The sequence below is a fragment of the Anolis sagrei genome, chromosome 2 (assembly GCF_037176765.1).
Source record: "Anolis sagrei isolate rAnoSag1 chromosome 2, rAnoSag1.mat, whole genome shotgun sequence".
Lineage (NCBI taxonomy): Eukaryota > Metazoa > Chordata > Lepidosauria > Squamata > Dactyloidae > Anolis > Anolis sagrei.
The window spans coordinates 198,674,724-198,803,367 of NC_090022.1; the positions used below are offsets into that span (position 1 = coordinate 198,674,724).

At 40.9% G+C, this 128,644-nt stretch overlaps 1 protein-coding gene and 1 long non-coding RNA gene across 2 annotated transcripts; one reads left to right on the top strand and one right to left on the bottom strand.

Moving 5' to 3' along the window:
• Positions 1-68,250: 68,250 nt before the first annotated feature.
• On the bottom strand, positions 68,251-121,519 carry LOC132767512 (uncharacterized). Its single transcript, XR_009630649.2, has 3 exons — positions 121,136-121,519; positions 76,242-76,322; positions 68,251-68,532 (listed from the first exon to the last, which is right to left on the bottom strand). It is a non-coding gene; the product is annotated as an uncharacterized lncRNA (long non-coding RNA).
• On the top strand, positions 72,856-105,628 carry WARS2 (tryptophanyl tRNA synthetase 2, mitochondrial). Its single transcript, XM_060762575.2, has 6 exons — positions 72,856-72,945; positions 92,344-92,601; positions 100,493-100,573; positions 100,840-100,925; positions 102,489-102,607; positions 105,166-105,628. The coding sequence occupies exons 1-6, from the start codon at positions 72,901-72,903 to the stop codon at positions 105,612-105,614; spliced, it is 1,038 nt and encodes a 345-aa protein (XP_060618558.2). The 5' UTR covers positions 72,856-72,900; the 3' UTR covers positions 105,615-105,628.
• Positions 121,520-128,644: the final 7,125 nt, after the last annotated feature.

Sequence of the window (128,644 nt, forward strand, 5' to 3'; positions counted from 1 at the left end):
GGGGAACTATGGACGGCTTACAATTGGCAGTCATTAGATGCCAACAAAGAAACAGTTAGAACACAACAATTCACATAAACAAGTCAACAGCAACAAAAAATATATTTAAAAAGCAATAAAATACATTAAAATATTGGCCCTTAAAATAAGAGATCCAGCCTTATATTATAACACAACCAAGTCTGAGTACGCAAATCCAAATCATAGCCCAGAGTTCCAGTCCAAGGTCTCTTAACTGACAATTCTTACAAGTCATAACAGTTGTTGCTCAGCCAGCTGCCCGAATGCTTGAGTTTCTTCCTGAAGGAGAGGAGAGAAGGAGTGCAACTCCTGCCAAATCATGGGGTTTGAGGCCAGTCTGGAGAAGCCCTTTGCTTTAATTTCCCAGATTGGCAAAGGTAAATAAGGAGGTGAGACTCCAGTTTGTCCATTCCTTACCCACTAGATGTCAGCGTAGTCCCACACATCTGTTTGTGCAGAAAGCATGGCTAGGATTCTTGTTCCTATAAGCCAGTGGTTCTCAACCTGTGTCCCCCCAGATGTTTTGGCCTTCAATTCCCAGAAATCCTAACAGCTGGCAACTGGCTGGGATTTCTGGGAGTTGTAGACCAAAACACCTGGGGACCCACAGGTTGAGAACCACTGTATAAGCAAATACCTGCAGAAACTGATAGGGTGATAATTCGCTTCAAAGTCTGCCTTCTTTAAACTTAAAATGTATTTATTTCATACCAATGGATTTTAAGAGCTCCCTTCTGGTTTGCCATATCAGAAATTGGGTTGCTGTGAGTTTTCTGGGCTATATAGCTCATAGTTTGAATGTTTCTTTTATTTTCAACTTTTCAGATACTATTTCCATTATCTGGGAAGAGGCCAGCAGGGGGCGATAAAGAGAGCAGGATTGTCAATTTTACAAAGGGGGAGTTGAAGGAGGAAAACCATTTTCGTCTTGTCACTGGTTATTCCCCCCCCCCCCCCTTTTCAGATATCATAAACTAGGATTGTTTCCACCACGGACACATGGGTGGTGAGAATAACAGGAAAACAGGGGGAAATGGTCATCCTCCTTCAACCCACCTTCCAGCCTTCAAATATTAGTACATCAATAGGTACCGCTCCGGTGGGAAGGTAACGGCACTCCATGCAGTCATGTTGGCCACATATTCTTGGAGATGTCTATGGACAATGCAGGCGCTTTGGTTTAGAAATGGAGATGACCCCCCCCCCCCCCCCACAGAGTCGGACACAACTGGACTTAATGTCAGAGGAAAACCTTTACCTTTACCTCTCTCTCTCTAGCGCCCCCTGGTGACCCAGTTAATTGAACAGTACCAATTTTCTATTGATGAAAGTGTTATCAGGACAGTTGGTTGTTAACTTCCAAGACCAGAGTACGGAGTATGTCTCTGGCCAGTTTCAGCAGGATCTTATATGCATTCTTTTTAATATTTAGAAGAGAGGCACCTAACAAATATCAGATGCTGAAGGCTATACTTCAAGGAAGGAACTGGCAAAACCATCTCTGAGTATTCCTTACCTAAGAACTACGTATGAAATTCATGGGGTTGCCATAAGTCAGTTGATGAAGGCACATACACACAATGATATTCAATATACATATTTACACTGCAATCCTATGGTGCCTTGAAAAACATCTGGGAAACTCCAGTATCAATGTCTTCTTCTGAGGTGGAGGGGAGACTAATATGTGAAAGAGATCCAGCCTTATATTCCTCCCTCCTTGCTATTTACTTTCTTCAAATTGTTTCTACAAACTGTGTAATAGGAAAACCTTTCTGGAATAATGAATAGAGCAGTGTTTCTCAACCTTCCAAACGCTGTGACCCCTTAATACAGTTCCTCTTTTTGTGGTGACCCTCAGCCATAAAATTATTTTCATTGCTACTTCATAACTGTAATTTTGCTACTGTTCTGAATTGTAATATGAATACCTGATATGCAGGGTGTATTTTCATTCACTGGACCAAATTTGTCACAAATACTCAATAAGCCCAAATTTGAATACTGGTGGGGTTGGGGGGGGGGGGGGGGCGGTGATTTTGTCATTTGGTTGCTGAGATGTATAGTTAACCTACAATCAAAGAGCATTCTGAACTCCACCAACGATGGAGTTGGTGTTGTGAGCAGTCCACACAAAATATGTCAGTTTCTACAGCAAAAGCACTACTTCCAGCCATTCATCTGGCACAAGAAGAACCACAGTTTACTCCAGAGCTTCTAGAACAGTGTTTCTCAACCTTCCTTATGCCGCGACCCCTTAATACAGTTCTTCATGTTGTTGTGACCCCCAACCATAGCATTATTTTCATTGCTAGCGTTATGAATCGTCATGTAAATATCTGATATGCAGATTGTGTTTTCATTCACTAGACTAAGTTTGGCACAAATACCCGATATGCCCAAATTTGAATATTGCTAAATATTGGTGGGGGGTGGGGGTAATTTTGTCATTTGGGAGTTGTATTTGCTGGGATTTATAGTTCATCCACAATCAAAGAGCATTCTGAACTCCACCAATGATGGACTTGAACCAAACTTGGCACACGGAACTCCCATGACCAACAGAAAATACTGGAAGGGTTTTGTAACCATTGACCTTGAGTTTTGGAGTTGTAGTCCGCCTACATGCAGAGAGCACTGTGGACTTAAACAATGATGGATCTGGACCAAACTTGGCACGAATACTCAATATGCCCAAATGTGAACACTGGTGGAGTTTGGGGAAAATAGACCTTGACATTTAGGAGTTGTAGTTGCTGTGGTTTATAGTTCACCTACAATCAAAGAACATTCTGAACCCCATCAAAGATGGAATTGAACCAAACTTGGTACACAGAACTCCCATGACCAACAAAAAATACTGGAAGGGTTTGGTGGCCATTGACCTTGAGTTTTGGAGTTGTGGTTCACCTACAGCCAAAGAGTGCTGTGGACTCAAACAATGATTGATCTGGACCAAACTTGGCACAAATACTCAATATCCCCAAATTTGAACACTGGTGGAGTTTGGGAATAATAGACCTTGACATTTGGGACTTGTAGTTGATGGGATTTATAGTTCACCTGCAAGCAAAGAGCATTCTGAACGCCACCAACGATGGAATTGAACCAAACTTGGTACACAGAACTCCCATGACCAACAAAAAATACTGGAAGGGTTTGGTGGACATTGACCTTGAGTTTTGGAGTTGTAGTTCACCTACATCCTGAGAACACTGTGGACTCAAACAATGATGGATCTGGGCTATGCTTGGCAGGAATACTCAATATGCCCAAAGATAAAGACTGGTGGAGTTTGCAGAAAATTGACCTTGACATTTGGGAGTTGTCGTTGCTGGGATTTATAGTTTACCTACAATCAAAGAGCAATCTGAATCCCACCAATGATAGAATTGGGCCAAACTTTCCACACAGGAGCCCCATGTCTTGAAGGGATTCCCTGGTGCAAGCCTCCCTCCAGCCTCACACACTCCCTCACCCACACATGCACACCACGCAGCCATGCGCTGAACATGCCTTCTCTACCATCCCTACTTGGAGTCTCAAAAACAGCCCTCCCCTTGGCTGAGGCTGGCCAATCATAGCAGAGAAGGGCTTTTGATGCGAAGATTTGCCCTCTGTTTCTAAAAAGAAAGAGAAGGACATGTGGAGAGATCTTTGGCCTTCTCTGCCAAAGGCATTCATAAGACCATCAGAAATATATGTTTTCTGATGGTCTTTGACGACCCCTCTGAAGCCCCCTCATAACCCCTCAGGGGTCCTGACCCCCATTGTTCTAAGACCTGCCAGCCCCTTTGCAACCATTGGACAGAGGGAAATTTACATTGAAGGCAGGCGGTGCTCTACCATTGGTTGGGGCGTGCCGGACTCCTGCCTCCACAGGGAGACCTCATTGACGTCATCCAGGCTTGGCCAATCACACCAAAACAGGTCCAGTTGGGGGCAGTGGAAATTTGAACCTGAAAAGTGTATAAAAGTGCACGCTTTACTGTGTTATGTATCTTATCTTATATTGGGGGTGGATTACCGCAGGCTGCCATCACTTTCAGCTGAAATTAAAGAAATACCTTGGTGGCTTCTGCTCCAACTTGGTGAGATATATTCTGGACTATTGGCTTCTCTTTCTCGCCAGGCGTAACCCACAGCCATTTTAAATGGCTTGATAACAGCATTAATATTTTAAAGACTGACTTAAAAGAGTGGTTGGTTTGAAAGTCTCAATTTCTCTTTAAAGGTATTTTATTTGCTTCACAGTTACAATTATTTCATCTATGTCTGTGGGAAGGTACAGCTCTGATTAGTTTCCTTTGTTAGGCTTAGTAATTGATAGACACTGTATTTTGAAAAGTTTTATAATATTTCCCCATACATATGTCTTCATGAGGAGTGAACCCTACAGGGACCACCACAGGTGACACTGCTGATCAACTTATTACTGGTAGTGGGTGGCAAGGGAAGAAGAGTGGGAATCATTGGTACCTGAAGAAGTTTTGGCAGAATCTTAACAAAGGTTTACAATAAGAACGAAATCCAAAGCACAGCAGAAATTATAGGCTTGACCCAAATTACTTACTTACTTAGGCGACCCCTCGTAACTCAAGGATGATGGTCTTCCAGATATGGTGTCTTGGCAGTAGGTCTGTAGGTGGCTGTGGAGCCCTATTCTTGATCCGCATGTTCTTCTGCAGTGAGGACATCAGTTTCCAGATGGAAGGCAGTCCCGGTCAGGGTTGGCTTGGTGCACCTTCCTCTTGGCATGTTTCTCCCTTTTGCCTTCCATTCATGCCCTTCGAATTCTGCAGCACTACTGGTCACAGCTGACCTCCAGTTAGAGCGCTCCAGGGCCAGGTCTTCCCAGTTCTCGGTGTCTATGCCACAGTTTTTAAGATTGGCTTTGAGCCCATCTTTGAATCTCTTTTCCACCAGCATTCCATTTTCCATTCTTGAGTTCAGAGTAGAGTAACTGCTTTGGAAGACGGTGATTTGGCATTCGGACAACATGGCCTGTCTAGCTGAGAAGGTGGAGGAGGACGATCGCTTCAATGCTGGTAGTCTTTGGTTCTTCCAGCATGCTGACATTTGTCCACCTTTCTTCCCAAGAGATTTGCAGGATTTTTCGGATGCAGCGCTGATGGAATAATGAGATATTGTTAGGGGATACATTATGTCAAGGTATTTAGGATCTCTTTTTGAAAAACAGAATCCACGTGAACAGGTATGCAGGTGACTGGTGTTCTGAATAAGGTGCTAACTCCCTAAAGCAGTGGTTCCCAACTTTTGGTCCTCCAGATATTTGGGACTTTAACTTCCAGAAGCCCCAGCAAGTTTGGCCAGATGTCAGGAATTCTGGGAACTATAGTCCAAAACACGTGAAGGTTGAGAAACCACATGGTGGTGATTTCCATTTAAATGGTTACTACTCGCTAGTCCACATAGAGCTAAGGTGACAAGGCTATCGTTGTGCTCCATCGCCCTTGTACTTACTGTTCTCATTTGGCAGAGAGAGAATGCACTAAACCAATTTGCTTCTGGAGAGAAAAGTGTTCTTTGGGGCTGTATCTACACTGTATTCCGGGATCTGATTCCAGATTATCTGTTTATCCCAGATTATCTGGCAGCATAGACTCATATAATCCAGTTCAAAGCAAATCAGATCCTGGGATACAGAGTAGTGTAGATCCAGCCTGGGTTTCATGTGGCAGTTCTTTCTGAGAAGTACAGAAATATTTGTATCTTGCAAGGCGTTCTTTTTGTTTTGTTTTGGTTATGCAATTCAGGAAATGGTCATCTGTCTCCTTGGTGTAAGGCTCAAGACAGAGGGAACGGGCAAATACCATCCAGTCAGCTTTTCCTGTGGCCTCTTGTGTATTAATGACATGCAGTCTAGGATGGGAAGGAGGAACTCTTCTCTGCTGCACATTCAAATTAATCATGTTTACATCTGGCTTGAGACAATGTCAAGAAGAGATGTGTTTCTAGTTAAAGCTGTAAGATGCATCACAAAAGGCAGAATGTCTATTAGTTAATAGCCAGTATCATTTTTCATGCCTTTTAAAGTCATAAATATTTTAAATATCAAAGCATTTTTATTTGGTGTGTGTACGTATCTTTTTCTTCTAAGTGGCATCCTATAATAGCTTTCCTTTCTTCTTTGGTCTGACTCTGTTTGCCAGAGTTAATGCCTGATGTAGCCATTTAGCTTTTACCAGGCAAAATATTTCTGGCTGTCTTCTTCCTTTCCAATACCACATGTTTCACTTTTATTTGGTTATACATACGTTTGCAGGATTATATTGCTGATAGCAACAAATCGAAGCTGGGAGCAATATTAAGGAGCCAGTAATCTCACCCATAACATCAGAGGTGCATATACAGTACTTGAGCTTCTTCCAATGTGTGATATGTCATCCTATACAAGGCCCTTCCACTTTCTACATTGGACAAACAGGACAGTCTCTGTACAACAGGCTTATGGACACAAATCTGACATTAGAAATTACAATATAATAATAATAATAATACTTTATTTATATACCGCTCTATCTCCTCGAGGAGATTCAGAGTGGTTTCCAAGTAACATCATCAATACATACAGAGTAAACAGCATAACCATAAGATTAACAAAACAATATAAGCATTAAAATTGTCGCCATAACACATGTATACATGTTAAAAGTAATCCTGTCCATTCAAGGCAATTTAAAAGGCCTAGTCAAGATTAGTGCAAGCTCAAAAATTCTAGGGGGAATTAAGTGCAGTGCTATAGCAGGCAACAACAATAATAGGTACCGGTCTATGGCTGTTCATTTCCGGGGCCTATTAGAGAAAGTGACCTGGGTAATTGGTAGGAAGAATGTCTAGGGCTGAGCTAGAACTAGTCATTCTCAAAGGCTTGTTGAAACCACCAGGTCTTCAAGCTCTTACGAAAGGAGGGGAGGGATGGAGCCTGTCTTATTTCTGTGGGGAGGGCATTCCAGAGGCGGCGGGTCACCACTGAGAAGGCCCTCTCTCTCGTCCCAACCAACCGTACTTTTTTTTTTAAAATAATCATCTTTATTGATTTTTTTATAAACAATTACATCATTCAAAAAAGAAACAAACAAACAAACAAAGGAACCGTACTTTTGACATTGGTGGGAGTGAAAGGAAGCCCTCCACGGAAGATCTTAGAGTTCATGCCGGTTCATAGAAGGAGATGTGATCGCAGAGATAGGCGGGGCCCAAACCGTTTAGGGCTTTATAGGTCATGGAAAAATCAGCTGCCAACATTTCAGATTTATTTGACATTTTATTTATTTATCCTGTCAGAAGCAAGTTGAGGATACAGTTAAAATGCATTCTGATGCTAACTTCATCACACTTTAAAACTATCTGCCTTACCTGTCTTAAAACTGGTGGTGTGCTGGCATGATTGGAGTTTTAGCACAGATCTGTTTTGGAATCTGCATCTCCTGACAGCACAAAAAGCAATATACTATTTAAATCCTCTATACAAGTTGAGTATCCCTTATCTGAACTGCTTGGGACCAGATGTGTTTGCAGTTTCAGATTTGGAGGGGGGGGGGTATTTCCATATGCGCATATAATATCTTGGAGATAGTACCCAAGTCTAAAATTTTTACTTTCATAGACAATATTCTTAATAATTTTATGCATGAAACCAAGTTTGTGTACTCGGAACCCCCCAAAAAGTGAAGGTAGCACTATCTCAGCCACCCATGTGGACAATCAGTGGGGGACCTTCTCACAGCGACACCCGAAGCACTCCAAGTAGCCAGCTTCTGGTCAAAAGACATTTAGCATAATGCCAAGTTTTAAAAACTTTGTTTGTGTTTTTAAATGCATTTTCACTGTACCTCAACTTGCTTCTGCCACAATAAATAAATAACTGTGGACAATTTTTGGATATTGGAGTATTTCGGATTATGGAATTCCAAAAATGGGAGGCTCCGACCATATTTTGCCTTTGCAGGCCTAAGAAGTAACAATTAAACAGTAATGAAATGCAAGGCCTTTTAGGCCCCATTTCCATTGTCCATTGAATTCAGCTCAAAGTTAGCTTCAAACTGCAGAAGCTAGATAATGAACCTCCAGGAAGATGCACCAAAGAAAGAGCCTAACGTGCATTAGTGCACAAACAAAACCCAAGGCATTGCTTCTGCTTTTTGGCACAACAGCAGCATAGAAAAATCTTATATCCAATATATTTATTTTAAATTAATTATGTGGCTGCAAACCTATTAGGGGAGGGGACTTGCAGGAGAAGAGAGGGAAGGGCTGGTCAAAATTTCACTTTGGGTCATTTTGTTACTAAAATGTTCTCAACTATGTCAAAACGGGAAAGGGTGAAGTGACTCCTCCCCAATCACCTTCCATAATTGCAGCCACCCACAAAGTCTTTTTATTTTCCAATAAACTGGAGGAAATGGCTTATTGCAATTTTAAGACCACAAGTAAAATCCTGGTTGGGAACTTGAGATGTAGCTGGCATTCCCCATCATGCAAAAAATTACCTTAATAAACAAATTGGAACAACAGGAAAACATTATTTTCAAAGTAGGTTGGTGATAAACAAGAACACGTTTTAAAATTTGCTCTTCTACACATGAATGTTAATTGATTTTCTATCTTCCTCCTTTTCTATCTGAGGTCCCTTCAACATTGCCATATAAAATGCAGATTATCTGCTTTCAACTGGATTATATGACAGTATAGATTCAGATAATCCTGTTGAAAACCAAAAATGTGGCTTGTCTGCCTTGATAATCTGGATTATATGGCAGTGCAGAAGGGGCCTGAGGCTCCTTCCACACTGCCATATAAAATGCAGAGTATCTGCTTTGAAACGGATTATATGGCAGTGTAGACTCATATAATCCAATTCAAAGCAAATAATGTGGATTATCTGCTTTGATAATTTGAATTATATAGCAGTGTGAGTTATATGACACTGCTCTATATCCCAGAACCTGATTCCAGATTATTTGCTTGGAATTGGATTATGAGTCTACACTGCCAGATAATCTGGGATCAGATCCTAGGATTTAAGGCAGTGTACACCCAGCCTGATTTGTAGTTTGATTTGTCCTGTAGCTCAGACTAGGCAGAGCCTACTCCCTGATGACCAGTATATTGCTCTCTGTTTATTTCACAAGCTGAAATAGCAATATGTAAACCTTTTTAAAATTGCTAGCCTTTTAATTATATATTTTTTTTGCCCAAGTATATATGAAACTAATGATCTCTAGACTTTCTTTGAGAAATTGCATAGGTTAGCAAGTGAAAATGATGGATTTGGTTTGGCATGAGGAAGAAGAAAGGGAACATGCTTTTGCAGCACTGGCAAAATGTGTTCGGATTATCTGAGCGGGAGAATCTCGAGCAATCTGGCCCTGATAATCAAAAGCACAATTGAGAAACAGATGTTGACCACTCTCCTTGAACACCGAAAACAATGAGAAAGGGTTCAAATAATAAAATGGAGAGGATCCTGGCAAGAAATATAGCGTGATGACACTTTTACGACCTGAGATGCTTACAATATACAGATACGCCGTGTTGTTTGCTTTCCATACACAGCTTGATATCACATGCTTCGCTCTCTCTACTGCCATTTGGACTCAGGAAGGACAATATATTTTCTTTCCCAAATAGACCTAGTGTTTCTAGTCAGGTGCAGAAAGCAAATAAATCCCAGGAGACAGTTTGTGTCTATTAATCAATGGGATTGTCATCTTCCAACCCTTGATCCCCATGAAAGAAAGTGATGATGGGAAGGGGGAGACAGGGAATACATATGCAAGGTAGGACAGATAAGTTTTTTTTCCTAGAGGAAACTTGCCTGAGAGTCCATGGGAGTGAGAACCCATTGTGTTGCTTCTCAGTTGTGGTGTACACGGATGGACTGGCGATGTCCTAAATGAACAGACAAAACTACTAGCTACTGATTTTAATAATATCTGCATGCATTTCCGTATCTTGAATTTCACACAAAGAATTAAATAAAATAAAAATAGAGGATTGAAATGTTTCCTGGCTTGATAACATGCTGTGGTGGGCTTATGTTTTAGCAACATGTTCAGTTCCCAGTAGATAGAATGAGTGGGTCCTGCTTTTAAAAGTTATGTCCTTGTTCTGCCTCTCTGTTGCTATGAGGTTGAATTGGAAGGAATTATAACACAGAAACAGATCGGAGGCGATAGGTAAAAGTAAAGGTTTTCCCCTGACATTAAGTCCAGTCATATCCAACTCTGGGGGTTGGTAGTCATCTCCATTTCCAAACCGAAGAGCCAGCGTTGTCTGTAGACACCTCCAAGGTCATGTGGCCGGCATGACTGCATGGAGCGCCAGCCAGAGCAGTACCTATTGATCTACTCACATTTGCATGTTTTCAAACTGCTAGGTTGGCAGAAGCTGGGGCTAACAGCAGAAGCTCACGTCGCTCCCCAGATTCGAACCTGCGACCTTTCGGTCAACAAGCTCAGCAGCTCAGTGGTTTAACCCACTGCGCTACCGGGGCTATATGTATATTAAAGCAATGTTTTATTGAAACAAACTGAATTTCCTTTTCCTTATTTGCCACTGAAAATCTTTGTGAAAAGGAAATCTCATATTATTCTGCAGCCCTGTTCTTAAAAACTCAAAATGTGACTGCTGTTGTTTTACTATATAGATATTAGATGTGACCACTATTTCTTTATTATCTATAACTACATTGTCACTATCTATAACTTACTACCATCTATATCACTATCTATTTATCTCTGATTGGACATGAATGCCTGTGCAGAAGACTGCCCAGAAACTCCAACTAATCCAATGATCGGCAGCCAGGTTGCTCACCGGAGCGACATACAGGGAGCATACAACCCCGCTGCTATGCCAGCTCCACTGGCTGCCAATTTGCTACCAAACACTATTCAAAGTGCTGGTCTTAACCTTTAAAGCCCTAAATGGTTCCGGCCTAGATTACCTGTCCAAATGTATATCCCATTACAAACCATAACAAAGTTTAAGATCAGCTGGAGTTCCTGCTCTCGATCCCATCATCATCGCAAACGCGACTGGTGGGATGAGTCAGGGCCTTCTCAGTGGTGGCCCCTCACCTGTTGAACTTTCTCCCCAGTGACATCAGATTGGCTACCTCCCTCCTTTCCTTTAGAAAGAAACTCAAAACCTGGTTTTGGGACCAAGCATTTGAACGATAATGGCAGCAATTGAGAATAAGTCTCAAGTGATAGGAATGGCAATAGAATGACTTGGATTTGGATTTTAAACCTGCATAATTTTAAACATATGCCTTATTAATTTAATGTTTTAATGAATTGTTTTAAATGCATTTTATGAATGTGGATGGCACTGAACAAGTGCTTGTTGTGAAGCCGCCCTGAGTCCCCCCTCGGGGGTGAGAAAGACGGGGTACAAATGTACAAAATAAATAAATACATACATGGCCACACAAAATGCTAGAAACCAGAAACAGAATACCTCAACAATGACTGGAAGCCCCCTTTGGAGTTTAAAAATTGGGCTTTTTGAAAGGTATGGTTGGCAAGGGTGAAAGGCCATGTCTGCAACCTCTTTAAAAGATGTTCTTGAGGGCTTCCTGGAGGGGCAATTTACCTTTTCTATCATCATAAAGGCGTGGTGGCAGCTCTGAAGACAGTGAACTGTTTATGTGCCGCAGAAATAGTTTTGGGTAGTGGCATATAAACCATATTTTACCAGGCCATTTTACAGAACAATTATATGAATGTGTGAGCAACTTGAACTTTTAAAAGTGCCACATGAATGCAAAGTACAGGCAGTCCCCAAAGTACAAACATCCAACTGACAAATGAGTTATAAATGGGGATGAGACAACAGGAAGTGAGAGAAAATCTACCCCTAGGAAGGACAATTCACTCTTGCAAGAGAGATCATGAGGAAAGTGTGTTCCCACTGAAGCTTTATTACAAAGCCTTGTTTCCGCGGCAAGCCAAAATGTTCAAAATCCGATTTTCACAGGGATAGAAAGTGAGGTGAAATCTTCAGAACTGGGGCACAGACAGCAAAACAAACACCACAGGGGTGTTAAGCCTTCCTTATGCTATCCAAAGCTAATGTGTGTGTGTATCTAGAGTTACATTTAAAATGTACCTGTTCCGACTTACATGCAAATTTAACTTGTGAACAAACCTACAGAACTTATGATGTTTGTAACTTGGGGACTATCTGTGCTATTATCTTTTCTTTTATCTGCACTTGAGTTAATTTAGGCCATCTTAATAAAGAGAAATACACATTTGAACATGGAATTACATGCAATGTATAATAAAGCTGAGTAGATTTGATTTTGGAGTTCCCTTCCACAGAAGGCAAGACGGGCCCTCTCTCCTTTTGCCCTCAGATAAATAATAATAATAATAATCCTAGGTCATTTGGCCAGCATGACTGCATGGAATGCTGTTACCTTCCTGTCAAGGTGGTACCTATTGATCTACTCACATTTTTGTGTTTTCGAACTGCTAGGTTGGCAGAAGCTGGGGCTAACCACAGAAGTTCACCCTGCTTGGCATGACTGCATGGACTGCCATTACCTTCCCGTCAAGGTGGTACCTACTGATCTACTCTCATTTTCATGTTTTCGAACTGCTTGGTTGGCAGAAGCTGGGGCTAACCACAGAAGTTCACCCTGCTTGGCATGACTGCATGGAATGCCGTTACCTTCCCATCAAGGTGGTACCTACTGATCTACTCACATTTTTGTGTTTTTGAACTGCTAGGTTGGCAGAAGCTGGGGCTAACCACAGCAGCTCACCCTGCTAACCACCGGCCTCCCAATCAGCAAGTTCTGCAGCTTGGCAGTTCAACCCACTGCCCCCCCCAAAAAAAAACAACAATAAAGGGGCTTTTTTTGTTATGTCCATCATGAAAGGGAAAAAAACCAATGAGTTGGAGGGAAGTTACTTTTGGCAGAAAGTCCTACAGGTATCTCTCCCTGTCTTGGGCACAATAACAAATTAAATCAATCACTATCTGCTCTGTTTTCATTACTTCCAAAATCTGCTGACTGAGGTAGCTGCCCTACTCAATGTCTAATAGTAAAACTGGACCCGTCTAGTACCTTCTGTGTGGCATTGCTTAAAGTGCAGGGCAGAATGGGGAATGGAGTCCGAGAAGAGACCTCGTTCTGATGCTGGCTATGCTGTTATGAATGTGATGAATGGTTCTGTAAAATATTTCGCTTTTTCTTGTAGAAGGCTGTGACAACAAATGCCCAGATGGTGCCAGTTCATAAATAATAGTTCTGGATGGACTAGTCCAAGATGTTTTCACAAGTGTTACTGGGGTGTGGGAGTGTGCAATTTCTTGGAGAATTTTCTTCATAAAAATATTGATTTATACTCTGCTGAAGACTGGCTGCTTTCCCCCAAGGAATGAAAATCTAGAAGCGAACTTTTAAAAAAGGAAATATAAATATGTGTGCCTGTGTATTTAGAAATCCACAAACTAGGGAAAGTAGTTGACTAGATTTATGAATGTGGCAGAAGTACAGTAACTGGTTTTGCACACTTTTTTCAGTAAGATATCCCTTAGCCAAATTTGTGCAAGCAATTTAGCAATTGCATTTTCTTATGACTTCATGTAAAAAAGTCTGACCTTTTTCAATAAAACATTCAATACATTGTAATACTTTTTTTAAAATTGTTTTAAATTTATCTTTCTGCAACAGTTTTTTATTTTGCTATAACCATTGGTACAACTTGATGTAAAATAGATGCTCAGTTACAAATCACAATATCGTAGCATTTTAAAATAGTAGCATGGGTCATCTAGTCCAATCCATTCTTCACCATGCAAAAGGAGCCAGATTCCTGAAGGTGTGTGTGTGTGGGGGGGGGGGGGGGGGGGATCCCTGTCATAACTGCAGAGTTTTTGATCTTCAGCATAATTTCACAAGCCGTGAGCTGTAGTTAAAAAATGTATTTTACGCCCAAAACATTGATTATTTTCTCCATGTCCTGCATCACCCATGCTTTGCTCTTCGACCGTCTAGTTTTGTTCTTCTTCCAACACACACACAAACACACACATTGATGAGAAAGATGGAGCATTGTTGACTCTGTTGTACATCCTGACACATTGCATTTGCTCCCCGCTTCCGCAAAACTTGGCCTGATAAGATTGTTGTTACTTGACCCCCAACAAAAACAACAACAGCAATAATATAATATACTTTATGTTGGAGTTCAGCCTGTGATTGTGTTTCAGGATCAGGGTGCTTTGGATGTGGGAAGTGATGCCAATGAATTTCAAGATAGCAATGGTTTGGTCAATGATACTGATGCAGAGAAGGACCAGGAGACCCCTGTGCAAAGTGTAGTTTCCTATGAGAATGTCCCTGAAGGGTGTGGGGATGATGGTGTACACCCTGAATTGTTAGAAGAGAGATCTCAGGATTTGGGGCTTGAAAACAACTGGGCACCTGGCCCAGTTACAAAACTTAATGAGCAAATAGATAGGCAAGAAGAAATTAGTCAAAACAGATAGACCAAACAGTGCCTTCGACGTTCTGCCAGGCTCCAACAGAAAAAGATAAGGGGGTCTCAGGTAAAGTGAAACCAATTCCTGAGTGCGTGTAATAGCTTAATGAGGGGATAAAAATTTCAAGTATGGGAAATACAGTCAGATGAAGCATTGTTGGAATCAAGTGTGGTTCTCGTCCTTGTTTTATGGAAGCCTTGTTTGGAAGATTCTTGTCTAAGTATTTCTTGTTTCATGATTTGGATTCTTGGATTGTATGAATGCCTGATCATGCCTTGGATTAATATTTCCCATTTCCCTGAATTATATTATAGAGAAGTGTGGACTTTGTTTTTATGGACTTTGCTGAACTTTACCCTGGACTATTTTTACTCCTCCTTATCTTCTTACCTAATTGGATTTACCTTTTTCTTAAAGTGCTTTTTACTTGCTGATTTTTAATTGTCTTCAATAGAAGGATTGTTTTCCAATCAACGGTGTGGTGTTTACAGTCAGAGGGCTTTTCCTGTCCTGAAATGAAACACTTTATTAATATTCTGCTCTATCTCCCCGAGGGGACTCAGAACAGATTACAGAACATATATGCCAAACATTCAATGCCGTTATACAAGTAACAAAGACAGTACATAAACAGAGGTAAAAGCTTTCAATCTTTTTCCATCTCCAGCATCTGGAGGCTATGCTCAACTCCAGCCACGGTGAGGTGCTGTTGTTTTATTTTCCATGCCGAGGAGCTTGTTATCCGTGGACGCCTCCCTGATCAAATTTCCAGCATGTCTTCATGGGTGCCTTTTTACCTCCCTGCCAAAGTGGTACCTATTGATCTACTCACATTATTGTTTTCTAACTGCTAAGTAAGCAGAAGCTAGGGCTGATGGTGGGAGCTCACTCCAACTCGTGGCTTGAACTGCCAACCTTCCAGTCAGCAAGAAGAACGGCCTGCCTCAGAGGAGTGTGCTTGCTCCATTAATGTTTAACATTTACACAAATGATCAGCCACTGCAAGAAGGGACAGAGAGTTTCATCTATGCTGACAATCATGCCATCACCACTCAAGTAGGGAGCTTTGAGATGGTTGAACAGATGCTCTCAGAAGCTTTAGGTGCTCTTACTATCTATTATAGGGGAAACCAGCTAATTTCTAATCCATATAAAGCACAGACACGTGCTTTTCATCTTAAGAACAGACAAGCATCTCGAGCTCTGAGGATTACCTCAGAAGGAATCCCACTGGAGCATTGCTGCACACTCAAATACCTGGGAGTCACTCTGGACCATGCTCTGACTTAAAAGCAGCACTGCTTGAATATCAAGCAAAAAGTGGACGCTAGAAACAATATCATAAGGAAGATGACTGGCACAACCTGGGGATCACAACCAGATACAGTGAAGATACCTGCCGTTGCACTTTGCTACTCTGTTGCGGAGTACGCATGCCTAATGTGGAACACATCTCACCACGCAAAAACAATGGATGTGGCTCTTGGATGTGAATCATACCACATTATCACAGGATGTCTGCACCCTACACCACTGGAGAAATTATACTATTTAGCCAGTATTTGACCACCTGACATCCGCTGGGAAGTAGCAGCCAATAATGAAAGGACCAAGGCAGTGACATCTCCGGCCCATCCTCTGTTCGGATATCAGCCAGCATGCCAATGCCTTAAATCAAGAAACCGCTTCCTAAAAACTACAGAGATACTTGCAGGAACACCTCAGCAAGCAAGAGTCCAAAAGTGGCAGGCTAAAACCTGGAACCTCAACCCATGGCTGATACCAAATGAGAGACTCCCTCCTGGAGACAAAGAAGACTGGGCAACTTGGAAGGCACTGAACAGACTGGCACCACGAGATGCAGAGTTGCCTTAATAAATGGGGGCAACAAAGTGAATGATATGCGAGTGTGGAGAAGAGCAAACCACAGACCACCTATTACAATGCAGTCCAAGCCCTGCCATATGCACAATGGAGAATCTCCTTATAGCAACACCAGAGGCACTCCAAGTGGCCAGCTACTGGTCAAAGGACATGTAATATAATGCCAAGTTTTCAAACTTTGTGTTTTTAAAATACATTATAACTGTACCCTTGCTTTGCTCCTAACATAACGAAATAAATAGCAAGTACATAAATAATCTGAAGAAACAAAATGGTACATTATTAGAAAAAACCCGCCATTTTGATGGTCTTTTGGAATAATAAATAGAAGAGGAAGAAGAGGAAGAAGAGGAAGGAGGAAGAGGAGGAGGAGGAGGAGGAGGTTATTTGTAGACAGCCCTATCTCTCCAATGGGACTCAGGGAGGTTTCCAACATATATGGCAAACATTCAATGCCAAAAAGGAAATGCGTACAAATAAATTAAACCAAAACAGAGATAAGATTCAACTACATGTATTTTTCTATATGGTGTTACTTGCCTCTTGCTTTGTGCATTTTAACTTTATATAATGTCTAAATATATAACATGTAGTAATCCGATAAACATGTTAGCTAGCAGAAAGGTTGATTGATGTATCATCTTACTGAAGTCCCTGCCGAAACTGGGATGACAAAAAGTTAAAACAAATTGCAGGAAATAGCATGTGCTAGGCACGTGTGTTCACTCCAGCAATTTCTCTTGAACATGTCCTAGAGCATCTCATAGGCAGCTGGTGTAGTCTGCATTGTCTTGGATTATGCCCTTGATTAGATTTTTTTTTGTCATTTTAGGGCAGTTAGCAAAAAAAAATCTGTTTTTCCTTATGTTGACTCAATAGACCTGAGAAATGCTCTGTGATCATATTTTTATCCAGATAAGCTCGATAACATTTAAATCAGTCATAAAGAAACAAAAATCTGAGAAGTAACAGAGAGACTGACAAAGCTTGTCAAGCCCAAAGGCCACCACCCCTTCATTTTAATTCATATGAGAACCGATGGCACTGCAAGACATAGCCTTCAGGAGATGGCAAGGCTATGGGTAGGGAGCTGAAGGGCCTTGGTGCTCAGGTCACAATTTCATCTCTCTTCCCAGTTCAAGTACACAGCTCAGGAAAAAAGAACAGGATAATAAATGTGGATAACTGGCTGTCACCAGGAATAATGTGGCTTCCTGAAACATGCTCTGACATTTAATGCAGTTGGGATTCTGGCAAGAGATGAGTTCTTTTTCACATGTACTGCTCTTGAGCCAGGTGTCCACCATATTTTCCCACATAGCCAGTAATGATGGCACTAGCTTGTCTGGAACAGTGGCTCCCACCCCCAAAGCCCGAGGCTCTACCTTGCCTATCCTCTATATATGTACTGATGTAGAGGATGAGGCATTCCCTATCATGGATGAGGAGCAAAGAAAAATTCCTGGTAGGCACTACAATCAGATAATACACTATATTCCTTTGCACAGTGAACAATGCCAAGAGAGTGGTGTTATTGGCAACAGGGCGGTACCTGTGTAATAATTTGTGGCTGTTCTCCCACAACTTCATACAGCGGAGTGCCAACCCTCTCTGACCTTCAGAGACAACAGAGGGAGTGGGGATTAGCATGATAGAGGCAGCCTCCGAGAATTGTAACTGCAAATTACACTATGTCAGCGCTCACTGATAGAGCTGTGGGCCATGTATGGGGAAAATAGCTAGTGTTTATTTTTCTTTCCCCTTTTGTTTTGCAGTCACAAGAGCTCCCAAGAAGTTTTCTGGCATGATTTAGACTCTCAGCCAGTGCCTGGAGTTGGCAAAGAACACAATCATCCAGATAAGGAGTGGCTGGTACACTGTTGCCAGATGCGCCACATTGTTTATTATTGTTTTTATATGTGTTTCTGTTATGTAGTACTGTTACTGTATTATTTGTGTCTAAAGGTGCATGTCATATCCATGTTGCATGTTTGTTGTCCCCTTCTTTTATTATTTTCTCCTGTATATAATAAAAAATATACATTTTTGATATATTCAGTCTGTTGTCTATTTCAAAAGTAGCAGGATTGTTGTTGGTTCTTAGGAAACAATAGCTTATTGTGGTAGCTATAAAGATATACGCTCGATGGCTGTCTGGGCAGGGGGTCAAGCCAACCCACCTCTGCCACACCAATTATAATAACCAGGCAGATGGCAATGTGATCATTCCCACCATCTACCCCTAATTATAAAGGCAGTCTTTATGGCCAAACACTATGACTGGACAGGGGGCAAACAGATCCCAACACTGTCCCTCCTTCAATAAGGAACTCACACCACTTTGGCACTTATAGCGTTTGAGGGGATGTCTCTTTATTAAAACCTTCGCTGCCACCATAAACTGAAGAATCACGAACCCTCTAGCTATTTAGAATGTTAAAAGGCTTTTTAAAACACTTCTAGGACCACCAAATATTGTATATTAACAAGGGCTTCTTTGAGGGGAACCAGGTTGAGGTTGAATACACTGAAAGGGAACTGAATCTACAAATGGCACATGACTCAGGCTTAAGTGTTGAAAATAACAAGAAAGAGTTTATTGAATACAAGTTACAGAATAAAAGTGAATGCAGGTTCAGAGGCTTGGCTGTTACAATTAAAGGGTTCTTGGTTCTTAGAAGCGTAACGGTTGCTTGAGAGAATGGTTCTATTCTTTGTTACAATTCCTAATCAAAACCCAGCTATTTCTTCTCTAGAATAGCTGTAACCAGTCTGCCACAGCCTACTTTGCTGTGCAAACTACAGGCAAGCTGCCTATAGAGACTCCTAAAACTCTAAACCTACTCTAACATCACCCAGAACAGAACTGAACAGACAAAATAAGCTGCTCTCTTTCCCTCCAACTGGCTAACTCCGCCCCCCTTTTCCAAACCAATCCTGGCTGTTGCTGGGCTGGCTCAGGCCTCGGCCACTCCCCCTCTCTGAACTGGAGTCTTCCCTAAACTAAGATGGCTCCTGCAGCTCCCTGCCAGGCCCTCCAAGCTGAAACTACCTAGCCTGTCTCCTCCTAGGCCCTGCCACCCCCAGCTGGCAAGGTAAGGGATCTTCACAGTAGCCTGCTGAAAGCAGCACATAAATAGTCTTAATAAAGGATTATGTGTAACCGTTCACTTCATCACATTTACTAAATTCCACTGAGTGCTACACTTAAAATGTGGTAAGCCACTGTGTTCATCACATTAGGTTGGGTTCAGGTGCAGAGTAGAGCATTCTTTGTCTATTTTAAGCATGGGGGCCAGCATTTTTTTCAAACATTTCAAGTGGTGGTGGGGAAGTAGATTTTTTGTAATGATTTGGCCAGTTCTGTAATGTGATGGCATTCATTCTCTTAGGTTTAAAACAAAATATTTCCCCAATTTGTGGGAGGAGTTTTACTTTAAATACCATAGCTTCATGCTATGCATTCCTGGGAGTAATAGTTTTCCAAGGTCCATACCCTTCTCTTGGTGCATTTACAGTATGGAATGAACGCCCTTGCACCCCACTTTAAATGCCATGGCTCCATGCGATGGAGTCCTTCTGGGAGTTATAGTTAACCTTCTCTCAGTGCATCTACACTGTGGAATTAATGCAGTTGGACCTTACTTTAAATGCCATGTCTCCATGAGATGGTCTTGGGAATTGCAGTTTCCCAAAGTCCATGAACCTTCTCTGGGTGCATCTACACTGTGAAATGAATGCAGCTGGGCCTTACATTAAATACCATAGTTTCATACGATGCAGTCCTGGGAGTTATAGTTTTCCAAGGCCCACACCCTTCTCTGTGGGGCAGCCAAGGAGGAGGGGGAGTGCATCGCTGCTTTCCTTCCTTCCCTCCCTGCTTCCTAGCTTCTGGAATTGAAGACACATAACATATGACATTTCAAAGAGAGAGGGGTTTTTTTTTTCAACAAAGGACAAGAGGAAGATGGTGGGTGGGAGCAAATCTTTACAGTATGATGGCAAATCAACTCAAAGAATGCTGAGTACAACTGAGTAACACTGATCTATTTAACAGTGTGATGAAGGTAGGGAAATCATCCGTTTCATTTCTAAAGGGAGCTCTACTCTGCCAATCACTTCCCTGCTTCAATGTGATGAAGTCCCAGGTTTTTAAAAAGGCTGTTTCAAACTCAGAAATGTTGTTCTCTTAGCCCTGGCAGCAGTGTGTCTTACAACAGTTACTATTTGCAAAACCAAAAATATTAGAAAATGATTAAACTACCAAAATAAAAACTAGTTAGAAACATAAAACACCACAGAAATAATAGCAAAGAAAAAAGTCGCTTCTGATGCGATACAATTGGCCGTCTGCAAGGACGTTGCCCAGGGGATGCCTCCCATCCTTGTGAGAAGCTTCTCTCATGTCCCTGCATGGGGAGTTGGAACTGACAGAGGGAGCTCATCCGCGCTCTCCCCAGATTTGAACCTGCAACCTGTTGGTCTTCAGTCCTGCCAGCACAAGGGTTTAACCCACTGTGCCACCGGGGCTCTGTTCCGTCTTCCAGGAGCATAGTTTGTATTACCTTTTAGTTGCATGGGATAGTGTCCTTTTGCATTTCCCCAGGGCTGCTACAATCTTAGCTGCACTCTGAAAGTTAACAGCATTAGAGGCTTGAAAGCCAGCCTGCAGGCCCCCTTTGAAGCTATTGGTTTAGAAAGTATCTCTTTGGGTTTAGAGACTGCCCTTTTTCCAGGGGTTGAGATCTCCATTTTGGAATCTTCCCTGCTTCTGATATCGAGCTCTTTTGGGGGGTTCTCCCAGTGAGGGGAGTCCCTAAGGACCTCGAATGGGGTCCTGACCTTGGTGAGCAGCCAGCGAACGCCAATCCAAAGAGCAAAATATTAAGAATTAATCCCACCAGAGGCTGAAGAGGTATCCAGTGACCGAAGCGTTTATTTCTGTGATTCAGCTGAAAAGGATGCGTTACAGGGATATTTCCTCTATAAGCATGCTGGGGTACAGTGATGCAGGCATATTTATACAATTTTTGAAAACCCAGAGTTCAACCCTCCTCTGATGTTCCCCGCTGTGATTGGGTGATGGGCAGACACCTGGGAAGCAGCCCTCCCGCCCCTGGCGCCTCTGTACCAATCAGGAAGCTCCAGTGGTCTGTAGGATCCAATGGGGAGACCTCTGTCACATGGTGGCGACAGCCAATCAGGAGAAATGGGGGCGGGATGAGGGAGCACAAAGGAATCTGGGAAAGGAATCTGCAGACAAAGGAATGCCATGTGCTCAGCGAAACAAAGGAAAAATGTCTCCAAATGTTTGGCAAACAAAGGCTTTCCTGTCCTTGATGAGTCTGGCAGGGAATTTGAATAGGCTAGATCAATATCGGACCACCCGGAGGGTCAACAATATCTGGGTGAATTAATCAGTCTCTTTTTCCGAAGCTCTGCTGACCCTTGTTCCTTCGCTGGCCATGCTCCGAGGGCTAGGGTTGGGGCCAGCAGTATTGTCCATGCAAAATGAGTCAATCAATGGGTGATTTGGGGGAAAGAGGCTTGGGCTCTGTCCCCAGGCAGTTCCTGGTCACGCTGGTTTTCTTGTGGGGCGAGGGTCAGGGGGTGAGGATACAGAGGAGTTCATAGGGGTTACATATTTCATATTCATAAACCATAGGCATCACCAGTATACAGGCATTCCATATATCACCACCCACCACCCATCCCAACCCCAATCCACAGTAATAAGAACATATTTTATTCATTTCATAAAAAGAGAGAGGAAAGAACTAGAAGTCCCAAAGTCTGGACGGAAGGGTTTTGGGTGCAGGGGCCAGTCCATGCATCAGGCTGGCCACCAGAAGATCAGTCCAAGGTCCGGGTTGGTCAACAGAAGATTGGCTCCTTCTAGGAACAGGAGCTGGAGCTGAAGGGGGAGCTGGGTTGGGTAGTAGCAGAGTCCATAGTCCAGTGCACAAGCCAGAGAGTTCACAAAGAGGAAACAGGAACCCAGTTATGTGTGCTGGGTCAGGAAGCAACAGAATCCATTGTCCGGCCCTTGGCGAACTATAAATACTTGGGGGGGGGTGCTTGGCATCACTTCCTTCAGTAGAGAAAGAAAGCTTCAGACGTGCTGTCGGTTTGGCAGGTAACTCTGAAAAAACCATTGTAAGAACGATTGAGAAATAGATAGAAAGATCAATTAACTGATTAAGATATAAAGAAGCTGATTGAGATACTATAGAGATTGAGACATAGATACTGATTGAGATATAGATAGTAACTGAGTTACAGATAGAGTCCCCCAGGGGAGATAGGGCAGAATAGAAATACAGTTGTTTATATTATTATTATTATTATTATTATTATTATTATTATTATTATTATTTTACTGACACCAAAACATAGTACGTCACAGCAAACGAGATCTCTATGTTGGATTTCCTATCACAAAATCACAAGTCAAACACTTCCCAAGCGTCTAGGACTGTATTTTCGAATGATGCGCGCAGAACCAAGTAAGGTGGCTTTTTGCAGTTGACAGATCGTGATTTTGTCAGTGTTCATTGTGGTCCCAGTGGTGATTGGCACACTGCGTGCAGTGCCTAAAGACCTTGGCCTGCACTTAAACACAATCAGCGCTGACAAGATTACCATCTGCCAGCTGCAGAAGGCCACCTTACTGGGATCTGCATGCATTATTCACCGATACATCATACAGTCCTAGACACTTGGGAAGTGTCTGACATGTCATCCAATACCACAGCCAGCAGAGCAATCTTGTTTCCTGTGGACTCATCTTGTTGTGTTCCTAATAATAATAGTAATAACAACAACAACAACAACAACAACAACAACAACAATAATGTTTAAGCAAAAGTTGGATGGACATCTGTTGGGAGTGCTTTGACTGTGTTTTTCTGCATGGCAGGGGGTTGGACTGGATGGCCCTTGGAGTCTCTTCCAACTCTATGATTCTTTTAGAAGAACAGTTACAGGCAAAATGTTTGGGGAATAACTATGAAAAATGAAATAAGCATGAATAACCGTCTGCTTTTGAGATTATAAGTAGGAAGTGAGCATACTTGCATACACATATGATCACAAACATGTACATAAAATATTGTGCAGGAAAGCTTCCTCTGAACGGTTCTGTCTATGGCTGTGGGCTCACTACTGCCATGTTCAGGCGGCGTTTATCCTGTTTGCGAAACATTTTCTGGTCCACAGGAAGGGTTTGTTGTATTAAGTAATTTATAGAGTGCTAAGAAGTTCCTTAAGCTATTATTAAAAACATACAAAATCTTCTCTGGTTAGACTTCGAGTAACTCGGGCTTCTAACTAAGCAGAACTGATAGAGCCGCCTTTTGATGTTTAATGAGTTTTGAGACAGATGTGAGACGTGATAGACAGGAGAGCAGTGGTGATTTAGTGCTCATGAAAAGAAATGATCTGACCCCCCTCTCTTTGGAAAAAAAAAGTAGCCAAAAGTGCCCTCCTCCTCCTCCTCCTCCTCCTCCTCCTTCTTTTTCTTCTTTGGCAGCCATGTGGTTTTGATTTCCTCATCTAGTGCCTCGCAGTGCTGGCTCATTTCCATTCAAACACACACCGAACACTGAAAACTAATTAGCCTTGGATGCCGCCACAGGAAGTGAGACTGCCAAGATCCTTTCCCCCCACAATTCCTCAACTTTTTCTGCTTCCCTCAGGCCAAGGGGCTTGCGCGGGGCCTCTCTGTGAAGGTTGCCAGGTCTAATTTTACAATTTCCCTTCACCTTATCAAGTCTGCCCCAGGCCCAGCCAAGGAGAAAGGATCAGAACCAGGTTGCCGTTGCAAGCTTTTCATCCCTGCGCCCAGTCCCCTTCCTCCTTCCCTCTCTTTTGTGTCTCCGCTTGAGGACTCTTGCCCATCTCCAGTTTCAGCGCTGACTTGTTAATCTGACCTTTACTAATACCTTTTTGGAAGAACCAAAGGGGGACTTCACCATCTTGTAAAACTTGAAAGTATTTCTTTCTCGCAGACTTCGCTTGAAGGTTAAAAGATTTTTCCCAAGAGCCAAAGCACCATGGGTGTCAACCGCTCTCAAGCATCCTATTTCAAAGCAGGACCCATTGCTAACGGACAGGAACTTAGCCTTGATTACCTGAAGAAAACGCAAAAAAAGGCAAATATTCAATGCCTCAATAACAAACAAAAAGGCAAATATTCAATGCCTCAATAACAATAAAAGCAAGTATAAAAACCCAAAATAACCCACATAAAGAGCAACTTGAACATAACAATTATAATTTAAATAAAAAGCCTATCCTCTCCTCAATGTGACATCCTTTTAAACACTTTAACATGTCTATCATGTCTCTTCTTAAATTTCTTAGGAATGTAACATTCTGCTATTCTTGAGTGGGTCCTCATGATCATGGAATGTTGCCAGGGATGTAGGAGTCCTAACCTCACCTTCCCAGCCCCACACCCACCTGACCCTCTTTGTCCCGATGCCCTGGTCTCTAAGATGGAAGTCCTGGTCCATGCACTGTCACCACCCAGTATTTTGTCCTGATCTCCCTTCAACAACAGCAACAATTGTATTTGTTAACCACATCTCCTCATGTCTCAAAGTGGGGTACAATACCATTAAAATACATGTCATAAACTGAGTAGAGCTGCCGGAAGAGCTAAGTCTTTCATTGTGTCCTACATTTTTGACAGCTCATTTAGCTGTCAAATCTCTTCCAGCAGGTTATTCCACAGTCCAGGGGTGGCTGATAAAAAGGTCCTCTGGGTGGCAGACGTCCTGTCACTACCCAGTATTCTGTCCTGATCCCTCTTTGACAACAAGAACAATTGTTTTGTTAACCACCTCTCCTCATGGCTCAAGGTGAGGTACAATAAAATACATATGATAAAATGGGGAGGGTTGCCAGAAGAGCTTTTATTGTGTCTTACATTTTGATAGCTCATTTAGCTGTCGAAACTCTTTTAGCAGGTCATTCCACAGTCTAGGGGTGGCTGATGAAAAGGTCCTCTGGGTGGCAATTGCCAGTTAGGTTCTGGCTGGTTGAAGGAAGCATCTTCCAGAGGACATGAGTATTCGGGGTAGATTGTACAGGAGAACAGGATCGTTTAGATAACCTGGATGCAATCTGTATAGTTCTTCAAAGGTTATAACCAACACTTTTTACTTTGCCTGGCAACCAGTGGAGTAATTTCAGTATAGATGTAAAGGGCTCACTCCTAGATGGCTGTCATGTTTTGAACTAACTTGGTAAAGAAGTAGCCAAATTGCAGAAGTTCAGCCTCGAGGTTACCAACACATGTCTTTAGGTCTTCCAGTTTTAGGAAGGGGCATAACTGGCATATCAGCTAATGCTGATCACTCCTGAACCTCTCTGGAGTATTCCCAAGCTGTAAACACTTCCAGAACTAGTTGACATGCCTCCAACTCTAGGTTAGGACCCTTAATAGTAAGCACCTCTGTCTTGTCTGGATTCAGTTCCCATTTGTTTTTCTTCATGCAGGCCATTACCTCCTCCAAGAATTCATTCTGAGGAGAAACACTATCTTTAGCTAAGGCTGTTTTCGAAAGTACAGAGGAATATATTCAGTATACAGATAGTGCCCTGTCCTATGCTTCCAGATGATATCTTCTAGCAGTTAAGAGGTAGCTTAAATAGCACTGGGGATAGAAAGATACATTGTGGTGAACCACAAAACATCTCCTTTTTTGAGGAGTAGCTATCCCCAAGCATCAACATCTGGAACCTGTTTGAGAGGTAAAATTGGAACCACTGCAACATAGTGCATCTGATTCCCAAGCCACCCAAATGTTTGAGAAAAATACCATGGTTGATGGTATCTAACATTACTGGGAAATTTAACAGGAACACACTCCCCATCTGTTAAGATGAATATCATCTACTAAGGCAACCATCGCAATCTCAAGTCTGTATCTTGCTCCGAAGCTGCTTTGAAATGGGTCAGGAAGTGTTTGTCATCTTGCAATTGGAAGGCAACTCAATCACCTTGTCTAAAAAGGAATTAGAATCTAATCTGAAATTATTACGGTCCAGGGGATTCTATTTTAGAGAAAATATCTATAACTTTTACTTTACATCTCTCCTGTTGTCATCACCACTCCCATTTATGACATCTGCAGAGGTGCCTGCACAGCCTACTGTATTTTCAAATATGCAAGAAAAAGAGTTCAAAGAGCTGAAAGATCCAAATCCATATTTAAGCAATACATTGTGAATATTTAAAGACACAAATTAACTTTGATGAATGCCAAAATAACCATGGTCTATGAGGAGCAAACTCACCAGTCTCTCTTCTTGTCTCTCACCCTTGTTGCTCATTTGTTTGGCGCTACACCACCCTGTAACCTGCTTTTCCTACTGCCCTAATGCCTCTTATTTTTTGCAAGGCATGTTTTCCAGTTAGTACCATTTGTTTTTTATTTTATTTTCTAGAGCAGGCCTTTTCATTTCTTAAGATGTCCTCTGGCGGCAGTGTGAGTCCAAAGTCATGATGGAGAAATCACAAGGTGGATTGTGGCTGTAACTTCTATCAGAACTGAAAGTTTTAAGGCAGATAAATGCAAGTGGGCTTATCGGTGGAAGCAAAGGGAATGGAAAAAGTGAGAACAAGGGGATAAGAGGGAAAGAGCTTATGAGCAGACAAACAGCAGGGCGAGGTGAGAACAAACGAAAGCAGAGTACCTAGAGAGGGAAGATAAAGTGCATTTTGTGCAATTACACTTTTAAGATCTAGTTGCAACAAATGTTGTGTATTTTTAGTGGTGTAGCCTCCCCCTAGTAAATCTTCTTCCCTCTCCTCCACTTCCCCTCCTTCCTTTCTTCTTTTGCCTCCTCCTCTTCTTCCTCTCCCTGCCCTTCTTCCCCTTCTCCTCCTTTCTACCCCTTCCTCTTCTTTTTCCCCTTCCTCCTCCTTTTCTTTTCTTCCTCCCACTCTTCTTCTTCTCCTTCCTCTTCCTTACCTGGGACCATACGGGAAAGAGGGAGAGACCCAATAATTCCCACACCGTTTTCTCACTGTTGGGACTGAAAAGTCTGCCCCTATGCGCCGTGCCCACATGTGGGTTCTCTCTTCCCTCATTAGTGGCTTATCTTTCTATCAGCTTCATCACACATGTCTTTGAAAGTGTCCTAGGACACTTGCAGAGCAGTTGATCCACGTAGCCCATGCCACCCATCACACAATGCACACTTACTTCCGGTGTGGTTCCGTTGATCAGCTATGGCACAAGCATTCTACGACGCTTTGCCCGGAACACGGGAAGCTTCCTAATGTTCTGTCAGGAACAACAGTGTAAGGGACCCCAATTTTGGGCCCCTATTGAAGTTCCAGTCACGGGAGGCAAACAGGCAAAATGTCCAATCTCAGGAGTAGAACAAAAGCAAGGTTTATTCCATTATGGCCATAAGGAGATGGATCCGCCGTACTGCACACTCAGGTCACAGTACTTGAAAAGGCTGCCATGCCCCACACCCCTTGACCACATATCATATAGGTTTTTTCTTATCCATCAACATTCTACTGCACATGTTTTCTTGGGCAAATTTCAGCCAAATATCTGTTGTCACTCAAGTCCCAGCCCATGTTCAGCCCATGTTCAGCAAGCCCTACCTTCATGACTAGCTTATCCATTGCAGAACACACAATTTCGCTATCCTGCTGTTGACGTGTTGCTCCTTTTCTGCAGGGAGGGGTACCTTCTTTCCATTTTGTTACTAAAGCAAATATGCTACAGGTAGAGGTAGCCCTAGGTAATTTTCAATGGTAAGCAAACAGTATTTTGGCACCCCTCCCCCAAACAATCACTGATATATATATTTTCTGTTCATCATGGGAGTTCTCTGTGCCATATTTGGTTCAATTCCATCATTGGTGTTCAGAATGCTCTTTGATTGTAGGTGAACTATACATCCCAGTAACTACAACTTGCATATGTCAAGGTCTATTTTCCCCCAAGAGCGCCTCAAGAGCGCCCCTGGGCAAAATAAACTATACTGCAAATGCTTACTTTGCGTAATGGATTGAGCCGCCCCTGGCTACAGGCTTGAGCCTCCTCCAACAGGACCAGCACAGGGGAAAGCCTCATGGTGACACTTCCTCTCGTGTGATGGGAAAGTGTCACTGCAGATAAGGTTGGATGTGGGGAATGCCCCACTGCTCTGCAGATTTGCCACAGAAACTGGTGAATCACCCCACGGCCCCTCATCAATGTGATGAGGTTCTTTCTCTTTCCCCACCTCTTCATAACTCCTCTTCCCACAGTGCCTTCCCAACCTTCCCTGACTACACTAACACATGAACATATACAAGTTGAGCATATACAGGGGCTGAAATAAGGGAGATTCTGGGAAACATGGAAGAGTTGGTCACTCTAGATCAGGCATGCACAAACTTTGGCCCTTCAGGTGTTTTGGACTTCAAGTCCCACAAGCAACTGAGGGGGAAAAGGAATAGGGTCTGAGGCTGTTAGGAATTGTGGGAGTTGAAGTCCAAAGCACCTGAAGGGCCTAACTTTGCCCATGCCTGATCTAGATCTCCCACCCAATTGCTTTTTGGTAATTCCACTTAAAGTGATGAAAAATTGTTGTATTTTTTACATTTCCATTCTCTCTCACTTCACTAATTACATCCTCTCTCTCCAGCCATCTGTATAAATATGAGGTTAACCCTCTAGGTATCTGATGAAGTGGGCTGCAGGTGAAAAAACATATGTCAAATAAAGCTTATTAGTCTTAAAGTGTAAGATACCTTTGGTAGATAAGAGCAAATCCTATATTCTGCTGCAAAAACGAATGCAGCTATCCTCTTGGAAACTGTAAAGGTTATTCCTTGGTAGAAAAAAAATGAAATAACTACTAACTCAATGTGGCAGGTGCAATCATGATGCTGATCATTATCATCATCATCATATTTATTTCTATCCTGTATTTCTACCCATAAGGACTGAAGACGGCTAACACTAACAAGACACAACCCAATAAAAATACAAAGCAAATTCAGAAATTAAGAAAGCAAATATTTATTTCATGGATACAAGCTTAAAACAATTAAAATTAAAATAAAATTGCAAAGCTCAACATAACCCCAAAATACCAACAACAACCTTTCCAGCAGCCTGCCCTTCATCATCCCACAAATGCCTGGGGTCATAGATATATCTTCACCTGCCTGCAAAAGACAAGCGGAGATGGGACCATTCCTGTCTCTCTTGGGAGGAAGTTCCAAAGTCTCCCTTGTTTGCACCAAACACTTGAGTAGGTTATGGAACAGAGAGAAGGCCTTCCCCAGATGATCTTAGCATTCTAACAGACTCCTAGAGGTAGATACGGCACAAACTGTATAGGGCTTTATAGGTCCACACAGCACTTTGAATTGTGCCCCAAAATAGGTTGGCAGCCAGTAGAGCTATTGCAACAAAGGAGTTGTGTGCTCCCTATTGCCACCCCATTAATAACCTGGCTGCCAATCTTTAGACCAGTGGTTCTCAACCTGGAGTCCCCAAATGTTTTTGGCCTACAACTCCCAGAAACCCCATCCACTTTACCAGCTGATAGGGTTTCTGGGAGTTGAAGGCCAAAAACATCGGGGGACTCCAGGTTGAGAACCATTGCTTTAGACCAACTGAGGACTTCATCACTTTAATAAGTACTCTGATTCAATCAGTATGCACGCCGTATTATTATTATCATTATTTTGGATGATTGCATGCTGTTTTCAGATGGGACGCATACTGACCCCATCATATCTGAATACTACAATTCTTATGTTTAGAAAATGCCACACTTTGGCTCATCATACCCTGGGAGGCTGGCTCCTCCCAATCCATTTGAAAGACTCTCTACATCCTTCGGTCACAATTTTGGAAATGTCTTCTAAGATTGTGATTAGTGATGTAGCCTCGAAGTGTAAAAGGATTATTCTCGTGAGACTTGAAAAAGAATCATATATATCAATCTTTATTAATGGTTGCATGGCTCTTTGTCAGGAGGGCTTTGATTATATTTTCTTGCCCTGGTGAAGGGAGTTGGATTGAATGACCTTTAGGCAGCATTTCTCAACCTGGGTGTTGGGACCCCTGGGGGGGTCGCGAAGGGGTGTCAGAAGGGTCGCCAAAGACCACCAGAAAACACAGTATTTTCTGGTGGTCATGGGAGTTCTGTGTGTGAAGTTTGGCCCAATTCTATCGTTGGTGGGGTTCAGAATGCTCTTTGATTGTAGGTGAACTATAAATTCTAGTAACTATAACTCCCAAATGTCAAGGTCTATTCCCCCCAAACTCCATCTGTGTCCATATTCATGACAAGTTTGGTCTAGATCCTTCATTGTTTGAGTCCACAGTGCTCTCTGGATGCAGATGAACTACAATTCCAAAACTCATGGTCAATGCCCACCAAACCCTTCTAATGTTTTCTGTTGGTCATGGGAGTTTTGTGTGCCAAGTTGGGTTCAATTCCATCGTTGGTGGAGTTCAGAATATTCTTTGATTGTAGGGTAACTATAAACTACAACTACAACTCCCAAATGACAAAATCATTTTTTTAGTGATGGTCACTCCTTGGATTAGTAGGTGTGTTGTGGCCAAACTTGGCGGCAATTCGTCTAGCAGATTTTGAGTTATGATGTCACTCAAAACAAACAGAGCATTTTATATATATAGATTAGGGCAAAGAGGAAATGAATTCAGCTGGGAACCCTGAAAATTATTTTCAGGTTTGACTAGGAACCTTTTCATATATATTATGATAAATAGTGCATATACGATGCAATTAGCTATTGTTGCTATCATTATACCTCATTTCCCCCCAAAATTGGGACTCACAATTTAAAATAAAATAAAATAAAATAAAATTTTAATATTATTATTTATTTATTACCCATCTCTCTCCATGGCTCATGGCAGGTCACAGTACAGTAAAAAACAAACATACTATAAAAATTCTGCAAACACTCATATTAAAATACAGTTCCATAAAAGATACATATCAAAGCATTTCTGTAAAATAAACATTAATCACACATGACAGAGACCAAAGCACAGAATAATATTAATTTTACAATACGATTAAAAACACAATGATCAAAGAGCATTGGCATCAATGGCTATCTATCTGTACACATAATAAAAATAAAAAATGCATGTGTGTATGTGTCGGAGGTGTCCACTTACACTGAACAGCCTCCCACCTCCACAAACAGGCTATAGTTCCAAGTGCTACGAAGCCTCCAAAGGCACTCCCTCAATTGACATTGCAGGTTAGAGTGCATGCCATGAACATGTAGCCCAAACACTGTTAATGTCCTCCCCAAACACTACAGCCCACCACCCAAGGAAAGCTTTCATTCCCCAACAATTTCATCCTAGGTGTTTCCTCCACCACAGGAAGGCATCCCAGGGTTCCTTGTGTGAAATTTGCATGACCTCACCCACTGCCTCTCCCTTACCACTTTTCTACTCTTTCTATGGCGCACAGCAAACACAGAGGAATTCATCAGCAACTGAACAGACTGGAGGGGTTTGGGGGAAATGACCTTTGATTTTGTGAGTTGTAGTTCACCTGCATCCTGAAAGCACTCAACCCAGCTGACGATGGATCTGGACCACTTGGCACACAGATCCAGGACCTGATCCCAGATTATCTGCTTATCCCAGATTATATGGCAGTGGAAACTCATATAATCCAGTTCAAAGCGGATAACCAGGGATCAAATCCTGGGATATAACGACAGTGTAGAAGGGTCTTAGGCTTAGGAGGCAATTGTTTAAAACCCTGGAGGCAATCTGAGGTCCCTTACAGACTGCCTCTATATCCCAGGATCGGATCCCAGATTATCTGCTTATTACAGATTATCTGGCAGTGGAGATTAATATAATCCAGTTTGAAGAAAATAATTTGGGATCCTGGAAGTGTAGAAGGGGCCTAAGTGGACTGACTGGCCTATCTTGCTGTAATATCATGCACCTGAGTCATTAGTTCACAGACTGGGATGGAGTGCCCAATGCTGGATCAATGAAACTACAATTTCCCTATTTGGGACCTTTTGGGTTTAAGAGCAGTGTATAAATGATTCAGATGAACAAATGTATAGCAGACCAATCCGTGGGAAGTAGAGCTTGAATTACAAACCAGATGAGCTATAAACCTGGCATGCATTGTATATATACATTTATCAGCAGCTCTGTCCACAGACTATCAGGGTGGATAGTCTTATTAAAATGGTGTTATAAAATCAGTGCTAGTATTTAGTGCCGTGGGTGGTATAGACCCTAATTCATCCAAATATATACTGTAAGTTATATTTCACATCTCTGTGTGAATTTAGACACCACCAGAGGGAGCTGCAATATAATTAATCTGCAATTATAATCACAATTCCAACACAATAGTATTTTAGAGAAGATGGGCTTCTCCTTTGCTATATTACTCGTATTTCAAGATTTGAACATATGAATCTGCTTTACATAGGGGTCAGCTGGCTCAGTATTCTTTGAGAGGCAATCGTTCCCCAAGGATCTAACATGAGAATCTTTCTCAGACTTGCTACTTGAGATAATGTTGACATGAGATGCTAACGTTTGTAGTAATAACTTCTCACGTGCAAAACATATATTCAAGGCGCCTACATCCACTAAGGCAGTGGTTCTCAACCTGTGGGTCCCCAGATGTTTTGGCCTTGAACTCCCAGAAATCTTAACAGCTGGTAAACTGGCTGGGACTGCTGGGAGTTGTAGGCCAAAACACCTGGGGACCCAGAGGTTGAGAACCACTGCACTAAGGCAACAGTGGCCAACTGTGGAGTGCGAAGGAGAGTTCCCCATACTTCTGGCCACCCAACAATCGTCTCCATTAAAATCAGCTGACAACTAAAAACATAAGTGAAAATAACATTCGGTATCATATCCCTGAAACCCTTGATATCTAATACATTGTAACTCATGATTTCAACACACAGAGTAAAGTGGGAAAATATTGTGTAATAAACAGTTCCCTGGGCCCTTCTACACAAGCCCTAAAATGTGGAAGAAACCAGAATAAAAGGACAGGTAGCTAAACAACATCTCACACTGAACATGCACACTGATTTGGATTAAAAACTGAAAAATACGTGTTAAGTTGCGCTTAAACCCTGGTTTCGTCCGAAAATGCGCATATTCACATGACTGTATATTCTTGCACTCAAGAAAAACATGATTTCATTCGTATACCCTGGTGTGGACTGCTCCAGCACACAGTTGATCTAGGCTGTAAACAAATGGAGCCACAGACACACAGGTGGCTAAATGGAAGCATAAATGGAAACCAATTACAATGAGAACTCTTTGCATCCATTCCGTTGTTCAGATTTTTATGAAATTAAACAGAGCTTGAATTTACAGTAGGGTGAGGAGAAATAATAAGAAATCCGCTTGTGTATGCATTTAGATATCCGCATAAGCGCATATGAGGTCCAGCACACCTTAGAGAGTCATTTTTAAAAAAAGTAAATTTCCGCTGGATGTTCCCTGTCTATCTTGCTGATTTCTAAAACCCACTACAAACCAAGGTGTCAGGATGGTGGGGGACCATTTACTGGGACTGACAGGTCTATGTTTAGACTGTCAAGTCCTGCAGTTTTTTTGTCCCACTTATTTGACTTGCATTTTGACACTGCCTGGAAGCTCCCTCTGTTTCAGTATCAGAAAATAATGTTAAAATAGATCCTTCATTGGCAATTCATGGGCCAAACTCCACTCATCTGTCCAATCCTAATGTGAAAGATGGCTATACCCTTTGCCAAATAGGCAGCTCAGGCCCCAGCGACACTATTTGAAACTGAATTATATGGCGGTGTAGATGGGGCTTCCATGACTATTCAGACACCTACAACAGAGCAATTGCAACCCTTATTTTATTTTATCTTTATCTGCAGGCAAATGTATATAATGTATATAACATATAATTTGGGAGGAAATGGAACCAGGCAGATCTTGTGCCTATTGGATGAAGTTCTTATTATATATCTTCCCATAAACTCTTTGAGTGATGTGATATATATAATGATGATCAAATGGGGGAAAATTAACATTCTCTCCTTACCATCCATATTTACCTACAGAATGTTACCACATAATGTGATTGATGAAAGGCAGCTTATTGACCTGTATCATTTCTAGCTTTCCTTCCTTTCCACTGAGCCAAAGCCTCACACAACTAATTTATTCCACTTGTGAGAGTTGTTTCTATGACATCATAACATGCATCATTTATTATGACATTCTTTCTAACACTTTTTATTTGTTCTTCAGGCTTCTTGGTTGTGAACACAGATGCTTTCAGCATGACAATTCTTTCCTTATTTTTTACTTTTCTATAAAAAATAATTCGGATTTCTACCATAATGGGGAGAACATCATGATTATTTGTCCTAAGGAGAAAAACTTTTGCTAAACCTTATTCATAATAACTATCCGTCACGAGTTATTCATGTGTGTGTGTGTGACACTAACTAATGATCATCCATTTTTTACTTTTACTTTTTTAAAATAAAAGAAAGTATATATGCAGAATCCAAAATGAGATCATTCCACATATGTTGTCCCTCAGGTATGTCTAAAATGGAAAGTAAGCTTTGCTTGTAATTGTGAGCCTACACGAATGGGCTATTTAATTGTAGCTTGACAATCAACTTGGATGATGTTCTTGCCAAATCATTGCCGACAAAAATATTTTGCTGAAATCCCTAAAGCCAAAGCCCAGCTACACAAATAAATACTGTAGCACTGCCTGACAGAAAGACATCCAAACCAATCTCTTCCAGATGGCACTGATGGATGGCTTTCTGCTTCTATTTATTTGGTTTCCCCGGCAATAGTGTCTTGCATTCACTGTCCATCACTTGATTAGTTTTGATCTGGAGGCTGACCTTGCAGTCTTTACAACACTAGGTTGGCAATTTGGTGTGTTGGGCACTCAAGGCTGGTATTTCAACCTCTGATGTTCATCCCTTTTATTGTCAGCATAAAAGGATTCTCCTATGTTTGGGACATGAAGGATATTGAATGCATTGCCTTTTCATTTAGACCCCAGCCCCCTCATTTAGAGATCCAGTTTCACTGATCCAGCATTGGGCCCTCTCATTTAGACCCCAGTCCAGATCTTCCAATGCAAAGATCACTGCAATGAATGGGAATTATGAATATGCTAACTTTATTCAAATCATCCTCAAAGTTTTCTGGAGTAAAACTGAAGGTTTTATGGTATTTATAAAAGTGAACACTTTGTTTATAAGGATATGTCTAAGGCCTTCATCACATTGACTTTGAGAAGCATGCATTACCATCTGTATAGCAAAGGGAATTGTACCATTTGATCCCCGATTATCCCGTTTCAAGTTCTGTCTTTCCATCACACTTGTTTCCCCTTTTCAGTTTTTCCCCTGTTCTTTTTTTTTGGGGGGGGGGGGATATTTTTATTAATAAAGTTTCCAAAATTTGAGAGAGATATAGTGTGTTTTCAATGAAAATAGGAGAACATTTTGGCTATAGATAAGAGAATAGTAGGAAAATTAGAAGGTTCACGACAGAAGGGGAGAGTCCCCCTGGAAAAAGAGAGACAAAAAAGGGAAAAAAGAAAAAAGAAAGAAAGAGAAAAAAATTAAATATGTTGACTTCCATCTAGTCTTTGTTGGTCTTTAATGTCTTTTTTCTGTAATGTGAGGCTGTTTTATCTCCCCAGTGTTTCTTCTTCAGTTATGATTTATTCTTTTTATATAATGATCTCTATTTTCCATTATCTAAAATAGTCTTTTACTGGGTCCCAATTTGTACATTTCTTTGGTGTTCTTTGGTTTGATGTTAGCCAATATGTGACTTCATCCATGCTCATTATCTCCAAAATCTTGTTTTGCCATTTTTCTCTTTGGGGTATTTCTTTTATTCAACATTTCTTTTCAAATACCATTCTAGCTGCCGTAGTTAGATAGGTAAATAATATTTCCTTATTCTTCCCCCCTGAAAATCAAGCATTCCTAACAGAAAGTTTTCTGGCTCTTTTTTGATGTGTGTGTATAGAATCATTTGAATGTCTTTTTGAATGATATTCCAGAAGTTTTTCCCCTGTTCTTGTGCGCATTCAAACCACCACATGGAGAATCCTTTTCTGCCCTTTTTGCATTACTTTTAAAAAAATCAGGGAAAACTTCAGTATCAAAAGTCAAGATTACTATGGACCTCATCCCATTTGTGGGGAGAAAGTGGGGGGGGCGGATTTTAAACCCATTTGCCATGGTAAGTCCTTCCCATGCCTTCCTTCCCTCCACTATACCAGTGTAATTAAACACTATTTTATCATGATCCCCTCCTGATAGATTTTCCTTTCCTCCATTAGGCCAGTGTTATGTTAAAAAGCTAGCAAGAACACATGGTTACTATTGAAGAGAAAATGCAGTGAAAGCAAAGTAGTGAGGAACACCCATTCCTCCTTGTCCCTGAAACGATTCAACACGGGCAAATCTGTCAGATCCCATCATATGCGTTTTTCAATGTTCACAACTAATCTGGCACACACCAGGGGCTCAGAACACCATTATTTGGCTATGTTCTGAACTCCCCCCTTTCAGCACACTTCAGCTCCATTTCAAGGACGAAGGACAACAGATGATGATTTGGAAGTAGGCAAACGTGACGTGATGGGCTCCATGCCTCTTCGTCCTTGAAGTGTCAATGAAGTGTCCTACGATAGGGAAAATGCTCCATGTGATGAGGTCCTAAATAAAGCAAACATCCATACCAATATTACATTTTAAAAGGTATTTATTTTGGGAATGATGCACAGGAGCATTCAAATAGATAGATTGTATCAAATGCTGGTATAAATTGCCAGGAACAAGAAACAGAACTAAAAGAAAAGACAGCTGATAAATATGTTGTTGTTGTTGTTGTTGTTAACACCTTTTATTCTGCAACACTTGTCTGTCCTTCACAGAAGGCCTTTGTCCCAGAATCAGGTCACTTCCTATTTTTAAAAGACTCCAATGAACCAAGAAAACTTAAAAACAAAACTCACACTTATAATAAAGTTTAGTTTTCTTCTGTGGTTTTAATTTTTTCTTGTTTTTTCCCCTTCGTTTTGCTATGGTGCTCTATTATTTGTAATGTTCATAGTATTGTTTATTTTATTATTTTGTTTATCTTGGAAGGACAGAACAGAATATAATTTTAAACTAAAATGTGAAAATACTTGTTTTATAATAAATGATATATTAGGTAGTACACATTTCCTTCCATTCATTCCATGAGGTTTGCTGGCATTGAAATATTATGTGCTAGCCTTTTAAACTGCCACAACCTATCTGATTTTGCAAATAATCCAAATAGCCAGATATATACACATTATTCTGTTTTGTTTGTGAATAATTGGAATGTTTACAGCACATATTTCCTCCAAGCACCATTTGGACAACTTTTGAAAAATTATGTTTTGCTTATATTAATAATTTAGTTTGCATATATGTGTGCATATGAGTGTTTTATTCATCCTTCATCCAATATAACATTTTGTCCATTTGTTATTGGGGTTTGTTATTCGCATACTTGTTATTTGATGTTTTTTCGTGATTGTTCATATATTTTGGTCTTTAGTTCCCAACTCTACTTCCTTTTTCTGCAACTAATGTTTAGAAATGTTAAATTAAATTAAGCTTTTGTACCATAATGCATGAGTTTTGAGATTTATTTGCCGAAGCTGGAACCATTTGCAACCCTTTGTAAATTGATATGAGCCATCACTTGTGAGAACATATGAGCAGTGGGAAGAAGGAAAGAAAAAAGAATCATTTTTGTCTGTGTCCAGATTTGTGCTCAATGGAAAATGATGATATACACCTTTTGTATACATTTTAGTTAGAAGCTATGTGTTGCATCATAGGCATTATAATAATACTAGCCGTACCCTGCCATGTGTTGCTGTATGTGTGTGTGTGTGTGTGTGAGTGAGTGTATATATTTGTATATATGTGGTTTTGCGCATGCGTTGTGATGCATTTTTTCTTTTATTTTTTTGGCTTTAAGTCTCTTCTGCTGTGTTTTTCAGTGTTTTTATGAGAGATGGTCACTTGTTGGCCTGTTATGTGTATTGTGTCCAAATTTGGTGTCAGTTCGTCCAATGGTTTTTAAGTTATGTTAATTTCACAAACAAACATTACATTTTTAGTTCTATAAATTTAATATGTTCATAACTTTAAGCAAGGGTATAATGGTGTATAACATATAATTGTGAGTTATCATTTGAGTTTGCATCCCAGGATACTTTCAGAGAAAACAATTTGAATGGCAGCATATATTTGAACATGTGTTCAGCTGAAAAACCTTAATGTAAGTCTTTTTTATTGTTTTTTTTAATGATAATTTGGACTTTTCAAGTTATTGCATTGTAACATTTTGAGCAGAGGTTAGGCAATAAGCAGATTTGGCATCCAAAGCAATATAGAATGGAATCTGTACGAACTGTACAGAAGAAAACTAGTAAGCGCTTTTAAAGGATTCTCCACGGCAATTCATAACACCTGCTCCTAATCTATAGGTAATAGAATCCTGTTCTCTTGCTATGTACACCCAGCTACCCCTATTTCTTCAATTCTAAGATGCACTCCCCAACCCATATAAACATCTCTAAAAACAGGGTATGCCATAGAATCATGGGTGCTTTTTTAAACATATAAATAAAGCTTTCTTTCTGTTGGTAGTGAAATGAGTATGTCTTTTTTGTTGTCGTTTATTTGTTCAGTCATTTCCAAATCTTCGTGACCTCATGGACCAGCCCACGCAGGAGCTCCCTGTCAGCCGTAGCCACTCCCAACTCTTTCAAAGTCAAACCAGTCACTTCAAGGATGCCATCCATCCATCTTACCCTTGGTCGGCCCCTCTTCCTTTTTCCTTTCATTTTCCTTTCATTAAAGTTTATTTTTAGATTAACTCAGTTTATTATTCTTGAACCTTGTGGTCCCTGCTAACAATAAAAAAATCAAAGTGGTCCCTGGTCAAAAAAAAGGTTGGGAACTACTGATCTAATCCAACTCCCTGTAATGCTGGACCACAGAATCAAAGCATCCCCGGCAGATGGCCATCCAACCTCTGTTTAAAAATTTCCAGAGAAGGAGACTCCAACATGTTCTCAATTTTCTCATGAACTAAATATTCTGCTATTCTTGGTTAAGGCCCTTTCCATGAGTCAGATACTGATCCTTCTACTGAGTGAGTACTGAATTATGTATCTCAGGAGTTAGTAACTTTATATCACAATTATTAGTAGTATATTGTCTCAGTGGGTGTGGGGGATCACAAGGGTCACATTATACCAGTACTCTATAATTTACATTGGCCCCTATAAATAATATTTATTTGTAATGCCCTTTCCACCAGGCTGGAACATCAAACCTATATAATCAAAGATAATGAAACCTAATTTTATAAATATTGCACTCTTATTCCCATTTTAGGAGCTCTTTTGCTTTATTATTTTTACTACAACACTATAAAAACATGAACTAAATTTGGGTTGCTTGTACCTTCCCCAATGCTTTTAAAACAACAAATAGAAATAACCTCAAAAGCTGTGAGCTTGCATGAAAGAAGAGCCAGAAGGAAGGTCCACTTTTTTTTTGTTTTTATTTCCATCTGCATATCTGGGTATAATGTAGCAGTTGAGTCAATGTTCAGTACTAACCACAGATGCAATACCAATAAGGATCGATTCTGTAGCCAAACAGCATTATATGTGAAATCCAGAATTAAGGCAACCTCATGTTGGCCCAAAGTCTACAAAGAAAGTGTCACAACGTGTGCTTGCTTACAACTTTCCAATTTCCATATTCATACTACCATGCTTTGCTTTCACCTGTCAGGGACCAGCAAAGGTATGCTTCATTATGGTAGGGATACCAAGGTGTTTGCTTATAAAGCTATTGTCCTCCAAACCCTGCTATACGCCTGCGAGATGTGGACTATCTACAGACATCATATGCAACTCCTAGAATGATTCCATCAACGTTGCCTCTGAAAAATCCTGCAGATCTCTTGGGAAGACAAGCGGACAAATGTCAGCGTGCTGGAAGAAGCAAAGGCCACCAGCATTGAAGCAATGGTCCTCCGCCATCAACTCCACTAGACCAGCGATGTTGTCCGAATGCCCAACCACCGTCTCCCAAAGTAGTTGCTCTACTCCGAACTCTAGAATGGAAAACAGAATGTTGGAGACAGAAAAAGAGATTTAAAGATGGGCTCAAAGCCAGAGCGTGGCTGTAGGGAAAGCAGAGCCTCCCTTTTTTCATGGATGATTTCCCCAAAAGTTTAAAATTTTGAAAAATTAGGATTCTGAAATCTACAGAAGACTGTCCATAGAAAGAGGTGGATGTTTTCTACCCAGAAGAGACTATATAGAGGAAAATATGTGGGACAAGCAGAAGAAGATGTGAATGGAGAAGTATATGCAGACACAATGTGATCATCATCTTCAAAGGTTGAGTTTCAACTAAAGAACAGCTAAACAGGACTTGACACTCACAATCAATGAGTAAACCGTGTGAAGTATTTATTCATTTATCATGTCAGAAGCAAATTGAGAATACAGTTATAATGTATAGGAAAAACCACAAACTAAAGTAAAAAACTTGGCATTATACTAAATTTCCTTTGACCAGAAGCTGGTCAGTTGGAGTGCCTCTGGTGTTGCTGTGAGAAGGTCCTCCATTGTGCATGTGGCAGAGCTCAGGATGCATTGTAGTAAGTTGTCTGTGGTTTGCTCTTCTCCACACTCACATGTTGTGGACTCCACTTCGAAGCCCAATTTCTTAAGCTTGGCTATGCATCTCGTGGTGCCAGAGTATAGTCTGTTCAGTGCTTTCCAAGTTGCCTAGTCTTCTATGTGCCCAGGAAGAAGTTTCTCATTTGGTATCAGTCACTGATTGAGGTTCTGGGTTTTAGCCTGCCACTTTTGGACTCTCGCTTACTGAGGTGTTCCTGCGAGTATATCTGTAGATCTTAGGAAACTATTTCTTGATTTAAGGCACTGGCTTGCTGTGAAGTGTATCGAACATGAATTTCAGCATACAACTCTACCTCTCAGCCATTGCCTACAGTGGCATCAACCAGGGCAATGGACCGATGAGGGATCAGGAAGAGGAGATTCATCTCCTCCTCTTCCCCCCCCCCCCCGCCCACTTTCTCCAGTCATGCCAATTGATGTAACTGCAGGCAATGGCCAACTAATAAGACCCATTGTGACAAAGAAAATGGGAAGGGACTGTAAGTGCCATTCCAAGTCTCCAGGCCACCTGAGCCCAGGAAACATAGGATGGAAGTAAAAATAGTGGTGGCCAGTTCCAAGATGGAAGCTGTTCTAACTGTTTACATGGCTCAAAGTCAGGGATACTGATCCATGACCTTTCTGCATTAAGTAGTCAGTGTAGACATGCTTCAAGCCTTAGCTAAAAAATAACAGAACTCAAAATTTGATTGACAAGACATATGCTCTGTCAATATAAGAATAAATATACATATAGATTCTAGTGTGTGGATGTTTTTAAAAACAAAACACTTGCTTTAGTAAGTATACATTTAAAGGAAATGTAATAATTAGTTATGTCCAGAAACTGTCAAGGGAAGGATAATCATAAAATAGTCTACGCAACTTTTTTTCGTGTCAGGAGCGACTTGAGAAACTGCAAGGTGCTTCTGGTGTGAGAGAATTGGCTGTCTGCAAGGACGTTTCCCAGGGGACACCTGGATGATTTGATGTTTTACCATCCTTGTGGGAGGCTTCTCTCATGTTCCCACGTGGGAAGCTGGAACTGACAGAGGGAGCTCATCCGCACTCTCCCTGGATTTGAATATCTGACTTGGAGGCCTTCAGCCCTGCCAGCACAATAATATTTATTTATTTATTTATTTATTTATTTATTTATTTATTTATTTATATACTGCTCTATCTCCTCTGGAGGACTCAGGGCGGTTTCCAAATTGTAAAAACACAAAACCATACAGAGTAAGCAAAACAAAACAGAACAGAACAATACATAAGCATAAAATAGTCAAGGTTTTAACCCATTGCACCACTGGGGGCTCCATCTACGTAACTAGTAACGCTATACTCACTGTCAGCTATTCCTAAAGTGATGTTATTGCGTTGTTTGAAGAATAGAATAGAATCTGTACAGTTAATGTAGATAGGATTGTTATTAGTGGTCAGATTGTGTGCATACCAAGTTTGGAAACAATCAAAATGATGAACTCTCTAAAGAAAAAATATAGAATGTTGTTTTCTTTTAAAAAATAAACATATATTGAGGGTGGATAACTTATAAAATGATAAATGTATGCAAAGAGGGATTTTGGAAAGACATATCAAGATTTTAAAAAACCCCAAATGCCTGTTTCTAATTTATTTAAAATGCTTGGCTAGTTGGTATGCTATGCGCCTTCAAATAATTTTATAGGGAATACGTGTATAGAATGAAAAGAAGGACAGATTGCCAAGTAAGAGTACAGATGTCTAATCTTGCAGGAACAGTATCAGGAACCCAAGACACTGAAGAGTACATTACAAGATCCACAGGAAAAAAGGAGAGACCAGTCTCTAAGTGTTCTATAGGTGGTCTTTTTAAGGCCTTTGAATCATTTATGTAGGCTGCAATATGTTGTGCTTATTTCAAGGACAACTAAAGACCATCTATTCCATTCACTCCATTCACTTAGCTCAATCTTGGGGTCCTGAAAAAAGTGGCAACAGTAAAAGTTTTCTGAAGGCCACCTAGTGGCTCTTTTAGACATTTGCACAAATACGTTGTGCAGTGTTTTTACAGTGGACTCTGAAGAAGATGCTTCAGCTGTACTTCATACAAAAGACAATCAGTCTGTTTAACAAGCCTGGAAAATCCTGGTTTTTGATCAGGAAATATGTGGTTTTTATACCTATTTCATATGCCTATAAACCCAGGACCACACAAAAGTTTATCAGGCCAAAAGGGGTCCCAAGTGGGAAAATTTAAGAAACCCTGACCTTGGAGAACCAAAATAAAATATTCCAGATATATGAGTGTAATAGAAAACTGGTACAAGGTGTTTTTCCGCTGGCACCTTACGCCCCAGCAACTGGCTAGGTATTATAAGAATCAAAATAACAAATGCTTGAAATGCGGGGAAGAAGTGGGAACCTTCTTCCACTCCTGGTGGTCTTGTAAACCAGTTAAAAATATTGGAGAGAAATACATGAATATTCTCAAAAAGTATTAAGATTGAAGTTTGAACTCAGACCAGAATATTATCTGTTAAATATGACAAACTTTGAGATAGGGAGAAATAAGGATAAAATATTTTATTATCTGACCACACCAGCAAGAACTCTATTAGCCCAAAAATGGCGCACGAAAAAAATCCCGACAGTAGACACCTGGACTACCAAAATAATGGATTATATGGATATGGACTCCTTAACTTTTCTACTGCAAGACCGGAAAGATAAATGCCAAACCGACTGGACAGAATACAAAGAATTTCTCCAGGAAAAAAGACTAACTGTACAGATAGAATAGTTTAATCCCAGTATAAACTAGGAAAGCGTCAAGAAGAAAAAGAAAACTCTCTGTGGAATGGACCGGAAGACAATTGCCCCTATCCCACCACTCTCCTTCCCCCTTTCTCCCCTTGTGTCCCCCCCCCCCCAATTTTGTTTGTATTTTCATTTGGTTTCATTTTCATTTTTTTCCTTTCCCACTCCTGTCAAGATCCCTCCCCAACTACTTCATCCCCAACTTTTAATGTATTATTACCTAAAAAATTATGCAATAAAGATGATTAAAAAAAAGAAGTAGCCTTGACCTATAGAGCACTTGGAACTAGTCACCCCTTTTTCCCCTGACAAATAGTAGAAGGAAATTTAGTGTTCAGAATGAGGTGAGACTAGGCAAGGAAGGAACAACAAAAGAGGATTTTCGGATACATATGAAGCAAAAGAATGATAACAGAGGCAGGGGCGATCCTGTTCAATAAGGTAAAAAGCTGACAGATCTAAATTCAAAGGCAGAACTACTCAATACCCATTTTGCTTTGGTTTTTCATCAAAGAAGAACGATATACAGCCATGCAGCAAGAGAACTGGCCTGAGTAAACTAAAGGACAATCAGCTCTTCACATTCACTGGGTTTGGGGCAAAGGACTCCTGTAAAAATGAAAAAAATAAGAAACAGATAAAATAAGCATAAATACATTGCTGTGATTTTACGAAGTTCTAGTACTTCCAGTATGACTTCCACTGTAACTCCAAACTCATTGGAGGATCTAAAGATTCCTAGCAAGAGGTTTTCTGTAGTTTGGATCCATTGTTCCATATCCTGGTCTCTGGAGCAGAAGAAAAGCAGGTTGCTCCATCTTCAATACAACATCCTTTCCTAAATATTTCAACATGGGCCCTCTTAACCTTCTCTTCCTCAAGCTAAACATATACAGCTCCCTTAGCCACTCTTCATGCAAGCCTTTTACCATTCTCTGGTAAATTCTCAGCTTCTCAATATCCTTTTGGAAATGTGGCGCCCAGAACGAGACACATTATTCCAAGTGAGGTCTGATCAAAGCTGAACTGAATGGTTTTGTTATTTCACTTGAACTACTCAATATATTCCTACTGATGCAACCTGGAATCATGCTGTTGAATCATATACAGCAGGGGTCCTCAAACTAAGGCCCGGGGCCCGGATACGGCCCTCCAAAGTCATTTACCCGGCCCTCGCTGAGGGTCAACCTAAGTCTGAAATGACTTGAAAGCACACAGCAACAACAACCCTATCTCATCAGCCAAAATCAGGCCCACACTTCCCATTGAAATACTAATAAGATTATATCTGTTAAAATTGTTTTTCATTTTAATTATTGTATTGTTTTAAAGTGTTTTTTTTGCACTACAAGTAAGATATGTGCAGTGTGCATTCATTCATTTTTTTTTTCAAATTATAGGAATTCATTCATTTTTTTTTTCAAATTATAATCCGGCCCTCCAATAGTTTGAGGAACTGTGACCTGGCCCTCTGTATAAAAAGTTTGAGGACCCCTGATATACAGCTTGTAGACTAAGATTCCTAGATTCGATTTGCATGTGCTGTTTTCAAACCAAGTGTCTCCCATCCTATATCTGTGCATTTCTGTGATGGCATGCCTGAGTCTGGCTTTACTCGGGGGCTATCTGATACCTTCTGTTAAGATTAAGAACCTTAGCAGACAGAGGCATTTTGAGGCAAGGTAAAAAGATAACTAAATGAGTTTACTGAAACAAGATGAATAAAGGGTTAACTCCACCCAGGACTATCACAAGGTAACTTAAAACAACACATTACAAAATGAGATTTTACTGGTTGCAGTCATCTTTCTGGGATCTTTGAAAGTATTTTGCCTCTGGTATAAAGCGATTGATTATAAGATGTTGCTTATAAACTGTCTTAATCTTCTCTCCTGTGAAGCTTAGGCTAGCCAAAAGCTTCTGTTGTCCTTTGGACTGTTAGTATAATAATACTGCTAAATGCAGCAGCAGAAGAAGGTGCTAAGAATGCATGTTTGGATTTCTGAACAATATCCATGCCTCTAAGGCTCAACAGCAGAAAGAAGGAGGAGTCCAGCAAAGAGCTCTGGGGAAAAGGAATAGAACAACTGAGACTGGCCTCTGAGGGGTGTTTTAAGCTCCACCAAAAACCTAATACAAAAGGAAGGTCTCTGCACTATTGGGAAGGCCTATAAACAGGGGGGACTGAAGAAAAGAGGAGGAAGGTGGAACCAAAACTTCACAATTTCATTTGTATTTTTATCGGTTGAAATTCTTTTTGTCAATTTTGGTCCAGCTCTTCAATCTGTTATGGTCTTTTTGGATTTTGATCCTTTCCTCTGGTATATTATCAACAGATAATTTTTAATTTAGTGTAATCTGCAAATTTGAAAAGAATGGCCTCTATTCTGTCATTCAAACCATGTTCAATAAAAATGTTTTATAGCACTGGGCCCAGGACAAAAACCTATGCCATCCCACTTTGTTGCTTCTCTCCAGGATGAAGAGGAGCCATTGGTGAGCATCCCATGGGTTTAGCCAATCCGTTTAATGATCTGCTCTAGAATCTTTATTGGCATTAATGTCAAACTGACTGGGAGGTAATTGTTCGGGTATTATTTCTTTCTCTAACCAAAGATAAGGATTTGCCCTCCTCCAGTCTGCTGGAACTCCTGTTTTCCAGGAATTCTCAAAGATGATTGTAAATGTTTCTGAGTGGACTTCTGACAGTTCTTTAAATACCTTTGGATGGCCGAAATCTCCCATTATTACTATGTATTTTCTTTCTCAATGTGTGGTAATCTGTTCCAGAAAGGCAATGTTAGAAAACAGTACTGAAGAAAGGCAAACCTTGCCAAACTGAATGTATATCTTTTTTTAAAAAAATCATGTCACTATTTTACTAGAATGCTGTGGATGTTATGATTGATTGTATTGTTTTCTACAAAGCATTTGATAAACTCCCTAATCATTTTTGAGTAGCAAACTGACTGTATTATAAGTTTTGATCGACAAGAATATATAAGAGAAAAATATGGATAACACAAAATCATATGATCTGGGAGAAATGTGATGAAGCAGAATATACTCGTAGATGGTATATTAAATACATAGGATGTATTGCTAAGATTTGTTAAATAAGTAAGTGGAAATGCCTCCAGTGGAGACAGGCATTCAAATTCTGAAGTATAATTTTAAATAATGATTATGCATTTTTAACAGTGTTCTCAATGGCAAAGGTGTTATAAAATTCTATATCTTTTGAGCAACTCTGACGCACTCTTTTCTGAGATGGTTGCAAATTTTATTCTTGAGGTTAGTAACTTTTAAGTATGTTTTCCTTTTTATCTGTGACTTGTATATGCCTAGGCACACAGAGGACTGGGCGACCTGGAAGGCACTGAACAGACTGTGCTCTGGCACCACGAGATGCAGAGCCAACCTTCAGAAATGGGGCTACAAAGTGGAATCCTCGACATGCGAGTGTGGAGAAGAGCAAACCACTGACCACCTGCTGCAATGCACCCTGAGCCCTGCCACATGCACAAGGGAGGACCTTCTTGCAGCAACACCAGAAGCACTCCAAGTGGCCAGATACTGGTCAAAGGACATTTAATCAACTCTCATACTCACAAATTTTGTAATCTGCTTGTTTGCTTTGTTCTGTTAGAAATGTAATATAATTTGACTGGTTGTTCTGACACGACAAATAAATATGCCTAGGCTGTGATTTCGCTGTTGTATGCCAATAAAAGCTGTGTGTGCGCGTGAAATTATGATTATGCATCAAGTGAAGCGGGTTTAATGCTGGAACAGGCATATCCCATCTGGGGGGAGAAAGAGCCAGCTTCTGTCAAAACAAATAGACAAGGACATTCTTGTACAAATCACTATTCCACTACAGCCAAGTTATCATTCATAGCAAATATAAATTAGCTTGACCACTTTTGATATCATGCCTCTTTTCTTTTGCACAATTGCCAATCCATGTGTCCCACAGTTGTACTTCTGTACACCCTCATAACCTCACCTTTCCTCACTTCTGCTATTTGTTTTTCGAAAGCACAACTGTACAATTCAGGCATTTAAAAAAGAAAATTGAAATATAAAAGAAAAAGAAAACAGACAGCTTTGGAATAGTGAAGGGGAGGGAAAGAGGAGGAGAACCCTGCTCCTTGACATCACCATCACTCTGCTTTGCCAGCACCAAAGCCTAAGGGACGCCTTACACAGAGAACAGTGAGGAGAACATTGTGGAACAAAAATCTATTTACAGATTTTCACTGTTAATGGCTACAGATGGCAGAATTGCAGGAAGGAGACAGACTGGCAATGGGATGCACAGCATCTATTTAATTACTTACCTTTTTGGCCAGTTATTATAAGTTTGCATTGATGTGTTTGTTTACTGTCTTGATTTGTTTCATTTCTATTGTTTATTGAGGCATTTGCAACATTCACACTTGCCTCAGGCAAACAAGAGTTCATTCTTCCACCTTGGACATTCCACAGATATATAAACTTCACTTGCCTAGTTTCCAACAGACCTCACAACCTTTGAGGATGCCTGCCATAGATGCGGGGGAAACGGCAGGATGGAATGCTTCTGGAACATGGCCAGACAGCCTGGAATACTCACAGCAACCCATGGCATTGAATGTTTGCCATCTTTTGGTGGAAACTGCCCTGAGTCCCGTCCCTCCCCCGGGAAGATAGGACAGGTTATAAATTATTATTATTATTATTATTATTATTATTATTATTATTTGAAACACAATAAGATGAGTCCACAGCAAACAAGATCATTCTGCTGGCTGTTGTATTGGATCACATGTCAGATACTTCCCAAGAGTGTATGACCGTGTGATGTATCGGTGAATAATGCGTGCAGATCCCAGTAAGGTGGCCTTTTGCAGAGGACAGATGGTAATTTTGTCAGTGCCGATTGTGTTTAAGTGCAGGCCAAGGTCTTTAGTCACTGCACCCAGTGTGCTGATCATCACTGGGACCACCTTGACTGGCTTGTGCAAGAGTCTTTGCAGTTTGATCTTTAAATCCTCATATCGCGTCAGCTTTTCCAGTTGTTTCTCTTCAGTCCTGCTGTTGCCTAGGAATGCAACATCAACGATCCATACTTTGTTTTTTAACATGATCGTGAGGTCAGGAGTATTGTGTTCCAAAACTCTGTCTGTCTGAATTCGGAAGTCCCAGAGTAGTTTGATGTGTTCATTTTCTGTAACTTTTTCAGGCTTGTGATCCCACCAGTTCTTTGTCTCAGGCAGATATTTGTGGCACAAGTTCCAATGAATCATCTGAGCAACAGTGTTATGCCTCTGCTTGTAGTCTGTCTGTGCGATCTTCTTGCAGCAGCTGAGGATGTGATCTATTGTTTCATCTGCTTCCTTGTAGAGTCTACACTTGGGATCTGTTGTCGACTTTTCAATTCTGGCTTTGATGGCATTGGTTCAAATGGCTCTTTCTTGGGCTGCCAGAATCAGACCCTCTGTCTCCTTTTTCAGAGTTCCATTTGTGAGCCACAGCCATGTTTTTTCTTTGTCAATTCGGGATTATTATTATTATTATTATTATTATTATATCTGCCATGCCAATTTACCTTTGGCAATGAAGTCCTTAGGTACAGAAGATGGGGTTATTAAGTTTGCTTACCATTCTCACCATCGGTCAGTAGTCTGTTTGGGATTGGGCAAGGATGCTGTTCTTCCTTCTCCTTTGTTCAACTGACCCATTGTGGTTAGGCTTGTAGGGAGCCACAGAGTAGGTTTCAGGTTACTGCTACCAGGAATTGGTGCTCGAACTTGAATATGTGTCTTTTCACAGCTTAAACTGCATAGCCAGATGTAGATCAACAACATTTGTTCTTACATTTATAACACTGTGTGCTGTGTGTTGTGTAATTTCTCTGCTAGCCACAGCTCTATTCATGAATCAAAGTAACCTGTTATTTAAAAGAGCAGCATGGATTGAAGAGTGAGGGTTGCATAAAGGGACTTCCCTCTCTATACATAGTACTCCTGAAATGGGCCATTACAGAATTTCTGTAGGGCCTTGTGTGGTGAAAGTTTCTTTTCAAACATGAGCCTAGAAAAATACAGCCTAGCAACTCCTGCCTGCATATTTTTCAGATCCTAAATCTGAATTAAATTTCCTGCCACCTAGACCATGTGTGAAATTCAAAACAGAGCCCTGCGGGCTAAATCACTTAGCTCCCCAATGCTAGAAATTTGAGATGAAATTTAAAACAACAACAACAAAATAGTAGCAATAATGAAAAAGAATAGAGAAGGCTTCCAGACATGAGGCTATTATTCTTCCTGAATTCAGTGGAATCGATGATGTGCAGAGTAAGTGTTCAGAAGGTGTTCATTTAATGAGGTTACCAAATGCAAACAGATGCAGGGAGCAGAGCTAAGGTTACCTTTTCTTTGAACGGGATTTGGGATGGCCAAGGGTGTTCTCCACAATTTGCCACTTGTGTTTGCTTTTGATTTCTTTTCTTCATTCTCCTTTCTTTTTAAATGACACCAGCTCTTAGCAGGGCAAAAAATGTGCATAAATTAATCTAAACGAGTTACATTTACTCAAATGCTTAGCTGGTGATTTTAAGCTGACGTGAAATCAAATAATATTTCAACAAGTAATCTGTGGTCTAAAGATTATTTGATGTACCAAGTCCATAGTCAAGAGGTCACAATTTCATATGCAGAAATTGGGTAGAATTAACACAAATAGAATTAATGTGGTGCACTTAATGGTTTGAATAGCAACCTCAGTCTGGAAAGATCTTGGCTCAAAAAGTGACTAAGACCCCCTTCCACACAGCTGAAAAAAATCCCATATTTTCTGCTTGAACTGGAATATAAGGCAGTGCGGATTCAGATAACCCAGTTAAAAGCTGATATTGTGGGTTATTCTGCCTTGATATTCTGGGTTATATTGGTATGTGGAAGGGCCCTGAGCTCCCCAATCTATCCATGACCTTTCCTCCCTTATCTTTAATTCAAATTTTAACATAAAAACACAAACAGAGAAGAAAACAATACTTATACATACTGTATATACTCGTGTATAAGCCATTTTTTTCTGCAACTCAAGTCAAAGTTATTTATTATTGTAATCTGTTATTATTATTATTTTATTAAATTGATTATTTTACTCTATTTACCATTATTATTATTATTACCTTAACATTATTTTACTCTATTATTACATTTATTATTTTACTGTATTATTGTTATTATTACACTTATTATTTTACTCTATTTATTATTATATTAATTCTTTTTCTCTCTTTATTATTATTGTAAGGATACATAAGCACATTTTACACTGAGGAAGGTTAGAATAATGGTTTAATCCAGAGTTGGGCAGTCTTATCTTAAATTACAGTTTTCTGTAAATACTTACTTACTTACTTAGGCGATCCCTCGTTGTCTGAGTAGGATTGTCTTCCAAGATCGGTGTACTGGTGATGGGTACTTAGGTGACTGTGGAGCTCTATTCTTGACCTGCATGTTCTCTCGCAGTGAGGGTATTGGTTTCTAGATGGAAGGAGGTTCCATTTGGGGTTGGCTTGACATGCCTTCCTCTTGGCACATTTCTCTCTTTCACCCTCCATTCGCGCCTCTTCAAATTCTACAGCACTGCTGGTCACAGCTGACCTCCAGCTGGAGTACTCAAGGACCAGGGCTTCCCAGTTCTTGGTGTCTATGCCAGAATTTTTAAGGTTGGTTTCAAGCCCATCTTTAAATTCAAATATTCTGTAAATATTCAAAAACTTTTAACCTACTGATGCATCAATTAATTTATTTTATTGGTATCTATTTTTATTTTGAAATTGACTTGAGTCAATACATTTCCCTGTTTTTTGTGGCAAAATTAGGTGCCTCAGCTTATATTCGGGTTGGCTTATACTTGAGTATATATGGTATATACATACACTTAAACAGCAACTACATAAACAACACATTTTCCTACAACTGCACATCCCTACTTTAATTATACATAACTCTAAAATAAAAATACATACCTAAATCAGTTTTAAAAGAGGATTTCCTGCTTCCCTTTTGTCGGTTTCACTATAATTCAACATTTTTTCTTCCTCCTTATATCCAGCATTTTTTTTACTTCTGCTTGTTTTTACATTAAAAAATCTGCATCCTAATAGCTTATATCTGCAAGCCTGTACATAAAGTCCTTTTGTCTCCTTCAGATATATATTCATAAAAAGGTTTCCATTCTTTTAAGACTGTGTCCAATGAATGTTGTTAACTTGTCCATTTCTATTAGTTCCCATAGCTTCCCTGTCCAATCTTCATTAGTTAATTTTTCTGTCTTTTTCCACTGTTGAGTAAATAATTCTTACCGCCGTTAACATGTAGTGGAGTATTCTCTCGTGCTCCTTTTTTGTTTGTTCATCCAACAGTCCTAGTAATATGAGTTCTGGCATGAAGTTGATACATGTTTTAAGAATTCCTTGAATTTGTCTCCAGAATTTATTTATTTATTTGACTGTTTACAGGTTCACCACATAATGACTCTTCATGAATTTCCTGTGTCCAACATTTATTATTTAAACATCATTTTATAGAGATTTTCAAGATTATTCGATAATGTTAAAGTAGGTCCCTTCTGCCACATTTTCCCCATTTCTCTAATTCTATACTGTAGTCAACATTCTGTGCCCTTTTAACCACAGAATAATAATAACAGCAATAATAATAATAATAATAATAATAAATCGAACTGCAAAGGCTCTGGCATAAACCAGTACAGGTGGTCCCAGTGATCATTGGCACACTGGGTGCCGTGCCAAAAGATCTCAGCCGGCATTTGGAAACAAACATCGACAAAATCACAATCCGTCCACTGCAAAAGGCCACCTTATTTGGATCTGTGCATCATTCGAAAATACATGACACAGCCCTAGACGCTTGGGAAGTGTCAGACTTGTGATTTTGTGATACGAAATCCAGCATATATATCTCATTTGCTGTGACATACTTTTTGTGTCAGAATAATAATAATAATAATAATAATAATAATAATAATAATAAACAAACTTTATTTGTAGACCGCCCGGGTGGTTTTCAATACACAAGGCAAACATTCAATGCCTCCAACGAACATTTAAACAAACATTGCATCAAAACAAATGCACTAAACAATATACAAACAACCTAATTATAATCTTAATACCAAAAATTAACCAACAAATACAACTTAAATGACCCATTTATTTAAGTAGATGAGGGATGGGTTGTTGTGGGTTGAAAAACGTGGCTGTATGGCCATGTTCTAGAAGCATTCTCTCCTGGCATTTCGCCTGCATCTATGGCAGGCATCCTCAGAAGTTGTGAGGTCTGGTGAGGGATGAGTTGTGTTAGGGAAGTTGTGGAAACCTGTTGTTCTCAAAGGCCTCTTCTACCCTGCCATAGGAAATCCAAATTATCTGCCTTGAACTGGATTATCTGGCAGTGTCGACTCATATAATTCAGTTCAAATCAGATAATCTGGATTATCTGATTTGATAATCTGGGTTGTATAGAAGTGTAGAAGGAGCCAAAGAGGTATTCTTGCTAGTTTGTTGCCCCAGGAGGAAAAATGTGAAGAAGGCAACGAAGGCCAGGCTACCTCTATTTAGATACCATAACTGATTATCTTTGCAAACTTCATGGCTATTCAAATGCTAATTCAAGTTTTTTTTTCTCCCACCCTGGACATTCCACAAGTATATATACACTCCACTTGCTTCACTGCCAGCAGAATCTCTGAAGATGCCAGCCACAGATGCAGGCGAAACATCAGGAGAGAATGCTGCTGGAACATGGCCATACAGCCCGAAAAACTCACAGCAAACCAACCTACTGAATACTAAATACTGGTCATAACCAGCCAGGCATTTCCCCCTGACAATTTCGCTTTTTTGTTGGGGGTGACCCATATATCCATTCTTTCACATTAATTTTGTCCACAAGTCTGGTGTATACTCTGCTTTTTCCCATTGTGAAAATGGAAAATGAGTTTAACTAGAAGACATTGGTGATTATATGTTTTTAATGGATTTTATAAGGATTTTATTATGTCATGTTAAATGTTTTAATGGTATTTATGACTGTTGTGTCATCAAATTGCTGCCAAATTGTAAGCCGCCTTGAGTCGCCTTCGGGCTGAGAAAGGCAGTACAGAAATACAGCAAATTGATAGATAGATAGATAGATAGATAGATAGATAGATAGATAGATAGATAGATGTTTTCTGTTTGGCAGAGGTGCACTAATATTAACAGATTGGTATGGGAATATCTGCATACATGAACTTTTGTTTTCTATTTTTAAAAACAAAACAAATAAATTCAACCTCCCATCAATCAGTTCTTCCCATAACACAGCAAAGCAATATTACCTCTGGGACTGACCACATGCCTCAAAGTTTGTAAAATCTTGGGCTTTTTGAAACCGTTTAAATCCCAAAGAAACATATTGCAAAATAATTGTCACAAATGCGAGGAGTCAGGATCAAAGCACCTTGAGGGGAGTGTGATTTTTTTTCCAGTCCATGAACACAAGCCCAGTTCACATACATATGGTTGTCTAGTTCCTATGGGAAACCCTGTGTGGCAGTGCAATGTGTTAACCTTGGCAGATAAGTTACATTATTTGTGTTTCTCCACTTCATGCAGCTGTGAAGGTGGGTAGCATTCTTTGGTGGGAGCCGCAGAAGCCGGAGCAGTGGCTGCGCAGAAAGGATGTCAGAGGTGCCAGAACTTGGAGGCAAAGAAAGCCAAGAGAATGAAGTCACTGTAACGGGAACTGTTGTCTGCCTGTCCGTCTGTCTGTCAGCATGAGGTTCTGAGTCAATAAATACCAGTCAAAATGTGTGAGTCCTGCTGACCCACCATCCCGATCTCTGTCTTGGAGGAAAATAAACAAGGTCTTGGGAGTATTAAAGCTGTTGTGCCTTCTTCAGAGCTGCCATTGTATTTGGAGTCAAATAATACTCAATAGTGTTAGGTCCTCATGGGTACTATAGTTATTTTATAGGATAACCTCTTTGCAGTGAAATTGGATGATGTGTGTGTGTTTCTCCATTCAGCGAGGACGTCTTCTTTCATATTTCTACACTGTGACCAATACAATGTAGTACTAGTTACATTGCAGCCCTCTTGCTGCTTTCCCTTGAAATCTATTTACAAGATGGGCTACTAAAATGAGAGGAAGAAGTCACTTTGTCATTCTGATTAGTGATCAATAAAGTGGAGTTTTGGTACTTTTGGTATCATAATGGTTTATCATCCATTTCCTTTGGTAAAGGTAAAGGTTTTCCCCTGACATTAAGTCTGACTCTGGGGAGTGGTGCTCATCTCCATTTCTAAGCCAAAGAGCCGGTGTTGTCCGTAGACACCTCTAAGGAGCCCCTGGTGGCGCAGTGGGTTAAACCCCTGTGCCGGCAGGACTGAAGACCGACAGGTTGCAGGTTCGAATCCGGGGAGAGGCAGATGAGCTCCCTCTATCAGCTCCAGCTCCTCATGCGGGGACATGAGAGAAGCCTCCCACAAGGATGATAAAAACATCAAATCATCCAGGCATCCCTGGGCAACGTCCTTGCAGACGGCCAATTTTCTCACACCAGAAGCTACTTGCAATTTCTCAAGTCGCTCCTGACATAACAAAAAAAACCAAAACAAACCTCTAAGGTCATGTGGCCTGGCATGACTTCATAGAGCGCCATTTCCTTTACAGTATTATAATTTACTATCCAATGGTACGGCCACAATGAACACCAAAAGCCCACTGAAGGGCTGTGTTAAAATAGGTTATAATAGTGTATGACTGTTTTTTGTATTGGGATGGAAATGCAGATGTGCATATTTGAAAGACTTTTCAGTGCACATTTTCACTGCAGAATGAGGCCCCTTCTATACTGACATATAAAATCCAGATTATCTGCTTTGAACTAGATTATTTGGCAGTGTAGACGCATATAATCCAGTTCAAAGCAGGTAATGTGGATTATCTACTTTGATAATCTGGATTATATGGCAGTGTAGAAGGGGCCGTTGTAAAGAGAGGCATCTGAAACACATTTTCTCTTGCTTGCTCTTTCTCTTCACACACATCCATACAATCTTATTATGTAAGAAAACAGTAATAAATGAAAGAGGAAAGGCACATAAACTTTCTGAAACATGTGTTCAAAGAAATGACCAATGACAGTAAACTGATTACAAAGGACGACATTTACCATTTGTTCTCACGGCTACTCTGACCATCAGGCAAAGATTTTGGAACAGGCAGTCATCTGGATGACCAGGGAAGTAAGCAAGCTCTGGCTTGCTATCTGTCTAACCTTGTGTCAAGGAGAAATTTCGTCAAATTGCTGTGGAGATGCCAGCAAGTGGCCCCTGACAACTGATTTTATAAGGTGCATGATGTCCGGGGTGGGGGGTTAGGGATTAGTGGAGGAGTGAAAACTCAGCAGCCCTAGATCTGGGGCATTTTTGGCAAATGGTGTTTGCAGGATTTTGTTTCCTTCTAAAGGAGTATGCCTGCCAGTATTCCACTTTTATTGCTGATCTCTGGGAATCAGTGGGTTTTCCATCACCTTACTCATTGGGAACATGAATTAATGGGGATGAAATTCCCAAGGTAGAGGGGTCAACAGAGTTTGTGAAAGCAGAGGATTGTCTCCTATACCCAGATTATCAGATTTGGATTATATCAGTCTACACTGCCATATAATCAAGTTCAAAGCAGATAATTTGTATATTACATCACAGTGTAGAAGCGGCCTATGAAGGACTTCGTACTGCACAGAAGACAATGTGAAACCACTTCTGAATGCCTTTTGCCTTGAAAGTCCATTGGAGAGATTATCTAAAATGAAACAAGAAATAGTGTTTGAAGGTGGCACTCAACCACTTATTGAAAAGGAGCAAAGGACAAATATGAGTCAAACAAAGTTCAGGTGCTGACATGTTCAGAAGTGAAAAGAAGTCTGAAATTGTATAATGTGTATAGCACAACACAGAATGTGAGAAGGAAAGCTGGAAATTGTAAAACAAAAAATGGATATAGCAATACTTGGTATTATTGTGATTATGTGATTATTTTCAATCACATAATTACACAGTTTGTTACTTGGGAAATGACTCTCAAAGAGAAACTAAGTAGCAACAATAGCGATATAGCAAAGGCAGTCAAGGGATATGATGCAATGTTCAACTGAATAATATCAATAAATCTTAGGAAAGACATATAATCATAACTCAAATATATGGTCCTACCACAGAGGGGGATGAAGAAATATAATTATGTGCAGGCATCCTGGAGGAAATTGAGGACATGTTGATAATCATAGGTGATTGAATTGCAAAAATTGGGGACACAGCAGACCAACTATTGCAGAATTTGCTTAGATTCAAGAAATGGTGCAGAAAGCAACCAACTGGATTTCATTAGGCCAAAATATTGTTCATTGGAAACACATTGTTCAGACAACTAAAATGACAACTGTATATGTGGACATCACCTGATGGCCAATATAAAAATCAACCAGACTACATAATTTGAAGCAAAAGATGAAGAAGCTCTTTGCCAAAACAAGTCTAAGAGCAGGGTGTGGCACAGATAATTAACTTGTCATATCTAAAATTAGAATAAAGCTACAAAAATATCCCTGTAGAATATGTAAACCATGTGTAGAACAGATAGGTTTAATTGATCACAAGACAGAAGAACTCTGGGCTCCTCGCCAAGAAGAGATGAAGAAAATTGCTGCTCAAGTGACAGGCTTAAGTAAAACAGTGGGAGATGCATTAGAATTAAGCCTAAGGCATAAAGAAAAGCTAAATAATATACCAAAAGAGATTAAATACCTACAATATAACTTGGAACACCAATAAAAATAGAGACCAGTGTCTTAATATTTGCATTCACAACTTTGAGGAAGAGGAATACCATAACCTCCTAGAAACATGTTTGGCATGGGGAAGAAAAGTAAGTTCAGATTTCTCAACATCAGAAGATGACATTGAGAGAATTCACAAAATTGGGAAAATATTTAGATAACCAACTACTAAGAGCTCCATAGGAAATCTTATCATTAGATTTGCAAGATATCCCAAAAATAATACAAATTTATCAAGCTCTGACTAAGAATAAAAGTTTGGCCTACAAAGGGAAAACAGTTGAGAAATATCATGACCTGGCACCTGAGACAATAAGGAAGAAAATAGAACGGAAATCCACGACATGAGCACTTAGAGAAGCAGAGTTCAAGTACAGATGGAGTTTTCCCTTCACAATGTGTTATACAGGCAAAATAATAGTGGCTGCAATGAAAAAAGAAATCAATTGCAATTTATGCCAGGCTGGCAGAGGAAATTCCTGATCACAGAAGAATAAAAGATTAGACAGCTGCTGCAAACTGGAGGAGGAAACCGTAATTGACAAATGAGAGCAAGGAGTGCACAAAAACTGAAGAGTGGACAACCATCAGTCAGTTGGAAAATAAACATTTCTGCTGTTATATCCAATGTTACAATATTAAAGTTAAAGATAAAGGTTTTCCCCTGACATTAAGTCCAGTCGTGTCCGACTCTGGGGGTTGGTGCTCATCTCCATTTCTAAGCCGAAGAGCCAGCGTTGTCCATAGACACCTCCAAGGTCATGTGGCCAGCATGACTGCATGGAGCGCCATTCCCGCCGGAGCAGTACCTATTGATCTACTCACATTTGCATGTTTAGGTTAGCAGAAGCTGGGGCTGACAGTGGAAGCTCATGCCTCTCCCTGGATTTGAACCTGCAACCTTTCAGTCAACAAGATCAGCAGCTCAGTGGTTTAACCCACTGTGCCACTGGGGGCTCCAATATTACAATATTAAGATTTAGTAAATCCAATACAAACTATCTCATAGATGTAGCCTACATTAAAATTATGTATCAATTTCTTTAAATGTGAGTTGCCTAGACTCACCATCTAGAAGATGCAGGGTATGGAATTCTTTTAAGAACTTGAGACCTGATCATGGAAGAAAGGAATTAAAATATTGCTACAATCATACAATGAAAAATAATTTAGTTCAGGATGGAATGTCTATTTTTGATGTTAAGCCACCAATCCAGATGCTGGAAGCATACACCAGCTGGGAAGCTATCTTAGTGTTAAAAGACTTTAGCAGCTGAAGGTATGAATTGCCCCCCTTTAGTAGCGGAAAAACACAAAATGGCTGAACTGCTTACTTGACCTTTGAGGGTAATAGAAGCAATATGGGTACACCAGGACAGTCTGTGGTGAAAAAAAAGTCCCAGATATTAGAAACTTTTGACCTATTCTAGAATATGCCCATCAAGAGACCAATGGCATGGGGATTTGTTTTCGAATACCAGAACTTTAGATTTCACATAGTTGAGTTTTAGGTCATTCTGGGAACAGTAATTCAGGAATTTCCTTAATAAGTAATTTAGACCTGCCCTGGAGTGTGAGATGATGGCAGCATCATCTGCATAAAGCAGTAAAGGGATTCTTCTAGTTCCAAGTTTGAGCAAGTGTCCATTAGGGTCCAAAGGGGTATCTTCTATGTCATTTATGAATATGTTGAATAGGGTGGAGGCAAGGGTGCATCCTTGACCCTCTGGACATGGATATCTCACCAAAGAGTTGGCTCAGGTTGCCAGCTTTCCCCATAGTTTGTTTCTTGAGATGGAATTGAATGCTGATTTCAGCTCCATGAAGGCCACAAACAGTTTGTCTTGTAGTAATCTGACGAGTTTCTCAGCAAGATGGGAGAGCACTAAACAATGATCAGTAGTTGAATAGTTAGGTCAGTAGTTGAATAAGGGGTCTTTGGATCATAATAAAATGTTGTTGTTGAATGGAATTGATGGTCTAGGGGAGAAATAAAAGAACATTTTTGAGGCCATATGTTTATTAGCTATGTGTGTCAAAATAATACGAAATTCAAACCACCTTTACATAATTTGATTATATACCTAGCTGAAATATATCTATTATTAAGGAAACTAGATAATAGAGTAGAGAGAGTAATTTACTAGTTAGAAGACTGACAGGGAAGTAGTATGTAAATGTCTGTGACAGGCAGGTAAGGGAGGGTGGATGGGATAACAAAGAATTGTAAATAGTCATTTATAACAGTATTATATTGTATATAATGAACAATGACAATAAAAATAGAAATATTTAAGCAACAAAAAAGAAGAGTTTTATAGATGCTGTGAACTGAAAAAGTACAAGTCAAGTTTATTCAATGCTTAGACCATAGGTCTTTCACATATAAGGCAAATAGATAAACACATGAAAACCAGATTATTAAATACAATATAAATACATAATAATAATAATAATAATAATAATCATCATCATCATCATCATCTTTATTTATACCCCGCCACCATCTTCCCAGAGGGGACTTGGAGTGACTTACATAAAGCCAAGCCTGGTGATACATTACAGCAAAATAAATACAGAATGGCAAAAAATAACATCACAATAAAAATCCTATAAATCCCTAAAATGCTACGTATATTGATGACGAGATGCACCCTTAAAATATTACATACTGTATGGACTCGCACCTGCATAATTAAAAACCAATAAAACCAAACAGATATCGCATTATTAAAACTACCCAGCACAATCGACTGCAATATCAGAAACTAGTCTTGTCCGGATTTTCTGTGCAACCAGGGCAAAAAGAGACACCTTGTGAGTAACCATAGGGTTTGTGTCAGCTAAGAGATAGAAAATCTTTTCTGACACAGTGTTGATTTGAAGGAGATGAAGGATAGGCCCCAGGATTTTAGTTCTTTGCAAAAGTACAAATAACTGATGCTTACAGTAAAGCAGCCCTGAACTCACACAAGAAGCAAATATGACTGGCCTGGGCTGTTGCAGTTCGGATACATCATAGGACAACGTGATTTGTTTGAAAAGATGCTGCTGCTTCATAAAGTTAATGTCAGAATGAAGAGAGGGAAACTATACTACACACTGATTGATTAAATCAAGGAAGCCACTGTGTTGTTGAAGGCTTTCGTGGCTGGAATCAATGGGTTGCTGTGAGTTTTCTGGCCTGTTTGGCGATGTTCCAGAAGCATTATCTCCTGATATTTCACCCACATCTATGGCAGGTATCCTCAGAGGTAGATTACCTCAAAACCTCTGAGGATGCCTGCCATAGATGTGGGAGAAATGTCAGGAGAGAATGCTTCCGGAACATGGACATACAGCCCTGAAAACTCACATCAACCCACAGAAGCCACTATTGTGATTTTAAAAGACCTGAGTAGGGTTGTTGGTGATCAAGGTTCTTGAAGCTCTCTCATTCACAGGGTCACCATAAATCAAAATCAGCTTGATTGCAAATAACAGCAACAATAAAATGTACACAACATTGCATTCTGGAGTGTTAATAAGACCTGGATTATAAACACTATGAATAATTTTTACTCAGATGTGTTTGTCTAGATCGAGAATCAAGACAAAATTCTGTCTTTCTGTACACTTTACTTTGTGACAGATTAATGAAACAAATAGTGTGTATGTGTATATATGTGTATGTATGTGTATATATGTATATTTATGTATATGTGTGTGTGTATATATATGTGTGTGTGTATGTATATGTGTGTGTGTGTGTATATATATAATTAGTCTGTCTAAATAAGCTTTGTGACCTTGCTCACCATCCATATAGTATCATTGACCAGACAGCAAGGGACTGTAGTTACTAGCAGATAATTACTTTAACTGACTGGGGAGGGGGAAATCTGGCTCCAGATTTCTGTTTGTTTATTTTGCCTTCAAACAGCTTGATTTGCAAGAATATTTTTTTAATTGCTGTAAATCAGGCTTTGGTTAAAGATAGAGGGGCCAGCTGCTCAAAAGTCAAAAGTTACCCCAGATGTGAGCCACAGTAAAACTGTAAACTAAACAAAAGATCGAGAGGTGGCAGATTCAAAAAATGCTTCAGGACAAAGTACTGTGTACCTTTTTTCATGCTTTTGCTGCCACTGAGCAGGATCTGTAAAAACTTACAATGCACTCTGACGGATGGCGTTTCTCTGTGTGCAGTAATTGTGTGCTATTTTAGAAGGCCATACATGATTGGCTGAGCTCATTTTGCAAAATCAGACAGCAAATCTGAACACCTGCCCAGCACCTGAATTCCATCATGCCCACTGTTTATTTGTTCTGCATTTCACAAAATCAGTCCAGGTAGTCCCAGTGCTCGACCTTTCTTTTTTTTCAAGATGTGTTGAAAGTACATCAAGATGCTGCAGCTAAAATGGTCTTAAACAGCATTAATTGTTGACAGTTTCAGTAGCAAGCATATGCGTGTGCCAGGGAGTTAATCAGATATGTAGAAAGGGAATTAAATTGTTCTGCTTCTAGAAAATGACAGATTGCTTTAAAGCTCTTGGAGTGGCAATCCCTCTTTAGGATAAAGAAAATGAAGCCTCTGTTCATTTGCATTTAGTTCACTGCATTATATTTCTTTATTAATGACTTAGATGAAGGGTTAGAAGGCATCATCATCAAGTTTGCAGACGACACCAAATTGGAAGAGATAGCCAATACTCAGGAAGACAGGAGCAGAATTCAAAACAATCTGAACAGATTAGAGAGAGGATGGGCCAAAAGTAACAAAATGAATTTCAACAGTGACAAATGCAAGATACTCTGCTTAAACAGAAAAAATGAAATGCAAAGATACAGAATGGGAGACGTCTGGCTTGAGAGAAGTACACGTAAAAAAGATCTTGGAGTCCTCATGGACAAGTTAAACATGAGCCAAGAATGTCATGTGGCGGCTAAAAAAGCCAAAGGGATTTTGGAGTGCATAAATAGGAGTATAGCATCTAGATCCAGGGAAGTCATGCTACCCCTCTATTCTGCCTTGGTCAGACCACACCTGGAATCACAGTGTCCAGTTCTGGGCACCACAGTCGAAGGGAGATGTTGACAAGCTGGAATGTGTCCAGAGGAGGGTGACTAAAATGATCAAGTGTCAGGAGAACAAGCCCCATGAGGAGTGGCTTAAAGAGCTGGGCATGTTTAGCCTGAAGAAGAGAAGGTTGAGAGGAGACATGATAGCCATGTATAAATATGTGAGGGGAAATCATAGGGAGGAGGAAGCAAGCTTGTTTTCAGTTGCCCTGGAGACTAGGACGCAATGGCTTCAAACTCCAGGAAAGGAGGTTCCACCTGAACATTTGGAGAACTTCCTTACTATGAGAGCTGTTCAGCAGTGGAACTCTCTGCCCCAGACTGTAATCAAGGCTCTTTCTTTGGAGGCTTTTAAGCAGAGGCTAAATGGCCATCTGTTGGGGGTGCTTTGAATGTGATTTTCCTGCTTCTTGGCAGGGGGTTGGACTGGATGGCCCATGAGGTCTGATCCAACTCTATGATTCTACAATACTATTTCAGTATCGCGTAGTGTTCCATGTGCGTTATGTCACTAGTTCCTGCAAAACTTCTGTAGGGCAGGACAACAATCCTATCCACATACAGCAAATGGTGGTGGCCACTGAATGAGTGGACTTTCCTACATTTAGGAAATGTATAGGGAAGATAGTATTTGAAAACTGTTCTTCTGCTCTTATACATCTAATCCGCTTAATATTAGAGTGTTCAGCTGTGTAAAAATGATCCCTTCCAAGGATGTAAACCTGGAACGATTTTCAACTATTAAACTATCTTGGTGCATTACTTTTCTCTAAATTAGAAAGTGATCACTCTGATTCTTTTTTAAGGCTAAAGTGTTGATGGTTTTACCTGACAAGGAGTCTCCTCCTTTACACCAAGGTAGCTGTTCTATGAACTCCATAAGGATATGGTTAAATCAAGTATTAATAAGGTTGCACTTTGAGAGGAGGAAAATATGTCAATCACAGCCTGCCTTTGACAAAAGGAAATTCCTTGAAACTGAGAATGACGAGGGAGGGAGAACGTCTCCTCATGTTGGGTGGCCAGGAAACTAGAGGCCACCCTAGTGCGAGAAAGAGAGAAAGTAAGAGACATGAGGATTTTTTTTTTGTAGGGGGGAGAGTCTCACCAGATTAAATTCTACTCCAGTGCTGTGAGCATTCACACCAGGCCTTATGAGAATATTAACAAGGTTACAGGAGAAAGGCCTTTAGCCTCAGGAATTATTGGTGAATATGGAACTGTATTTGCACAAACACAACCAGATGAAAGCTGCTAAATGTCCTGCAGATGTGAACACAGCCGGAGTGTACTTGCAAATAGGCAGTAACTATGTGTCTTACTACATGTTTCTTCAGTTCCTTGCTTTATGTTGGTAATATCTCAGTAAAAACAACATACAATGAATGAGGAATAAGGTGACTGTCCTCCTGAAAAAAATGCACTTACAGATCTGTCATGGAGTCCTTCTTTTTTAGTGTCACTAATGTTACCCACTAAACTAGGTGCATTGCTTTCAGAATGTGACTAAAGTTCATTCTAGTATTTTAAACATGATACTCTTTTAAGAATTCATACACTGTTCTCAACACACAAATGGAAGAAAACTTGCATGGTATTTCTTAGGGCCCTTCCAAATAGGCTCAAAATGCGGGACCTATCTTGATTTTTTGTGAGGCATCCAAACGAGGCCTCAGGAAAAAGTGAATTAACACAGAGAATTAATCCTGGATGACATCTAACCATTGTCATGTATCATGTTCTGTGGTTGGTGGTGGCAGGCTTAGCAATTGGTGATGGAAGGGTTAATGTAAGTCTTAGTTCTAAAGGGCAGAGTAATCTGTAAGTAAGCGTTTATGAGTGAAAGCAATTAAGTGTGGAGGCCTGCAATTAATTGTTTTTATCGTATTTTATGTTTTGATGCTGACTGTACACCACCCTGAGTCGTCTGCGGGCTGAGAAGTGCGGTATATAAATGTAGTAAATGAATAAGTAAATAAATGCACGAGATGGGTTGCAGCAGGGTGTTACTGGATATAAGGAGCTAGCCTTGGCACTGATCTTCAGGAGAAAAGTATTTGTCTTATTTTGGTGGTAGATGCTGCTGGTTTTCCCCCAGGCTTGTGGATTTTCGGTATCCTGACCTGTCTTCTGAAGTCTTGGAACCCTGGAACCTTGAATCTCTGGACTGACTTTTGACTATGGTATAGATTTTATCGCTGGACTTTACTCATTGAACTCTTGGCATTTGACCACTGGACAGGACCCTTTGACTACGGTGTAGCATTTGCTATCAGTTTTTGTTTTATATTCTGTGGCTGAGTGCTATCTTTAAGTTTTATATTTTGGACTATTAAAACAGCCAGAAAATAAGTACTGCTTTAATTAAACTGTTTGATACAAACTGGGTGTTTGTTCGGTTCACCTCTGCCTGCGTACCAGCAGAGCCCTGGCATCGTGACAGCCATCCCTAAAGGAAAAGCCCAGGGTTTGGATTGGGGACAGAAACCCGAGAGGAAGCAGGTTATTTTAACCCTCTTCCTCCCAGGTTTCTGCCATGTTTTGAAGGGCCCTTAGAAAGTGCTCTATAAAATTACTCTTTTACATAAAAAGAAATTTATTATGTTGTTTTGTCAAAAGTAATCTCCAAAAGTAATCTCCAAAAAAGGAAGCAGGTTATTTTAACCCTCTTCCTCCCAGGTTTCTGCCATATCTTGAAGGGCCCTCATAAAGTGCTCTATAAAATTACTCCTTTACATAAAAACAAATTTATTATGTTCTTTTGTCAAAAGTAATCTCCAAAAGAAAAACCTAAACATCATATGGTTGTGCATCTCAAATCTATATTTACTTCATTATATTTAGAAAGTTATTATTTTTTGTTTAGTCTTTAAGCAGCTTTCACAGTCACATTAGATTTTGTTCCAATTCTGACACCTTTCGTTCCAGAAAATCAAGGCAACATCTTTCAAACACTATTGTGCTCAAAGGTGGACTGAAATTGCTCAGAAGATTTTTAGGTAATGCCTTGGAAAATGTTCTTTCTACTCCTTCTCCATACTGTTGCAGATTTTCAGAGCCTAATGAAGGTATTTCAGGTATAGGCATTGCTAAAAGAGTGAACAGGAAACCAACATATGTATTTTTATTTTAAACAAAAATTGTTAAGTCTGTCAATGGTTCGATGTCCCACAACGTCCATGAACAAGTGTTCGAAGTAGTGCTCACTTTTACCCCACCTTGTCATTTAAGGAGTCTGAGAACTTCTCTGGCTGAGAATGTTAAAAGCCCCTTCCTAAAAAATACAGCCACGGGATTTAAAGTGGATAGAAACTACATCTGCTCTAATGTGGTGAGATTATGGACATAAGTGTAGTGTAGTGTATCCGGGATGATTCATTTTGTTATTTTCAGCCTAGCTCTCCAACCTGGGATCATTTGGGATTCCGGCCCTGTCCTCTGGGTTATCAGCTCCCAATGTGATGTCACCTGCAAATTCGATACACATATCCTCTGTTCCATTGTACAATTCATTGTGTCCATTGGGCCCTGGACACAAACCTGTGGTACCTCATTAGACACTTCTCTCCATGGTGAAGGAGAGCCATTGGTTGGTACCCTTTGGGTTCATCCAGTTAAACAATTCCCAATCCACCTAACAGGAACATTGCCTTTTAAAACCGTGGGTACAAATGTTTTGTAGTGTTTACAGTAAACTCTGCAGAAGACCTCTCGGCTGTAATTCATTAAAAGAAAAATCAGCCTTTTTAACTAGTCTTACAAATGCTAATTCATTATTAAAAATGTTTGAATTTAATGGAAATTCTCTATAGCTATATACTTGGGATCACATTAAATTTATTGAGCCAAAAGAGATCCCGAGTGGAAAAGTTTAAGAATTCCTGATGAAGCATATATTTTACCACCTCCAGTCTTTTGAGAATATCATAGAGGGCTTGTTAAATGAAGTCAAGATATCCTACATCTGACTTACTGAAATCAAGATATGCTACATCCATAGCATTCCCTTCATCTACCAATTCCAGGAAGAGCCCTCCAATTCTAGGAAGGGGCACAGCTGGTTCATCAGCCAAAGCTGGTAGTAAACACTGAAATCAAGATATGCTGCATCCATAGCATTCCCTTAATCTACCAATTCCAGGAAGGGTCCCCCAATTCTAGGAAGTGGCACAGCTGGTACGTCAGCTGAAGCTGGTTGTAATTACTCCTGATCATCACTTTTTTCTGGGTTGACATTTAGAGACAGATCCAGGAGCACTCCCAAGCTGCATACTCAGTCTTTCAGGTGGAGTGTACCCCCTTCTAGAATTGGTTGACACATCAACATCCCCAGGTTGGGACCCATGATGGCAAGCACCTCTGTCTTATCTGGATTCAGTTTTAATTTGTTTTTCTTCATCCAGCCCATTACCTCTTCTCGGCATTCATTTGGAGGAGGCATGCTATTCTTAGCTAAGGCTGATTTTGAAGACATTAAGAAATATATTAAGGTGTCAGCAGCATACAGGTGTGTGGTTGTCTGTTCAAGGAAAATATCCTCCAAGTTGTCAATCTGGTTTGGAGGTGTTTAGCAGACCCCCCACAATGATGTCCCTGTAGTTTCTTTTCCCCTTAATTTTTACCAAGATACTCCTAACCTGGCTTCCAAGATTTAGGTCATGGATCCCCTCGCAAGTGTAAACAACCTTGTTTGGTTCATTTCTCAGAAATATATTATACCCCTCTATTACTACATTCCAATCGTGAGCCTTGTCCCACCAGATTTCAGTGAAGCCAATTATATCAATATTGCTTTGTTATATCAAGAGTTCAGGTTCATCTTGTTTATTTCCTATGCTTTATGCATTAATTTAAAGACACCAAAGACCATAGTCCATTCTACCCTAGCTGCTTATTTAAGGCTTTTTTCCTTCTTTCTGTTGAGTTTTTGTGCTCTCTGCCCAGTTGGAGTATTCTCTCCTGATAAACTCCTGCCTGCACGAATACAGTCTACGTCTCCCAGATAACACAGTTTAAAGCCCTTCTTAACAAGTTTGTGAGACTCTTTACAAAAAACGTTTCTGCCAAAAGCTGAGATGCCAAACAATTTCTAAGAACCCAGCTATGTTAAACCATAAAACTTTAAGGGTGGCTGTTCTTAAATATATGGACAGGGGCAAGAATGCATTTTGATTATGTGCAAGTCCATTATTTATATAGGCACAGGTAATCTATTTTAAGCAGGAGAAGGGAAGACCAGGATCATCAACACTTTCTTTTCTAAGGAGATGCCCTCAAATGAGCAAACCATTGCATTCAGGAAAACAAAAACTTGGTGCTGGTGTTATAGAACAACAAGGATGATGATGACAAATACAGATGTTTCTGGCAGAGTTTCTATTAGTTTTGTTACCACCACATTGCCTCAGACTGAAGGTGTGCATCTGGAGAAGGAAGAAATCCCCTTGATCTTCCAGGACATGGAAACACAAATCCTTGTTCAGTCACAGATGTTTGCAATAGAGAACTTTCACCCAGCAATGTTCTGTTTTCAATCTACATATGACAGGAAACACAGATTTGAAATGAATAAAAAGAGCAGGAAAAGCATAATGGATGATAAAACAACAGCATGTAGAAAAATGCCCTTCCTTACTCCTTCACCCCCTCAAAAATTGCAGATGGAAAATAGAGATATACAGTCACTCTCTTAGCATGGTAAGTATAGCAACAGCACACTGGCTTCATTGGAATTGCATGATTTCATTTCCCTTCCAGCAACAGCTAAGTTATGCATTTTTGTCATGTAATTTTAAGTGATAGTTCAACATTATATGTATTTAATTTCTCTGTAGCTCTGAAATCTAGCTGTGTAAAACACTGTTGAATAACCATGCAGGATAGAGGGGCACTCCACTCCCCTGCAACCCTCATGAGCCACATATGCATGTCTCAGCGTGCTAGTCATGATATGTCACTTATGATCCCATTTTGTCTGATGGTTAGCCTTTCTCTACCGGGGGAAGGAAGTAACCAACTAAATTTGTGTACGGTTTAGGTGGAATTGGCTCATTTCTGGGTTTAAAAAAAAAACCCTCGCCCTCAAATTGGTATAAAGGTAAGGAAATTTTTGTGTGCTTTGGCAATGATGTGACCTGCCTCAGGCCATGGGGAGAGGCGGATAAGAAATAAAATTATTATCGCTGTTGTTATTATTATTATTTTAAACACAAGAAGATGAGTCCACAGCAGACAAAATCACTCTGCTGGCTGTTGTATTGAATCACACGTTGGACATTTCCCAAGTGTCTAGAACTGTGTGATGCATCGGCAAATAATGCATGCAGATCCCAGTAAGTAGCCTTTTGCATCTGGCAGATGATAATTTTGTCAGCGCCAATTGTGTTTAAGTGCAGGCCAAGGTCTTTAGGCACTGCACCCAGTGTGCCGATCACCACTGGGACCACCTTGACGGGCTTGTTCCAGAGTCTTTGCAGTTCGATCTTTAAATCCTCATATCGTGTCAGCTTTTCCGGTTGTTTCTCTTCAATCCTGCTGTCACCTGGGATTGCAATATCGATGATCCATACTTTGTTTTTTAACACGATCATGAGGTCAGGAGTATTATGCTCCAAAACTCTTGTCAGTCTGAATTTGGAAGTCCCAGAGTAGTTTGACATGTTCATTTTCTGTAACTTTTTCAAGCTTGTGATCCCACCAGTTCTTTGTCACAGGCATCGGAGCAACGGTGTTATGCCTCTGCTTGTAGTCTGTCTGCAGAATCTTCTTGCAGCAGCTGAGGATGTGATGTATTGTTTCATCTTCTTCCTTGCAGAGTCTATTATTATTATTATTATTATTATTATTTTACTGACACAAAAACACAGTATGTCACAGCAAATGAGATCTTTATGCTGGATTTTGTATCACAAAATCACAAGTCGAACACTTCCCAAGCATCTATGACTATGTGAGAGGATTCTAGGTGATTAGAATTGTAATATTATTGGTCAGTCTTCTTCACAGTTGGATGTGTCGTTCATATTTTTATCCCTTCTTCCTTGGCAGATTTAGTAGCGGTAGATTGCAGTCCCCATCAGCCTATTCCCAATCCATGAAATATGACCATTGACTGACCAGTTCAACCAATGGTAGCCAAGGGCCATTATGAATAGACAAGTCCATGGGAATCAATGGAAGTGACCCTTCAGTCAGAGTAACATAGGGGCCTTTCCGACTGCCAGACCCTTTTCGTGGACATTGACCTCAGCCAAATAATCCCCATTCCCTACATTATAGGTAATATATTCAAAAACAGCACTCACAATAAATAAAAGAAAGGACTTACACTGGCTTTGAAGAATGATTGCCATGTTGTGAAAATAAACTATTAGTAAAGCAATATTAAATCAACTAGAATTGATATAATTTACTTTTGTGAATCTGTTTCCAATGCTATCCAAAAGTATTATTATACCCAAGCCATGGGAAGCAACACCTATCTCATGTCAGTATTGCGGCCTATCTGTAATCAAGTTATACAGCCAACTGCTTTAAATTAATGTCTCATTACTTTAAGATCGTATCTAGTAAGAAAGAATGTCTAACAATCCTCGAAGTCTAAGCACCTACAAATAGCAATGGACAGCAATGGGGCCTTCTACACTGCCATATGAAATCAAGGGTACTGTTTCATTACCCGGGCGGAGGCCACTAAGGGGCACTAGCAAGAGAAGGATAGTCCATTTTATTTGGTGGGGGGGGGGGGTTTAAAGGAGGAAAACCATTTTCCCTTGTTTTGCTGGTTATTCCCACTCCACTCATCCCATATCATAAATGAGGATTGTTTTCACAACAGGGACATGGGTAGGGAATTAACAGGAAAATGGGGAAATTGTTTTCCTACTTCAACCCAGCCTCTATCCTCCTAAAATGGGCAACTCTTCTCTCTCTACCGCCCCCTTGTGGCCCCTGTCGGGATAATAGAACAGAACCAAATCCAGATTATCTTCTTTGAACTGGGTTATATGGCAGTGTATTTATTTATTTATTATTTACATTCTTTCTATCCCGCCCATATCAGCCCGAAGGCGACTCAGGTTGGCATACACAGTCGGCACAATTCGATGCCATAAAAATACATACACTGATAAGCAAAAAAGAAACATTATAGTGCATTTAAACATAAAGACAGTGCATAATAACAATTTAAGAAAAAAAACTATGCCCTCTCGTTCAAATCCTCATACGTTTCATCGTCTTGGGCCATTCCTGGGTCATTTTCCGATTCAAGTTTGTCTATTTATTCCGAGGTTCCAAATGCTTACTCGAACAGCCAAGTTTTTACTCTTTTCCGAAAGGTCAGGAGGGAGGGGGCTAATCTAATATCCCTAGGCAGGGAGTTCCACAGCCGAGGGGCCACCACAGAGAAGGCCCTGTCTCTCATTCCCACCAGACATGCTTGCGAAGCAGGCAGGATCGAGAGCAGGACCTCCTCGGATGATCTCAAGTTCCTGGAGAGTTCATAGGAAGAGATGCGTTCGGATAGATAAACTGGGCCGGAACCGTTTAGGGCTTTATAGGCTAAAGCCAGCACTTTGAATTGAGCCCGGTAGCAAACTGGCAGCCAGTGGAGCTGATGCAGCAGAGGAGTTGTGTGCTCCCTGAGCGCCACTCCTGTTAACAACCTGTAGACTCATATAATCCAATTCAAAGCAGATAGTGTGAATTATCTGCTTTGATAATTTGGATTATATGGAAGTATAGAAGGGGCCTATATTTTTGTCATGTTTGGAGGTTCCCTCAATGACTCCAATGTTACATGAGTAGCAGAGAAGCTAGTAAAATAAACGTAAAGATTCATAAATCTTTGAGCTAAACAAAAAAAGGGGCAAGACTTGAAGGTGAAATGACCTGTGTTGTGTTACAAATTTGTTTTATCTTAGGGCCCTTCTACACTGCCAAGTAATCCAGAATATCAAAGCAGATAATCCATATTATCTGCTTTGAACTGGATTATCTAAAGCCCCTTCCACACAGCTGAATAAAATCCCCCATTTTCTGCTTTGAACTGGAAGATATGGCAGTGTGAACTCAGATAACCCAGTTCAAAGCAGATAATGTGGGATTTTCTGCCTTGATATTCTGGGTTATATGGCTGTGTGGAAGGGCCCTCAAATTCTATCATATTCTGGGTTATATGGCTGTGTGGAAGGGCCCTCAGATAATGCAGGGCCTTTCTACACTGCCATATAACTCAGAATATGATAGAATCATAAAGTTGGAAGAGACCTCATGGGCCATCCAGTCCAACCCCCTGCCAAAAAGCAGGGAAATTGCATTCAAAGCAACCCCAACAGATGGCCATCCAGTCTCTGTTTAAAAGCTCCCAAAGGAGGAGCCTCCACCACACTCCAGGGTAGAGAGTTCCACTGCTGAACGGCTCTCACAATCAGGAAGTCCTTCCTAATGTTCAGATGGAATCTCCTTTCTTGAAGTTTGAAGCCATTGCTCCATTGTGTCCTAGTCTCCAGGGCAGCAGAAAACAAGCTTGCTCCCTCCTCCCTATGACTTCCCCTCACATATTTATACATGGTTATCATGTCTCCTCAGCCTTCTCTTCTTCAGGCTTCTTTAAGCCGCTCCTCATAGGGCTTGTTCTTCAGACCCCTATCAAGAAAATCCCACAATAGCTGCTTTGAACTGAGTTATCTAAGTCCACACAGGCATATAACCCAATTCAATGTGGACTTTATACAGCTGCGTGGAGGGGGCCTTAGAGAATGGCGCATGTAACTCCCAGTTGCAGGCTCCACCGCCCAAACCCTCTGCTGCTCACGCCTACACGTCCTAGCAGAGAACAAACCTTGCAGAGCTTGAGTGCGCAGGCGCAGAGTCACATGATCGCTTTCCCCTCCTTCCAACATGGCGGCGCCCAGAACATCCATGCGGAGCCTTCACTTCCTGCAGGTAGCCCGGTTTCTGTCGCTTTTGGGGTGGGAACGAGAGAGGAGAGCCCTTATTTTACCTCCATGCGAAGCCTGAGGGCTCTTCTCTCCGTCTTCAAGCGAAGTGGCCTGTGAATATATTTCACTGTTTTCCCCGGAGCGTGTTGGATATAGAGCTGGCGAAGCTACGTGCGAGTGTGTTGCGGTGGTGAGATTCAAGTGTGTCAAGCTGTAAACTCGGAAAGACCCGAAACTTCCTGCTTCTCCCTGAAAGTTACCGGCTAACCTTGGGGAAAGGAGAAGCAAGCAAACTATGCGCCCTTCCAGGCAGCCCTAAATCCCAGAATATCAAAGCAGAAAATCCCACATTATCTGAGTCAGATATCCCAATTCAAAGCAGATTTTGTGAGATTTTCTGCCTTGGTATTCTGGGTTAATGGGTTGTGTGGAAGAGCCCTCAGAATCAGAGAAGATACCCCAGAGGCCATCCAGTCCAACCCTCTACCATGCAGGAACATCTAATGAACATATTTGGCCCCTTCCACAAAGCTGAACAAAATCCCACATTATCTGCTTTGAACTGAGATATATGGCAGATATATTATCTGCTTTAACCCAGTTTAAAGCAGATAATATGGGATTTTCTGCCTTGATATTCTGGGTTATATGACTGTGTGGAAAGACTCACAGTTAACAACCTCAAACAAGGAGGCTTCTTTGTTTGTTTGTTTGTTTGTTTGTTTTAACAAAGCTCAAGTACGGTTGGCGGGGACAAGAGAAAGGGCCTTCTCGATGGTGGCCCCCCTCCTCTGGAATGCCCTTCCAAGGGAAATAAGACAGGCCCCATCCCTCCCCTCCTTTCGTAAGAGCTTGGAAACCGGTGGTTTCAACAAGCCTTTGAGAATGGCCAGTTCTAGCTCGGCCCCAAACATTGTTGAACATGGCCTTGCACTTCTTACCTATTACCCCGGTCATTCCTCTAATAGGCCCTGGAAATGAGCAGCCATAGACCCGTACCTGCTATTGTCGTTAGCTTGTTATAGCACTGTACTTAATTCCCAGCCCCCTCATATTTTGAGTTTGCACTCGCCTCGGCCCAGCCTTTTAATTGCCCTGAACAGGCAGGATTATTTTTAATATATATATGTGTGTGTTGTTGTGATAATTTTATGCTTATTTTGTTTTGTTAACTTTATGTTATGCTGATTACTCTGTATGTTTTGGTGATGTCACTTGGAAATCGTCCTGAGTCCCCCTCGGGGAGATAGAGTGGTATATAAATAAAGTTTTATTATTAAAAGTTTTATTATTTTTACCCTTGCCCTTTTTATCCTAGCAGGAAGTTTGGTTTGTTTGCTTAGTTCTTTTATACAAGGATGAATGTTGGGGAATGGTGAAGGTGGGTTGCGGAAACATAGGCTGGAGCTACACGATCCTATATTCCAGGATCTGATCCCAGAATATTTTCTCATCCCAGATAGACTGGCAGTGTAGACTCATATAATCCAGTGCAAAGCAGGTGATCTGGGATCACATCCTGGGATATAGGGCATTGTAGATCCAGCCATAGGCTTTTGGTGTTGTACTAGTTTGTCTATAGCAGGGGTGGCACTCATTGTCATTGAAGGCCACATCTGTTTTATGATTACCTTCAAAAGACAATTGGATCCATGTACAGAGAATCCGTGGATACAGAGGGTCATATATATATACATACATACATACATACATACATATACATATATACACACACACACACACATAATGGTTTGTGCGCTTTAGTTTTTACCTTACATGTAAAAACCAGCTTAGCTGTCCAAATGAATATCCCTCTGTGAACCATCTCAGAGGCTAAGATGGTCCAGGGAGGCCCCACTCTCGGTCCTGCCTCCTTCGCAGGAGCGACTCGTGGGGAGGAGAGACAGGGCTTTCTCAGTGGTGGGCCTTCCTCTATGGAACACCCTCCCAACAAAATTAGATCAGCACCCTCCCTCTTAGCCTTTAGGGGAAAAAGCAAAAACATGGCTGTGGAACTAAGCATTTGGGCAGCAAGCAGGGCAAGAAATGACCACGGATTATGTGCAATTGTTATTTGATACTGGAACAGCCTGGACCATGCTTGTGGATCATGTGATTTTAATGTTTATATTAACATGTTTTTAATCCCTTGTTTTAATGTTTAATTGTAGTTACATTTTATGATATAATTGATAGTTTATGTTACTGTTGTTATATGATAGGTTTTCATGCTTTGTTAGACATTAAATTTTGCCATGAATATGTTGGAAACCACTTTGAGTCCCCCCAGGGGTGAGAAAAGCTGAAGTAAATAAATAAATAAATTTTATTGACAACAACTCCCACTGCTCTTGATTATCTGCCATATGGACTGGGTATAATGGGAATTGCTTTCAGTTCAAGATGTTTTGTTTACTTACAGTGAGGAAAAAAAGTATTTAGTCAGATACCAATTGTCCCACTTAAAAGGATGAGAGAGTCCTGTAATTGACATCATAGGTTGACCTCAACAATGAGAGACAACATGAGAAAACACATTCAGAAAATCACATTCTTTGATTTTTAACTAATTTATTTGCAAATTATGGTGGAAAATGAGTATTTGGTCTCCTATGAACAAGCAAGATTTCCGGGTCTCACAGACAGGCTCTTCTGTCCTCCACTCATTACCTGTAGTAATGGCACCTATTTGAACTTGTTATCAGTATAAAAGACACCTGTCCACAAACTCAACCAGTCACACACCAAACTCCACTGTGATGAAGGTCAAAGAGCTGTCGAAGGACACCAGAAACAAAATTGTCACCCTGCACCAGACTGGGAAGACTGAATCTGTAATAGGCAAGCAGCTTGGTATGAAGCAATCAACTGTGGGAGCAATAATTAGAAAATGGAAGATATACAAGATCCCTGATAATCTCCCTCGATCTGGGGTTCCACGCAAGAGTAAAAATGATCACAAGAATGGTAAGAAAAAATCCCAGAACCACAGGGGGGGGGACCTAGTGAATGACCTGCAGAGAGCTGGGATCAGCATGACAAAGACTACCATCAGTAAAACATGATGCCACCAGGGACTCTGATCCTGCAGTGCCAGACGTGTCCCCCTGCTTAAGCCAGTACATGCCTGGGGCCGGCTGAAGTTTGCTAGAAAGCATTTGGATGATCCTGAAGAGTCTTGGGAGAATGTCATATGGTCAGATGAAACCAGGTACCAAAGAAGTCTGGGAAATACATTAACTCTGCTTTCACTATGAATATTAGTTGTTTTTCTGAGATAGTGCATTGTTTATCTCTTACCATATCCAGCTGCAGATGTGATAACAGCAACAGGCCAGTGATAACCTTTTATGAACCTTGGATTTACATCAGTAGCCAGAGCTGGATGAAAAGAAAATATAAATAGGTCATGTGTAGGAAGAACAGAAAAACATTGAGAGAAGGCAATGAAATGGACAGGAGTTACAAGGAGACTCACAGAATGGGGAAGATGGAAGTATTTTATGAACTGTGATATTCTGATATGCATGAACTGCAGTATTTAATAACCTTATGACTTGCTGGAAAACATGAGTATTTTAGACTAACTTGGCCTATAATGACTTAATGTATTGTCGAAGGCTTTCATGGCCGGAATCACTGGATTGTTGTAGGTTTTTCGGCTGTATGGCCATGTTCTAGAAGCATTCTCTCCTGGCGTTATGCCTGCATCTGTGGCAAGCATCCTCAGAGGTTGTGAGGTTTGTTGGAAACTAGGACAACTGGGTATAATGACTCAGTTTTTGTTATTTTCAATGCAGTAAGAATTCACGCTTCACTTTTTAAAATCAGCAAAAACAATCATAAATGTTGTCTTGCTATTTCTAAGATTATCTTTCTAACAAATCCATTCTTGCAACCATCCTCATACATGCACTCATGCAAGGTTCAATTGCAGCAGATATCAATTGCTGTGGTTGTAGACACTTGCTGAAATTTCTAAAGTTGATGCAAGATCAGTCTGGTTTCATGTATGGCGTGCCCTTGGTATCCCCTGGGGCTGGTTCCAGGACCCCCATTTATAGTAAAAAATAGTGTAGCAAAATAGTGTCCCTTGTATAAAATGACAAAATCAAGGTTTCTCGTTGGGAAATTTACCAATACTTTCAAGCCATGGGTGGTTGAATCTATGGATGTTGACTCCTTAGATATGGGGGACTGCATTTCTCAATTATAAAATGAATTTGTATCAGGACATATTTCCTGAGCAGCTGAATGATCAGAAACCTGTAGTGTATTTGGGGGGGGGGGGGGGGTGAGAGAACAAAATATTGTATTCAATACAGAAAAGATATCAAATAATCCTATTCACCTTAAAGGTTTAGCAAAAGTATGTGTCATTTAGGTGCTACATGATGCCTTCCTGTTTCTGACTATCCCTTCAGTAAGTGCTGTAAGAAATTTTTTTCATGCCTACCAAAGGTAGTAGTGTGAAACAGATGGCTTTAGTAGCATCTGACCCACATACTTGCTGGATACAGATACATTGTGTGTATTTGCTTGTGGCTACACTTTCTAACAAAAGATTTTGTATGCATTGTGGCATATTATTTTTGCGTTAGGTACCTTATGCTCTAGTGTAGTGGTTCTCAACCTTCCGAATGCCTCAACACCTTAATACAGTTCATGTTGTGGTGACCCACAACCATAAAATTATTTTTGTTGCGACTTCATAACTGTAATTTTGCTACTATTATGAATCGTAATGTAAATATCTGATATGCAGGATGTATTTTCATTCACTAGACCAAATTTGGCACAAATTCCTGATGTGCCCAAATTTGAATACTCTTGGGGTTGGGGGGGGGGGGTTGATTTTGTCATTTGGGAGTTGGAGTTGCTGGGATTTATAGTTCATCTACAATCAAAGAGCATTCCGAACTACACCAACGATGGAATTGAACCCAACTTGGCACACAGAACTCCCATGACCAACAGAAAATACTGGAAGGGTTTGGTGGGCATTGACCTTGAGTTTTGGAGTTGTAATTCACCTACATCCAGAGAGCACTGTAGACTCAAACAATGATAGATCTGGATGAAACTAGGCATGAATACTCAATATGCCCAAGTGTGAACACTAGTGGAGTTTGGGGAAAATAGACCTTTGCATTTGGGAGTTGTAGTTGCTGAGATTTATAGTTCACCTACAATCAAAGAGCACCCTGAACCCAGCCCACAATGGATCTGCACCAAACTTGGCCCATTACCTACATGTCTAACATTGAATACTGGTGGGATTGGGGGGGGAGGTGTTTTGGAATTCTGGAAGTTGTTGTTCACCAACACTAAAAAGGGGAGAGAAGAACAGGCAGAGAGATCTCAGCCTTCTCTGCTAAAAGGGTTCCTAACACCATCAGAAATACGTGTTTTCTAATGATCTTTGGCAACCCCTCTGAAACCTCCCTCATGACCGCACCAGAGGCCCATACCCCCAGGTTGAGAAACGCTGCTCTGGGTGTATGGTCTTTTTGAGAGTTGGTCTTTGACTGGTGTTTTGAAACCCACAAATTTTGATATGTTACTTCCCAAGAAGATCTTTTTTTGTAATACGGTTACTTTTCTTTAATTTGTTTCTTTAGAGTGTTTTATAGAACTTCTGGAGGAGGAGGAAAAATAAGAGCAATTAGTAGAAAAAGGAAGGAAAAGGAATGAGAACGAAAAGAAACATGAGCATGGAGCAAAACCTTTGTGGTTTAGGTTAGGACTAAGGATGAGCTCCAAATCCTGATAGTGTTTGTGGTGAGTGCTGTAATGTCTAAATATTTACAGTCACTTTTCAAAAGTATGTAGTAGAGTTTTATAAAATAAGTCTTTAAAATATTTCAGGTTTATAGTTCTAATGCATTGTTTGATATAGTTTAGCTGCATATTTATTTTGATTTATAAACATCCTAAACTGTACATATTTATTTGAGAACATGTCTCAGAGAGTTCAGTGGGGCTTATTCTCAGGTAGATAATTATAAACCTACAGCATTAACTTTCTTTTCTATTGAACTGAATTTGAATTAAAACTTTATTGTGCAGCGGAGTACTCAATACCTATGCAATTGCAACCTGCACGTGACTTGCTATCAGTCTTTAAAATGATAGTGATATTTTCAATCCACTAACGTTTAATGTGGAGAGGTTTTCCTCTTCCCATTGTAGTAGTCCAATTGTCTATATATAGTATAGTATTTTATTTATTTGTTTGTTTGTTTACAGTATTTATATTCCACCCTTCTCACTCCGAAGGGGACTCAGGGTGAATCACAGAACACAAATATGGCAAACATTCAATGCCGTTTATACAATAACAATAACATGACAGACAACAGATAGAGATGTGTATATATAGGCTTTTCCCATCTTTCGGCATCTTTGGAGGCTATGCTTGGTTCCTGCCACAGGTGATGCTGTCCTTACCAAAGAGCTTTCTTTGTTTGTAAACTTCCTCTTTTTTCTGATCAAAATGCCCTACCTTAAATACCTCCCAGCTTTAATGCCATTCCTATTTATCTACTCAGATTTGTTTTTGAACCGCTAGGTAGGCAGAAGCTAGGCCAAAGGTTAGGCACTCACCCTGACCTGAGCTTCGAACTGTCAGCCTTCCAGTTGGCAAGAATTATTGCAGCTTGGTGATTAATCTGCTGTGCTAATATAATATTAATAATATAATATTATTATATTAATTTTATTTATACCCCACTTTTCCTCCATGGGGGCACAAGGCAGCTAACAATCCCAATCAAATTAAAAAGCACAACACAAAAGTTAAAAAAACAATTAAATAGTAACATAGTGGTAAAACAGATTAAAACATAATAAAATATATAATATAATCTTTTTCTTGGTATGGATGCATCATATGATACTGTAATATTCTGACTGAAAAGAGATTTTTAAAAGGGTGGCATGTCTGCATACCAAATAGTTTGACTTAATGCTAAGCAGCGTTGGCAGTACTTTTAGTGAAGGGTGAGAAATAGACTTTAAGTTCCTAATATGGTCTTGTGTGTGGTTTGTTTCCACTATTTTTCTCAATGGATTAAAAATGTGCATTCTTCAATTCACAATAAAGCCCTCCTGTGAAAGAGCTCCTTTTCTTCCTCTTGCCTCCTCGTCGTCTTGTGTGTTTTAGCTGTGTCTCTTTTTGGGACCGGTTTAAGAATTCATACCTAGCAAACAATGAAAACCATGTGGAATTTTGTAGATCAAATTATAATTAAGTAAAAGTATGGAGTAAGGCTAAGCATGATCTTTCTCCGTTTCCTGAGTTGCTGCTGCCTCATTAATCAGTGTTCAGCCGGTTCCAGTGAAGCAGCCTGCTTTGTCCTTGGCACAGCAGCTTCTTCGTCCCTTTCCCCACCCCCTGTGTGCCTTCACAGTAGGGAAAACTAGAGAGGGAAACCATCAATCTTCCTTGTCACATATGTCAGCAGCGATTCCCTCTTCTCTTCCTGTGTTCCTTCATTCTTTCTCTCATTCCCCCCACCCCAACCCAAAGAAACCACACACACACCACCTGTATTTAGAATTAGCTTTGCTGCTTTAGATCAGTTCAGTGGCATGCTCAAAGTTTGATTAGTCTGTCTCTTCCAAAGTAAGGCTGCAAAGCCGGGAATTTTTCACTTCATCTTGACAGTTGGCATCTGAAGCCCCAAAACGGCATCTTAAATGTGAATATCAAAGTAGGGCAAAACCATTTGCTTAATTTGCATCTTAATTTTTCTGTATATTTTTGATATATTTTGACATTTTGTTTTGTTTCAGCAGGACATAGAAGGACAGAAATAAATTGAAACGTGCAAACATGAAAAACCTAGAAAATTCATGGAGTCACCATAAGTCAGAAGGTGACAAAGGCATTTATTTATTTATCGTGTCAGAAGTGAATTGAGAATGCAATTATAGTGCATGGAAAAACCACAAACAAAGATAAAACCTTGGCATTATGCTAAATTTCCTTTGACCAGAAGCTGGCCACTTCAAGTGCCTCTGGTGTTGCTATAAGAAGGTCATCCTTTGTGCACGTGGCAGGGCTCAGGCTGCATTGTAATAGGTGGTCTGTGGTTTGCTCTTCTCCACACTCTCATGTCGTGGACTCCCCTTTGTAGCCCAATTTCTTCAAGTTAGCTCTGCACCTTGTGGTGCCAAAGTGCAGTCTGTTCAGCACCCTCCAAGTCGCTCAGCCTTCTGTGTGCCCAGGAAGGAGTTACTCATCATAACAGCCACTGATTGAGGTTTCAGGTTTTAACCTGCCACTTTTGAACTCTTGCTTGCTGAGGTGTTCCTGCAAGTATGTCTGTAGATCTTAGGTTGATTTAAGGCAGTGGTTCTCAACCTGGAGTCCCCAGATGTTTTTGGCCTACAACTCCCAGAAATCCCAGCCAGTATACTAGCTGTTAGGATTTCTGGGAGTTGAAGGCCAAAACCATCTGGGGACCCCAGGTTGAGAAGCACTGGTTTAAGGTGTTGGCATGAAGAAGAAGAACTTTATTTTTCTACCACACCTCCATCTCCCCGAAGGGACTCAGGGCAGCTTACATGGGGTCCAAGGCCAAGGCAGAATACAATTAAAACAAAGCAATAACAAGACAGCATAAAACAGCGTAAAACAACATAACAATAATAGCTAGCAACAACAATAACAGCAGACTAATTTTGGAGTGGGGGGAAGAAAGCCACTACGTGAGCTAGTTAAAGGATAAGGTGGTTTAGTAAGGTGGATAATAATGTATAATGGCATAGGAAATATCAGCATGCTGGCTGATATTCTAACAGGCTGGGCTGGAGATGTCATGCGAAAGCATGACTTGAATTGCCATCTCTTTCTTTGTATTATTATTCCTCCTTGTGTGCTTTATCTGCAGTCTGGTCAGAAACTGCAAAACCTTCTTGGCTTGCAGTGAGATGAGAAGAACACTATCACCTGCCACATTTCTATATTTCACCAATTAGGTCTGAAGCTTTACCCAAAGTTATTCAGTGAAATCAACAGAAAAATAATCGTAATACAGTGGAATGAAAATTAAAATATATACCTAGTCCTGGTGTCTATTTGATCTCTTCTGTAAGAATACTAGACTGGTCTGGCTTTTAAAAAATATTTCACACAACATAATTAGTTTATTGGATTTGTTGCAAATGTCCTAGCAAAGACACAGCTTGTAATATTATTTACAGGAAAGATGGAGTAACTAGTCCTAAAAGCACAGTGTAGAACTCTAAATGGGTAAGACATTTTCACTGGATCGCTTTAGTTCCAAGTCGTCTTCCTGTGGTCCCATATATTTCTTCCCATCACGAGCTCTTTTTTCCTCTCTCTTTTAAAATCCTTTACCAACTCCACATCTTTGAAGCATACAGCCCTGTCATACTGACTTCAGCATTTCACCGAGGCACATTCCTGCTCCATGATTTCATAACACCAGGCTGAACTCCCTGCTATGCTGCCTTCTGACTCTTACAGGGTGAATAAACAGTGAGATACCTTTGTAGAAGGCCACTCTTCCATTTGGGGTTTTAGTGCTACAATGTCAGATGTCTCCATTTTAGAGGAGATTTTAGTCAGTTAAATACATGAGTGGTCGAGTGTTGCTTGACTGTGTATTAAAAAGCATGGTATCAAAAACAAAAGAATAATTTATGGCTATTTTAAAAAGTTAAGAATAATCTTCATGGGAATGAACAATATTTGGTCATACAACCAGTTTATGAAAACTTAATAATTACTCCCACAACCTCACCCTTTTATACCGTTTTATCAGCTCAAGTGTTACATCTCATTATTCCTTTCTTGGTACTTGAAGTACAGTATTTATTTATCGCCCATGTCTACTGTACACATCAATCTTCCCCATGGTCTAACATATATTTTCTGTTTTAACTCTGTAATTTAAAATTCAAATACACTGTTGTGTTAGTCTGGATAATCAGTATGCAATACAATTTTGTAACAACTTTGAAACTGAGAAGACAAAGCACGACCTGTCTTTCAAATGGTAACTGTTTGACAGTTGAATACTCTGTGGCAGAACATCTTCCTTTGGAGTTTTAAAGCAGGGACTGGAGTGCCATCTGTCACGATGGCTTTGATTGTATATTTCCGCATTGCAAGGGTGAGGAATGGATGCCTCTTAGGGTATCTACCAATACTTCTATGGCTCTATAAAGTTTTGTAGTCTAAGTCTCCATCTACACTGACGATTTAGTTCAGTTTCAAACTGGTATTGAAAGTGGTTTTGCTATGCAGATCATTACACAAGAAATCCTGGAACCCATTGGCAGCCTGCACAAACTACAGACCACAGGTGCACATTAAAGACGTCCTTTTGCGAGCTTTTGTGGAGGTTTGTTGTCTGAGTGTCAGTTTGTTAAGCTAGCATTGAACTGCATTAAATCATCAGTATAGATGGGGCCACTGTCTCTCATCAGATGCAGAATATTTTAAACTATCTACACATGCAACTCCTGGAATGTTTCCCTCAGCGTTGCCTCCAAAAAAATCCTGCAAATCTCTTGAGAGGACAGGTGGACAAATGTCAGCGTGCTGGAAGAAGCAAAGACCACCAGCATTGAAGCGATGGTCCTCCTCCATCAACTCCGCTGGATCAGCCACGTTGTCTGAATGCCGATCACTGTCTCCCAAAGCAGTTGCTCTACTCCGAACTCAAGAACGGAAAATGGAATGTTTGAGGACTGGAAAAGAGATTTAAAGATGAGCTCAAAGCCAACCTTAAAAACTGTGGCATAGACACTGAGAACTGGGAAGCCCTGGCCCTTGAGCGCTCTAGCTGGAGGTCAGCTGTGACCAGCAGTGCTGTTGAATTTGAAGAGGCATGAATGGAAAGTGAAAGAGAGAAACGTGCCAAGAGGAAGGTGCATCAAGCCAACCCCGACTGGGACTGCTTTCCACTGGAAACTGATGCCCTCACTGCGGGAGGACATTCAGATCAAGAATAGGGATCCACAGTCACCTATGTACCCACTTCCAGGACACCGAACTTGGAGAACAATCTTACTCGGACAACAAAGGATCGCCTAAGTAAGTAAGTAAGTAATTTTAAACTGTCATCATTTTTTAAATGCTGACAGTTTTTACACTGTTGACTGTCAATAAGACTGTCAATAACCGCCTTGAGTCGCCAATTGGCTGAGAAAGGCGGTATACAAATACAGTAAATAAATAAGTGTCAAAACTGTTTTCCTTTGTTTTATTGTTTGGTAGCCTGTTCATTGTGAGTTAGTTCAGTACCGTTTTGAAATGCCTATTCTTTTTTAAAATAATATTCCAAATTCCAACCTGTTAGTCTATACTTTTTACATACTTCTGTAATCTCTAATCCTATGCAACCTCCAAGTAAACCTATTTGGTTCAACTGTGGCATCCTACTGGGTAGATGTATAACTACAATGTTAATCAATGAGTATAATTCCTATTTTCTCCTGTTCGCTTGATGAGCACTTACCAAAAATGCTATTTGTAGAAACATCATTCAAATTATCTATCGATATACTGCTTTGTTAATCATTCGTACTTAAACAAAATGAACATTCGTTCATTTTAATAGTGGGCAGGAAGTCTTGTTTGCTGTGTCTGCTGTGTTGAAACATGTGTGGTTTCTTTCCCCAGCGTCCAGTTGAACTCAGTATTACAATAAATGATATTGTGGGAGGGCACATCACAGTGGGATGAGACATCTTTGCTACAGATGTACTGGAAACAGAGCTTCACCTTATGGCAGAACAAATTGTGTTCATGAGGGTTTTTTGCTCCAGCTTTTAGTAAGTTGGCGGACGGGTGGATGAAGTGTTTCTTGGATGCAGAAGTCCAAACGGACTCATGTACAGATTGTAAATTGTGGAAGATTATGCAGCAAAAAGGATTCTAATTGGAAGCTTTACTAATAACTTCACCACTGGAAGATTTTTTGGAAACATTTGAAGTGTAATAGATCAAACCTTGACATTCCTGGTTGCTTAGACACTGAATTTGAGATGCTATGGCTGAAAAACAGGTTTGGAAGAAATATACAAATACACATAAATCTTTTAATCATCTTTACAAACTCTGCATATTTCTCTGCATAATAGTCGCACCCCCTTTTTTGAAGGAGAAAAGGAATTTGGATTGGTAGACACTGGTTTCTTATTGATTTTTATAATTGTATAGTTTTTATGGATTTTATATGTATTTATGTGTTTTAATTGTTTTTATTGATAGATATATCAATATATATCTATCAATAAGATATATTTCTATATAGCATCTAATTGTTGCCAATGTGTACGCAGCCCTGAGTCGCCTTCGGGCTGAAATGGGCGGGATAAAACTGTAGCAAATAAAAAAAGAAAGAAAGAAAAAGGACATGTGACTATTATGCAGTGAAATACGGTAGATGTTCTTGAGCAGTTATTTGTATCACTTCTTTCTGAACTCTCTCCAGACCATCAACATATATTTTATTGTTGAAGTATCTATAATGAGGCACATTTTGATTGTGGACATCATATTATATCATACCTAGACTTTTTAAAATTAAAAGTTTTATGTCACCTTGTACCTCTAATTAAAATAATAATAATATAACAATAATAATATATTTATATTCCACCCTATCTCCTTGGGGAGACTCAGGGCGGATTCCAACATACAAAAAGGCAAACATTCAATGCCTCAATAAAACAAGTACCAGCATAATAATCCCGAAATAACCCCATATATGAAAACAACATTAGAACCTAACATCGATAAATTAAATAAAATATAATCAAACTGAAATTATAGAATGACATGAAATCTGAACATAAAACACACACACTTTGATTTACAGAAGCCAATTAAAGTTCACAAAGTTATGTGGGTTGATTGTGTGGCCAGTGGTGGTAGCTGGGCTAACATGGTCTGACAGAGCCCAAATACAGTAATAGTTCTCAACCAGAGGCCTGATAGTGGTTTCTCATTGTAGAATTCTCTTCTCCATAAGCTAGTGAGCAAAAATGAGTTTTTTTGAAGGAGGGAGGGGGTAGCTTTATTTCTTTAGGAAGGGAGTTCCAGAGGTGGTTGGGCAACCATGGAGAAGGCCCCCTCTCTTGTTCCCACCAGCCATACTTGAGAAGAAGGTGGGATCGAGAGCAGGGCCTCCTCCGCTGACTGCAGTGCCTGATCTGGTTTGTAAGAGAAGATGCAATCAGTCAAATAAACTGGGTTTTTGTAGGTTTTTCAGGCTATATGGCCATGTTCTAGAAGCATCTCTCCTGACGTTTTGCCTGCATCTATGGCAATATTTTGTGTGTTATTGCTTATATGTTCAACTGTATTGTTTTATTTGCTTGCTTGTTTGTTGATGTATTGTTGTATTTGTATTTGACGGGCTTGGCCTCATGTAAGCCGCCCTGAGTCCCTTTGGGGAGATGGTGGTGAGGTATAAAGTATTATTATTATTATTATTATTATTATTATTATTATTAGCATCCTCAGAGGTTGTGAGGTCAAATAAACTCCTGCAATATAATCAATCCATTCAGTGGATTTTCCCCCTTCTCTTTTTAATACCTGGCTTTCTGTTGAAATGTTTGCCACAACATTTTTCTGATTGGAAAACTAGAGAGAATGTGTTACATGAAGTTGCCATATATTGAGCTGCTTAAGGTTGGCTTATCAGACTAATTGTGATTGTTTTACGTGTTAATTCTTATTGAGATATGTCTAGCATTTAATTTTCTGGATGCAGTCCATGTGCTATATACTGGCAACTTGCAACTATGCCACATGGCAATCTGCTTTTGAAAAGGAGTTGCAATTCAAAGGCATTTGATATATGATATGGTATTTTGTTTCTTTTTTTTCTTTTAGAAGAAAAAAATAGAAACCAATTCTACTGGATCTGTGAAATTCCAGATTATTGTAAAAAATGACACACCTGAGTTGAATTCTCCACGTTCTGTAACATATTAAAAGTTCGCTCCTGTCCTGGAGGTCATTCTGTGTGTTGTGCCACCTCCTTGCCTACAGTCCCAGCCTTTAAGGGCATTCAAAGGAGATACGGGGAGACCAGAGTGGGACCTCACTGTGAAGCAGCAGCCTATTATTTCCTGGAAATTGGTACATTCTTAAGTATCTAGTAATCACAGTGGTAAATGGAGGTTTCCAGATACTGTGGCTGAACAAAATCTACAAAAATTTAGCAAACGAAGCATGTGTTTTGAATGGGAGTTTTGGTTTACACTTTAATGTAGAGAATAAAGAGACCACCTGAGACTATACTTTCCCCCTTAAGAAATGAAACTGTTAGTTATGATTGATGATTTATGTGGGGGAGGGGGTTAAAGCCACATGCCAGGTTGTATGTGAAATTGTTTAAAACCTTATAGAATTCTCTTTGTTGTTTAGACATTTATACTTTAGGTTTCCTTCTTGTATCAAGAAGAGTACTTCTCTCTTGGAGAATCAAAGTGGTAATCTATATCTGAAAAATGTTCCAGAAATATATATTTTTAAATGGGGAAAAATGGAATTAAAAGAGGTGGGGAAAGTATTTTCCATATGTTGAAGAGTTTACATAATTATCTCTTAAACTTTAACGCAAGTATCTCTGACAGTTTCGACTAATTAACCTGATATCTTTCACACTCCAAATCCTAATACATTCAGGACTTTTACATTAATAATCACTGTTAAACTTGCAATCTGGAAGGAGTGACATATATAAGTCGAGTATAAGCCAATGCAACTAATTTTACTACAAAAAACTGGGAAAACATATTGACTCGAGTGTAAGCCAAGGGTAGGAAATGCAGCAGCTACTGGTAAATTTCAAAATAAAAATAGATAGCAATATAATTACATTAATTGAGGCATCAGTAAGTTAGATGTTTTTGAATATTTACATAAAACTGTAGTTTAAGATAAGACTAACCAACTCTGATTAAACCATTATTCTAACCTTCATTGTAAATGTGCTTACGTATCCTTCCAATAATAATAATAATAATAATAATAATAATAATATAATCATATAACAGTAATAATAGAGTAAAATAATAAATGTAATAATAATAATAATAATAATAATAAATATAACATAATAATAATAGCAGAGTAAATAAATAATCTTGACTCAAGTTTAAGGGGGGCTTTTTCAGCCTAAAGCAGAGACTGAAAAACTAATCTTATGCTCAAGTATATACAGTATTTTATCTGTTACTATTATTTCATCTATTATTTTATTAGTCAGTACGTTTTCCCAGTTTTTGTGATAAAATTAGGTGCCTCGGCTTATATTCGGTTCTGCTTGTACTCGTGTCGGCTTATACTCGAGTATATAATTCTCTCTTAACCTTTAACTCAAGTATCTCTAACAGTTTTGGCTAATTAACCTGATATTTTTCACACTCAAAATCCTAATGCATTCAGAATTTTTATACAAATAATCACTATTAAACTTGCAATCTGGAAGGGGTGATATATATTTGGTATTTTGTTGACAAATATGGTTGGCCAAGCCATCTGGCAAGAAATGTAGATAGCCAAAACCCTACCTGTCCATTTTTTATTCGAGTGCAATGTTGGTTTTGTCATAAAGTGGAAATCGATACACGCTAAGTTGAATAGGAAGTTCCTTTGTAGCCTGAGATTCTAAAATGTAGCTCTGCATATTTGCAGGTTCCAAACTAGTTAATTTTCAGATCTATAGGCAAATGAAATAAAAATTGGCCAATGTAACTGCCCTTACTCTCGCTTTATCAAAGATAAAAGGCATGAAGGATAATGAATTTCTTTGTTGTATTCACATGATTTAAGGCAGTCATGGTTTAGAGCTGAGATGTGGAGACAGAAGACTGTTTTTGGAGGAAGCGCCAGGCAGTTACCTTTTGAGGGATTATTAACATTGGCTCTACATTGCGTCCAGCAGGCATGATTTATACAAGCATATTGCTCTTTCTTAATGCCATACCTTTAGTGTATGAAGTCATGCTACCCCTCTATTCTGCCTTGGTTAGACCACATCTGGAATACTGTGTCCAGTTCTGGGCACCACAGTTGAAGGGAGATGTTGACAAGCTGGAATGTGTCCAGAGGAGGGTGACTAAAATGACCAAGGGTCTGGAGAACAAGCCCTATGAGGAGCGACTTAAAGAGTTGGGCATGTTTAGCCTGCAGAAGAGAAGATTGAGTGGATATATGACAGCCATATATAAATACGTGAGAGGAAGTCATAGGGAGGAGGGAGCAAGCTTGATTTCTGCTGCCCTGGAGACTAGGACGCAGAACAATGGCTTCAAACTACACGAAAGGAGATTCCATCTGAACATTAGGAAGAACTTCCTGACTTTGAGAGCGGTTGAACAATGGAACTCTGCTCCGGAGTGTGGTGGAGGCTCCTTCTTTGGAAGCTTTTAAGCAGAGGCTGGATGGCCACCTGTTGGGGGCACTTTGAATGCAATTTCCCTGCTTCTTGGCAGGGGGTGGACTGGATGGCTCAGGAGATCTCTTCCAACTCTATGATTCTATTCTATAATTGTAATTAATTTGTCCATTTCAGTAAAATTAACCAATTTCAATACCCAGTTCTCATGCATTGGGATTTCATTATTTTTTTATTTCTGTGTGCTTTTCCATTTCCCTTCTCCATTTGATCCTCTATTACAGTGGTTCTCAACCTGTGGGTCCCCAGGTGTTTTGGCCTACAACTCCCAGAAATTTACCAGATGTTAGGATTTCTGGAAATTGAAGGCCAAAACATCTGGGGATCCACAGGTTGAGAACCACTGCTCTATCAGTTGCAATAATAGCATATCATGTATCAATTGAATATTAGCCTTCAAAATCTTCTATATCAAGCAGTACATTTGATTCCAGTATTTCAGAGCCTTTGGACAAGTCTATGATAAAATGTTCCAATCTGTTGCTTGTATTTCCAACATACATTAGAGCCTCCTTTATGTATTTTGGCCCATTTTTCTGGAATTGAATAACAGCGACATCACCGTTATCCCTGTAGCATATCTTGATTTCAGTAAGGCTTTTTACAAGGTCCTGTGGGATATCAGAATCTAAAATGACCTTAACAGATTAGAGAGCTGGGGGAAAAAAACCACAAAATGAATTTCAAAAGGAAAAAAGTGCAATGTATTATACACAGGCAATAAAAATGAAGTTAACAGATATAGGGTGGGCGATACCTAGCTTGAAAACTGTACATGTGAAAGGGATTTAGGAGTCTTACTAGACCACATGTTAAACATGTGTGATGTGGTTGCTAAAAAGCCAATGTGATTTTAGGCTTCTAGATAGAGGGAAGTCATGGTCTGCTTTGGTCAGACCTCATCTGGAGTACTTGTCCAGTTCTATGTACCACAATTCAAGAATGATATTGACAAGCTGGAATGTGTCCAGAAAAGGATGACCAAAATGATGGAAGCCAAGCATTATGAGGAGTAACTCAGGATGCTGGGTATGTTTAGCTTGGAGTAAAGGCTGAGCGGTGCATGATAGCCATGTTTAATATTTGAAATGATGTCACAGAAAGGAAGGGGTAGGCTTGTCTTCTGCTGCTCTGAAGACTAGGATATAGAGCAATGGATTCAAATTGCAGGAAAAGAAATTCCAGCTAAAAATTAGGAAAAACGTCCTGACGGTCATAGCTGTTTGCCAGTGGAATATGCTGCCTTGGAGTCTGGTGGAGTTTCCTTCTCTTGAAGTTTTTAAGCGGAGACTGCATGACTGTTTGTTGGGAGTACTTTTATTGGTTTTATTGCATGGCAGGAGTTTGGACTGTATGGCCCTTGTCACCTCTTCCAACTCTATATGATTCTAAGGGTCCTTCCACACAGACATATAATCCAGAATATAATCCAGAATAGGCAGATGATCCACAATATTTGCTTTTAACTGGGGTCCATACTCATATAATCCAGTTCCCTCTGGGGAGAGAGGGCGGGGTATAAATAAAGTATTATTATTAATATTATTATCATTGCATTTCGAAAACATGCAAATGTGAGTAGATCAATAGGTTCCGTTTCTGCAGAAAGGTAACTACACTCCAGGCAGTCATGCTGGCCACATGACCTTGGAGATGTCTACAGACAACGCTGGCTCTTCAGCTTAGAAATTGAGATGAGCACCACTCCCCAAAGTCAGACACAACTAGACTTAATGTCAGGGGAAATCTTTACCTTTTACCTATTATTACTATTGTTGTTATTATTATTATTATTCAACCTGGATTTTATACAGCTGTGTGGAAGGGGCCTAAGATTCTAAGATCATAACACACTTTTTTCACAAATTCACTTTTTTTGACCACTAGTAAGATTTGACAAAGGAAAATAAAATGGCAGTACTTCCTTCTCAGTCTGTGGATGAAGCTCACTCTTAGGCACATCTACAGTGCAAACTAGCCCATGGTCTCTAAGTAGCAAGGTATTCAATTACTGCCTGGAGAAGATGATGAAATGCTAATGGGACAGAGAGAAGGCTGACCTGCTTAGTCTTTGTCTTAGTCTTCTCCCAAAAGGAAAACAGTGCTGTCATTAAAGAAGATAGTAGATATTCTGGAGTGATCCAGAAAACAGTGGCTGACCTTCCTCTGATGCTCTTTGGTATGCTCCATTACTCAACAATAGGTTTGCAATTTTGTCCTTAGTGTCTCTTTCTTTACTAAACCCAGCTTCCATGTACGGTAAAGGTCTTTGTAAAATAGTCAGCATAATTTTGTTTCCATGTGACATTTTTGCAATAGTCCAGTAGTTTCCACTTTCTTGGACCTTGGAATGTATAATCAACATTTCCAATCTGTGGGCCATATTGTTTTCCATATTTGTTGGCAGATGTTTGTTAGAAAGTGAAGGGATCCTATCTCTGTAATCTGAAAACTCTGTTAGAATGCCTTCTAGCAAAAGTATGATAGCTGGGACCCTACACTAGTAGCTGGGAGTCTATGCTGGTTGTGCAACACAGGGCAGAATTAATAAAGGGAAGACGTGCACAATGCGGGTCAGGAAAGGGAGAGGGACAAAAAACAGCTAAGCATACTGCTTAAGTTGAATGAAGTAATGTTAGAGTTATATACTGTTAAATGATAAACAATGGCTTACGAAGATGGTAAACGGGGTAGAAATGTTTCCTCTCCCCTTTTCTGGCAAGCAGTGTTCCCAGGACTCTGATGCAGCTGCGTCTCTCACTTGCTCTGCTGTCTCGCGCATCTCTTCCCTTCCTTAATTCAGAGCCACATTATGCAACTAGTGTAGTGTTGGGTCCCAGCTATCATATTTTTGCCTGCCATCTATTCTGGGGATTTCTCTTTCCCAAGTGCTCCACATTCTCAAATTATGAGTTCGCAAATGATATGGAATCATTGTTTTCTTGCAGAATAAAGGCCTGAAAAGGATTTTCTCAGGTATTCAACCAACTGGGATCCCCCACCTTGGAAACTACCTTGGCGCTATCACAAACTGGGTGAAGTTGCAGGATGAATGCAGCTCTGTGTTATACAGCATTGTGGATCTCCATTCTCTCACCACACCAAGGGAGCCCACTGTTCTACGCACAAGCATCCAAGACATTGCAGCTGTTCTCCTTGCTTGTGGCCTAAACCCACAGAAATGCATCCTTTTCCAGCAATCTCAGGTCAGTATTTCTCTCCCTCCTTCCTTCCTTCCCCTTTTTTTTTATGGAAGGAAGCTGTTCCACCAAATATTAGGATCAGTAGTTGACCTCCTTACTGTCTGTCTATCCCTTCTGTATATTTCATATCACAGGTTCTGTGTCAGGACTTACAAAATGTGTGTCTTAGGGCCCTTCCACACAGCTATATAATCCAGAGTATCAAGGCAGGAAATCCGCAATATCTTATTTGAACTCAGTTATCCAAGTCCACACTGCTGCTGTGAGATTAACAGCATGAAAAGACAGACCACATTTGAGCAAATGGCTATGGAGATACAAACTGAATTAATGAGAAATGTTGTGTTTGATGAAGGCATAAATCTCCTGGCCACAACATTACAAAGGAAAAATTCAACATAGCCATTGTAGATTTTTCAGATTTGTCAAAGCCCAAGCTCAGTCAAGAGAGAGTTAAAAATACAGCAGAGAGAAGCAGACATTATTTCAGTGACATAAGAATTCCAGATGGCAACTGCATGTGATGAAGAGAGAAGCTCCAGAAGGTTTCTTGAAATAGAAAGTATTATATTGTAAACATCGGAGTGCTGTTTTCATGCCTCAATGTTAGCAAAAACAGGGGAATTGTTGCAGACTGCATGCTGATTTGAGGGGGAAAATTGTGAAATGTAAATAATGGGATGCAAATAACACAAATAATGTCAAATAGGAGTACTTTGATTGTATGTTCCTGCATAGCAGAATGATGTTATGGTCTCTTCTAACTACGTGATACTTTGATTCTGTGGTTCATAAGATATATAGCATACCGATATATAAAATTTAATGCATAAAAGGTCTATGTAATTGACAACATTTGCATGTTACCAAGAATTTAGAGGAAGCTGAATACCAGGCAGAACACCAGCATAAACCTAAACAAAGATATGAGAAAGAAGATTTGACCAATATAAACTCATAGCAGGTGTTGCATACCGAGCAACAACTGATGTGATCAACTGCTTCTTTTAATCTGGTGGAAGTTCAGTGGATCTGGCATGTTAATGTTGCCTCTAAGAATCTGATTAGAGAAAGAGCAATGATGGAGAGGAGACTGTTTCTATAAATGATAGGTTACAAGGTCTTTAGTCTTTTCCAAATAGTGCTGGTGCAACACCAAACTACTACTATTATTCCATAGCATTGAGCAATACGGTGTCAAACTGCATTAATTCTGCAATGTTGATGCTCTCATAGACAACTTATTGAGTATTTCATATCCACATGATAAGGATTCTGGTCATCCAGAAATATTGATGTGCTACCGTAACTGATGGTCAAGTTTTTAGGAGGCTACAATAACATGTGGGGAAAAAATATTTAGAAAAACTAAAACTACAATTCTACATGTCTAAAAGTGAGTACCCATGGATACACATGGATAGATTCAATCATGGCCCTGAGAATTAGTGTTTTGGAAGTCTCAGTGATGTATAAATGAGCTTCATGGTGGTGTAATAATAATAATAATAATAATAATAATAATAATAATAATAATAATAATAGTGTGGTTTTCTGGCATTGTATATTTCTGCTGTTTCTGTGATGGTTCATTTGTATTTTGATTCTGTAGCCCACTTGCCAATGGATGTCCAGAATCAGCAGCATCCATCGCAGTCCTTTTTATCCTGGGCATCAACCAAGCCAGTATAAACTTCGTTTTGGTTTGCTTCTCCATAGTGTTAATGGGTTAGGTGCTCTTGGTTCCACTCCTCAGTTGAGACCTCTCTGGCTTGGTTGGACCTGCTGGTAGTTACACTACCGCCAGCACAGATCTCAGCATCCTTGGAGCAGTTAAGCCCCCCCACCACGACAAGGTGGCACCTATCGGGGGGGGGGGGATATGGAACACTTTACGAATTTGCTTCTCAAAGCACAGCAGACAAAGAGTCAGTACAAAAAAACTGCACTCCAAACCAGAGCTGACAGCTGACACAACAAAGCCTTACATGGGCAGTTCCTTGAGAAAATTGAAGGAAAAGTTGACAAGGAGAAGACCTGGTTGTGGCTCATGACTGGAACCCCGAAGAAGGAGACAAAAGGCCTGATTCTTGCAGCCCAGGAGCAAACCATCAGAACCAATGCAATTAAGGCCAGGATCGAAAAATCAGCGGATGACCCAAAATGCAGACTGTGCAAGGAAGCTGATGAAACCATGGATCATCTCCTCAGCTGTTGCAAGAAAATCGCACAGACAGACTACAAACAAAGACACAACTCTGTGGCCCAGATGATTCACTGGAACTTATGTCACAAGTACCACCTGCTAGCAGTAAAGAATTGGTGGGAACATAAACCTGCAAAGGTCGTGGAAAATGAACATGCAAAAATACTGTGGGACTTTCGAATCCAGACTAAGTTTTGGAACACAATACATCAGACATCACAATTATGGAAAAGAAAAAAGTCTGGATTATTGATGTCGCCATACCGGGTGACAGTTGCATTGAGGAAGAACAACAGGGAAAACTCAACGGCTATCAAGACCTCAAAATCGAACTGCAAAGGCTCTGGCATAAACCAGTACAGGTGGTCCCAGTGGTCAATGGCGCATTGGGTCCTGTGCCAAAAGATCTCAGCTGGCATTTGGAAACAATAAACATAGACAAAATCATAATCTGTCAACTGCAAAAGGCCACCTTACTTGGATCTGTGCGCATCACACAGTCCTAGACCCTTGGGAAGTGTTCAACTTGTGATTTTGTGATATGAAATCCAGCATATAGATCTCGTTTGCTGTGACATACTGTGCTTTTGTGTCAATAATAATAATAATAATAATAATAATCTTTATTTATACCCTGCCACCTTCTCCCCAAATGGGACTTGGGCAGCTAACAAGGGGCCAAACCTGAAAATACAATGCAACAAAATAAAATACAAGGCAGCGAAAAATCACATCCCAATAAAATAAAATACATAAAGTAATAAAATAAAATAAACAGTTGCAAAATAATATGAGAAAAAAATAGAACACAATTGGCGGACCAGATGCACAAGATAAAAATGATAAAACCCTGGATGAGATAGTAGTGAAAAAGTGTATTTGTGAGGGAGGAGCTCATAAGGGATGAGCAATAGGGTTAACAAAAATAACGGCACTTACAACTATAATCATTCCTGTTTTGAGAATTTTAGTCACCATCATGTTATTGATCAATTTTTCAGACTAAAGCCACTTAGCAACTGTAAAATGATGTTCTTTTTAATTGTCACCTCCCTACAAGTTGGTTGTGTAAGTGTAGTAGAATGTTGCATTTTAATCCCTGCAATGAATTACACTGTTTCATTTGGATCAGAAGTTGTGTGGATGATCAATAGTAAAGCCTATGCAACCAACATACGGAATTTAATTGGAATTATATTTTGTCAGTTTTTTAAATTGTATCTCTTGTGTTTCTGAAGCAACAGAAAACAAGCTTGCTCCAATTTCTACATGATATCCTTTCTGATATTTTTAAAAAATACAATTTCGCCTCTCTATCTTCTTCAGGCAAAACACACCCAGCACTCTTAGCCATTTCTGAAAAGCTTGGTTTCTAGACACTAGATCATCTTGGCTGCCTTTCTCTTGACATGTTCCAGCTTACCAGTGTCCTCTTAAAATTACTGTGCCAAGAATTAAAGACAATAATTAGAAGAGTTCTTACTAAAGAAGAATGAAATATCACTGTTATCCCCCTTGAAGTAGGTTTTAAACTGCATTACACTGGGTTGCTATGAATTTTATGGGCTCTATGGCTATGTTCCAGAAGCATTTTCTTCTGACGTTTCGCCCACATCTATGGCAGGCATCCTCAGAGGTTGTGAAGTCTGTTCAAAACTAGACATTGTCTGCATTACACTGTTGACTCATGTTCAGCTTGTGATATAATAAGACCCCTAGATCCTTTTCACGTGTACTTTTTTTTCAAGCCAGATGTCATCTGTCCTGTATTTGTGCATTTCATTTTCCTTGCCTAGAATAGAGTTTTGCATTTAGAATTATAGAGGGGTTCCTTGACCCATCGGATCCAACCCTCCGCTCAGTGAAAGAGCTCCACCTCTAGCATTTCCGATAAGGGGCTGTCCAGCTTTTTTTGAGATGTCCAGAGATTGGAGCTGTCAGAGTGAGAGCCACTACTGAGCTGCTAAACTTGCTGACTGAAAGGTTGGCAATTCAAATCTAGGGAGTGGGGTGAGCTCCTGCTGTTAGCCCCAGCTTCTGCCAACCTAGCAGTTCGAAAACATGCAAATGTGAAATCAGTAGGTACCACTACTGCAGGAAGGTAACGGTGTTCCATGCAGTCATGCTGGCTACATGACCTTCTGGACAACACCAGCTCCATGACCTTGTGGACAACACCAGCTCTTCGGCTTAGAAATGGAGATGAGCACCACCCTCCAGAGTCAGACTCGACTAGACTTATTGTTGAGGAGAAACCTTTACCAGAGATGGAGACACCACCACTTCTCCAAGCAATTGGTTCCATTTCCTAACCACTCTTGCTGTTAAGAGATTCCTTCCATTGGATTTGGATCATAGAATCCTAGAGTTGGAAGGGACCGCATCCAGTCCAACCTCATTCTGCCAAGAAGCAGGAAAATCTCATTCAGAGCACCCCCGACAGATGGCCATCCAACCTCTGCTTAAAAGCCTCTAAAGAAGGCACCTCCACCACCACACTCTAGGGCAGAGAGTCACATTCCTGAACAGCTCTCACAGTTAGGAAGTTCTTTAATGTTCAGGTAGAATCTCCTTTCCTGTAGTTTGAAACCATTGCTCTGCGTCCTAGTCTCCAGGACAGCAGGGAAAAAGCTACCTCCCTCCTCCCTGTGACTTCCCCTCACATATTTATACATATTTATTCCAATGTTCAATTCGAATCTATTCCCCTATAACTGGGGAATAGATCCTTCTGGGGAAGCAGGGAACAAGTTTCAGTCCTTGCAGTATTTGAAAAGTACATTCATGTCACCCCTTTGTCTTTTCTTTATCAGGTCAACTCCTTCCACTTTTCCATATATGTTTTGTTCTGTATACCTGATACCATCCTTGTTGCCCTTTTATAAACACCATTTCTCTATATCCTTCTTAAAATGATGGTCCCATAACTCCAGAGGAGACCTGACAAGTCCTGACTATTACTTATCTTGATTTGGAAGCTATACTTCAATTAATGCCAGCCAAAAATGTTATTCAGCGTCTTTGCTGCAGCATTTCATTGATTGGTTAAGTTCATCTTCTGATCAACAGTAATACTTTTTTCATATATATAACCACAAGTCAGATTTTTCCCTGTGCATTTGCTGTTTATGTGCTAAATGTCAAGTTCTGCATTTTGTGTTGAATTTCATTTTATTGATTTCCACCCATCTTTGTAGTTTGTAAGCTCCAATGTGTTAGCTACCCCTCCATTTTGTATCATCCACAGACTTGATAAGGATTCCCTCCAGGCCTTGTCTAAGTCATCAATAAAAAACATTGAAGAGTAATAGCTTTTTTATCCCTGTTGGAAATTTATTTGGTCGGTTTTCTCATCTCTGTCAAAATCATTTTAAAATTCTGGTCCTGTCTTCTGCAGTATTTGGTATATAGGGAAAAATATATAAAAACAAAAAGCCCAAAATCTATAAAACAAACATTGCTATTAAAGCTTTGGATCCAAAATTAAAAGGAATATATTAACCAAGCTTAATATTTTTCCAGTTTCAAATTGAGAATAATTGGGACAGAGAAGGAAAGTGGATATGGGAAAAAGATGGCCTTGAATCTGGGAAACAGAATCCTGAAACAACAGATAATTGAACTGGTGCCCAGTAAGAACTCTGTAGAGATATGTAACATATTGGACGATCACATCTTTGGGGAAATCAGCTAATGGGGGAGCTATAACACTCATGTTTTTCCAAGTATTTTTAGCAATGCTCCAGGAAACATTTTCAGAGGAAGATAATATCTGTACTGGAAACAGATTCTTCCATCAGGAGATATGAAAGGTTTTGAACTGCAGCATATTAGATCACTGCCACTTCACTGGTCTCAGTTTCTGGTGAAGGGTTAGCTGTTAGCAACTTCCTTTGCAAATGTAATCCTATGCGGTGTACTTGGAGATAAGTCGCACACTAAGTTGGAAGTTGTTCCCAGGTAAGAGTATCTAGCATTGCACACTTTGGCTGCAGGTGCACTCTACTTGCCTGTGAGTTGGGCTCATTTAACACAGTGTGACTTACATCTGAGTTGACATGCATAAAGTTGCACTGTTATGGATAAAATTATGGATAAAATGCAAGCACTGGAAGGTATAAAGTTGGTTATGCAATAGAAAACACTCTGTCATTACATTGTAACCTAGATAACAGTATTCTCTGTCTTACAACTGGATAATTTTGCATTCGATTCCTAAATGTGTTTGAATTATCATCTTTGTGGCTATTATAAAATATCTGGCTGTTGTTGAATAGGACTGAGCAAATATATGAATTTGCAACTCTGTTGGAAAATATAGAAAAGATGAACTGAGGAAAAAATATGAAACAATGTATTACAGAAAGAGAATATGGAAACTTCTTGAGCTTTTTGCAATGTAGGATGAGTACGGTAGTTGCCAAACTGTAAATAAAGAACTAATTTTTGAAAAGCCCATTAAGTTTTAATCTCTAGAGGTGTGAATGAATGTACTCTAATTGTTTGTTCTGTCAGGCTGAAAAATAAAAGGCCATTCCCACAAAAGACACTTTGGTAAAGTTTTGTGCTATTAGTTAATAGGTGAGTAGAAAGGGTCGTGCACACCATGGATCTGTTTTCTCCCTCCTTCCCCTCCCCCCCCCCCCCTTTTATGTGCATCTGTTCCTTTCCCATTGTTGCCCGCTTTTTGTTGGGAGATCTGACCAAAAAACAATGTACGAGGGTTGAATGAAAAGTAATGCCTCCACCTTCATAACTCCTCAACAGATGGCAGTACTGGTATGCGGCAGGTACTGGCTTGTTCAGTAGATGCTCCTCTTCAGTTCCATTTTGGTGGGAAGCCTTAGCATTGAACGGTTGTGTTGTTAAAGTGCAAAGTATGAAACCCTGCGCAGACTATCGGTCAAAGCGACTTAAGCAGCATGCAGTCAATGAATTCTTGACAGCAAAAGGTGTCACCCCAAAGGAGTTTATCAGAGAATACAAGCTGTTTATGGTGATTGTATTGATGTGAGCACTGTGCATTGTTGGGCGAGTAATTTTAAAGATGTTGAGGTGGGAACATCTGACGTGTGTGACAAACAAAGAGTGTGACAAGAACCATCGAGTTTCACAAGCAAAAGGTTGACAGATTGATTCAGGATGATCATCATATCACTCGGAGAGAAATTTCAAGCATAATCGGCATTTCACAAGAATTTTGGGGTCACATTATTGCTTTGCTTGGCTATCGGAAGATCTGTGCACGATGGCTACCCAGGATGCTGACTCCTGAAACTCGCACAGTACTCACATCAACACAATCACCATAAATAGCTTGCATTCTCTGATGAATCTCCTTTGGAGTGACACCTTCTGCTGTCAAGAATTCAATGACTGCACATTGCTTAAGCCGCATTGACCGACTGTCTGCACAGGGTTCCATACTTAGCATTTTAACAACACAACCATTCAATGCTAAGTCTTCCCACCAAAATGGAACTGTAGAGGAGAGTCTACTGAACAAGCCAGTACCTGCTGCATACCAGTACTGCCATCTGTTGAGGATGAGTACTGCCATCATGCTGGTCCAGAAGACAGCTTCATACATTCATACATTTTGTTTTTCTTGGGATGTAGGTCTTTCTTCTACTATTGTGTTTGCATTAAAATAAGATGCTCATAATTTCACATTCTGATTTATTTCAGGTGCCAGAACATACCCAACTTGCCTGGATTCTGGGGTGTTTCACAAGTGTACCCCGTCTGCAACATTTTCCTCACTGGAAGGTTTGTTAAGAAATTTTTCTGCAGAGGAAAACTTGCAGGCTAAATGGGGAATGCTAGGCCTAACAATTACCCATGTCTGGTTTAAGATAATATTTGATTTTTTTTTCTTTTGGTTGTTTCATAAATTACAAAAGCCACATTTCTTATCTTCAGTTTATAAAAGATCAGTTTAGTCAGAAGAATAATTATTTTGTTTTGTGTTAAAGATTAAAAGATTGACCCTATATTCATCATGCAAATTGTTATTTATTTATTCCTGGAACTAGATAAAGAATGCCACCCAGATGAATGAAGGGACCGCTGGCCTCTTCACTTACCCTGTCCTTCAGGCTGCTGATATTCTTCTCTACAAGTAAGAATAAACAAAATGGATATGACGGTTGCTATAAAGCAATGGAAGGGAAATATTTTATTGAATTCGAACTAAATACAAGCAGGCCCCAACTTTCAAACAATATAAGTTCTTGAGGTTTGTTCTTAAGTTGAATATGTTTTTAAGTCGGAACAGGTATATTTTTAAGCGTAACTCCAGCCATATATGTGTGGGTGCGCGCGCTCTATGGGTCACCTAGTGAGGGATAAACATCCCGGTGGTGCTTATTTTGCTGCCTATGTAATTTCCAGATGGATGGATGGATGGATGGATGGATGGATGGATAGATAGATGATAGATAGATAGATATTATAGCTTTTGATAGCAAAGGGAAGGATTAGCATCCCTGTGGTGTTTGTTTTGCTGTCTGTGCCTCAATTCAGAAGATTTCCCCTTGCTTTCTGTCCCTGTGAAAATTGGATTTTGAAAAATTTGTCTTGTTATGGAAACAAGGGTTGGTTATAAAGCTTCAGTGGGGACTCCTTTTCCCCATAATAACTCTTTCAAGAGTGAACTTCCCTTTCAACAGAGAGATTTCTCTCACTTCCTGCTGTCTCACCCCCATTTGTAACTATGAGTCATTTGACAGTAGGATGTTTGTAACTCGGGGACTGTCTGAATTAGGGTTTTTTTAAACTTTACTTTTAATATATGTCTATGGATGTGAGAGCTGGACCATAAGGAAGGCTGAGTGAAGGAAGATAGACGCTGTGATGTTGGAGGAAAATTCTGAGAGTGCCTTGGACTGCAAGAAGATCAAACTAGTCCATACTCCAGGAAATAATCCCTGACTGCTCACTGGAGGGAAGGATATTAGAGGCAAAGATGAAGTACTGAGAAGACAGAAAAGCTTGGAGAAAATAATGATGCTGGGGAAAATTGAAGGAAAAAGGAAGAGGGGCAGACCAAGGGCAAGATGTATGGAAGTATCCTTGAAGTGATTGGCTTGACCTTGTAGAAGCTGGGGGTGGTGACAGCCGACAGGGAGCTCTGGCGTGGGATGGTCCATAAGGTCACGAAAAGTCAGAAGCGACTGAACAAATAAACAACAAAAATATGCGTTCAAAAGTTATGGGAAATGGCTGAAAAGACTGGGAACAGAACTTGGGGTCTTGTTAGTGTGGCTGAAGGACCCTCTGGAATGGTCAAGGGGGCATAGTGAAGAGGAATATTGTCTCCCTTGAATATTGACACAACCTGTTTTTAAATGCGTCGTGGTGTTATTGTTTTTAATGTCTATTGTTATTGCTTTAATTTTTTGTTTGCTTTATGAGTTTTATTGTTGTATTTGTTGTGCTGTTGTTTTATTGTGGACCTTGGCCTTTGGTAAGCCGCACCGAGTCCTTCAGGAGATGTTAGCGGGGTATAAATAAAGATAATAATAATAATAATAATAATAATAATAATAATAATAATAACCTGTAGTTCATATAATCTAGTAGCAAATCTACTTGTTTAATTCAACATTTGTTTTTAGTTCTTCTGAAATAGTTTTAAGCAAACAGATGTGAATGTGTACTTATGTGTATTCTTTAATGGAAGGTCAACACATGTTCCCGTTGGAGAAGATCAAGTCCTTCATTTGGAGCTGACCCAAGATACAGCCCGCCGCTTCAACAAGAAATACGGGGATTTTTTTCCAGTGCCCAAGTCCATTTTAAGTAAGGAAAAAAGTATAAAATCTACCTGATACTTTGTTCTAGAGCAGGCATGGGCAGCTGTGTGGAGGACGAGGACCAGTGTCCCCTGCCCCAAACATGGACACAAAGCCACCCCCCCACACACACACACACACACATACCCCAGCAAACCCATATACTTCTGTTTTCCTCTATAGTCCCTTTCAAAATGGTGACAAGAATTAATGTTGCATCACTATACGTTTAGTTCCCAGATATTTGGATGATTTTTTCCCTATATCAGCCAGTCTCAGCTCTAAGATCTTTGGAGGTGACCTTGTTATCTATCCCACCACCTTCCCAATTACATTTGGTAGCCATCATAATTAGTTACTCCTAGACTTTGGAACTCCCGCCTCAGAGAGGCTAGAATGCTCCCCTCCTTGCACATTTTCTGCCAGCAAACAGAAACTCTCCTATTCCTGCAGGCTTTCAGGAATTGACTATAATGGGATTTTAATGGTTACGTGGTTTTGATTTGTATATTCTGCCTTTTAATGAATTTTAAATGGCTTTAATTCTATAGATTGTTCCATTGCTCTTCAGAATAGAATTTCCTATACTCCAGAAATTTCATTTTTGTGGCTGCCACAAACTAAGTTGAATTGGTTGAGACTCTGGGAGATATTCATCGAAAAATTATAACAAAAGGTGAGACAGGATGTCCCACAAAAACAAAGTTTTTGCAGTTTAATTAACTTTTTCCGTGGTTTTATGATAGAACCAATTAGGAAATGACATTTATAGCCCAAGAACAAAAATCATGTTACATAGTGTTATTTGTACAGGTGAAAATAAACTGTTAGACACCTTTGCAAACAAAAGTAAAATGTATTTACAGCGGGCATGCCTTATCGCCATGATTTGGTTGTAGGAACGTGCAGAGATACCAGAAAACACAGATGATTGCTTCCTATAAAAGGGCTGTGATGTGTGCTTCAGCACATCTGCACTCATGTTGTTGCCATTTAATAATATGGAGTGTAGCAATCTTTATCTATTTGAAATTATGGATCTGAAGGGGCCATGATATTTAGACAAGAGGTTCTTGGTGAAATACCTATGTAGTATAATAATCATGAGCCAGCATAGTGTAGTAAAACCATGTTGGACTAGGACTTCAAAAGACTAGGGTTCAAATGTTTGCTCTATCATGAAAACCCACTGAGTGACTTTGGACACGTCTTATGCCTTACAGGAAATCAGTGACAAACCTTTTCTCAATAAATCCTACAAGAAAATGTAAAAGAGGGTTACTGTTGCACTCCAGGCCTGGAAACACCTATGACCACCACACCAAACAAGAGTGCAGGAATATAAGCAGTTTATTGTAAAAACATATTAAAAGCATTTAAAAATCAGACACAAGAAAGGAAGATGTATAATCCAAAAAGGTTTAGCAACATGTGAGAACCAGACAATAATCCAAATGTCTCATTACGTTCCAGAGGCAACAAAGTCCAGGAACAGCCAGAAATCACAGATACAGCTTAAGTCCATAATCCAGAAGGTATAACTAGTAAAAATTTGAGCAGGAGTATGTGAACAGGAACATAGAAAACTTCCAGGATATATTAAATCTAAAACCAAAGATTGACTTGAACCAGGAACAAGAGAACTCAGGCTTAGCTTCTCACTCTAACACAGCATTGCCTGAACCGACCTAAAGGTAAATAACTTGCTGTCTAACAGACACCCATGAAATCATTCTGTTTCCTGTGAATTTCATTCACAACTGAACGACGCAATCTATTTTTTGCTCTGATTTGTAAACGAAGACTTTTATTGATCTCTGTGGCCATCGCTCACTCTCCTTATCACTCAGCTCTTCACTCAATTCCTTATCTTCTGTTGTTACTTCTGACTACCCTGAATGCCCTGCATGTTCTGAGCCAGTTTCTCACAGAAAGAACCATCATTACCCAGACTTGAGAGCCCATCACTTTGTGCCACAGGAAAACTCACAATCCTCTCTAAATCATCAGTTAAACCCCCAGCCTATGGTTGATCTACAACAGTTACTGTAAGTTGGAGTGAATTTGAAAGCACATAACAATAAAACAGCCCAACCAAAAATGTCTTGATGTCTTGGTTTTTAGTCCTGATTCTGGAGTTATTTGGGATTCTGATTCAGAAAATGGCATTGGATAGATAGACCACATTGACTCTAATTTCTTAGATATGGCTTTCATTATTTTTCTATGGGTGAACAGATGAAGACTGTTATATGTTAGGGGGAAACTGGTGCCATTTTTTGAAATCTGCAGGTCAAATATATCCAGAAGCAGGGCTAACATATGAGGCAACAAAATGTGTATTAGCCAGTGTAATAGTTCCAGCCATCTGTATAGTGCATTCTACTGTGTTTCACATACTATCATGTAATCCTTACAGCAATCAATAATATTATCTTTGTATTGCATTTCTGAGTGGGAAGGCTGAATTGCATATCTAATATCACTTAAATAAATTATGGTGAGATTTGATATAGCCTAGTTTCTCTTTTGTGTAATGCATCTCTCTCTCTCTCTTGCTCGTAGCTACTACAAAGAAGGTGAGGTCCCTCAGAGATCCGTCATCCAAGATGTCTAAATCAGACCCTCTGGCGTTAGCCACAGTGTGTGTAACAGACAGTCCTGAGGAGATTCATAAGAAATTTCGCAAGGCTGTCACAGACTTTACTTCTGAAGTGACTTATGACCCAGAAGGCCGCCCAGGCGTCTCCAACCTGGTGGCCATTCATTCAGCCATTACTGGGCTCAGCACAGAGGAAGTAGTACACCAGAGTGTTGGCCTTGACACTGCTCACTACAAGGCAGTGGTGGCAGAGGCAGTCACTGAAAAATTGGCTCCAATCAGGAATGAATTTAAGAGACTAAAAGAAGACAGAGCGTATTTGGAGAAGGTTTTATGCACTGGAGCAGAAAAAGCCAAAGAACTTGCCAGCCCTGTGTACTGGGAAGTCAAAAGACTAGTGGGATTGCATTAAACCACAGACAACAAGCAGTGTGCATCAGTTATGATTTGAGTCGTTCCTCTGTTTTCTAGAATCTATTTTCTTCCTCTATGTTGTTAGATCCCTGATTTTGTCCATACATTAGCCAACCTGAGATGTTTCAGAAAGACCAAAAGGGCAGGCGTACAAGTCATTATTCAGCAGAAATTGAAGTTAAATGCCATGCTTCACATAATCTAGGATCCCATTATTGCAAGACGTACACCTGTTTTTGAAGCTTTGTTTTTTAAAAAAAATAATTTTCTTAAATTATTGTTTAGAATTTACTCTGCAAGTTTCAACCCAGTAGTCATCTTGTCGTTGTGCTAGCTCTGTGGGTATTGGAAAGGCAGGGGAAGCAGAGTGCAGGGCTTCTCATAGCCAGACTGGCAAACATCTGGCTGGTTGAAGATGACAACAAAATGCTACAGGCTGGTAGAGTCTCCTCTTCCTCCTCTCTCTCAAAGGTAAGCAACTTAAAAAATGAACAGAGCCATTAGGGGCTGGAGCCCTTTCCCCTCATTCTCTCCCTCGAAGGTAAGTAAATTAAAAAACAAAACAACCAGAGCTGTTTCTGACTTGGTGCTTCCTCTTTCCTCTAATGCAGGGGTCCCCAAACTACAGCCCACAGGCCGTATGTGGCCCGCCGAGGGCATTTCTCCAGCCCGCGAAGCCTGTGTGGGAGGGAGAAGCCTCCCAGGTGGGTCCTCTGCAGAACAGAGCGGCTGGAGCAGAGAGTGTCCGCAATTGACGGAGCGGCGCCGGGTGGGCGTGGCCAGGGAAGCCGGCATTCCCTGGCCACGCCCACCCGGCGCTGCTCCGCCAATTGCAGACACCCTCTGCTCAGGCTGCTCTACTCTCCGCGACCACAAGGTGCCTCCCGCTCCACTCCCAGCCGCGCCAGGAGAACAAACCCCTGCAGCGCCGCTGTGAAAAGGTTTGGCACATTTGGAGTATCCGTGCCAAGTTTGCAGGTGAACTATAAATCCCAGCACATACAACCCCCAAAAGCCACCAGTGTTCACATTTGGACATATTGAGTATCAGTGCCAAGTTTAGTCCAGATCTATCATTGTTTGAATCCACAATATCTGCTTTGAACTGCATTATCAGAGTCCACACTGCCATATAAGCCAGTTAAGTGTGGATTTTATACAGCTGTGTGGAAGGGGCCAAAGCAGCTTGCATTTCTGTTTATCCCAGATGATCTGCCAGTGCAGACACATATAATCCAGTTTAAAGCAGAAAACCTGGGTCAGATCCTGGGATATAGGACCTGTCTGGAAGGGCCCACAGTCTCCTCGTGGAGACAAAAAATGGTGTATAAATAAAGATAGTAATACATTTATAAAACAATAATCTGTTCCTGGTTTGAAAGTGTTATTTCCTGTTTAATTGTGCGGCCCTTACTTTGAAATTGGTTGTTCTCCTCCAGAAACTTTGTTTGTGTGGCTGCCACAAACTATGATGAAAAGAAGTTATGGGAATTCAGCCAATAGACTGATCAGTAAATATATTTATGGCTTCCCTGCTGTTATATTAAGCCTGTTACCTATGCTACAACATGCTTTAAGTCAAAATTGCATTTATTTGTAATCTATATAAATAAAAATGTAATGTTCGTTTGTGGGATTAATGTAACTCAAAAACCACTGGGCGAATTGACACCAAATTTGGACACAAGACACCTAATAAATAACCCAATGTATGTTCTTCACTAAAAAAAATGATTTTGTCATTTGGGAGTTGTGGTTGCTGGGATTTAAAGTTCACCTACATTCAAAAAGCATTCTGAACCCCACCAATGACAGAAGTGGGGCAAACTTCCCACAAACACACCCCATGACCAATAGAAAATACTTAAGGCCATCCAGTCGAACTCCCTTCACTAGGGCAAGAAAAGGTAATCAAATCCCTTCTGACAAAGAGCCATCCAGCCATAGATATAGATATGATTCACACACATATATATAGTATGATAGATTTGAAAGGGACCCCTAAAGAAGGACAATTATATGTTGTATGTTCCAGAGTAGGCAAACCAAACAATCTCCACATCAACACTGACAAAGAACCAACAAGAAATACTGTTTACCCACAAGAAGAAAGAAATTACATATATTAGAAACCAACAGTTTCTCATTATTTTCCAGATCACCAGACTGGGCCACAGCAACGCGTGGCAGGGGACGGCTAGTTATAAATAAATGTGAAGTAGCAATGAAAACAATGTTATGGTTGGGAGAACTGTATTCAGGGGTCACAGCATTAGGAAGGTTGAGAACCACTGGTGTATATGAAGAGGAGGCACCCGATGATGTGCAGCTAAAGCTCTGGAAAATAGAGTACATCTGCACTGCAGAATCAATGTAGTTTGACACCAGTTTCACTGCCATGGCATAATGCTATGAAATCCTGGGATTTGAAATTGTATAACCTGTTTTGCCTTTTCTGCCAAAATATCAAACTGCAGCTCCAGGATTCCATAACATTGAGTTAAAGTGGTGTCAAGCTGGATTAAGTCTATGCACCCACATTCAGGTATTACTGTTCTGAGGAACCAATGGAGTCCTCTTTCTCCGTAAATGGGGTGGAAACAAGGTTGGGGGAAAGGGCAGGAGAGGACCGGGGAAATGACCACCATCACCCAGACACCCAAACCATCCCCCAGGGGTCAATATCCCGAGGGAAGGGGATCCCAGCGTCAGCTACATCCAGAAATCATCCTTCCCTCAGGCCCCACTTACTGACCTCAGGTCCTGCTTTCTTCCAGGAAACAATGATGTCAAAAAAGAGAAAAATTGACTCGGAGTGTAGAATATTCAACGAACAGTGGACTTACGAATACTTTTTCATTCAGTACAAGGAAAGACCTGTGTGTTTGATATGCCAGACGATAGTGTCAGTGTTCAAAGAATACAATTTGCGACGACACTATCAAACCCATCATAAAGATAAATATGATTGATTGGTTGGAGAAGTGAGAAAAGCTAAAATATTAAAACTGAAAAATGCATTAACAACTCAGCAAAATACTTTTGTGAAGCAGAAGCAGCTAAATATTTCAGCTCAGTGAACAAGTTTTAGAATTGCCAAGCTAATAGGGTGCACCGGCAGACCACTCATGGAGGGAGAATTCATTAAACAATGCATTCAGTGTTTTGCCAAAGAGATGTGTCCAGGCAAGGCCGATTTAGTTCCTGCAGTGAGTCTTTCAGGATCTACAATAACACGAAGGATTGAAGAAATGGGAGACAATTTGCAACAGCTTTTGCAAAACTCCACAAAAAATTTTTCCTATTTTTCCTTGGCACTCGATGAAAGTAATGATGTTCATAATTCTGCACAACTTCTAATTTTTATTCGTGGAACAAATGACTATTTTGTTCCACGAATTTGGGAAGAGCTTGCTTCCCTGCAAAGCATCAAAGGAACAACTACAGGAGAGGATATCTATGAAAAAGTGCGAAACTGTGAATGTTTTGAATCTGGACTGGGCTAAACTAGTCAGTGTGACAACTGATGGTGCTCCTAGCATGGTGGGGTCTAAGAAAGGAGTAATTGCTCACATTAACCAAGAGATGGACAAACAAAACCATTCTCATCCAATAGCCATATACTGTCTCATTCACCAACAAGCGCTGTGTAGTAAATCACTGAAGTGGGACTCTTATGAAAATTGTGGTATCTTGTGTTAACTTCATTAGAGCTAATGCACTAAACCACAGACAATTTCAGGAATTCCTGTCTGAGCTAAATGCTGACCATGAAGATGTTCTGTACCACACAGAAGTCCATTGGCTGAGTTGAGGGAGAGTTTTGAAATGTTTCTATGATCTACTCCCACAGATTACAGATTTTCTGATTTCAAAAAACAAGTACCAGAGCTCAAGGATACAGAATGGAAATGGCACCTTGCCTTTCTTACAGATGTGACTGAGCTACTCAGCAGTTTCAATGTGCAACTTCAAGGGAAGGGGAAGCTCATCTGTGATATGCAATCACATGTGAAAGCATTCGAAGTACAATTAGGCCTCCTCATTGGACATGTGAAGGAGGAAAATTTCTACTATTTCCCCACAACTCAAAATCTGTTAGAGGAGAAACCATCGGTTGCATTCCCAAACAAAATATGTGTGGAGTCACTGGAAAAGTTGCATAATGAGTTCCAAATTAGATTTAAAGAGCTTCGTCTTTATGAACAGGACATACAGCTTTTCCATAACCCTTTTTCTATTGACATTGAAAATGCTGATATAATTTACCAAATGGAATTGGCTGAACTGCAGAACTGTGACTCTTTGAAAGACGTATTCAAGTCAAGCAGCCTTCCTAATTTCTATGCATCTCTCCACTCTAAGACATATCCTAAGCTCAGAAACCATGCACTCAAAATGGCAACCATCTTTGGCAGCACTTATGTCTGTGAACAGACTTTTTCCAGAATAAAACATCTGAAATCTCCAAGCAGATCTAGACTAACTGATGCACACTTGCATCACTTGTTACAACTAGCAGTGACAAATATGGAACCGAGCATTGACTATCTCGTTAGCCAAAAGCAGGCCCATAGTTCCCACTGAAATACTGATAAGTTTGTTGATTTGTGCAGTTGATCTTGGAACGGACTGTTTTCTAAGTTGTTAACTTTTAAAATCTGTTTTAACTCTGTTTAACATGTTGCAATTTTTGAAATGTTTTGATTGTTTTGAGGCATAACATTGTGCCATTGTAAAGCTGCCTTGAGTTCCCCTGTCGGAGTAGAGAAGGGCAGGGTACAAGTATGGCAAATAAATAAATAGTTTTAACATTACTTGTTCTTCATTTTAAATATTGTGTTTGTTCCCGTGTAAACTATAGTCCGGCCCTCCAATGGTCTGAGGGACACTGAACTGCTCAAAAAGTTTAGCACACTTTTTTCCCATCGATTTGTAAAATGCAGCAAGTTTTGGAGCCTCTATAATGGGGAGTAAGTGTGTCTTAGGCCCCTTCTACACTGTCCTTATACCCCAGGATCTGATCCCAGTTTATCTTCTTTGAACTGGATTATATGAGTCTCCACTGCCATATAATCAGGGATTCCAACAGGGATAAATGTAAGGTACTACATCTAGAGGAGCCCCCGGTGGTCTAGTGGGTTAAACCTGTGAGCTGCTGAACTTGCTGACCAAAAGGTTGGCAGTTTAAATCTGGGATGAGCTCCCACTGTTAGCTCCACCTTCTGCCAACATAATGGTTCGAAAGCATGCAAATGTGAGTAGATCAATAGGTATCGCTTCTGCTGGAAGGTAACGGCACTCCATGACCTTGGAGGTGTCCACAGACAACGCCAGCTCTTCAGCTTAGAAATAGAGATGAGCACCACCCTTCAGAGTCAGACACGATTAGACTTAATGTCAGGGGAACCTTTACTTGTACTTTAGCAAGTTTTTGGAGCCCCTTTAACGGGGAGTAAGCGTGTTTTAGGCCCCTTCTACACTGTACTTATACCCCAGAATCTGATCCCAGGTTATCTTCTTTGAACTGGGCTATATGAGTCTCCATTGCCATATAATCTGGGATAAATGTAAGGTACTACATCTAGGTAAGAAAAATGAAATGTGCAAATAAAGGACAGGTGACTTATGGCTTGAAAGCACCATGCAGTGGCCAAAATACTGATGTATTTCTGGACTGCAACAACCAGAGCAGAGTATCCAGATCAAGATAAATAACAGTGTCATTCTGTTTTGTTTTGGTAAGACCTCACCTCAAACATTCATTCCAGCCACCACAATTCAAACGGTTATTGACAGACTGAAACATGTCCAGAGAAGGATAACCAAGATGATCAAAGTTCTGGAAATAAGTCTGATGAAGCAATAATGGAACATAGTAAGTTTGGTTTGGAGAAGAGATGGATGAGTGGTGATATGATAGCTGTCTTGAAATATCCTAATGCAAGATTAGGAGGTATAGCAAATGGGTTTCTGCTGCTGCAGAGACTAAAAAAATAAAAAATAATAGACTAAAAAAGATTCCACCTTAATATTTTTAAGGGCCCTTCCAGACAGCCATATGACCCAGAATATCAAGGTAGAAAATCCCACAATATCTGCTTTGAACTGAGTTATCAGAGTCCACACTGCCATATATTCCAGTTCAAAGCAGATAATGTGGGATTTTGTACAGCTGTGTGGAAGGGGCCTAAATTGTCTGAGAGTGGAATTACGTAATTATCTCGTGGGGTTGTGGGCTCTTCATATATGGAAGTCTATAAAAACAGAGTTTGAATGAATGGACATCTCTTAGTACTTTAATGGTGTATACTTGTGTGGCAGGAGGATGGACTACTTGGCCTTTTTGGTCCTGTCTGATCCTAACATTTTATGACTGTATTTTTGCATTGCGTACCCCCACAATCCTGATTCTCTCCATTGGTTTGAGGAAATAAAGCAACTTTATTTCCTGACAAATTCATGTCTTCATCTACTGCTGAAATATATAAATAATATGAGCTTCTTCTACCCACTATACTGACAGAAAGGCATAGAAAACCTATGTGTAAGATAATCCAAATTAGTATTGTTCTGCTACCTGTATAAATGATATAAATGTGTACAATTTCTCCAACTTTTGCTATTTGGGGGAGAAACCCCTTCTACTAGTTATTAAACATAATGGCCTCTGAAAAATATGCTTCCCTTCTACAGTTTCAAGCTGGTCCATTGACAAGACACTGTTGAAAGCAAATTGCTATGTCCCTAAGTGCGAGAAAGTTATTTTCTTAGCAATAGCAACAGCTACATTTCATAGGTTCTCTGAGACCTCTTGTCATATCCATCGAATTAACATATGCATTGCCCTCCTTAAATTTAGCTCCAGATCAACTGGATTTCTTCACTTTGTACTGGTGTGTTGATGGGACAAGACTTGCATGTTTTAGGTATTTCACCTAATGTTTGCTTATCAGTGAGATGTGATGCCATTATAAATATGCTTTGCATTTAAATTAAGCTCCAGATTTTGGCAGAGTGTTCCAATCCATAGAATGTTGCCTGTTAATTTTTTATTTTATTTTATTTTATTTTATTTTATGGTCAGGAGCGACATAAGAAACTGCAAGTTGCTTCTGGTGTGAGAGAATTGTCCATCTGCAAGGACGTTGCCCAGGGGATGCCCAGATGTTTTGATGTTTTGCCATCCTTGTGGGAGGCTTCTCTCATGTCCTCGTATGGGGAGCTGGAGCTGACAGAGGGAGCTCATCCACCTATTGATGCAAGGATGATAGGCCTTCCTATTCCCCACAGGATTGCTACATTAGAGAAAGAGCTGTTGCTCATGGTAACAACCACTAGGGGGCTGTGCATCTCAAGAGGAGGATTTCCTGAACAGCTCTATCCTGGACATAACAGTGCAAATCTCAAGAAATGTGGATTTGAAAACAAAAACAAAGGGTTGGCGGGTTCCATCTTATAAATATTTAACAACAGCAACACCAAAATGTTATATTTCATTTAAATTAGGCTGCTAAAACCAAGAAAGCGAAAGAATATATATTTTTGGCTGAAGATACTCTTTAAAATGTACCTGTTCCGAACACAGTTCGTCACAATAGAGAAAAAATCCACTTAATATCCGGTTTCTACCTAGAATCATAGAATCAAAGAGTTGGAAGAGACTTCATGGGCCATCCAGTCCAACCCCCTGCCAAGAAGCAGGAATATTGCATTCAAATCACCCCTGACAGATGGCCATCCAGCCTCTATTTAAAGGCTTCCAAAGAAGGAGCCTCCACCACACTCCGGGGCAGAGAGTTCCACTGCTGAATGGCTCTCACAGTCAGGAAGTTCTTCCTCATGTTCAGATGGAATCTCCTCTCTTGTAGTTTGAAGCCATTGTTCCGCGTCCTAGTCTCCAGGGAGGTAGAAAACAAGCTTGCTCCCTCCTCCCTGTGACTCCCTCTCACATATTTATACATGGCTATCATGTCCCCTCTCAGCCTTCTCTTCTTCAGGCTAAACATGCCCAGCTCTTTAAGCCGCTCCTCATAGGGCTTGTTCTCCAGACCCTTTATCATTTTAGTCGCTCTCCTCTGGATACATTCAATACCTCCTGCATAATTCTGAGGTTTGTAGTTGAGTGAGGCTGTTAAAGGCTCCTCCCCAAACTACAAATCCCAGAATTCTACAGGAGGCAGAAACCGGATTTGAAGTGGATTTTTTTTTCTCTAGTGTGATGAGGCCAACAAATGAAGCTTGAGAACAAATCTTCAGAACCTTTCTGGTTCATAACTTGAGGACTGCCTGTATATATTTTTGATTTTGGATGGCATAGGGAAGGGTTAACACCCCCTTTGGCGTTCGTTGGGCTGCCAGTGCCCCTGTTCAGAAGATCCCACCTCACTTTCTGTCCCTGTGATCACAAATGCGACTTGTGGAAACAAAGATGAGTGACAAAGCTTCCGTGGTGGAGACACCTTTTCCCCATGATAACTCTTCCAGATGTCTGCAATTTGGGGGCTGCCTGTATTATTTATTATTATTCCCTCTCCTCCTCAGGATCATTAGAGAGTCGTGTCCCCAGCCTCCAGGGCCTGGGAAGGAGGCCAGCGGGACAAGGCGTCCTGCCTAAATTGAGCCCCCTCACACCCCCCCCCCCCACGCCGCCCTCAGGGTCCCGCACCCCACAAGGCCCGCCATGACTGGTTTCCGACGGGAGCCTCTGCAGTGCGGGCCCTGGGCGGAGGAGGAGGGCGGCGGGGATACGCTTATTCGCCCTTCTTCCATTGGCTGGTTTCCGCACTCGCACCAAGAAGGGCAAGACGTTGCCCCTGCAGCCCCGGGTCGTGACTGACTGGCAAGCTCTCTTTTCCGGAATCAGGACCCCCCCCCCCCCCCCCCGCTGCCACGTACTTCCTTAATTCCCTTTCTCTTCCCGCCTTCCTTCCTCCCTTTTCTCTTTCCCTTCCTCCCTCTCTCCCTTTCCCTTGTCCTTCTCTCCCTCCTTCCTTTTCCCTCCCGCCTCCTTGCCTTTCTTCCTTCCTCCCCTCCTTCTCCCTTCCTCTTTCCTCCCCTCCCTTTTCCTCCCTCCTTCTTTCCTTCCTTTCTCATTCCTTCCTTCTCTTTTCCTCCCTCCGTCCTTCCTTTTCTCTTTCCCTTCTTTCCTTCCTTTCCACTCTCTCTCTCCTTCCTTCCTTCCTTCCTTTTGTCTTTCCCTTCCTTCCTTCCTTCCTTCCTCCTTTTCCCTCCTTCCTTCCCTCCCTTTTTCTCCCTCCTTCATTCCTTCCTTTCCTTTGCCTTTCTTCTTCCTTCCTTCCTTCCTTCCTTCCCTTTCCCTCTCTCCCTTCTTCCTTTTTTCCTTTTATCTTTCCCTTCTCCCTTCCTTCACTTTACTGCCTGCCTTCCTTCTCTTTCCTTCCTTCTTTGCTTCCTTTTCTCTTTCCCTTCCTTCCTTCTCTTTCCTTCTCTCTCCTTCCTTCCTTTCCCTTCCTCCTTCCTTCCCTTTCCCTCTCTCCCTTTCTTCCTTCCTTCCTCCCTTTCCCTCCCTCCTCTTCCTCCCTCCTTTCTTCCTTCCCTTTCCCCCTCTCCCTCCTTCCTTCCTTTCCTTTCCCTTTCTTCTTCCTTCCTTTCTTCCCTCCCTTTCCCTCTCCCCCCTCTTCCTTTCTTCCTTTTCTCTTTCCCTTCCTTCCTTCCCTTTCCCACTTTCCTTCCTTCTCTTTCCTTCCTTCCTTTTCTCTTTCTCTTCCTTCCTCCCTCCATCCCTCCCTTCCTCTTTCCTTTTCTTCTTCCCTTCCTTCCTTCTTCCTTCCTTACATTTCCTTTTTCTTTCTTCTTTCCATCCTTCCCTTTCTCTTTCTTTTCCTTTCTTCCTCCCTCCCTCCCTCCTTCCTTCCCTCCCTTTCTCTTTCCCTTTCCCTTTCTCTGCCTCCTTCCTTCCTTTGGGGTGGTTGGAGTGTGGAGGGATGTGAATGTTGTTTTGTGATGTGTGCGGGAGAGAGCATTTGATTTCGTTGTACAATGACAATAATTTTATCCTATACTGCTCTATTCTTTCTTCCCTTCCTTCTTTTCATCCCATTCTCTTTCACTCTGTCTCTTCCCTCCCCTCCCTCCCTTTCTCTTTCCCTCATTCCTTCCTCCCTTCCTTCCAGGAGCTCCCAACCTCTGCCCTCCCTCCGCGGTCTTGGGTTGAGTTTTGAACCTGACCTTTGGCTCCCGCGCTTGGCGAGGCTGCTGCCGGTGCGCTCAAGAGGGGGGGGGGGGCTGACAACCCAGGCCGCCCCCCAATATCCCTGTGTGGTGTTGTTGTTTTGGGGGGAGCTACGCACCACGAGGGCGCCCCTTCCCCCAACAACCCTTTTCCCATACATATCTGAGAGAACTCAGGAAGGGAAGTGCCTCCTTCCCCCATCTTTCTCTCCCTCTCTCTTTTAGACACACAGGTTATGTCTTTGGAAGGATGCCACGGACTCCATTGTCTCTTCGGAGGATGCTTCGGGGGGAGGGGGGCATCCTTACGGAGCTCCCTTTGAAGTCCCGCGTGGGCTCTTCCCCACTTTGGCTCTCCAGATGCACCGGAGAGGGATCTTGGCTTTGATCTCCGAAAACAGCCATTTCATCCATTGCGTTGATTTCTCTTTTTGGACCGAAAAATGAAATAAAAGAGGAGGTTGCGTCACTGGGCTTAATGGCAACCATGCAGGGAGGGAGGGCCGGAGAGAGTTTGGGGGCCTCCAGGAAGTGGGGCTCCCCAAACAGACATCTGCATTTCAGCCCCAGGACAGTTTAGAGCAGGCATAGGCAAACTTTGGCCCTCCAGGTGTTTTGGACTACAACTCCCACAATTCCTAGCAGCCTACCGGCTGCTAGGAATTGTGGGAGTTGTAGTCCAAAACACCTGGAGGGCCAAAGTTTGCCCATGCCTGCTCTAAACTGTCCTGGGACTATAATGAATGTGTAGTGATATTATTGCTATTATTATTATTTTGAATTATAAAATTGGGAGAAATTTGGCTCAGTTCATAGAATCATAGAATCATTAAATTGGAAAAGACCCCAAAAGCCACCTAATCCAACTCTCTCCCATGCAGGAAAAGAACAATCAAAACACCCCCGACAGATAGCCCTCCAGCCTCTGCTTAAAAGCCCCCAAAGAAAGAGCCTCCGTGACACTTGGAGGCCATCTGTTGGGAGTGCTTTGATTGTGATCCACACTGCCATATAACGCAGTTAAAAACCGCAGTGTAGTGTAGACTCCAATAATGCAGGCAAACTTTCTAACTTGTGGGCCTGCATGCTAGCCAGCTGCCCAGTGATGGAAGGAAGGAAGGAAGGGAAGGAGGAAGGGAAGAGAGAAGGAAGAAAAGACGAAAGGCAGGAAGGGAAGGGAAGGGAAGGAAGGAAGGAAGGAAGGAAGGAAGGAAGGAAGGAAGGAAGGAAGGAACGAACGAACGAACGAACGAACGAACGAACGAACGAACGAACGAACGAACAGTGGAAGGGGAGGATGGAAAGAAATGAAAGGGGAAGGAAAAAGAGAAGGAAGGAAGGGATGAAAAGAAGGAGGGAAGGAAAGAAGAAAGGGAAGGATAAAGGAAAGAGAAGGAAAGAAAGACAAAAGGGAGGAAAGGGAGGAAAGAGAGAAGGAAGAACTAAAGGGTGGAAGAAAGAGAGAGGAAAGGGAGGGAAGTAAGGAGGAAGGAAATAGAGAAGGAAGTTGTACAATGACAATAAATGTATCCTATTTGTATCCTATTCTGTTGGGAGGGGAGGACGAAAGCGTGGCAGGGAAGGATGGAAGGAGAAAGAAGGAAAGAAGGGAGGGAAGTAAGAAGGAAGGAAAGCAAGACAAAAGAGAGGGAAAGAGAAAGAGGGAGGGGGAAGGAAGTAAGGAGAAAGGAAAGACAAGAGGGAGGGAAGGAGGAAAGGGTGGAAGGGAACGATGGAAGGAGAAAGAAGGAGAGAAGGGAGGGAAGTCAGAAGGTAGAAAAGAGAGAAGGAAGGCAAGACAAAAGGGAGAGAAGGAGAAAGAGAGAAGGAAGGAAGGAGGAAGGAAAGAGAGAATGAAGGAATGAAAGACAAAAGGGAAGGAAGAATGAAGGGGTGGAAGAGAAGAATGGGTAGATGAATGGAAGGAAGGAAGGGAGGGAGGGAGGGGGGAAGGAGGAAGGAAAGAGGGAAGGAAGGAAGGATAGGATAGGATAGTGAGAGAGGGGAGGGCCTGAGAAAAGAACCCAAGGGGCCGCATCTGTCCCCCTTCCCCCGCCTGGGTTTGCTCATACCTGGTCCTCCACATGGACTATATTACGAAGTCTTAAACTGCATTATAGGGCAGTGTAGACGGAGCCCGAGTGTGGCAGAAGCGGGATGGACTGGAAAACCATTGTGGCCTTTTCTATGATTCTATTATAATTGAAGGACAACATAAAAAGAGCCATTTAAAGCAAACTATGGCTTGCCAACGCATTTCCCCCTCTGGTTTCAAGGGGACTGCGGCGGAAACCCCCTTCGGGTTGGAGGTTTTAAATACCGCACCCGCCTGGGTTTCCTCCAAGGTCGCGGGCATCTCAGTACTATATTGTACGTAACTGTACCATTATATTTTAATATTATTAGTAATCTTACATGTAATATAAATTTATAATTATATTATTATTATTAGTAGTAGTAGTAGTAGTAGTAATATAATGCATTACATTATACTCTTACTATAATATAGTAAGCAATCTGAATTATATACATTACAAACAACTAGTATAGGAAGCTTGCAGAAGGCTGCCATTTCCAACATATCCTAGGATCACATAAACATTTCTCAGATCCTAAATAGAAATGTCTATTGCCCTTCTACACTCTCCTTGTGTCTAAGGATCAAATCCCAGATTATCTCCATAGCCCAGATTATATGGCTCATATAATCCAGTTCAAAGCAGATAACCTGGGATGAGATCCTAGGATATAAGGACAGTGTAGGAGGGGCCTAAGGAGCCCTGCTCTAGACCTCCAGATGCTGTTAGCCTGCAAGCCCCAGCAGCCCTAGCCAGAAACACCTATGCTGGGAACTGCAATCCAACAACATCTGAAGGAACACATGGTTCCCACACTTGAATAGACAAAGGACCCTTCCAGACAGTCCCAATATCCCAGGATCTGGTCCCAGGGTTTCTGCTTTAAACTGGATTATATGAGTCTGCACTGCCAGATAAGCTGGGATAAACAGAAAACCTGGGATCAGACCATGGGATATAGGGCCTGTCTAGAAGGGCCCAGGGTGGCTTGGATACAGATATAATGGTTCTGTGCCTCCTTCTACACTGCCCTATATCCCAAGATCTGATCCCAAGTTATTTGCTTATCCCAGATTATCTGGCAGTGTAGACTCATATAATCCAGTTCAAAGCAGATAATCTGGGATCAGATATTGGGATATAGGGCAGTGTAGATCCAGCCTTAGAGCAGACCCTTGAAGCCAATGTAATTTAAGGAATTGAAAACACATTTATTTATATGGGTCTCTCTGACTACATCTGGATCCAACCCAATCTGTAGAATGGTAATGAAAGAGGAGGACCAAGAAGGGGACTGCTGGAATATTGGAAAGAGCCAGCAAGCAATATCCCCTGGGTACCATGTAACATTAGATATAGGCAGCATTGGGTTTTGGGTTACAATTGCTTGTTTGGATTATCCAGAAAAATATAAAGTTGCCTAAACCTCTTAGTAAAAACATACTTATGCCATAACAGATTATTATAACCAAAACACAATAGGTTATGGGCTCAACAGGCTTTCACTCTTAGATGCAAGAATAAAGAAACACATGTGAGGGTTTAAAGCAGGCATGGGCAAACTTCAGCCCTCCTGATGTTTTGGACTTCAACTCCCACAATTCCTCACAGCCTAACAGTTGGGGTCCAAAACACCCGGAGGACCAAAGTTTTCCACGCCTAGTTTAAAGCATGCAGTCCCAACCCCATATATCTAAGTTTATATTTATACCATAACAGGTTATTATAACCTGTTATTTCAGGCAGGCCCTATATCCCAGGATCTGGGCCCATAACCCAATTCATTATTTGCCCAGCAAGCTTTCACTCTTCAATCCAAGAGTAAAGAAACACATGTGAGGGTTTAAAGCTATGCAAATCAAACATTTACTGATACTAAATCATAAATATGTTTATTTTAAAATAATTATTTGGTATGCTTATAAGTTTACAATTTGTCAAAGAAGATTGAGGGACCACAATGAGAAGTTTTGGGATCGGCACCTCCATCTTAAAAGGTCTCATATTGCAAAGTGGACCATGTGCCTGAAATGGACTCATACCCACCTCCTTCCTTTCCCATCAAGCCTTTTCACATACATGCATGCAATCTTTTAAGGTAGAATGAAAAGTAATGCCTCCTCCTTCGTAACTCCTCAACAGATGGCAGTACTGGTATGCGGTAGGTACTGACTTGTTCAGTAGACTCTCCTCTACAGTTCAATTTTGGCGGGAAGCCTTAGTATTGACCGGTTGTGTTGTTAATGTGCAAAATATGGAACCCTGCACAGACGGTTAAGCAACATGCAGTCATTGAATTCTTGACAGCAGAAGATGTCACCCCAAAGAAGATTAATCAGAGAATGCAAGCTGTTTATGGTTATTGTGTTGATGCGAGTACTGTGTGTTGTTGGGCGAGTAAGTTTGAAGATGTTGAGGTGGGAACATCTGACTTGAGTGACAAACAAAGAGTTGGACGTCTTGTGACAGCATCCACCGAGTTTAACAGCAAAAGGTTGACAGACTGATTCAGGACTATGGTCCTATCACTCAGAGAGAAATTTCAAGCATAATCAGCATTTCACAAGAACGTTTGGGTCACATTATTGCTTTGCTTGGCTATTGGGAGATCTGTGCGAGTGATAAACAAAGAGTTGGACGTCCTGTGACAGCAACCACCGAGTTTCACAAGCAAAAGGTTGACAGATTGATTCAGGACAATCGTCCTATCACTCAGAGAGAAATTTCAAGCATAATCAGCATTTCACAAGAACGTGTGGGTCACATTATTGCTTTGTTTGACTATTGGAAGATCTGTGCAGGATGGGTTGTGGAAACAAAGTGCCCCTCTTCCATGAGGGCTTGAGAAAACTTGTTCATCGTTGGCAGAAATGTATCTAATTGACTGGTGATTATGTGGAAACGTGAATAGTGGTAGTTAAAGAGCACATTCTAAGGATTATTTCTGCTTTTGGTTTATTAAAATATTCCCATCCAAACCCAAGTAACGCAGGTGGAGGCATTACTTTTCATTCAACCCTAGTATATCCTTTCCTTGCCCTGAAAGCAAATAGGCGATATTAACTCTTCCCTCCCTGCAGAGAGTACAGTCAAATTCTTCTTGAACTTTTAATTTTGGTTTATGATGACCCCCTGCATGAGAGACCTCCATGTCACCTCTCCTCGAAAGCTTGCAGAGTCAGGGCAGCCAAGGCTTGGATCCGTCTGGGATGCGGTCTTCCTCTTTCTCTGCCGCTTTCGACCTTACCTTCGAGTCTTTCCCAGTGAGTCCTCTCTTCTGGTGATAGGCCCCCAGTAGGTTTAGTCACCTTAGGGCACTCAGGTAAGGACAGGATGAGACAGCTTCTTCTCCGCTCGGTGCTTCGGTTTGGGGCCTGGATGCTTCGTGAATAAGGTCGCAGCACAATCCCTGCGGGGAAAGGCCACACCGAAGGGAGGGGAAGGAGTCCTGCAAATCCCACTCCTTGCCTTGAGCTTTTCTCAGGCCCCTTGGTCTGCTTTCTATGGACGTATTCCACAGGTGACAAAACCCGTCCTGTCCAGACCTTGCAGACGAAGCAAGCCACTTGGCAGCAACGCTATGCAATCTTATCTATAGAAATAAAAATGTAATATTCCTTTGCGGGATTAACAGAACTCAAAAACCAATGGACGAATTGACACCAAATTTGGACACAAGACACCTACTAGGCCAACAAGTGACCATCACTCATAAAAACACTGAAAAACACAGCGGAAGGAACTTGAAAGCCAAAAAAGCAAAACAACACTACTCCCCTGGCAAACAAAACACGCAATAGCATATCTGCACTCTCTTCCAGACTACAGTTCCCGGCATTCCCTAGACCAGGCCCTTTAGGAGAGGAGGATGATCCAAATGCACTGCTTCCAAGCTCCAAACTTTTTTCTCATTGGATTTCTTTGAGAGCATCCCAATCCCTGCATATTTCCAATTTTCTATTGCTTGACTGCAACTCTCAGCAATCCTCCGGATAGATTAGATAGAGATGGGAGGTAGATAAATAGATAGATCAATCAGGAGGACTGCTGGGTGTTGCAGTCCAAGAATAGATAGAGAAGGAAGAAAGGGGAGAAAGAGGAGGGGAAAGAAAAGGTGGGGAGGGGAAGTGAAGAAGAAGAAGAAGAAGAAGAAGAAGAAGAAGAAGAAGAAGAGAAGGAAGAAAGGAGAGAAAGAAAAAAGGGAAGGAAGGAAGGGAAAGAAAAGGGGGAAAGGAAGGGAAGAGGAAAAGAAGGAAGGAAGGAGAGAAAGAAAGAAAAAAGGGAAGGAAGGAAAGGGAGGGAAGGAAGGATGGAAGGTGAAAAAAGAAAGAAGGAGAGAAAGAGGGAGGGAAGGTTGGCCACAGCAACGCATGGTGGGTACAACTAGCATATATCTAAAACTTGGGAGGGGTGGAAGGGAAGAAGAGAAGGAAGGGAGGAGAGAAAGAAAGAAAAAAGGGAAGGAAGGAAAGAAGGAGGGAAGGAAGGAGAGAAAGAAAGAAGAGAAAGAGGGAGGGAAGTTTGGCCTGACGGATACAGTCTAATTCTACAAAAGTTTTTTCTAGTATTCAAAACATTTTATTAATTAACACAGGATAATGTTTATTTTATTTTATATTTTATTTTATAATAAATAAATACATAAATAAAAAAATAATACAGGGTATGACCACAAAATATTTTTTAAAATAGTTCGAAGCCTATTTCAAACATAACACTAGGCAACCAAATAAGCAAAACAATAAATAAATTCTGTTCTTGGTTTGAAAGTGTTGTTTTCTGTTGAATTGTACAGGTACTTACTTTGAAAGTAGTTGTTCTATTTCAGAAACTTCCTTTTTGTGCCTGCCACAAACCACACTGAAGTGGTTGAGATATACACTGGGGGGGAAAACTAGAGCCAAATGTGCTGTAAAATGGAAAAACAGTTTAAGGGACTTTTCATAAAATCACAGAATCCTTGAGTTGGAAGAGACCGCGTGGGCCATCCTGCCAAGAAGCAGGAAAATCGCACCCAAAGCACCCCTTTTCAATGACAGAACCAATTAGGAAATGACATTTATGACCCAGGGAGTCAGTGGAATGGGGCGCGTGGCCATCGCCGCCTGGAAGAAGAGGATCCCGCAAAGGCAGCCGAGGAAAGCCCGCAGATCCGCGTGGAAATCCTGCGCCTGCAACAGCTTCGTGGATCAAGCTCGGCCGCTCTCCTGGCCCCTGCCTTCGGATCTGCGGGCGGGGAAGACTTGCCTTTGACCCGGGAAAGAAAGCAAGAAAAGCGCTGCCCAGAGTCCTTCCCCTTTCCCCACTTTTCCCTACAGGAAAACAAACCCCAGGTATTATACCTTTACGAAGGCAGAGCTCAGAGAATCATTACAAGGGAAGGCTGTTAAAGTTTATTTCGAGCCCTTCCCAAGGCAAAACGAAATATAGAAGTGACGTTTTATGGCCAACATCTGGCAAGCTGAAGGAAAGAGTGAGAGCTGGCATGGCCTGGCCTGGCCTGCCTGGGTTTGGATTCGGAACAGGCCCAACACAACCAACCCGCGAGGCCTTGTAAACCCGCACCGGGCCCGGGGTGCGCCATAAAAAGAAGCAGTCGGAGGCCTCCTCTTTACAAGGCCTCGTAAATGGGCCCTCCGGCCTGCCCGGCAAGAGGAGGAGGAGGAGGAAGGGGAGAGAGGAAGCCAAGCAATTGGGCTGGCATTAAGCGCGCCTCTTAAACCCGTTTAAAGGGCCAGCTCACTAGGCAGGGAAGCGCCATAAAGTCACGGAGGAGGGGAGAATTCAGGCCTCCGTGTTGCCTGACAGCTTTTAGGGCTGTTTAGCCTAGTTGGAGCAGTTTTTTCTCCTCCTGAAACTTCAAGGCGCTTCTGGTGTGAGAGAATTAGCCGTCTGCAAGGACGTTACCCAGAGAAACTTCAAGGCCTTTCTGGTGGGATAGAATTGGCCGTCTTCAAGGAGTTGCCCAGATAAACTTCAAGGTGTTTCTGGTGGGAGAGAATTGACCGTCTGCAAGGACGTTGCCCAGAGAAACTTCAAGGCCTTTCTGGTGGGATAGAATTGGCCGTCTTCAAGGAGTTGCCCAGATAAACTTCAAGGTGTTTCTGGTGGGAGAGAATTGACCGTCTGCAAGGACGTTGCCCAGAGAAACTTCAAGGCCTTTCTGGTGGGATAGAATTGTCGTCTGCAAGAACGTGGCCCAGATAAACTTTCTCTCACGCTTCTGGCGCGAGAGAATTGGCCGTTTGCCAGGACGTTCCCAGAAAAACTTCAAGGCGCTTCTGGTGTGAGAGAATTGGCTGTCTGCAAGGATGTTGCCCAGAGAAACTTCAGGGGATGCCAGGATCCAGAGACAATACACTCCCATGGAAGCTGTTTCAGTAGAGAATTGGGACCAATTCCCCTCCAGGTCGCTCCAGCTCTGAGCGTCAATACTTTTGCCTAAGGACTTCTTCCAGGCGATTAATGCCAAAGGCATCACACGAAAGGGTGAAAAGGGGAAATCTTCATCACCTCCGAGAAGACAGCCCCTAAGTTGCAAACAAGATCGGTTCTGTAGGTTTGTTCTTAAGTTGAATTTTGTACGTAAGTCGGAACAAGTACATTTTGAAGTGCAGCTCCAGCTGTACACACACACACACACACACACACACACATACACGGGTGGGTCAAAAAGTAATGACTCCATCGCTCTAAATGTTCTTTCACAGATTTTGGACTATCTATTATGATTTTCTGAATGAAGATGAGAGTGTTTAAGGACCTGGACAGCAAAGACCACCAGCATTGAAGTGATGCTGCTGCGCCATCAACTCCGCTGTAATGGACATCAGCAATGTGTGGCTGGTCAGTGAAGAAGTAGGACTTCTTCATGAAACGTGATCACTAGAGATGATACTTGGGCTGGTCAGCAGGGACTCATCCTACAGCACCTTCTGACTTTTACCTGTTTGGACCTCTGAAAGCCGACCTAAAGTGGTTTCAGATTCAATGACTAATTGGAGAACAGTTCAGGCTATGATTTGGAGCAACTTCTGCTATTATATGTTCAATCATCACTTTTTTATGACATAGGAGGCAAAACTTTTTGACCCAGCAGCGTGTATATAGTCTTTGGATAGCATAGGGCAGGGTCACACTCGTGTGCAGTTAGTTTTGCTGTCTGTGCCCCTGTTCAGAAGATTTCCCCTCACTTTCTGTCCCTGTGAGCACTGGATTTTGTTGTGGAAGCAAAGATCCGGTGATAAATCTTCAGTGGAGACACCACACACATATAAGCTTTGGATAGCATAGGGCATACAGCCGGGAAAACACACAACAGCCCAGTTTCACCTCACTTCCTGTCCCTGTGAAAATAGGATTTTATTGTGGAAACAAGGATCAGTGATAAAGCTTCAGTTGGAGACACCCTTTCCCCATGATAATAACTCTTCCGGGAGTAGATTTCCCTAGATTTCCTCTCACTTCCTGTTGTCTCTCTCTCTCACACACACACACACACACCTTTGATTTGTGGTGAGTCCTTTTCTTGTGTGTGTGTCTCAGGAGGGACTTGAGAAACTGCAAGTCGCTGGTGGTGTGAGATAATTGGAGCCCGGATGTCTTGATGTTTTACCATTCTTGTGGGAGGCTTCTCTCATGGGAAGTTGGAGCTGACAGAGGGAGTTCGTCCGTGCTCTCCCCAGATTCAAACTTGCTACCTGTCTGTCTTCAGTCCCATGCCATGTGGCCGCACAATCAATCCAATTTGTGGTGTGTGTGTTCTGGTGTGAGAGAATTGACCGTCTGCAAGGACGTTACCCAGGGGACAGAAATGTTTTCATGTCTTACCATTCTTGTAGGAGGCTTCTCTCATGTCCCGCGGCATGGGGCACTACAGCTGACAGAGGGAGCTCCTCCACCCTCTCCCCGTGTGAGAGAATTGGCACCCGGATGTCTTAATGTTTTACCATTTTTGTGGGAGGCTTCCCTCCGCGGCATGGGGAGCTGGAGCTGACAGAGGGAGCTCATCCGCGCTCTCCCTGTGTGAGAGAATAAGTGCCCCTGATGTCTTGATGTTTTACCATTCTTGTGGGGAGGCTTCTCTCATGTCCCCGTATGGGGAGCTGGAGGTGACAGAGGGAGCTCATCCGCGCTCCGCCCAATTCAAACCTCCAACATTTATTTTCTGTATCAGGAGCGACTTGAGAAACTGCAAGTCTCTTCTGGTGTGAGAGAATTTGCCGTCTGCAAGGACGGCCAATTGTTTTGTTGTTTTACCATCCTTGTGGGAGGCTCCTCTTATGTCCCTGAATGGGGAGCTGGAGCTGACAGAGGGAGCTCATCCGCGCTCTCCCCAGATTCGAACCTGCCCCTGTCTGTCTTCACTCCTGCGGTAGAAGAGTTATTCCACTGCCTTTTTCGGTAGAGTATTTCTAAAGGGCTTTTTTTTGTGTGCCTTGACAAAGGTTAAGGTTTCCCTCCTTGACATTAAGTCGAGTTGAAGAAGCTGGGGCTAACAACGGGGTCCAGGGGATTCCAACCCCGACCTTCCCGTCAGCGGCTTAGCTGTTCAACCCGCGGCGCCACCTCAGCCCCTTGGTAGTGGAGGGTTTGAGAGTGGAGGTCTTTTTCGGGGGCGGCCTCCATAGCATCCCAATCAGAAGGGCTCAGAAATGCCCTTCTCGGGGAAGCCGGCGCTCCCTCAACTTCCTCCAAAAATGCGGCCCCCGTGACTGCTTTCCCTCTGAATCCTTTCCGCGGGGCTGCTTTCCCCGTTCTGCAGCCCTAGCTCCACGAACAAACAGAGGGGCGGCAGTGGGCAGAAAGAGGACCCTTCCTCCGAAGGAACCCGGCCTTCTGTCATCTTGAGAGGGAGGGATAGTTAAGGATTCATTCCGATTTCGCTCCAAGTTCTTGTTTGGGACGAAAAGGCAAAAGAGACGCGCTTTGCTTTGCCTTTTGGGTCAGCGCTTTCTCTCTGATTCCGAACGATTCCAAAGCACCACGCGGATTAGATCTGTTTCTAAGGCCGCGTCTACACTGTCGTATAATCCAGATTATTTCATTTGAACTGGATTATCATAGGGAAGTGTAGATCCGGCCTGAAAAGGGAGACTTTGCTGGAAATCACGCTCTGCCCCCCCCCCCCCCGAAGCCTTCTCCTTGCATACAACAACCAACTAAGCAACCGCTTACCTCGGAAGGAAAAGCAGGAGGCCTTTTCTTTCTTTTCTTTTCTTTTCTTCCTTCCTTCCTTCCTTCCTCACTTTCTTTTTCCCTCCCTCCTTCTTTCTTTCTTTCTTTCTTTCTTTCTGTCTTTCCTTCGTCTTTCTTTCTTTCTTTCCTTCTTTTTTCTTTCTTTCTTTCTTTCCTTTTCTTTCTTTCTTTCCTTCCTTCGTTTTCCATTCCTTTCCTTCTTTCCTTCCTTCTTTCTTTCTTTTTTCTTTTTCTTTCTTTCCTTCCTTCCTTCCTTCCTTCTTTCTTTCTCTTTCTTTTTCTTTCTTTCTTTCTTTCCTTCTTTTCTTTCTTCCTTCCTTCCTTCCTTCCTTCCTTCCTTCCTTTCCCCACAACGCAGCTGTCTGCTGAAACCTGGAGCAAGAAGGTCTGCGGAGGAGAAAGCTGTGTGCGAGAGGGAGGCTGCAGCGACGGCCCTGGACTTTGTATCTATTGAATAAGAGGAGAGGAGGGTCTTTCGTCTATTCACCCTCTGCAGCCTGCAGCACCTTGGCTGGACTTCTTCTCTAACTCGGCCCAAACTACTACTACTACTACTATTACGTAGCCCTCTGTTTCCTTACTTCTGTGTCTCAATAAAACGGTGAATACATTGTTGGAAGGCTAACTAAAGTTGGAGTAAGACACCACAGGTCGTTTTCTCCAGACTTGAGATGTTCTAGTAGAGGCCCAAACAAGAGAAGCGCTCGGTTCTGAGTCACACACACACACACATAAGAAATTTTTTTTTTACATCCGGTTTAATAATTCACACACATACACACGTTATATATATATATGAAATTATGAAATATATGTCTCTTAAAAAATAAGATTTTTTTTACATCCGGTTAAATAATACACACACACATATATGTTTTTAATAAAATAAGAATATATACACACATCCGGATAAATAATACACACACATGTAGTGAAAGTATTAAATACATGTTTCTCATAAAATAAGAAAAAGTATATATTTACATCCGGTTAAATAATACACACACATACACGTGTTTTTATATATATACATACATATACACACACATATATACACACATACATACACACACGCACACACGCACGGAGTACACACACACACATCCGGTTAAATAATATATATACACATACACACGTGTGTATATTATTTAACCGGATGTGTGTGTGTGTGCGCGAGCGCGCGAATATATATAAAGAAAAATATATATTTACATCCGGTTAAATAAACAAAATATTTATAAATATTAGGAACAACATCCCACTCCACAGCTCACACTTTTTTGCCATTTTTACTAGTACGTAAATAAATCGCACTGTAGTGTTTGGAGTTGATGCCAGGGAATATTGGCAGAATTCCCAGTGGAAAGGGCCCCGATCCATCCACGCCCTTGCCGGTGCCCATCTACACCGCTGTATTATGCATTTTCACTGCATTGATTGGATTGTTCGAGTCCACGCTGCCATATCATGCCCTTCAAGGCAGCTAAACTGCATTCTAGAACTGATTTATATGGCAGAGAAGGTTGGATTCCGTGAGCGGATCCCAAGAGCGCGTGTC

Bases quoted from the DNA above. Each gene is read 5' to 3' on its own strand.
- WARS2 (XM_060762575.2), top strand. From the start codon at position 72,901: ATGGCGGCGCCCAGAACATCCATGCGGAGCCTTCACTTCCTGCAG. The intron at 100,574-100,839 runs GTTTGTTAAGAA...TCCTGGAACTAG, and splicing joins AACATTTTCCTCACTGGAAG to ATAAAGAATGCCACCCAGAT. The intron at 102,608-105,165 runs GTAAGGAAAAAA...TCTTGCTCGTAG, and splicing joins AGTGCCCAAGTCCATTTTAA to CTACTACAAAGAAGGTGAGG.